General features: G+C 43.6%; 1 long non-coding RNA gene across 1 annotated transcript; it reads left to right on the top strand.

Moving 5' to 3' along the window:
* The first annotated feature begins 67,840 nt into the window (after window positions 1-67,840).
* LOC115096458 lies at window positions 67,841-115,850 on the top strand. The gene is made up of 3 exons (XR_003858079.1): window positions 67,841-68,084; window positions 69,265-69,360; window positions 115,609-115,850. It is a non-coding gene; the product is annotated as an uncharacterized LOC115096458 (long non-coding RNA).
* Window positions 115,851-144,179: the final 28,329 nt, after the last annotated feature.

Raw genomic sequence — 144,179 nt, 5'->3', positions numbered from 1 at the left:
AATGTCCTGAGCATGCTCCTCCTCTTTTGCAGTGAAAGTTTGACAATAATGAAGGCACAAAGATGGACACCCATAGCCACAGTGGACTAGTATGATAATGGACTTCCCCTGGTGCAGAATGTATTCGAAACACAGACCATGTTGGGTTGCATTCCCATCAGTCTTCAAGCTAAGCAGATTTTACTTGCGTATAAAATTTTATTTCAAAAGTAAGCTGACTTGAACTGAGTTGTATCTCTGTAGGACTAATGAATATATTCTGAACCACTGGAATGAGAAAGTGGTAGGTTTAATGTATTGCAGCCCTTTTCTCAAAAATTTTTCAAAACATCTTTTTGAAGATTTTGTACTGGTGTCTCTGAGACTTATATGATTAATTCAAGGAAGGATTTCTTTGTTCAATTTGAATTATAGTTGCCCTTCCTTATAAAGGACTTCCATTTGGTTTGCTTTAAGACTACCATTGGCTTATTTCTGGTCTCTGCTAGCTCTTATTATGAAGATTTCAAATACTGTGCGTACTGTCACATGTGGCCCAGGAAATCCTTTCCTTATAGAGTTATTCATGAAATAAAAGTTTTGCTGTGCATTCGCAAAAAAAAAAAAAAAAAAGACATACTTTTACAAGTTTAGTAAATGTACAGTTATTTCAAGTGTGGGGATTTGTTTCTGTTGCCAGTTGGGGTAAGGGGGAGGGAAGGTTTATAATTCTGCAATCAACAATTTTTCATCATCTTTCCTTAATTTCGCAGGTCCTCAGCTTGTGAAAAGCACAGAGTTGCCTTGGTTACACGGAAAGTAATTCTAAATGCAATATATGAGGTAATCAGCCAAAGTGTGACTAAAACTTGATATCCAGGTTAATAACGAAACTCGGTCAGTCCTTAATCCTAATGGATTCTATGTGTAGCCGCTGAGATTGTGATGGCTTCCTTTTCTGATTGCTTCTGTGCTATCAAGCAGCTTCACGGATAAACAAACTGAACAGATAAGGAATTAGCTTGCCGTGTCATCTGGTGAAATGGGCTTTTAGCGTCGATCCAGTTTTCATTATTATTATTTTTTTTTTTTATTATTGCTCAAAAGTAGCAGCGCACCTCCGGCGCACCCTGCTAAAATCAACAGACAGTGCTGTGTAGATGCAATGCCTGAATCCTCCCTTGCACTTTGTCATGAAATCATTTGGCTCGCAAGTTTGAAATTGTTAAAATTATAACCCTCCTGTAGAATGGAGCTTGTGTGCCCTCTGGCTGTTACCTTAAGCTCAAATTGGGAGGGAGCGAGTAATCATTAAGTAGCCCCCGTAGTGGCAAAGCATGCAAGCATTTTTATCATGTAGATTTTATGCCAGCTTTTCCCGAGAGAAACTGCACAGGTAGTTTCTCTTGGAAAATAAACGTGAAGGGGCATGCGCTAAAATGCGCCTGGGTACTTTGTGCCTACTGTTCTGGGTGAAAGGCCAGAGAGAGAGAATAAAATGCCAAGTGCATGCGGTGTTGAACTCCACTCGCCCTCTCCCCTGACCTAAACACACCCATGGGAACCCCTCTACCCCCCCCCCCCCCCTCATGTACTTTCAGCCGGCCAGAGGAGGCCAGTCTTCAGTCACATCATATTACTCAGTTAAATTGCTACTTACCCGGGTAAACGGCTATGAAAAATCCTACAGAATCCTGATAGTTCAATACTGCAAAGTGTTAGATATTCCTACAACTACCAAAAATAATCGTTTGTTTTTTTTACCTTTGTTGTCTTTTTTTTTTTTTCAACATACATTTTAGCAGTCTTTCCTCTTCTTCATCATCTGAATCCTTTTCCATCTTTTCTTTCCATTTTACATTTCCTTATAAATGTGTGCAACCCCAACCCAGGCTCTACAGGACACACACTTAGGGCTGGGCTTAAGTCCTGGACTCACTCTGTCACTCCTGAACTGCAGGTCCTTCACTGGTGGGGGGGAGGGGGATACATCTCCAGGGGCCTGGGCATTAGTTCTATTTCCTTCTTCTGTGTGCCAAGAAACTAGACACTGTGATGGGGTTCCAGCATCGAACTTTACTGAAGAAAATAGCCAAAGCGAATATATGGCACTGGATACAAATCTTTTACAGAATTTCCGTAATTGCAACTTGAAAGCAGTAAATATGCTGGATCTATGGTCCCGTACTCTATCCCTCAGGGTCTCTTCTTTCTTTGGATGGATTTTAAGGCTGCTGCGCCTGGGCAAAATGGAAAGGATTCTCCTATTCACTTAGGAATTTCCCCTGCACTATCTGGGATCCACTGCTTGCCCTTGAACTCTCCGATTTTCTCCTCTCCTTTTCTCGTGTACCGGGTTGTGGACACTTCCATAGCTGTTTGCTGTTAGTGAGCCCCAGAATGACGACACAGGTCCTGCTCTCACCGCCTAGGTATGGTAACAGCTGGATATCCACTCAGTCTTCAACCAATTCTCCGATTGGCAACAGAATCCCTTGGACGTCTAGATGACCTGGAAAAGGCAAATCTTCACTGTTTTCTCCCTCTCAGATAGGAAGGGGGATAAAAACCTCCTCCTGGATCTATGAATAGACAATGAATAGACAACTCCAAAATTACACAATGAATTACACAATGAATAGACAACTCCAAAAAAGATATAAACTGTCAACCACTGAAAGTGAGTTGAAAGAATTCTCTTCACCGACTCTCAGCTTTGGGCCTCTTTCTGTACAAATTTAAGGGAACTAAAAGGATAAAGTTCCTCCTCCCTCAACTCCAAACTTAAAAATCCACACAGACCCCAGACGGTCTCTAGCTATTATGCTACCTCCAACAGGGGTGCTGTAGCAGAGATGGTATATTCCATTATGCTAATCAGTATGACCTAGCTACTAGGCCCTACTCCTTACTGAGGCTACCAGTGAGGTTTATCTTCCTTTTTCCCTCTCTCCCCCTTCCTTTCTACCTCTCATGCTAGCATTCTTTCATCTCACTTCTCATTTTGCTCCTCTTCATCTCTAACTTTCTGATGTTCAGTACTTCTTTACCTCACCTCATCTCACCTATCTTTCATCCTGGTCTCAAACCCCTCCACTTCCCGTTTTCAAGCTCTAATCTCTGTCTCCCTTCTCTTCCCCCATTACTTTCTTTTAACTGGTTAATTGCCTTTCCCAAATCCCACCCCTCTCGAATATTCAATTTCATCTAAGCCCTCTATCTTCTCTCTCCCTCTCATTGACTTCATCTTCCCTTCTAAGTCTCTCTTTTTCATCTCCCTCCCTCAGTGCTCTCCCCCTCACTCACCCATTGTTACCCATTCTCTGGTGTAAGCCCCATTTCTCATGGCACTCCCTGCAGAAGGAGAGGGAACCATCTTCAGATGCTGAGAAGGGAAAACTGGCTGCAACTCCAGAATCTGGAGTCCATGCTGGAGAGCCGCGACACTGCAAGATCCAATAGGATCGATTCAGACAGTCTCTTCATAAACGTCCTCACACTGAAAGCGTTATTCCAAAACCAAACGTTCACTGAAAAAGGGTAGTAAAATTGTGGAAAAACCAATACATCCACGTTCAAAGATAAGGTCTCTCAAAATACATGATCCAGCAAAAATCCATGCAGTCTAGATCCAGCTATCTCTTCTGGCTTCCCTTGCCGCCAAGAATTTCCCACAATCAGTCTGGCTCCTCTGCAGTCAGGACAGATTTTCCTTTGTACACCGCTCTCCTCTCCTTGAAAAGGACACTGGCTCAGATTGCAATCTGACGACGCTGGCAAATGCCAGGACTGGTCCAATTATGGGCTGCATTGGCCTGTGGGAGGGGGAATCAATTACAGTTTCACTCAAAACTCCTTAAGAGTTACAGTCTAAACACAGTTCAGCCATTTCAGATCCAAGCATGAGGTAAATAAATGCAAGCCATGCTCTCCACTTTCAATTAAAAAAAAAAAGTAAGATGGCGGAATTATTAATTTATGTTTATTTATTTATAAGTAGCAAGGGATGAAGTCTTGATGGCTGGTGCTGCTGCTCACAAATTTCAAACTTGTTCTAATTCAGCACCTATTTGTGCCTGTTACCTTGTGCCCAACATATGTGCACGTATTCTTCATTCAAAACACTTAACACTGGGGGGTAGATTTTTAAAAACGGCGTGTTCGCGTACTTTTGTTTGCGCTCCAGGCGCAAACAATAGTACGCTGGAATTTAGTAGATACGCGCGTAGCTGCGCGTATCTGCTAAAATCCAGGATCGGCGAGCGCAAGGCTGCCAATTTTGGGCATCCGGCGCGCGCCGAGCCGTGCATCCTGCCTCCGTTCCCTCCGAGGCCACTCCGAAATCGGAGCGGCCTCGGAGGGAACTCTCTTTCGCCCTCCCCTCACCTTCCCCTCCCTTCCTCTACCTAACCCACCCCCCCCGGCCCTATCTAAACCTCCCCTCTACCTTTGTTCGGGGATTTACGCCTCCTGGAGGGAGAAGTAAATCCCTGCGCGCCAGCGGGCCGCTGGCGCGCCGAGACACAATCCAGGGGCGGTTCTGGAGGGCGCAGCCACGCCCCCGGGCCCGCCCCCGAAACGCTGCGTCCCGCCCCCAAAATGCCGCGTCGATCGGCCACGCCCCCAACACGCCCCCCACAAAAAACCCCGGGACTTACGCGAGTCCCGGGGCTCTGCATGCGCCGGAAGGCCTATGGAAAATAGGCGCGCCGGCGCGCAAGGCCCTGCTCGCGTAAATCCAGGCGGATTTACGCGAGCAGGGCTTTTAAAATCCGCCCCTATTTGTATAAAAATATTTCATCCATGAATTTACACTCATGATTAGTTTATGATCTTAACTGAAATGCCAGGAAGTGCCGGGCAGAGGATAGGAGCTCAACCAGGGTGAGACTGTCCATGCCGGAGAAATAGGGTAGCACCAGAGCAGTAGCTGCTGGCCTGCCAGGCTCCTCCAGGCAGCCGCTGAAGGTCCCCTGTGGCTGATGGTCTCAACAGCCCCTGCTCGGTGCCAGAGTGAAGTTTCCTGAAGATGGGCTGTATCCTGGCTATGATCTGCGGTGCTGACAGAGGAAATGCTGAGCTGCCGCTTCCAGCATAATTGGGAGGAGGGCATTAGGAGAATGGTGGAAGGGAGAGGGACCGTGGATCAATTTTTATTTAATATATAAACTGCCCCGGCTTTTTTTTTTTTTTATTTGTCTTTTTTTTTAAAGAGGACTTCGCCGGTTAGTGCCAGATTTTCAGCACTAACTGCTGGCTAAGTTTGGTCAGGGAATATCAGCGGCACTAAATCTACCTGGTCACATTTTCACCAGCTGATTTAGCTTAATATTCGCCTGAAAACTTCGCCGGTTAAGTTCAGCTGAATATCTGGGTGAAATAACTGGCTATAATTAGCTGATTATCTTACCCACTCAGTGGGTTTTTGAATATCTGCTTCTCAGACACTAATTGACAAGCGTGATCTCATCTGCAGGCGAAAAAACACTTTAGAGGACATTTCTATTGATTGCGGCAACTTTTTTGAATTGGTTCTGCTTCTTAGCAAGTACGACAGTTGTTTACAAGAGCACGTAAAGGAGCGCTTAGGGAGAAGCAAGGCCTTGCATATCTCAGGAGGAATGGACAGAGGATCATTAATAACTTTGCTCTCTAAAACAACAGTTAATTCAATTATAGAATCAATTCAGTAACTAATTCAGAAGAGCGTTGTAAACGAAATAATTGAAGCTGGAATGTTTTCAGCTCAAATCGACGCCACGCAGGATATAACTTCAAAAGACCAGTGCTTCATCGTAGTCCACTACTAAACAGAATTCAACCATAAGAAGCTACCTGTGATTATAGACTGCGAGTGGTCAGCTGGAGAATACTTTCTTAAGCTGTTCATGCAAACTCTAGTATCATGCAAAATCAATGTAAGAAAACGGCAGGGCAGCTAACAGATAATATAGTGGGCTTCCTGCATGACTTTGAAAAGAATTACCTAAAGCATGTTTATGTTTGGTGCTGTGCCCATGTACTCAGTTTAGCAATCCACATCACTATTTGGCCCTAATGAACGTGTGGGAAAGTGTTACTCAGGAAATGCACTGCTGAAGGCTCTCAGTGATTGGCGACCCATAATTGTGGTTGAAAGACACTGCACTGAGGAAGGTTTTGGGGTCAATTTCTAATCTGGCTCATGCTATGTACATTGACCTTGTGGTAACTTTCTCCAAGATTCAAGATGATTTGAGGTCTAAACCCTCAGTGTGCATCTGAGTTAAACCAGCATGGAGTCATTTCTGAAGTTCAATTCTTAAAGCCCTTGTCTGTTTGCATATATTTGAGCTAATATCATCGTTATCAAAGTACCTACAATCCAGCAGACACACGAGGAGCTTAAAAAGTGTGTCAGAGACTTTGATGCAGTGGAGAAAGCAACTAATAACTTTGTGGAGTGGGCAAATGTCGGGATCCAAAGCGATGAAGACTAAGCACTGCAGGTCACAGTGCCAGCAAAATGGATCAGGGAGAGAAAAAGCATGCCAAGTGAGTCCGCTGGAGATGAGACAGCTACAGATGCAATCTCATCCTACAGGACTGCTGTCCCCAATGTCATTTTTGACCCTAACTCTGACAGCACACATCATCATGATTTTTTAAACATGAAATACTTTATACCGACCTTGCAAGTCTGGATCCTAAGAACCTCCGAGACATAATGGACTCCAGCTACAACACTTGAAGAAGTAAGCAAACACTTGCTCACTTTTGATGGATGTGCATCTGTTGAAAATTAGCAATTGAAATTATTGTCTTGCCACATAGTGAGTCAAGTTGAAAATGTTAGCATTGGATGAATACACAGTCAGGGTGTCAAGCAAAAAACTCGTGACCATGGAAGAAAGGCATGGAAATGGAGCTGCTAAATAAAAGCTGCTCAACATGCAAAAGCTATAATATGTTGCTACCAAATTATACAATGAGGCCAATCTTTTTAAAAGCCTCAAATAGAAAACTTATCTGGCTGATGTTATCCAGATAAGTTATCCCAGATATTCAGCAGGATAAATGTCCCACTGAATATTCCCAAATATAGGTATCCATATCCAACTAACTTGAGCTGGATAACTTTAAACCTAACCAGCCATCTATTAAATACACTAAAATTCACACAAAAAAATGTTTTAACCTGCACCATAAAGGTCAGACTGGTGGGGGGAAATTTCTCTTCCCCTTTCCCCTCATTCGGATTAGGATGGATTCGCTGGATTCGCAGGGATGGCACACGTTCTCTCCTACCACCACTAACCCACTCACACATGCATCTTACAATCTATGTCTCCTCCCTCCACAGGCCTGACCCCAGCACTCTCCTTGATCCAGTGCTATCTCTCTCCCACACTAAACTTAGTGCTCCTCCTCTCCCCCTCCACCTCAGTGTTCTCCCATTTCCTTTCTCCTCCCTTCTTCTAGGCCAGATTCTACCAGCCTATTACCCTCCCACCTGGTTGTTGTGAGGCTAACGCAGCATCTTCCTCCTTACAGCCCACACAAGCCAATACTAGTTCCTCCTTATTCTGGACCATGTGTTCATCTTCTGGCCAGGGCAAGCACAGTCTTCTTCTCCTTCCAGCCTGTGCAGGCCAAAGCCAACTCCTCCTGCTTCCAGCCCACAGGTTGACAAAAGTGTGGCCTCCTCTTTAACTTTTGAGCAAAGTAGGCCAGCACAAATGTGGCCTCATGGTAGGGGGGGGAGGGCACTGCCTCCTCTACACCCTCCAGAACTCCACCCTGGCCTACTCTGATTACATATTGTAATGTGCAAGATTTATTGGCGTTATGGAGGATCGTCATCTTCACCAGACACGATGCATGGTGAAGCACCAATAGATATCATCCTTGAATGGAATATCGCAGTATCAACAGTAAGGTTTTTGTGTCCCACCTGCCAGTGAAGACGAGTACCCACCAGAATGGCAAGAATGCATTCCAGAGAGACGAGGAGGAGAGGGTGAGGTCGGGGGGGGGGGACACCTGATAACAGTTTGAGTACGATTTGCTGAATCCCACATGCCCAGATTGGATGAGGCTCAGATTTAATGGGAATTGGTTTGTCCATATCCCTGGTTATAACATCCTTCTTGCTTGGTTTGATCAAGTTCATTTCAGCAGGCTTCTCTCTGCTTCTCAAGGTTCTGCTTCAAAATCAATGCACACTTTACGCCACATGAGCTACCACAGGTCAGGTTTCCTAGGACGTACAGATCTGTCTGTAGACAAGCTGTTAAATGCCCAGCACTGAAAAACAGGAAGAGACTAGTCAGTTTCTATTTGGCCCACTGAATGATGGTATTCATCATGTTGTGCTGCATTTTTTTCTTTCTAATTGACAAATCCATTAATGGATATATATTTTTTTTTCCTTTTTTTAATGTTTGATATATTTTAGTTCTCTAGTACAGCTCATCTTGTTCCGTTCCATCATAATATCAGTAGTTTGTTACATCTTCTTTTATGGAATTATGTATGTTTTTATTGTATCCCGCAGTGAACTTGTGGAGCGTGGAAGACATAAATCTTTTTTATATAAATATATATATTATTTTTTTCTACTGCTGATTTAATTTTCTTGGCATCTTGGTGTTAAGACCAAGGGCTGCTTCAACTGATCAAACAGAGCATCTGTCAGGGAAACGGCACATATTAAGTACACTTTGAGCAGAGTTTTCATTTGCCAAACAGTGAGAGTTCTTTATTAACAGCTGTAATTAGAAGGACTGAAGTTCCTGGTGAAAGCAGAAAATTCCACTGCTTAAATATTCATTGGTATTGACACCCCTCCCTATCAAGCAGGGGATTTCTATTAACCTCTTCTGAACTGCTACTTTCACTAAACTCCTCCAGGTATATGGAAAGGAAGGGGGGAATCACAGATCCTTAGTAATCTCTCTTGTCTGTGACTCTAAGGTTGATAAATAATGCCTCTACCTCCCTTACCCTAGAAATTATGGTGAGGATCTCTGAAGCACAGAGATGAAAAACTTTAAATTTTTTTCCTTCTATACTCATACTTTTAGCTAAGTAACAGGCCGATACAGTACAGTGCACTCCGGTGGAGCGCACTGTTAACCCACGATTGGACGCGCGTTTTCGGCGCGCTAGCGTTACCCCTTAATCAGTAAGGGATTGAAAATGTGCGTCCAAACCCCCTGAACCTAATAGCGCCCACAACATGCAAATGCATGTTGATGGCCCTATTAGTTATTCCCACGTGATTCAAAAAGGAAAATGTGCAGCCAAGCCACACATTTTACTTTCAGAAATTAGCGCCTACCCAAGGTAGGCGCTAATTTCTCCGGGCACCGGGAAAGTGCACAGAAACTGCTTTTCTGTGCACCCTCTGACTTAATATCATGGCGATATTAAGTTGGAGGTCCTGAAAGTTACAAAAAGTTTAAAAAAAAAAATTTGAAGTTGGCCCGCGGCTCTTGGGTTGAAAACCGGACGCTCAATTTTGCCGGTGTCTGGTTTCCGAATCCGTGGCTGTCAGCGGGTTTGAGAACCGACGCCGGCAAAATTGAGCGTCGGCTGTCAAACCCGCTGACAGCCGCCGCTCCTGTCCAAAAAGAGGCACTAGGGACGCGCTAGTGCCCCTAGCGCCTCTTTTTACCTCTTTTTACCACCGGGCCTAATTTGAATACTGAATCGCACACACAGGAGAGTGGCCTGTCCGCTCTCCCGCGGACTTTACTGTATCGGCCCGTAAGTGCAGCTAATGATAACCAGGTAAATTTATCGTTATCTTTAGCTGTGCTACCATGGCTAAAATTAAATCCCAAGCGGAAAAAAAAATATCTCCTTCATTATAGTGATAAACAGTATGAGGTCCTTATTCAGAAGTATTCAAACATAGAAACATTTAGCTGGATAGCTCACAACTTATCCAGCTAAATGCCAACTTTGAATATTTTGGGCACTTATCCAATTACAATTTAGCCAATTATCCCCTAATCCACCAACAGTTAGCCAGATATCTCATTATTTGACTACAATTTAGCTGGATACCATAGAAGAGCTCTCGGGGGGGGCATTTCTGGGAGGAATTAGTTTAGCCAGATAAGTTTTCCAGCTAACTCTGATATTCAGACTTAGCCAGATAACATATCACGCTAACTCTGGTTGTGCCAAAGGGCTGTCCTAGAGTTAGTTGAATAAACGTATCTGACTATCTTTAAGATAGCCGTCTATATTTAATAGTGCAGCTGCATCACTTTGCAATTCAGCCAGTGAATGAATAAGCCTGTTCACCTTCAGTTGCTTTCTGGAGAAATCTGACACTGTCTGTTCAACTCAAACCAAGCTGAAAACTTCCTGTTTCAAGTTTAGTTTTGAATTGTTTGCAAATGCTATTTCTCTTTGTCTTTGTTTAGGTTATCTTGTTTCAATAAAGATTATAAAAGAAAAATAAAAAGAAAGAGGAGAAATAATCCACCCTGGTTATAGTCCTACAGTCAGATCCTGGACCCCTTCTGCCTGAACTATCCTTCTCAGCCCTGTCTAGTAATGACAAGGTCACCCGAATATAACCAATAACATAGTGGTTTGAGAACAGATCTATAAACCTGTAGACCCCAGTTTACTTCACATATCAACTGCTCACTGGGAGTCACTGAGTACGTTTCATAATTTATCTATGGAAGAATGTTGACATTGGAATTTAGTAGAGATGTGCTTCGGATAAAAATTTTGTGTCGGGCTTCATTTTGGGGGCACCCTGTGTGAATTTCGTTTTTCCCATGGTTCGGGGCTTTTTTTTTTCGGGAGCCTCGATTTTCGGGTTAGTGCACACTATCAGGAGTTAGTGCATGCTAACTCCCATTAGCGCGCACTAACTCAAAAATGAATTTTTCTGAAATTTCGGAAAAAATTAAATCGTTTTTCGGTTCTCCCGAACCATTCCAAATTAGGCAATTTCGTTGACATTGCCTAATTCGGGAAAAATGATTGCACATCCCTAGAATTTAGTATAAAATTCAGGGAAGTTCCTGCTTAAACTTTGATTCCTTGAGACATTCAAAGGAAGCAACAGACATTTACTGCAAATCACAAACTGGGCACGAAAATGGAGCAGAATTTTATGGATTTTGTGCAAGAAAAGTTCAAGAATGTGCAGTCCTCTCCATGGAACTCCATGGATCTCAGCGGGGGATGCCTAGTATGCTGAGATGCAGCTTTTAACTCCATGTCCATGTTACTATTGTACATAAGTTATAATTAATATTTATGTTTTTTACCTCGAATTTACTTGTACAGCATATCCTTGGTCTCCCTTATCCCTCTACCCCTCCTTCCCAGCTCTCCTAATATATTCCTTTTACACCCCTTACCCCCTCCCCCTCTCCCCCCCCCCCCCTCTCTAGTTACTTTACTCAGTTTCTTTGTAAAGCCCTGTTGGCTATTTTTGTTCTATGGAAACCGATGTGATGTCTTCCAAACGAATGTCGGTATATAAAAATTGTTAAATAAATAAAATAAAATAAAATGTCATTTCCAATGATTAAAATGGACAGAAAAATGGTCTTAAATGAAACAAAATCAGTCTCCTTAAAGAAGGTTAAAAAAGTTGGAATTCTTCCTTTTCAGTAATTGTTTTTAATCTTTTTAGAATGAAAAGCTTCAAAGCTAGCGTTTGGGTGGTGGCTAAAAACGTGGTTGTTACTTTCTTGGGAGGGAGGAGGCAGGCGTGCCAAATATGAACAAGGTTATGAAGGAAAAGTTGGATGGCATTGATTCATGGAGAGAAATGGCTCGGCTCCCTTCTCATGGTTAATTAAAGAGATCAAGATAACAAGTGCCTGGTTATTGATCGCCCCCATTTGGGACCTCTCTGTCCTTTCTGCTTGTCGATGGAGCCCTGTTGTAATTATTTCTTTTTCTATTATTCTTTAGCCTTTTATAAACATCTCTCTCGGGCCAGGATAATTAAGTGAAGGCAGAAAGCGTCACTCACAGCTGTTGGGCCAACTGATTAAAAGGGGGGGGGGGGGGGGCAGGGGGGGAAGAAAAAAGGGAAATATTTCAATGGTGTAAAAACTGCCAGCACATTCTCTTTTAAAATCATTGCATGCGAACACCTCTCAGATTTCTACTAATCTGCCGGTTCCTGCACACATGTGCATTATCAGATAGACATCTTTATTTGATGAATGCATGTGTCAGTCGCCCTCTGGGACTTAAAATTCTTTCCTCTGATCTTTTAGTCTCATTTGCTACAACATGAGGTGCTGTTCGAATCTAGTTCGTGCTTGGAAACAAAATGCATTCCCCTAGAGAAAGCATGTGAAAGCAAACTAGAAAAAAACACACAATAAGCATTATTGCCTGTGAAACTCATACAAGCATAGTTTAGCACAAAAAAAAAAAAAATAGGGGCTAATTTTCAATAGCCTGTGTTTTTGCAAGGTATGTATGCACTTTAATGCGTGCACCTCTTGCAACCAAGTTTTAAAAGAAATCTACCCAGGTCGTTTCTCTTTCAACACTGCCCACAAGGTACGTGTCTACAAGGTGCCCATATTCTTTGCAGCTCCTATTTCTGCGAGTGGCCGAAAAGGGCTAAAAGAGCAGCCATACATTTAAAAATGAAATGTGCTTTTTCTAAGATTGCTAGATTAGCTCATATTTACAGTTCAACCATTGTTGATATCATAAATAATATAGCGCAAGAACTCTTAACCTTTCTTCCACTATATTATAATCCTCACATTACTCTTTTAAAATCAAACTCATTGTCAAGTACACATTGACACAGAGCTAGCTGAAGGTACATATCCGGTAATCTTTCCTGCCCTGACCTAAACACAGCCCCCAAGAGCATCTCTTTTTAACCCAGCTGAAAGTTCTAATTTTTGAAAGTCCGCACATCGTTGTAGCCATTGTGTCAGGACAATATTCAACCAGTGCAATCTACTGGGGTAGATGCTTTTGAAAATTGTCTTCACAAAGCAGAAAATAACACGCAGGCCGATACAGAATGGTGGGTATGGCTGAGGGCACCGTTTAGCCCCCGTTTGGCAGCACGTTTTTGACACGCTATCATAGTGATATTAAGTCGGAGGCCCCAAAAATTAAAAAAAAACCCCAAACTTCTTTAAAACGGATGCTCAATTTTACTGGCGTCCGTTTTCCAAACCCGTGGCTGTCAGCGGGTTCAACAACCGACGCCGGTAAAATTAAGCTTCGGTTGTCAAACCCTCTGACAGCTGCCACTTCCGCCAATAAGGAGACACTAGGGATGCACTAGTGTCCCTAGCGCCTCCTTATTAGCGCCAGCACTAATTTAAATATTGAATTGTGTGCCCAGGAGAGGTGCCAGGGCGCGCATCAGGAGAGCCGGCGCATCAGGAGAGCCGGCGCCTGCCTTGGAGCGCCAGCTCTCCCGCAGATTTTTTTGAATCAGCCTGATTGTTGCTACCTGAATTCAGAAGGTGGCATGATTTACTCTTTATTAGGGATGTACAGGGGAATTTTTTTTTTTTTTCATTGGGGGGATTGCTTACCAGGATTCGGTTTATTTAATGCTTATTTTGGTTCAGTTAGTTTGCCTAACTGAAATAAACAGTAAATAAAAAAAATTAATTGCTCCCCTCCCCCACTCCCCTGAAGCCTCTCTTTAACCCATTTTCCCCCTTACCCCATCCATGACTCTCCAAAGGTGAAAGGGGAAGGAGCAATCTCCAATCACTCCTATCTCACTGGCTCCAGTTAAAAAATGAGATTGGTGCCAGGGCCACCGGGCTTCAAGTTGTTTTACAACCGTAAAGGAATAAGGACATAGAGCAATATAGACATGAAACAGCTTCATGGCCGTATTACTTTTCAGCCATAAAACAACTCGGCATTTGCTGGCCCTGCAATTGGCACCACTTTTAAAGAAAAGCTGGCAGGGCAGAAGCAGTTAGGGATCACTCCTGCCCCTTTCATGTTTGGAGAGTCCTGGAAGGGGGCTATGGGGATGGGGCACATTTTATTTATTTTTTTTTTGGGGGGGAGACATTTTTTTGGCAAATAGTGTGCATTATTTGCTAATAGTATGCACTATTTACCAAATCAAAAAACCTCAAAATCTGGGAGTTTTCCAGAGGCACTAAGGATTCATTTCATTTGAAACTAATCAAACCAAAAATGGACTTTTTCATTTTGGATTGCACATTTTTTTCAAATGAATGCACATCCTTACTCATTAGGGCAGAGACCTGAGTCATGGAGACACCCTGGTCATGTTTGAATCTTCCCCTTGGCCTCTCTGTGTGATCTTTAATATGTCAGTTTGACTCAGATATACCAAAATGTTTTGCATTAACACAAAATGGGTACAAACCCTTTAGTACATCTAGTCCTATATGATCCTGTATGTCAGTTTGCCCAAGTGTAAAAGAAAAAACACAATGTGGGTCATATTCAGAAAGGCAGGGTGTGGACACGTTATCTGGCTAAAGTTAGCCAGATGATAACTTGTCCCAGATATTCAGCGCGATAAACGTCCCGCTGAATATATTTGACTAAAGTTATCTGGCTACATCATAGCCGGATAACTAAGAAACCTAATCAGCTATGTCTGAATATAGCTGTTTAGGTTTTTTAGTTACCTGGCCTTACGTGGCCAGTTAACTAACTATTTACCTGGATATCTTCAAAAGATATCTGGATAAGTAGCGCTGTCAAGAAAGAAGAAAAAAGAAAGAGCCTACAGCCCGATTTACACCTTGCCCCAAAGTTAAAGATAAGGTGCACAGCCTGACAAGGCCTAACCACAATCCCCTTGTAAGCTTCTAAAAATGTGCCAGGGTCCACTGCCCCACTACCCAAACCCTTGAAATTTGGCTAAGTGAGCCAGATAAGTAACCCTCACCCCAGATCTCCTCTTTTTTTTTTTTATCTGGCTAAATTATGTATTTATTTATTTATTTATTTATTTGGCCATTTTATATACCGCCATTCCAAGTGAAGATCACAACAGTTTACATCATGACATAAATATTATAGGAACCAATTACATTCACTTGATGTGTTCATATTTTATACAATTTAGGGATGAGACAATTTAGGAGAAAGAAACATACATTGACTGAAGCGGCCAGGTGAAGGCGAGATATGAAGGGTGGGGGATAGCAGGGGTGAGGGAACAATTATAACAAAAGGTGCTGGAGGGATGTGAAGAAGGGAGTTAAGAGGAGATGTTTCTGATACATTTATTTGGGGTGGGCTGGAAAGAAAGAGGTAATGAGTTCTTTAATTAGGTTCATATTGAGTTTGTCCATGTAGTAGCAAGTAATGATTTCAGAAGGCTAAGCTAGATTATAGGCTTTTTGAAATAACCACACCACTAATCCAGCTATAATTTTGCTGAATGTCTAATTATGCCTAATTTGCCATTTAGACAGATAGCTTTTGAGTTATTTGTCTAAATGTCCTTTGAAAATGGACATCAGTAATATTTGGGGAGGTGGGGGGTTCTCCTCTCCCCTTTGGAAACTGTCATGCAGAGTATGCATCAAGGTTGTAGCCTAGACCTTTCACCCCAATAGTTGACTATAGGCTTCTTTAAACAATGACAAACGTTTGACATTAAAAATGCTATTATAAAATGAAAATTACTTCTTTTATTATTTTGTGTTGAAGCAAACATATTTTGGATTTATATTAAACTGCAACAGACTGCACATTAGAAATGGAATCTGTTAAATGTCTTATTAATGGCAGTGTTTTTCAGTCGTATTATTTCTGGAGGTGATTTTGGAGTTGCAAGGTTTATACAGTAGTAATTTTACTAGAATCTCTTGAATGGAGTTCATAGCCTTCTACTGCTATCCCTTCTGCTGTGAGTGTAGAAATACCCACATGACAGGCACATCCAAGCCCGAAGCACTCAGCTCACAGTGACTTGTTGGACAATGAGGGTCATGACAGCTTCTGAAGAGGTCAGTGCAGTAGATGCTGTGTCAGTGATTGACAAACTACATATGTTGGCAGCATTCACTTTTTTTTGCCAGAAGAAACAAAGCAGTTAGTGATGCCGAAAAGCCCTTCTGTTTCTCATAATGGAGAGGGCTTCCTGACTTCATACAAACGTAGACTAAAGCCTATCTAGTCTGCCCATTTGATCTCCTCTTGCAATATACCATAGACGCCTGATGGATCTTTCCCTACTTCACATGTATGGATCCTCTCTGCTTGTCCCAGGCATCTTTGATATTCTGTTATTGTTTTTGCCTCCACCACCTTCACTGGGGTGAGGGAAGGAGGGGGCTATTCGATGCATTCACTACCTTTTAATGAAGAAGTATTTTCAAATATTAATCTTGAGCCTCCTATTATGAACTTTTGTTCTAGAACTTCTTTTCCATTCAACAAAATGTTTTCTTCTTCTCCATTATCTATACATTCTGTGTTTGAAATATCTGAATGTCTCTATCTTGCTGCCCCCTCCCCCCATCTGTCTTTTTTTTTTATGACAGCGACAAGAGAGAATGGTCTTCTAGATAAAGCAGCTAAGAAGTCTGCTTCCAGTTGAAAATCTATATTATTGCTTCGCAAGGGACTGGGAGTTGCTTTAACCTAGACAACAGGCCAGCGTAAATCTGGGGCCTAGAGTTTATGTTCTAGTAAACTGAATATTCATAGAACACATACATTAAAATGTAATTTTGAAAGGTAAATGTAACATACTATTGCAGCAATTTTTAAAAGCCTATATACTGGCGTTAAGTGCATTTAACATGGGTAAAGCCTATTAACAATTCAGTAGCACAGATTTTAGCAATTATCAGAAGCCTTTGAAAAGGAAGACCTACAGGACCCAGACCTGACTTTTTTTAGTGGTGAGATGGGTTCCACATGCTTGGGAGAGAAGGGAGAAAGGACTCGCCTTCCCGACCTGTCCCACACCGATGCGACTAAGTGTAGGTTTGAGTGCCCTCCTCTATACCGTGGCGTTTAACTCCTGCCTCTGACTAGAAGTTACATTTCCCACGGTAAAAGTAGATAGGCTAGTGTTATGTTGTGTAAGGTTTGGGTGGACCCTTGGACACTGTGGCAGCTGACCACACCCACAGGGGGGAGTCCCATGAGGGGCCACAGGTCAGGCTCAGCTCTGGACACACAAACACAGATTATATCATTATTTAGACAGTTTGTGAGGCCGCCAGAGGTGGCAGTAGTGAGTAGAAGATGGAGCCCGGCTGGGCTAGTATTCCTCAGGGCACTGGAACAGCGGTCTCTCTGACAGAATGAGTACAATAAGACATTCACAGAGTCCCCAGTATTGTAGCGAATTCTTCCAAGTAGAAGAGGAGATGGACACAGGCAGCGAGTCAGGGAACATAGGCCCTCGAGGAGCGAGTACCGGTTCCTGATAGCGACCTGAAAGAAGCAGAGAGGCCCCCGAGGAGCGGGTACCCCGTTAGCAGAAGAGTCCAATAGCAGTTGGAGGCAGAGTAGCTGGGTACGGAGAGTGAATCCCATCCGTAGGAAATCCCCTTGCTAACTCAACAGCTAGCAAACAAACGTAGGCTTAAAAATCCGGGCAGTGTGACATCATCACAGGGGGACGCCCCTGAGGTTCGCGCCATAGAGGAAATAAGAATGAGGGCTGCGCAGCGCGCACACCCTAAGGTACCAGAGGAGCATGGCGGGATGCAGCATCCAAGCAGGTCCAGGGACGCCAGAGAGGACGGCGGGCAGATGCCGCGGCAGCCAGACATCCACAGGGAGCAGGAGGAGTCGCAGAAAAAGAAAGGTAGGCGGAGTGAAGCTGTCGGGCAGCGACGGTCACAACAGCTAGCTAATAAGGCTTATTACCCTGCCATTGGCATGAGGCATATTAATCTTGCCATGGGTTTTTAATCATTTTAGAGCGTGTTTTACTGGTGCTAAAAACTCTGTTACATATGGGGGTTAGGTTAAAACAGAAACCTGCACTAAAACAGGAATTAAAAGCCAGCGTCATAACGTGCCTATGGCCAATATGGCCACAGCCATAGGCCCCACTACCGAAAGGCGCCATAGTGCCACCATGTGGGGCCTCAGTAAGTGGAAAAGCAGAGCAGCCCAACGGTTACGCTGACGATTCTGGCAAAGCTGCACTGCTTTTCCACTCATAGGCGTCGGAAGGGGAGGGCTGCCACCGCCAACAATGGTAGAAGCCGCATTGATGGCAGCGGGATAGCGTACAATTTCCTTAATGCTGCTCAGCCCCGCGGTGCCCCCATGATCCGCTCATTCACCCTCCCTGCTCATTCAGGCACCAGCAGCCGGGAGGGAGGAAGCACCCCATGCTGCATTCCTTAGGAGCAGGGAGGGGAATGTGAGGGGATCACGAGAGCACCACAGGGGTGAGCAGCATTAAGGCTTGTTCTGTTTTCCTAATAGGGGTGTATTTGTGTTTTAGGCCTGGTGTAATATTTGCAGTGTTAACTTTCATAGGTAGAGTTGTTGCTGTTTGAGTGCTAGCAATTAGTGTTGTTTAGATATAGAAAGTTTATTGCATTGTAATTTGTTTTCTTGTGGGTCTCTGAGGGTCATGCCCATGCCTGAGATGCTTTACAGTAGGCCTAATACCATATGAGTTCCAAGTGTCTCTTGCTTTTTTGCAGGGTTTTCTGGTTGGCACCTCAGCAGTGCATGTAAATATAATATACATATTGTAAGTGATATTTTTACCTTAGAAGACTGTGCTTTAAATGACCTTTTTCATGTAAAATCTGTTATTATAAATGCATAATGTTTTATTGTGTGTGGGGAGGCTGTGATGGGGTGGCTGTAAGGTTTTCTTACACTGACTATGGGCAGTGCTGTACAAACATTTAACAGAGTCTCCCAATTCATGATGTCATGTGTTGTCATGTGTAGTGTAATGGGTGAGGATGCAGTTTGTCATTTGGCCATAGGTGCCACATTGCCTGGCTATGGCTCTGTTAAAACCTGCCATATGGATTATTATATCGGCTTTAAATGCTTTGGATTGGAGGATAAAATGCGAAACCAGGACCAGTCAAAAATATTCCATGAGCATCGCACCAATTGGTTTTCTTATTACTGGGCTATAACTTATTAAGGAAGGACAGAGAGGGCAGAAAAGGGGGAGGAGAAGTTCTTTATGTCAAAAACAATATCCAAGCAACTGAACTGCAAGGAATGTGGGGTAGAGAAGAAGCATTATGGGCCGTCCTAAAAAAAGATGATGGTGCATCCATTTTCATTGGAGTAGTTTGCAGGCCTCCGACTCAAACGTAAGAACTAGACAGAGATCTGGTCGAAGACATCCAAAAGGTGGGAAAGAAGGGAGAAGTGTTGATTGTTGGCAATTTTAATCTGCCGGATGTAGACTGGAGAATCCCTTCTGCGGAATTTAACAGAAGTAGAGAGATAGTGGATGCCCTGCAAGGGGCTCTGTTCAAATAAATGGTAATGGAACGCATGAGATGAAGTGGAGGGGAAAAAAGCCCTCAGGTTGTTGCAGATAAATACAAGTGCACGTATTTTCAAAACTGTATATGCACATACAAGCTGTATATGTTGTACATACATATCTATCTGTGATCTGGCCAGAATAAAAAGGCAGGCTACCTTGCAGGAAGTACAGTCAGTTATAGTTTAGTGGAAATCCACATATTCTCAATTAGATCTTTGCCCTTTTGCTACTGTGAAGAGTTTAAAGGAAATGTTTGTGGATATATAGTTCAAATTGTAAATAAATCATTCACTGACAGCACTGTCATGGAAGAGATGAAAATGGCAATTTATTCAAATTTATCTCTAAAATTATTGTAACAAAATAGTGGCATTTAATTTTTCCTTTCTATTTTTTGTTGCAACAATGTTTTTATAAACAAAAATGTATAAAATTATAAAAAAAAAAAAAAAAGAATGAAAAACCTTTGTGGAAGCAAATATTTGTGAAATACTGAAATCAAGACTGTGGTAAAAGAATACAGAGCTGGAAACTGATTTGAATTCCTCATTGGTATGTCCAATAGTGTGTGCATGTGTGATATATCTGTATGCAATTATATATCTATATCAGGGTTGAAGCCTGTATATAGTTTGTACATGAGGACTTGTCCTACATGGGCTGTTATAAAATTGCCCTCATTCGGCCTTAGGACACCCAAGGAAGATCAAATGCTGGGGGTTGCAGGAGGCAATGGCAAATCTCTGCTGCACCCTGGCAAGAAATATTCACAGGCACCACGCTGAAGGCAATGATTTGCATAACCCTCCAGCCCCAGAAATGGGCAGCACGAGGGCAGGGGAAACAACAATAGCAACGGACCTGTGATCCCACGGCATCCCTGAGCTTGGCTATTACGGAGAGCAGGTATCACTCTTTGTAAAGCAAAGGATTTTTCTCCAGCCAAAACGAGAGGAACATTTAGAACCTCGGGAGCAGAGAATGCGGTCCAATTTAAGCTGTGATTTCTGATGGTGGAGCTACTAGGGACCAATCAGATCCTGTGCATTTCAAATGCTGTTTGGCATTGCTCTGGGATGTCTACTTTCAGGGAGTCTGGGGAAATTACAAGAATTTTAAAAAGTAGAATTTAAAAATATTATCTTTCATTGATATAGCATGCATATTACTACTTGTCATGTGCACTCTAGAAATATTGAATAGCTTAATTTTATAATGTGGAAACCTTTGCCAGAAGACGTAACTATCCAAGTTTGGAGAAGCACTCGGTCTCTAAGCTAAGCTGCCTCCTAGATGGGGAATGGAGAAGAGTACAATATGTAGGAAGACAAATCTTAAGCAAAGATGGCCCAGAGCAAGCTCATGGAGAGTTTGGACTACAAATCAGCTAAATGTGAGAAAGAACTCATCCAGATGTGGGCTGTGTAAGTAAATTAGCCCAGAACTGATTTCCTTAGTACCTTACTGTCGGTAGGCAAGCATATAAAGACAGCATGATCCAAAACAAATCTCATTCACTGACTAAAGATTCAGGAAATGGGCCAAGATCTACAACGGTGGTCCCTCATCAAGTCAGAAGCAAGCATAGGTGCTGTCAAATACACAACTGAAAATTCCTAAAATAGCAGCTTAGTCCGTATGGTTACACAGGGTGGCCCATGGAAAAGTAACCCGCCTCCAATACCAGTGCCATGCAGGCAGGCTACATTTCCATGGGCCACCCTGTAGCTTGTAAAGAAGATTGAAGGTCACCACTTTGGCAAAATCTTTCTAAATTGCACGAGTGTAACTGTCTCCACAAAAACGTTGTGGCTCACTATAACTTAACTCTTCCTGCATGCTTTAGAGGCAGATGGGAAATGCAGCTGGATTTTTTAGTTTTTTTACCCATGCAGTCCATAGCAAATGAAGAGTTATGAGCTATATCTGCACTAAAAGTTTATAGAAATGTATTATTGTAAAGGGGGGTTTTGGGGGTTTGTTTGTTTTTTTTAATCTGTGAAAGACAACACTTGAAAAGCAATCAATAAGAGCTTTCACACAGAATGTTGCTGCATTTTAAGATTTTAACCAGAAAAATGCACAAAGATATGACAGTGTTTCAGAATTTAAATATCCACCCTCTCTCCCTCTTCCCGCCCCAGCCAGAGTCCACACATCCTCTCTCCCCTCTTCCCTCAAAGATTAGTACCCAGCATACCCTCCCTCTCCCCAAAAGACCCCATCACATCCTCTCACTCCACCACAGCCTGTCTCCCTCCCCTTTCTTCCCTAAGCAGGATCCCACCACTTTCTCTCTCTCCTCAAGCTCGATCCCACCCAAACCCTCTCTCCCTTCTCCCTTAAACTGAACCTCACCATGTACTCTCTCCCCTCAAGGTTGACTCCACCATGCCCTCTTTCTCTCTCCCAAGCCAGACTTCCCCACATCCTCTCTCTCCACACAAGCAGGACCCTGCCACACCCTCTCTCTCCCAAATGCACGACTACGCTGGACCCTCAATCACATTCTCTCCCCTCCTCTCAAGCTGGACCCCACCACTTTCTCTTTCTCCCATCTCCCCAAGCTGAAACACCACTTCTTTCTGTCACATTATGGATCGTTATTTGTTGGTTATTTAGAAATAACTAGGCCGCATTACAGAGAGACTTGACTGCACAATCTGAACAGGAACAAGGAACTTCTTTATTTCCCAGGGTGCCCTCTAATGCTCCATGACCTTTGCTAATAACTTTATTAACATAGCCTCTAACTGAACATTACAATCCACATCACACTTTCTGTCTCTGTATCCCACCTCTAAATAGGACCCCACCACACTCTCTTTCTCTCTCTCTCAAGCCATAGCCCATCACGCACACCCCACCCCATTTCAAGATGGAACTCACCACACCTCTCTCTCCTCCCAAGCTCAACATATCCACACCCTCTCTGTCCCACCTCCCCAGACCAGACCAAATCATGTTGTCTCCTGACAAGCCAGAACCTGCCACATGCCAGACCCCACCACATACTCTCTCTCGTAACTTCTCCCCCTCATGTCAGTCCTCCCCACAGTTATCTCCTCCCTCCCCTTCAAGCTGGACCTCACCATTTTCCTTCTTTCCCCTCTCCTCCCCAAGCTGGATCCACACAAATTTCTCTCTCTGACCCCATTCTCCCAACTAATGTTACCATACTCTCTCTCTATTTCCTGTGAAGCTAGACCCCACAATACCCCCTCTTTCACTGCCAAGACAGATCCCACCATTCTCTTTCTCTTTTCCTTATCCCTCCCAAATCAAGCCCCATCACATCCGCTCTTTCTCTCCCAACATGACAGTTGAGTGATGGGGTGCTGATTCTTTAAGATCCAGCCCCTGAAGGCTGGCAGAATGCAGGGCATGGTATCTATTCTGTTTGGTACCTAATAAACTAACAGCCAAAGGAAATACTGGAACAGGAACCACATTAAACCACAGAGACAATTGCTTTATTGCAGGAGCTAAACAGAACTACAACTGAACTTGCAGGGCTAACAATGACCCAGGCTGCTTTGCAATGAGACAGGAAAGATTCTCAGCAGCATGCTTCTTAAAGTTGCAGTAGTAGCATGCATCACAACATCAGGCTGAGAAGCTGACTGTCGGCAAGGCCCCGGGAGCAGCAGCAGCAGCAGCAAATTGGGCTGACACAGGTAGTAGTGCGGGGCCCCAGGTCCCTGTGGGAGGCACATCAGCAGAAGAAGGACAGTGCGGCACCTTCTTCTGCATCAACTATGCCAGCTCTGATTTGATGAGTGCAGACAAGGGTAGGCCACTGGCTTCCATGCAGACATTGGGCAGCAGCAGCAGCAGCAGTCTTAAGCACTAGGCAGTAGGAGCTATAATAGCAATGGGGCACCAGCCACCAAAAGTGTTGTCCACAGGGAGAGCAGCAGCGGAGGAAGTCGTTCCATTTCAGCCTCACAGAATGGCAGTAACAGGAGGATAGCAAGTTCCAGTAATGTGTTATGAAGGTGTACCGGGCTGAAAGGCTCCTCTGACAGTGAGCTTCATCCTGCCCTGACGGAGTCAGTGGCAAGAATGGGAGAAACCAGCAAAGCAATCAGAAATGTGGGGGCATCTTCGATCGGGGGGGGGGGGGGGTGTCACGATCCTTCTTTCCTGGAAGTGTGGCAGATGCAGGGGGTCCTGAACATCCGTTCGCATTACTGACCCGCTACTGCCATTCGCGCACTTTGAGATCTCGTCGGCAAGCATGACTTGCTACCCCTGCCGTTGAAGCGAGAGCAAGCCGACGGAGATGAGGAGGAAGAAAGCGTTTCATTTGTGTGCACCACTCTTTGGAATAAAAGTCAATTAGAAGTGAGATTAATCTGTTTGTTAATATTTTGAGAAAAGAAATAAAAACTTGTGTCTTCTTGCAAATACCATAATTAATTAGGGCTTGTGAGAAGTAGTTACTTATCAATTATTCAATGAGTCAAAGGTTTTTAATGGTGCTTTATACCTGTTATGAATATCATTTCTGTGGTGTTTTGACAGGGTGATATTACAGAGTTTTTTTAGCTTTAAATATTTTTACTGTTTCTTTCAGGATTTTAACTTATCTACTTGGATGTATTTTTACTTTTCTCTCGGAAGATGGAACTGTTTACGGCATTTTTTGATATGTAATTTGCTGCAATGTATATGTTTTAAGTGCATTTTGCTTTTTAGTAATCCACTTAAAGCAATTCTGTATTGAAATAAGTGCAATAATAAAATAAAATAAATAGATACATAGGATGGTATAGGGTGTCCCTTTAAAGTTTTCATTTACAAAATACGATTGCGGTAATGTATTTATTTATTTAGACATTTTAGATACCGTCGTTCCATATAAAGATCACAACGGTTTACAAACATAACATTCATACTATAATCAACAATTAATGACAGTTTATGGATGAATATATGCTATTTGCAGACAGCTCACGTTTCTGAGATCTCTGGAGAGGTTCCCATGTTAGCACTACAATCACGGGCCCTAAACCTGGCTACTACGTGTCACCATTGCATGATGGCTAAGTCTCCTTCTCCCCTCCCCCTTCCCCCGGGGCTGTGAGCACAGCATCTCCGCCCTTTGCCTACCCAGAGACTGGAAGACCTGAGCTAGAAAAAAAAAACAAAATTCTAATAAATGGAATGTGGAAAGAAAATGCAAGAACAGAACTTCTAATCCTTTTGTTTTCAGCAAATCATTCTGCCATGACCAAAGGCCGGCAAACCATTCAATCAGAGCCAGTGGCAAACAAACAGTGGAGTTAGGTTCAGTGGGGTGCCGACAGTCTGGCCAGAACCTACCATTCAGGAAAGAGTGGCTACTAGCAAATCATTTAGCTCTAATTGGCGGTTAGCAAACCTTTCACCCAGGATTAGTAGTTAACAAATTGCTCACCCAGGACAATGGCCAGAAAATTGCTCAGTCATAACCAGAGACTACCAAACCATTTGGCTTCAGTGAGCGGGAATAGGCTTCCCTGGCTTACTTTACAAGTTAGCAAAAGATATTAATCAGGTTTGATAAATCAAAGATTGACTATATGTAAATGAGTTCATGCTGAGCTGCAGTAATGTTCTTGGGGAAAATGTAATTAAATTAGGTTTGTGCACTCTAATGAGTTCCCATTATACCCTGCTGGTAGTAGCAGCAACATCTTTAAATTTGTTTTTCTACTATATCTCTACAAACATTGCCTGCTTTATTATGAAAAGTAAACATAATTAATAACCTAGTGGACCGCTGAAATAAAAAAAAAGTCTGCAGTGGAACTGGGATAATCCAGAACCTATGTACTAGAGGTAGCCATTCATTAACAGGTGAATTTTCAAAGGAGTTATGCATGTAAATGTAATATACTATTGTAGGAGTTTAAAATAGCCATTTACACGTGTAAAGTGCACTTATGCAGGTAAATCCTATGGACAATTCAATGGTGCATATTGTAGCAATTTTCAAAAGCCCATTACACAGGTAAAATGCACTTACACATGTAAAACCCAGTTTTACACGTGTAAATGCTTTTGAAAATCAGGCTCTAAGGACATAATTACAGGTCCCAATAGCATTATTTGCCCCATTCTTATTCATATATTGAGGGGGTACTTTTATATTAAGCATGAGATTCCCTATTAGGCTCCCAGTTTAGGAACCTAAATCTAGGCAAATTAATAGTAGGCTTAAATATATGTGAATTAAGTTCAGCTGAAAATGTGCTCCTAATTTAGAACCTAATTTAAGCCTGGATTCATCATTCATCGCTGAATGATGAATCCAGCGAAAACGAGGGGCAGGGGGGTGAAGGGGGAGCAGGCCTGCGAAAGCCCACAGCATTTGTACGACCACGGTGTCTTCACTGCCGGCTTTTGCACCGAATAGTGCCACCGTGAAAGGTGGTGCTATTCGGCACGCTACTGTCGACAATAAAGTTGGTAACTTTATCACCGACAGCGAAGACACCGCCGTCTCCTCCCTCCCCCTGCCCGACCCCTCCCCTCCCCCTAATTAGCATTATATTGCATGCAAAAAGTTCCTTTACGCATGTGATATGGCCTTATCGCATGCATTAGGGCCCTAACGCACGCGATAAAGCTTTAGCGAATGACCCTATCAGATATCTAAATTTAGGAGCTCAGCTTTTTTTGAATTCATCTAAATTTAGTCACCTAAAACTCGGGAACTTAAATTTAGATTGCTATTCATTTTCCTATATTTAAGCTCTTCGGTTATATCTTGTTGTTGAAAATCAGTGCGAAATACCTATTTTTCTCTACCTTAACTCTTCCCCAAAGTCACTCACTTTTTAGGGTCCTAAATTTCAGAGCCTAGTGAAACTAGGAACCTAAATTTAGGGATTCAGCACTGATCAATTTTCAAAAAAGTGTCAGTTTAGAAGCTTAACTCCCAAACAGGCCACTGCAATAAGGTGCGTTCAGTCGAACTTGAATGCACATTTTGTCCACGTAAACTTTACTGCCACAGGAAGGAGTTTTATGCTCACAAAATGTGCATTCAAAAAATGTGCGGTCAGCTTAGCTCCCTCGCATGGTCATTCCGTGCTAATGAGGGCATCAACTCTTTCCTCCCAGTGCAGATAGGTGCGCCGGCTTAACTCGCGTTTTCTTAAGGCTGGAAACTTTGCTCTTGGTCAGAGGTAAAGTGCCCAGTATTAGTGGCAGGAATTCTCCCTGTATGGATGCATTTTTTACAGGTGACAAGAGAAATCACATCACATCCTCTTTTAAATGTTTCTGCCTCCCTCCCCCTCCCCCGCCCTGATGTATCTGCTGTTGGCATTTTCCGCAGAAGCAACTTCCTGCTGCCCCTTGGCCCTCTGCTCAGCCCTTTTAGCGGCTCCATTGTTTCCATAGCATTAATGTGCTGGACGCCCAAGGACAAAGCCAAGCAGAAACAAAAAGGCAGGAACTCACAGGAAGACGGAGTGCATTGTCCTTAAATCGCCTTCAAAAGGCAAGTTAGAGTGTTCTCAAACCCTCCGAGAAACTGAGGTGATGATAAGCGAACCAGGCAGACCAATGCCTTATGCCAGGAGGGGGCCAGCTGAAAACGTCATGAGGATTTGCAGGCCCTTCCTAGAGATCTGAAAGTCCAAATTCTTTCTCCTTCAGCCAAGGCCCTCATACTAATGCCATCGCCTCCCGCGCCTCCCCCTCCCAAGTAAAAATGTGTGTTTGGCCTGTGCTGAATGGACATTTTAATTCAGTCTACGCACTTTATAACTCCAGGTACATCAGCACATTAGGTTACTGCATTGGGAATTCGAAAACTAAAGGAGTTTCTACATTAGAGAATGGTGCACTGGGATTTGGCACACAGCTTGAAAGCATGGCTGTGTGCATCAGCTTGAAAGTTAGGCACCTTAACACTTTGAAACTTTACTTCTGTTAGTAAGCTAAAATCAAATACATTGGTGATTAGCTTTCATCAAGAGATGAGATTAGCTCTGTCAAATTGGTCACAAATGTATCTCCTTTATATTGAACACAATCTCTGACACAGCGGGAAATGGGCGTTGTGTCAGGAGCTGCTGACCCTGACCCTGCCCCAGACTGCTCATGCCCCGCCCCTTTTCTCAAGCCCCAGGACTTACATGCATCCAGGGGCTTTATGTCCGCCGCCGGGCCTTTTGAAAATAGGCCCGGCACACGCATGTAGGGGGGTTACATGTGCCGGGCCGGGCTGGTGCCTCATGCTCCCTCTCTTGCCATGTTTAAATCCCATCTAAAGACCCACTTTTTTTAAATCACTTGCAAATCTTATGCCTGATTGTCTGCTTTTAGTCTTGTTAACTAACTTTCTTTTCTTTTTAAACATTGTCTTGCTTTATACCCCAAGTCTCTTGTCCTGTATGTTCGTCTTATTTGATTGTTAGCTCTATTGAGCAGGGACTGTCTTTTTGTATATTTGTACAGCACTGTGTATGTCATGTAGCACTATAGAAATGTCAAGTAGTAGTAGTAGCATTAGTACTGTTCTGTGTATATAATGCCATGTCGCCTCCTTTCCATCCTACTCAGTCCTTCCTGAATAGATTGTAGTCTGGTATAACTATATCCCAGTCATAGTATTCTATGTACCAGGTCTCCGTGACAAGTACTATTTATTTATTTATTTATTTATTTCAGATTTTTATATACCGGCATTCGAGACAGCAGTCACATCGTGCTGGTTCACATAAAACAGGGGTGCATAGTAAACATAACTATAACAATGGTGTTGAAAAGGCAGTTACATATAACAGGGTGATAAGAACTTGGCTGAGAAGGAAGAGAAAGGAAAGGTTATTAAAATTCACACAGGTAAACGATAGAAGATAAGGATGACCATGGTGTATTTGGAGATTAGTTAACCGAGTTGGAGAATAGTTAACCATGTTGGAGATTAGTTAACCATGGTATAGTTGGAGATTAGGGGTGGCTTGGTGGTGTTCTATCAATTGGCGTCCGGGAAAGCTTGTGTGAATATCCAGGTCTTTAGTCTTTTTTTGAAAGTTGAGATGCATGGTTCTGTTCTTAGATTTGACGGGATGGAGTTCCATAACGGTGGAATGGCTGTAGAGAAAGCCCGGTCTCTTAGTGTGCAGTGTCTGGTGGATTTGGACGGTGGTACCTGTAGCGATCCCCTGTATGCATCTCTTATCTAAATCAGTTTCTTCCATGATTTCCTGTAGGTCTGGGACTTTATTCCCCATTCTATGAGGATGCATAGCTTTCTAAATATTGCCATTTTCATGTATTTCCCATTTCTATATGAGTATTTAATGTTTTACTTACCTTAGGATTTTGTTCACCCATCCCTGATGAATTTAGTTTAAAGCTCTCCTCAGTAGGTTTGCCATTCTGTTTTGAAAAATGCTGTACCCCTTCTTCAACAAGTGGATCCCATCGCTGCTCAGCATGACTTAAAATATCATCCCATGATCCAGGAAGCCAAAGAGCTCACATCGACACCATCTACACAGCCATTCATTTATCTCCAGAATGTGACCTTCCCTGCCTGGGCCTTTATCCTTATTTGGGAGGACTTGAGGACAATACCACCAGTGCACCTATTTGCTTTACCTTCTCTCCCAGAACCATGAAGTTACTTGTGATATGATCAGAGTAGTATCTCACAGTATCATTCGTGCCAACATGGATGAGCAACATTGGATAATGATCAGTAGTGTTGCGCTGGAGGTGGACCCTTGGGCTGAGGTGGGGTTGACGCAACCTGTAGGAGGGATCCTATAGGTCCCCACCATCGGCAGGCGGAGTGGGCTGATGGATGGAGGCCGGCTGGCACTTCACAAATACCAGCCCTCGTTCCCTGCGGGTTGAGCCATTGGGTACCGGGGCCGGCTGGACTTAGGTGGGCCTCCGTATGACGTCGTCGATGGAAGGATCAAGATCAGCCCAGAGGCAGCAACAGAAGAGAGAAGTCTGTACTGGATGAGGCGGTGTCCTGGAGACCTGGGCGCCAATAGAACCAAAGTCAGACAGGGGGCGCCCGAGCAAGAACAGGCCGAAACCTAAATAGGCCAAGTACAAGAAGTAGATTGAAGAGGCATCATAGGGCAAGCTGGAGTCAGGGCCAGCGGCAAACTGGAAGCAGTGGCAAGTAAGGCTGAGGTCTGGATGAGGAGAGAGTCAAGAAGTCAAGCAATGCAGAGGTCCGGGCTTGGAGAGAGTCAACGGCGTGGTCAGGCAAAGCAGAAGTCAAAGTCCGAGGAAGCAATCCAAGGATAGGTTGAGGATCAGGAACACAGGAATGAGGAAACCAGGAACAGGAGTCAGCGAGGATCAGGAACCAGGAACAAGGAGAATCTCTAGGAGGCAACAAGTACTCGACCAGCGAGGAGACCTGTTGCATAGGCAATCCTTGGGAGTGGAGCCCGGGCTTAAATACCAGAGCTCCACTGACGTCATCATCCGGGGCCGCGGCTAGGTTCCCACCGCGGGCCCTACTTAAGACACAGTGATGTGGGCGCAGCACTGAGTAGCAGCGTCTCTCTGCGGGCCATGCAGAGAGTCTCGACGCGAAACACCAGGATCTGTAGCTGAACCGGAGGCACCAGGATATGTTGCTGAGCGGGAGGCACCAGGGGTGGCCCGAGGATGGAGCCGGCAGCCTACCACCGCTAGGGATGAGGGACCAGGCACTGGATTCACTTGAGAAAGGTGAGGGGGCTGAGCCGCGGGTCTGCCGCGGCCGGCACGCGTAACAAATAGATTTGAGGATTCTCAGCAATCTCTCCATAATGTCTTGGATTTTGGCACCCCGCAGATAGCACATTTCCTAATACAACATATCTGGTCAGTAGATGGATGCCTCCTTGCCCCTCAGAAGTAAGTCACCAACAACCACTACTCTCAACCTCCTAGGCGCAACATTGTTATACAGGTAAATATGGTACTTACATACTTTATTACCAAATATGCAAAGAGGTATTTTATTTTGCACCCAAGGAGTATCCACTATCAACAATCCCCTTAACAAAGGTACACTAATTTTATTATACACTATTGACTTAAAACTTTCAACTGAAGGAAATTTGTACTTATCTCAAAATTAGAAACAATCACAAGGTCCCGCTATCTTTGAATTCTCTACAATCGGATCACCAAACACGAGCTCATGTTTCTGCGGGCATAGCCACCTGCATCAGGGGTTACCATTCTTATTTAACTTTGTAAAACCTCTCAAAAATGGCAAAAAGCTTGATTCATTAAGGGGCAGATTTTTAAAAAGTACGCGAGTGCGTACTTTTGTTCGCACACCCGGCGCAAACAAGAGTATGTCAGATTTTAATAGATTCGCGCATAGCCGGGCATCTCTTTTAAAATCCAGGGTCAGCGCCCGCAAGACTGTGCAAAATCGGCAGCCTGCGCGCGCCAAGCCGCGCAGCCTGCGTTCCCTCCGAGGCCGCTCTGAAATCGGAGCGGCCTCAGAGGGAACTTTCCTTCCGCCTCCCCCCACCTTCCCCTCCCTTCCCCTACCTAACCCACCCCCCAGCCCTAACTAATTCCCCCCCTACCTTTATTTCAAAAGTTATCAGGCGTAACTTGCGCACACCGGGCCGGCTGCTAGCGCTTCATGTTCCGGTCCGTGGGCTGGTCCGGAGGCCGCGGCCACGCCCCCGGGCTGGAACCACACCGCGGCCCCGCCCCAGAATGCCCCAATGATGTGCCGGCCCCGACACGCCCCCCGACACGCCCCCGACATGCCTCCCCAGGAAAGCCCCGGGATTTACGCGCATCCCGGGGCTTTGTGCGCGCCGGCAGCCTATGCAACATAGCCTCGGCGTGCGCAGGGGGAGCTTGGGGCAGGTTTTTGGGGGTACGCGTGTATCTTATGTGCGTACCCCTTTGAAAATCTGCCCCTAATACTTTTCTTCCATTCTGTCTCTATGGGGAAAATAAGATTAGTAAATCAGGCTCCAAATCATTGAAAATTCACCCCAACATTTACAGAGTTTGCCAATAAACCGATCTTGAATCTTAAAGGTCCTGCTGACATGTTGACATTTGCATCCCCTTTCCCTCACTCCCTGCATCCCGCACACACACACACACAAAACAAACAATCCACAGCAAATGAATTAGCACGAGAAACACCACTGAGGAAGTCACAATTTAAGGATTTTCTACTTCCTAGACACAAGCAGTGCCATATGGGACTGAAATGGCCGTATGTCAGCTATATGCGCACCTCAAAGTCTTGGAAGATGCCCGACTTTACGACACTTTATAAATGTGGAAATAAATAAATGCATAGATAAATAGAATAATAAATAAATAAAATAAATTAGCAACAATTTTTCAAATGATTTTACCCAGGTAAAAATCAGAGGCTAAAGATTGTCCTGTCTTTCTCTCTCTCTTTCTCTGGATAAATGCAACCACAACGGACAACATATAGGGACTTTGCATCTGCAGTTTAGCATGCCCAAAAAATTAGTGCACCATGCACTAAGGCCCTAGTATACATGTTAAACCATTCTCATATGACCTCAGCATGTATGCAATAAAATCAGTAAGTGCACACATTTAGCTGAAGGAAAGTCAAATGTAAAATAGACTTTAGCGGGCACATGGGAAATAGCATGGTATATTTAGCTCTATGTGCTACTTACTGTGGGTCCTTTAAAGCTTAAAATATAATACCCATCTCAGAGTAGGTGTTAAATATTAGCGTGCCAGTCCTGCACGCTATCATGTCATGTGTTCAGGACCTCCCTCTAACACACAGGTCCACCCAGTCTCCCGATCACATGTGGTGGTCTCCTCACCCTTCCATCCAAAGATAAAGTGATCCTAAGCACCCCTTCCACTCTCCCCCCAGATACAACATTAAGGGTTTGGCAGACTGATGTAACCCCTCCTCAGCCAGCACCAGTTTGAATGTGGCAGCAGTGGGATGAGAGGGAGCCATGTGCTTTTCTTCCTTGGTCTTTTACTGGTTCTCCCCAGAACGGGTAGGAAAGGGGGAGAGCATATCTGGGTTAAGGAGTGGGCTGGGAAGAGTCAGTTAGGATAAAATGAGACTTTGATTTGTAGTTAAGAGAGCAAGTGGAAGGAGGATTGGGGGGAGACAGTCAGGCTGCTGCACCCCCTTTTTATTGTTGTCTGGAAAGAGGGATGTCAAGTCAGCAAGGCCCTTTATTACTTGTGTGGCAGGAGACAAGTTTTGGGGTGTCTTGTTAGTTGTCTCATGGCTGGGGAAGAGGACAAATCCTCCATTACATGGCATTTTAGCATTCAAGTTTTCGTGCATAGGCCCCTTATTCTTCCTTTTTTTTTTTTACCTGATAGCTATCAGCTACATAACTACAGTTAAGGTAAAGTACGCTGAGCAAGAATGAAAAGTAAATTACTGCTGTACATACAGAATGATTAGAATATTCAGAGAACCTGAGAAACCAATCTGAATGTAGGAGTCAAAAAAGGTTTTTTTGTCCAATGAATTTTGCAGTTACAAGTATTGAGATGTCACTCTTGTATTTATTTTTCTTGGCTCAATCATTTCCTTTCGCTCCTTTTTGAGCTTCTAGCCCTACTGTGGCTATGGCGCCATGAGCTTTCATTTGCAACCATGAGGGGCTTCCTCCTCGTTTTTAACCCAGTTGTTGCAGTGACATCCCTCGGCCAGCAGGGACGTTTTAAAATGACAAAAATAGCAACATTTGTTGTTTCATTTTGCATTTCTCATTCCCTATCCGAAGCAACACAAAAAAAATAACCCTCCCTCTCTCTTGCTAAAGCAAAAGAAACAAAATGAAAACAAATTGAAAAAAAAAAAAAAAGCATAATAAACAGAAAAGAAAATTAAACAAACTTTTTTCCATGCACACGCTAATCGGCCAGGGCTCACGGACCGCATCTCCGTCTCGAGCCCCTTATACGTGCACCCTAAGCATGGTTAAGCCCAAGCTGGGTCCAAGAATCATAGCCATGTTTCCTGCAAGGCAGCAAGCAGCACTGCCGCTGAAACAGCGGGCCAGCCTGAGATGTCATTCTTTATGTGTTGCATTATGTTTCATTTCAACGTGGTTAAGCTTTAATTAACTCCAATCAGAGCGCCTTTTTGTTTTCATTTCTCAAAAATAAAGTCAGTCTTATCTTTCTTTGGAATGAAATGTTGCAAAGCAGCTTTGCCACAATCAGCTTCTCTCTGGATACTGACGCACTGGGACAGACAATAACTTTAATCAGGCAGGTTAATTGTCTCGTTAGAATGTATTATGCATCCTGGAGTAAAAAAAAAACATTTATGCTTTCCTAAAAAATCAGGGGTGCATGATATTTAATCTGTATAAATCATTTGATGTGCATAGCCTAATTTTATTTACATTATTAAATGAGATCAGTTTAAGCAGGAAAAATGTGACTAATCAAAACTTTTTGCCAGGGTGCAGACACTGAGTACAGTACATTATTGCCAGGCATGTCTTAAAGTGGCATTCTGTCCTAGCTGATGGAGGGGCCTATGAATTAAAGGGCTTTAATGTTAACACTCACATTTAATGCATATTAATGCAAGTTACTCGGGGCCAGATTTACCTCTTAGTGCCCCCTGGCACAGAAGCAGGGGATGGGGGAGGGGGGGAGGAATCCCTTTCCAAGGATGCAGGAGCCAGGAGGATTGCCTTTCTGAAGATGTGTCATGATAAAAAAGAGTGCCTCTGCCGATGTTTGGGTGGACCTGAATGTTATGCCTGTGTGGAAGCATCCCGTCTCACTTGCCCCCTTGAAGGGCGTCAGGGGGGGGCCAGCAACAAATGTATTTTGCAGTGCTTCAAATGCCACCAGCCCACAAGCCCCAAATCCCTTAAGGGTCGGTTCCAATAGGGTGCAGACACTCAGGTTAACAGATGCTTGGGTGAAAGTGCCACGAAAGAGAAGGCGATGTCTCTTTCACTGTGATGCCTCTAGGCAGCTGTCTATTTAATGCAGATGTTATTTAACACCCACATGCAACATACATTATTTGCATGCACGTTAACATTATAATACATGCATGCAAATGACCCCCTGAAATTACAAATGTGTGCTAATAGCCTTGTAGTGCATCCAGAGTTAAAACTTGGCGGATTAACACGGTCCACTTAGCACAAGTTTTAACTTTCACGCTGAAATTGTGGGGTTTCTTCTAGCTATAATAATATGCCATCAGAGATGGTATTAACCAAAGCAGTGACAGCATTCTGTCTTTGGGGGAGATGCAAAAGAAAGTGGTGAGGACAAGGGAGGTAGGATTCCAGGCATCGAGCAGGGTTTATGGTGACAAAGTAGACAGGGGCAACTGGGCAAGCTGGGTGAGCAAAGTAGTTTTTATCTATTGTTACCTGATTCTGTAGCAGATGGACTGTGAAAATTCTTGATTTGTTCTGGAGGGAACGCTAGCACCACCAACAGGAAAGTGTTTGCTTGAGCACTATTGTTTTGTTTTTTTTAAGATATCAGTTTTATTGTATAAGATTTGTATTGCCTTTTAATGAAAATAAACCTTTGTACAATAAACATGAAAATATATCATACACAAATGATGCTTAAACAGACAATGTTTTCACCTAGTAATGTATGAAGCACAAATGATCACTAACAAATCTCTAGGAGTAAGTTCATTGAAAAATCCCTCCCCCATTCTCCCTACATTACTACCTATCACTGTACAAGTTATGACATAAATAACTAGGGCTTTTGATTTTAGGTTTTAACTGATAAACACTGATATAACACCCCAATACAAAACAAACTCGGGAGAAATACCACTTCTCCCAGTACTCTCTCACTTCTCCACTTGCCTGCCTTCTATCCTCCACTTTGGATTTTGTCCCTTCTCTACAATAACTTTTCAGCCGCACAAAAGTATATACTGAATTCAGCCAGGAAAGCTACCCAGCAATAAACACTGCATAAACACTGACTTTTTTTTTGTACTCTTAAAGAACCCCTAATTTGCTGAAAAATAAACACCTACATTTACAATTTATAAACACCTAAGAACACAAGCCCTAGTTACAGTATACATTCTCAATAGGAAAACATTTACACGGATTTCCTGGGTATAACTGCTCGGAGTTATTTTGATGACGTCTCAGTAAACGTGGAAACAAATCCTCAAAAATGAGGATGTCCTCAGTTCAAGCCCCTCTGAGCACTATATTTTAATGCTCAATGGGGTCAATCTAGCCTTTTAACTTCAAGCGTAGGAGCCTGAAAAAGTTATCCTGCAGAGCGACTAATAAATAGAGCCACTTATTTTCTCTCGGAGTTCAATTTTTCAAAGGGTCTAGCCTATAGATTAAAATTATCCTAAAGATAGCCAGCTACAAAAAACCGGGTATCTTAGCATTCAGTGGCTCTTTCACAATTTACATATAGGTGGCCATATTTAGCTGCTTGTAAAGTAGAGATGCTCCTGGGGGTGCGAAGGGGTTGGAGAAGAAACATAGCTGGCTATGATGAATTTTTAGTGCTAGCCAGCTGTTTAGCCATCTATGTCTGTATACAACAAGAACAGGACTAATAATAGCTGGATAACTTAAGAAGCTGACTATAGATAGGAGACTAACTAATGATAGCTAGCTAACTATAGAGAGCCAGCTACTTATAGCCAGCTAACTTTAGGGGGCTAACTAGAAATGGAAGGCAAATTTAGAAAGCTGAAGGCGAATTATAGATAGAAGACTAACTGATAAGTATAGATAATTGGGTATGTGGCTTACTGAAAATCTATCCCTTTAAAAACTGCTGACATTTCAACTAAATCAAAGGTTAAAATTACTCTAAAAACTTACTTCTGCCAACCTAAGGCCTTATGTGTTAAAGGGTTTCCCCCATTTTCTGTCTCTGGGAAAAATGCTTTGTAGAGCGAGCCCTCAGTGTCTTATATTAATTGAAAATGATGTTTTAAAGACCATCCCACTGGTTTGGTGGCAGTGCTGTGCACTGCAATGTGAAAGGTCCTCAAGACGGCTAGGACTGGGGATGCAGCAGATGGAGTCATGGTCATTTCTTAAGGGTGACCCCTAGTGCCCAGCTTCAGGATCCATGATTTCAGGGTTGTGGAAGGAGCCTTGTTGCATGGCCCCTGACCCCAGGGCTGGTGCTTCCATTAGACAAACCAGGCGGTTGCCTATAGCACAAAAATTTTGGGAGCGGCAAAATTCTACCATCACGATGCCCAGAGAGGGAGAGCCAATGTTAGAAAATGACATGATTCTCGCCTGTCTTCTGCGTTCCCCTTGGTGCAACGATCACTGCCATCAACAATCTCAGCAGTTCCCTCCGAGAAGAGCGCGACGTGAGATGCACTCCATTTCGGCGCCTCCTTCCTGCCATGTTGAACACCCCCACCGGAAGTCCCTGCGGAAGTTGTCAGAAGCAGCCAGTATTTAAGCAGCAGTCTCCCTGCAGCCCTTCGCCTCTGCAACAGGCCTGATGAGTTGGTCTTTTCTGTTGCTCATTCTGGATTGAGCTGCTCTCCCTGTCCCTTGTGTTCTCCTTGCTCCCTGGTCCTGCCTTGTGAGTTCTTGTTGGTGTGTGAGTTCTGTTTTTAGTCTTCTCTCCACTGCCCTGACCTTCTGCCTGATTCTGGACTTGGACTGCTCGCTGTCTGCCCCGACCTTCTGCTTGATTCTGGACTTGGATTGCTCGCTGCTTGCCCCGACCTTCTTCCTGATTCTGCACTTGGACTATTCGCCACCTGCCCTTGCTTCAATTTCCATTCGAGGTAAGACTGTTGGTCTCTTCCGTTGGATCCACAAAACTTCGTAACAGTTTGCCAAGGCCATGGTTTCAGTAGATCTAACAGCCTTACAAGCCATTCCTGGCCTGGCGACCTGAGTCCAGCAACAGAAAGGGGTTCTGGATCAAGTAACGGGGGTCCTTGAAAGACTTGTGGCATGAATGGATGCTCTTGCCATATCAGCGCCAACACAGGGTCCTCCCAGTCCATACCTCCTCCATGCTTCAGTGGTGATCCTCGACCATGCAGAGGTTTCATTAAGCAGTGCAAAATGCACTTCTCATTTCAGGCACCACTATTTCCTACTGACAAAACAAAGGTCACTTTCATTCTTTCCCTGTTAGAAGGTTCAGCACTGGCTTGGGCACCTTCACTTTGAGAACAAGATAACCCCTTATTGGACAACCTGGACCATTTTCTTCAGGTTTTTCGTTTGATTTTTGATGAACCGGGATGCTTGGCCTCTGCAGCTTCTAACTGTTACAAATTTGTCAGGGCTCTCGCTCCATTGGAGAATATGCAGTTCAATTTCAAACCTTGGCCACCAAACTGCAGTGGGGAGATGTTAGTCTTATAGCCATCTTCATCAAGGACTATAAGAACCCATAAAGGATGAATTGGCTGGATGAGAACCGCCAGATTCATTAGAAGAACTGATTTGGCTGGTGATACATCTGGATCTTCGTTTCAGGAAAGATCTTGGGATAGAGCCTCCCTTCATCAGCTTTGGTGACTAGTGCCAACTTTTCAACGTCCAGTCCTTCCCACCAAACCTCAGGAACCTCAATCCACCTCTGAGGAACCCATGCAAGTAGACTGAGTCAGTATTTTGTCTGAAGAACGGCAGCGAAGCCAGAAACATAATCTCTGTCTGTATTGTGCTGGGGTCGGTCATTATACGGCTTCTTGCCGCTTGAAATTGGGAAACTCTCAGGCCTAGGGTTGGTAGGAGAGGCCACCCTGAGTCATTCGGCTTCCTCTCTGCAGATATTGATTCCTGTGAGTCTTTCCTCGAATAAGAACCTGACACACCTTCAAGCCTTCTTAGATATGGGGGTGGCCGGGTATTTCATTGAAGAAAGTGTAGTGCAGCAGTACCAAATTCCCACTGAACCTTTGAGAGTGGCTCTTACGGTATCTTCTGTCTCAGGGGATCCCCTGGCGGAGAGGATTTCCCAAATCACAATACCCCTGATTATGAATACCGGCCTTTTACATCAAAAAATGATTTGTTTATATGTGCTACCTTCTGCTGTCAATTGGATAATATTGGGATTACCGTGGTCACTGTTATACCAACCTCACATTGATTAGAATTCCTTGCAATTGGCTAAATGGAGTTCTAAATGCCATGAGAATTGTTTGAACCAAGTAAGGGCACTAGCACTTAAAATTCAGCATTCAATTCCAGCTCTTTCTTGGTTATCTGCTCCTTATGCAGAATTTGCTGATGTCTTTAGTAAACAACGAGCCAAGACCTTACCCCTGTATCGATACTATGATTGTTCCATCGAATTACTTCCATGGAAAATGACCCCTCAAGGAAGGGTATATTCACCATCAGTTCCAGAAACAAAGGCTATGTACCAATATATTCAGGATAACTTGACCAGAGGTTTCATCAGACCTTCTTCATCTCCGGCAGGAGCTGGGTTCTTTTTTGTTGGGAAAAAAGATGGGTCTCTATGGCCTTGTATTGACTATTGAGGGCTGAATGCCATTACCAAGAAAAATCAGTATCTCCTGCCACTCATCTCGGAGCTTTTTGATTGACTCAGAGGATTACAGATATTTACTAAATTAGACTAACAGGGAGCTTATAATTTGATTCGTATTCAAGAAGAGGACAAATGGGAAACTGCTTTCAACACATGCGATGGCCACTATGAATATTTAGTCATGCCATTCGGACTATGCAACGCCCCAGCAGTGTTCCAAGCAATGGTATATGACATATTTTGAGACCTTTTATATTCACATGTTATCGTATATTTGGATGATATTCTTATTCTTTCCAAGACATTGAATCAACATCAAGACCATGTACAATAAGTTCTACAATGTTTGCATGAACATAAGCTATACGCCAAGTTAAAAAAATGTGTCTTTCATCAAGAAGAATTATCTTTTTTAGGATATATAATTTCTCAAACTGGTTTACGGATGAATCCAGAAAAACTCAAGTCAATCCTAAACTGGCCTCAATCAGTGGGCCTCAAGGCGTTGCACCATTTTCTGGGATTTTCTAATTATTACCTTCCGTTCATTCATGGATACTCCTCACTGGCAGCTTAATTCATGGTTTTAACCCGAAAAGGGGCAGATTTACACAATTGGACCCCAGAGGTAGCCCAAGCCTTTCAACAATTAAAGAGAGAATTTATCAAGGATCCCTGCCTGCAACATCCGGATCCCACCAGACTGTTCACATCCAGTATTTAAGCAGCAGTCTCCCTGCAGCCCTTCGCCTTGCCAACAGGCCTGGTTAATTGGTCTTTTCTTCTGCTTATTCTGGATTGTGCTGCTTTCCCTGTCTCTCACATTCTCCTTGCTCCCTGGTCCTGCCTTGTCAGTTCTTGTTGGTGTGTGAGTTCTGTTTTTGGTCTCCTCTCCGCTGCCCTGACCTTCTGCTTGATTCTTGACTTGGATTGCTCGCTGCCTGCCCAGGCCTTCTGCCTGATTCTGGACTTGGACTATTCGCCACCTGCCCTCGCTTCAATCTCCATTCCAAGGGAACACTGTTGGTCTCTTCCGTTGGATCCACAAAAATTCGTAACAACCAATACTGCCAAAGAAGGGAGCGCTGTGCTGGAGCTGCCACCAATAGGTAAACTAGGGGCACCAAATACCCTTGCACCAACCCTGCCTGGCCCTGGACCCATTCCTACAATGACTAGGCACATTGGAGAGAATATAAAATAGAAGAAAAGAAATCCATGGGTAATTACAAATGAAGGCTTATGGCACCAGATCCTATCCCTAGCTCCCACTGAGATAGAAGTACAAAGGAACAAGCAGACACTGCCAAATGAAAAAAAATGATGTTTTAATCTGTAACATTACATCCAGATTTCCAAAAAAGGAATGAAAGTGCTAGCATATCTAACAATTATTATTTTTGTATTTGTTTAGTGCTTTTAGTCAGAGCCTTTGGGATGAAAATAACCTATTATGTCCCAGTGCCTTATTTGGAACAAAACCTCTTAAAAGATTTGGGACATAATGGGTTAATCATAATTCAAAAAGTGAAAGTATTCATAGCTAGAATAGTCAATGCATGATGGAGCCGTAATCTTGGGGTATCGTGGAGTGCTTTTGGTTATCAGTCCTTGCTGAAATGCAGTATTTTCTTTTCACATTTCTCTTCTCCGTCATATTATGTGGTTTTCCGAGGTCAGAATGAGTCTGAACCACATCCAGGAAATGTGAACCAACATTTATTATCTTCAAGCCCAGTACTGCGCATCCCATAATCACACACTGCTCAAGAGTGGAACTATCAAACTGGCAGAGTCAATGCTACACAGCAATTTGAGCATACAAGAAAAAAAGCCTTACAGAAAGACACAATTAAAATAAGCGCAGTAGTTTCAATTAACTCTCCTAGCCAGCAGCTTAGGCCAGGAAAATGCTCTTAATGGATTCTCTTCCACAGCTCTGCACAAACTCTATTGCAAATGCTTCACCAATTATTGAAAGTTAGCAGAGGGAGTCAGCTCTCTCGCACAACACTTTCAGTTGTGATTTGTGTTTCTGTCTGTTTATTACAGGAAGGATTCGTGCACCGAGTGCTCAAGCAGAGGGACACACTAGCCTCTTACAGAACTCCTTTCTTCAGGCATCAAGTTAAAATGTTCATCGATGGGGGGGGGTATTTTCAATTAGCCCATGTGGTTGCAAACTACGCACACGGCATCGATGGACACGCTTTAACGCGGATATTTGAAAGGGAAATGGCCCGCTCTGAAGATCAGCAACTGCAAAGTGCGCTTGCAGAAAGAATTTGCATGCTCTGCATGTGCTCTTTGCATAGTGGGAGCTAAATAGTGCCTAGATCAGGGGTGGGCAGTTCCGGTCCTCGAGGGCCACAAACCGGTCTGGTTTTCAGGATATCCCTAATGAATATGCATGAGAGAGATTTGCATGCACTCTGCCTCAGTTGTATGCAAATCTATGTCATGCATATTCATTAGGATATCCTAAAACCTCGACAGGTTTGTGGCCCTCGAGGACTGGAATTGCTCACCCCTGGCCTAGATGGTTGGAAATCACTTGTGCACACTATTTTCCTCCCATGGACAATGCACGGGCCTGTGGGAAGGCCACTTTTTATTTTGATTTGGCAGAAAGAACTTGCATTACGGAAAACGCATGTATTTCTGGCCACATTGGAGGAGGTCGGTTTTCACTCAGCTCATCTAACCCGGGTAAATGGCTTTCAAAATAGCCCTTAATGACAGGCGTTGCATTAGGCTCTCAGAATCTGGGGTTTCTTTATACTGTGGAAGAGCTGTACTGTCGATGTCAAGAGGGGTTATTATGCAGAGGGAGAGGAAGATGGGCTTCATTTGGGGATGCCTATGTTTTTACTGTTAACTGTTTTAAAATGTGTCGTAAATCGCCATGAGTCGTCTAACAAGCTACAGCCCCACATCAAACAGGAGAGCACTTAAAATGATGAGCCCATGTGGCTCATCATTTTATGTAAATGTAAACCGATGTGATATGTAAAATCAAACACTGGTATAGAAAAATAAATAAATAAATGAGGGCCAGACTCAAATGTATTTAGTGGGTTCAGAATTTGGATCCTGCAAATGGTGAAGTGGATCCTGTTAGAAACAGCGGAGTAGCTCACTTTCCCTTGACTAGTCAGGGAGTGCATGGGCCTCCATGAATCTGATCCCCATATTTCTCTATTAGTGTTGGCATACATAAGGTCTCACATAACAGTTACACCACCCCAAGGTATAAGCAAACTTTTAATTTTATTTCAGGTTGGTACAGCCAGCCACTCTGTACATTTTAATATAGAGCTCTTTGGATACACAAAGTAAAACAAATCCACTACTACGGCCTATCTGGTACCCCAAAATTTAGCATATCCTCCTCTCCATCCATACTTGAACAGAATTTAGATCCATTACTCACAAAACCCCTTTTTCCTCTTCTAAGTTGCTATCTGTCTTTGGAAAACATGGAGTTTATATTCCCAACTACACTACAGTCAATCATACTGTTCACAAGAGCTTCTCACAACCTCATGACCTTAGGAACCTCTCTTTCTTTGTCTTGGGCCTTTCTATCGGCAATGTGCAGGTTCCCCTGATGTCTTCCTGACTCCATTTCTCCTTGGGGTTTCCCTCGTCTCAGAACACCTCTTCATCTCCTCCTCCTAGCCATTTTTTCCCAGGGGGCAGAATCACACCGGTTCTTCAGGGGAAGGAAAACCCCTACAGGGCCCATTCTGTACTGGAGGGAGCCCTGGGCCACACCAGCTCAGAGGCTGGCTACTCCAGGATACTACTACATCCTGGAGGACCCTCTTTTCCCAAGCGCCATCTTACAAAGGGCAACTCCTGCCAATTTGACCTAGATTTATATCTTCCAGGATACTTATCAACCAATCAAAGCCTCCCATACACTTAAGGGGATACCACATCACCCAAAACACTAAAACTCAGATACATTTACATATTTACACATCCCACTAACCACTACCCAGTATCCAATATCACACACCAAGTGCCATCCAGTGGTTACTCAGTAGTGTAAGTTCAACATTTGAAATTTTCCATAACACTTCAAACAATGACAAGTTCTTGGGTTTCTGCCACCCAAAATATCTTGTACTACTAAACCAGAATGGGATACACATTCATGGTTTTGGTTCTCCAAACCACTCTGTTCAGTGGCACTTACAGCGACCTAGCACATAACCAATTTGGCATACACATTTTCATCTACACATCCCCCATAGTTATAGATCAATTATAACCGAGAGTTTCCATCCACATTTGTTGAGTCAAGATTTTTCCAGATACATTTTCCATCCGCTCTTCAAGTGCAGCTCCACATTTCTTCTTCCCTACTTATTACTCATCACCTGACATCACAATCACATTCATGAAACTCCAGGCCGGGAGGAGGGGCTAAATATGCCACAGTACAAGCACTGTAGCTGGATGGTTACCTGCCCTCCTTTGACACCCAACTTGCAAAGTAGGAAGGGACAGAAGCAATACACAGCTTTGGAAAATCAACTAAAAACCCCTGAAGAGCGGCCAAAAATGTAAAATTAATCCTCCTGGGTCTTCCCCATAAGCCCTCACACCTTTAAAGATACCTTACCCCTTGCTGGCATCTGCCAGTTCACCAAGTTGAAAGGGGCAGGAGAGATCCCCAGTCGAGTCACTCCTACCCTATCAGGTCCTGACTTGGAAATGAAGCCATCACTTTTTTTTGTTGCATGGCTATACAAATATATGGTCATACATTTTCCAACCATGACCTGGTGGGGCAGGAATGACTAGGGATTGCTCCTGCCCTTTTATATTTGGAAAATTGCCAGACCCCAGCAAGGGGTAAGGTGCCTGTGGGAGAGTGGGGTCTTATGGGCAAGACCCAGGGAAAAGGGAAGTTAATTTTAATTTTTTGGTGTTTCTGATTTTCAAAAACAGAAGTCAATGAAAAAAAATAAATTTTGGGGCTAATCTTACTCCGCCCAGGAACACCCCCAGAATGCCCCTATATTATTTGGCTAAATTTTAACTGGATAATAAAATATCCGGCTAAATTTTACCTGGATAAATGCCCAAAATATTCAAAAGTTGGCTAAATATGTCTATACTGAGACACTATCATCAATACACATTCTACCGATGCTGGATTACAGAATCTGCCAGGCTCGCTCCATGCTGAACCATAGTGCCAATAGTTCATTACTAGCTTAAAGGAACAGTGATCCAACATTAGATATCCCTACATCTTAACATATTCGATGCAGGCCAAAAGAGGAGAGACAGAGCAGCAGGGATTGGCTCACTGCAGATTGAATATCAGTCTCTGCATCTCATAGCTCCTTCATATTCCATTTATATTACTTTCAGAATAAGAGGCACTAAGTAGTAGCATTTTGTAAAACTATTGGGGGATGGATTTTCCTTTCTGGCCTGTGCATTTGCAAAATACATGGGCACTTTTAATGCACATGCTTTCTAATTTTCAAAGAGAAATGAAGATTGGCAAGAGTAGAATACAAGTCTGCAAAGGGAGTTCTTACTTTGCACCTGGTATTTGTGCGAGTGGCCAATCAGGGGTACAATAATGGACCAACTTAAACATTACACACATACACACCCCTGGAATGCTTTCTTTTTTCTTTTCAGCTTTACTTGTTTTTTTCTATTTTAAGACAGCTCATAGCACCTGAAGAAAACACTCGTATTTCTTACATTCTTCCAATACAAAAACTCAACAATAAAAGATTTTAAGCACTAGAAAACCAAAAATCTCCAAAAGCAGAAATAAAACTCTTTATATTACTAATTCATTTTTCCAACTATTTTAGAAAAGAAATGTGCTTCATTTAAAAACAGATTCTTATAAAGCGGCATCAATGAATATGACAAGGGTAATTTTCAATAGTCTACATAACTCAGCACATACACAAATAAGTGTGGGGCAAATAATTTTTCTGGTTAAGGAATGGTTGTTACCACCCAGAAAAGAGATCTAGGTATCATAGTGGATAATACTTTAAAATCGTCAGCTCAGTGTGCTACAGCAGTCAAAAAAGCAAACAGAATGTTAGGAATTATAAGGAAAAGAATGATGAATAAAACGGAAAATGTCATAATGCCTCTGTATCGCCCCATGGTGAGACCACACCTTGAATACTGTGTACAATTCTGGTCACTGCATCTCAAAAAAGATATAGTTGCGATGGAGAAGGTACAGAGAAGGGTGACCAAAATGATAACAGGGATGGAACAGCTCCCCTATGAGGAAAGACTAAAGAGGTTAGGACTGTTCAGATTGGAAAAGAGATGGCTGAGGGGGGATATGATAAAGGTCTTTAAAATCATAAGAGGTCTAGAACGGGTAATTGTGAATCAGTTATTTACTCTTTCGGATAATAAAAGGACTAGGGGGACACTCCATGAAGTTAGCATGTAGCACATTTAAAACTAATCGGAGAAAATTATTTTTCACTCAACACACAATTAAACTCTAGAATTTGTTGCCAAGGGATGTGGTTAGTGCAGGTAGTGTAGCTGGGTTTAAAAAAGGTTTGGAGAAGTGGTTAGTGCAGGTAGTGGTTAGTGCAGGTAGTGTAGCTGGGTTTAAAAAAGGTTTGGAGAAGTTCTTGGAGAAGTCCATTACCTGCTATTAATCAAGTTGACTTAGAAAATAGCCACTGCTATTACTAGCATCAGTAGCATGGGATATACTTAGTTTTTGGGTACTTGCCAGGTATTTGTAGCCTGGATTGGCCACTGTTGGAAACAGGACGCTGGGCTTGATGGACCCTTGGTCTGACCCAGTATGGCTATTTCTTATGTTCTTAAATAATAAATCTCCTTGAATGTTTTGCCTCCTTGTCGCTTTGCAGCCTATTTATTTTAACTGGCATTAAATACCATCTCAGCATTAATGTGTCCACATTTTCAAGCAGTAATATGAATTAGGATGTCCGCTTGAGAACACCCAATTTAATCCAGCTGAAAGTACTGCATTTAAAACAAAGCAATCTTCAATAGGAAAGTTTAGAAGGGTATACAGGAAACCGGAAGAGCATAATTGTCATAACTTATATAATATTAGTCCTGTCCTGGTTTCATTCACGACTGCTTTGTTATTCAAATCATACCTGTTTCATTTCACATCTTTCACATTTTGCAGCATCTCAGTGGGATAAGGTAAAGTATTACAATGATCGGCCCTGTCAGCGGTAGCAGCAGACAGGAAATTAGCTGTTAGAATAGATGCTGTTTATATTAAAGTTTAGACTTGTGGCACTAAACATGGACTGACATAAGCATGCTTTGTATACTAAGTCAGTCACATTTCATGCTGCTTTGTTGTGCAAGCCTTCAGTTCTGGGTTTTGCCTTGAGATGTTAATGTACACATATTCTAAGGGGCTGCTCCCATTGTCTCTCTCTCTAGAGGGAAGGGTGAAGCCTGAATTTGTCACAATTACACAGCACTTATTTAATATAGTAGACCAAAGACAGCTGCTGTAGGTTGAATAGTTCAGTCACATGTGTCTTGATAGTTTACCCTTGGAAGGACAAAAATAAATTATTGCCTTCTAATTGTCTCTCTAGAATGCTTCTACCTTCTTTGTTGAAACATAGAATTTGATCACAGATAAATAGGGACCTTTGTTTTCTATTTTTATTTTAATATCCCCTGGAATTTCTCAGTGGTTTTATTTGTTTATTGATTATCTAAGATTATATTACTATTGTGTTTTATTGTAATTCATTATTGATGATTTTAATTGCATATCGCCTTGATTTCATGTATTTATTTATTTATTTTTAGAAAGAATGGCATTTGATCAAATAAATTAAACTATAATGAAGAAAAATGGGAGAAAAATCAGTGGAAAAAATGACTCATTTTTTTTACTGAAATTCTTTTGTTTTTGTTCATTATAATAAACAATGATAAATTCCTGCAGGAAAATAACATCAAAACTAAAAATGAAGGTCCCTACAGATAAGGGCCCATCTAGTCTGCCCAAATTCATTCTTGATGTAATACCATAGACCCTTCACATCTTTGCAACTCTGGATCCTCGATACTTATCCCATGCTTTCTTGAATTCTCTGTTTTTGCCTAATCCACCATAGTTCTCTCATGGGCTCATGCAGGGAGCTCCAGGCACTACTTTTTGATAAGATATTGCAAAGAACAGAGGTCAATCAGAAAAGAGGAAAACATAACTCTTATACAAATAATTGTAAAGGAACTGAATTATATCTTAAATAGCCATTTTTTACCTTTAAATAGCTATGTTTATCTTTTGGTATGTATATGGTTCTATACTGCCATCTCACATAAATATCTGGGGGTATGCTTATCTCTCTTTATGTAGAGATAGATACATATATATGCATATAGATATAGCTATATAGAATATCTATGTATAGATAGATAACATATTCCTCCTCTTAAGCACCTCTCAAATTTGTCAGAAAACACTGGTGATTTAAAGAAGTCCTTCCATGATGTCCTTGCTGGTATTAAACCACTCTGAAGTGCTTTCCATACTTGGTGGTGTGTGGTAAATACTTTTTAAATTTTACCACCACTGGTCACTTAAATCAGATCGCCTAGAGGGTTCTCATCAAAGCCATATGTACAGCTAAATAGACAAATTGTACTCTTCCCATTTGGCTTCCATAGGGCATATACTTTTATCTATCTGGACTGTGAGGAAGGGTTTGCAGAGGAATGTGTCTGGCAGGAATGCACGGCTGTTTGAAAACGGCAGGCTTCACCAGTGAAACGTCCTGTTTCATTTTGCGTAATTTCCTATCAGGAACAACACAAAATGAAATGAGGTTTTGCCTCATTCTATCATTTTAGTGAGCGCTATGCTTTACAACTTGGCAAACAGCACACACTAAGGCATTTTAGTGCACGATGTGCAAAAGTCACATGTGCTGAAATTAAACTAGCGGAATACATGACACAAAGAAAACAAATGACAAGATAAACTAAATGAAATGTTTTCCCTAGTGTTGAAGTTGGGGAAGGACTCTAACATGCACAGATTGAATATTCAAATCTGCTCACTTTAATTTTCATTGAAATTTTACCCCCACAAAAAAAGCAGGTTCAAGTCCTCATTTAGTTTGTGCCCAGGGACAATGTCAAAGGGAAACCTTGTATGCACTTTCCCCTTCGAAAATCTAGTACAAGCTCCGTGAGATGAAAGTATCCATGGACTTTGCATCTAGCGGGGAGTTTAAAAATCGCACTCCTTAATGATTTATCTGCCTTGTTGTTGCGATCTCCACCGCTTCCCCCCTATCCGCTCTGCACTGCGCTTACCTGCAGTGGTGGAAACGCCACTCCCGCGGCTCTGCCGGCCTCCTAGGGCGTCCGTCATTACCGGCCCATCTTCCTGCCACCACGCGCACTATGGACGCACAGCCGCCGGAAGTCTGGCCCCGCCCGGGCTAACGACGCCACGCCCCAAGCCTGATTTAACCGGCGTTCGGTTACTGTCTCATTGCCTTGCAACGAGGTTCGCTACTGGTTAGTAGTTCTGAGTTGCGCTTCGTTTGTTCCACGTTCCTGACTTGACTTCAGCCTGTTCCTGACTTCGCTCCTGCCTGCTGCCTGCCTTTGACTTCAGCCTGTACCTGACTTCGCTCCTGCCTGCCGCCTGCCTTTGACTTCAGCCTGTTCCTGACTTCGTTTCTGCTCGCCGCCAGCCACCGACTACAGCCCGTGCCTGATCCCGCTCCTGTCTGCTGCCAGCCTTTGACCTGGGTTCGTCTTCGTTCCTGCTCACAGCTTGCTTCAGCCCACAGCACGCTACAGACTCCGTTCCTGCTCACAGTCTGTTCCAGTTCTCAGCACGCCTCAGACTCTGTTCCTGCTCGCAGTCTGTTCCAGTTCTGAGCACATTACAGACTCCGTTCCTGCTCACCGCTTGCCTCAGCTCACAGCACGCCTCAGACTCCGTTCCTGCTCACAGACTGTTCCAGTTCTCAGCTCACTACAGACTCCGTTCCTGCTCACAGCTTGCTTCAACTCACAGCACGCTACAGACTCCGTTCCTGCTCACCGCTTGCTTCAGCTCACAGCACGCCTCAGACTCCGTTCCTGCTCACAGTCTGTTCCAGTTCTGAGCACGTTACAGACTCCGTTCCTGCTCACCGCTTGCCTCAGCTCACAGCACGCCTCAGACTCCGTTCCTGCTCACAGCTTGCTTCAACTCACAGCACGCTACAGACTTCGTTCCTGCTCATAGCTTGCTCCAGTCCTCAGCACGCTACAGCCTCTGGTTCTGCTCACGGTCTGCTCCAGTACACGTCCGACCCAACTAGCCCGCAGACTACCACATTCCTATTGGACTACCTTATCATATTCTCTGCCCAGGCCTTCTTCTACTATAGAGACTCAGACTGTTCTCCTAAGTCCCAAGGTTCCAGGACCCTACGGGCTCCTCCTGGGGGGTTCCTGGTTCCCGGGTGAATACCTCGGCCTGTGGCTCCGCCTCCCGACCTGCCCTACCATTGGGGTAGTTCGGCCCAAGGGTTCACTCCCGGTCTGCAGCTTCCCAAACTGCAACACTTGTACTACTGTTTGCGGATGATCTGAAATTCCTTTTTTGTTCAAAATGCATTTGCTTTTTTTTTTCTGGTACCACCCGCCCACACCTCCCCTTTATTTCTTTTTTCCCCCTCTGTCTTTTAATGTTTGTCTTGTGCCCTCTTTTTTCACCCTTTCTCTTTTTTCTCTCACCTTCTTTTGATTTCTGCTTTTCTCTTTCTCCTTCTTCTTTTCTCCGGTCAGCATACAATTAAACGTTCAAAAGTAAACATAAAAACATATTCCACGTGCCACACTGTACACATATTCTCATCAAAACAAAAAAAAAATGCAATTATTAAAAGGGAGAGAATAACTTGAATTTGGACATAAACGCATATTTACCCAGCTTCTTATGATTTCCCCACTCTCCTTTTCATGTGTCTTTTCTCTGTCTTTTTAATCATACTCAGCAGTCAGTGCTCTCTACCTCTCAAGCTTGCCTTGGGTGTCATTCTTTTCTCCAGGAATTCTGAATTAGTGGACAATTAAAGACCGAAGTCTTTTTTTTTTTTTTTTTCTTGTTTTCAATAAAATGATTTTCAGAGGTGTTTGCTCTATGCTGCAGTCAAAAGCAAAGAGCCTTTTTCTTGGAGGGAACAAAATTGCTTGGACTCGAGACTAGGGAATGATGCTGCTCCATCATGTGAGATATAATTTCATTAGGAACTGGGTAGAGGGGATGGAGGGCAAAAGTAATTTTAGAAAAATGATGTTTGTTATTGGATCCTATGCTGTTGTATTTGGTTGTAGGCTGGTTAGCTGAATGAATGAAAGAGAAAGATTAAATTGCTACTCTGCCTATCTCTAAGTATAGGCATATCGTTCTACCCCGATTGTTCCCCCATCAACCAAGGTCTCTCTCCTCCAAGATCCATACTTTGGGTCTTTTTCTCTCCTTATCCTTCCATATGCCAGTCCTGAGGGAGTGCAGTTAGCAGAAGCTATGTTTGCTGATGGGTAAGCAGGACTTGAATATTTTGCTAGGAAACTATGCTTAAATCTTGCAAAGGAATTTCTTTGCGGTTGAGCTATTACTATGCTTGTATATCTATGTGCTGGGAACATACTCCTGGAGGAATTCTGCACAAACAAATTTTAAATCTGCACACAAAAATCTAAAATTCTGCGCACAAAAACTTAAAATTCTGCAAAATTCTGCATACTTTATATTGGTCCAAATAACACAATATACTTGACTAAGTAATATACTTGACTAAGTAATGGTCTAACCTCCCAGACCAGGGCAACCTTCTCGTTACATGTAAACCGGATTGATTTGTATTGCATACAGGAATTCCGGTATATAAAAATTAAAAATAAATAAATAAATAATTAATTAATTTAAAATACTGAAATGGGGGATTCAGGATGGGCTCTGCTCGAGCTACTCCGGGGCCTGCACAATCTTCACCGCAAGCAGGATGGCCTCTGCTCACAGCACGCAGGGGCCTGCTCCAAATTCTGCACAGAAAATGGATTTTCCGTGCAGCAAATGGATATTCTGCACAGGAGGGGGATTCTGCACGCCATATTTAATGCAGAATTCCCCCAGGAGTAAGTTTTTGAGTCTGAATTAATCCTGTGCAAAGTTTCAGTTTTAAATTTCAGCCCAGCAGCAAAATGAGGCCTAGCCAGTCTTTGGCACTGAGTGCCACCAAAAGCGATTATCTACCTTGTGATGAAAGATTGCACGTGTGCAATGGTCCACAGTGCAAAGAGTGCCTGGGTCTCAGAGAACGAGTCCGATCTCTGGAGACAGGAGTGGCAGACCTGGAGGAAACTTTCTGGTAGAGTGGTCCCAACTCAAGACCGGCAGCCCCTCTGCTGTGATGGAGAAGCAAGGTTACCTGACAGGAAACCATCACGCAATGATGACAGACAATCTACGCATGTCATCTTCCTCCCCCAACTTAAACACACCCCTTTTAGCCGGGTCAGGGGTGAGCAATTATCATACAGCCCTTTTACCTGGGTAAAGCAGTAAATGGCTTTTGAAAATTGCCTCCTATGTTACAGAATAGCTGAACGCAAGTATTAAGAAAGCTGGGGCTTCCAAGATGACAAGCTAATATGGGATAATAAATTGCCATGATATTCAAATGATTTTTTTAGCTCTGTTTTTTTCCCCTTTGTTTTACCGTTCCTTGTTTACAGTTCTAGGAAAATGTCAGTAACAAAATATTAAAGTAGCATTTTTTTAAATTATTAAGAAAAAAAAGAAATGTGCCTTGCTGAAAATATCAATAAAACATTGATTTTTACATTAACAAAGATAGGAAGGGCTCATGAAATCGTAACAGGTCCTCTCTGAAGATAGCATGGAGTAATTTCATATAGGGAATGTACTGGCTCAGGGACTGGAACCGGTTTATAGACTTATCCTTCTCTTCAAAGCTTTCCAACTGTTATCGTCTCTAAAACTGCCAATTTGAAATTAGCTCAATGGCAAATAGGCCCCCTGGGAGGAGAATGTGAAAAGAAATATTTTTACCCGTTCTCTGCTGGCTATAATCAATATGAGTTATAGTGAGGCAGGGAGAGACATGAGTAGGAGGCGAACAGAAGAAAGACCAGAGGATAGGGGGAAGAGAAAATGTAGGGAGGGGGCTAGAGGATCATAGGGAAAGAAAGAAATAGCGAATAAGGAATGATTATTAGCCAAATAAAGGGGTAAAGACAGATAAGAGGTAGCTGAAAAGAGTGGAAGAGAAAGAGAATAGAGATAGAAGAAAAAGTAATAAAGAAAAGAAAGCAGAGAGGTAACAGGGACAGAGAGAGAGAGAGACAAGGTTACAAGATGGAGAAAGGGCAAGAGATCGAAAGAGATGATGCTGATCAGCCAGAGAATGACAAAGCCATTGAGAGAGAGAGAGAGAGAGAGAGGGCCAGAGACAGTAGAAATGTAAGCAAAGGAGCAGAAAGACTTCAACTTCAAGAAAGATAAAGGCAAGCAGTCAGAAAGGGGAGAAATAGAGGGAAAGCCAGGAGAATTGTAAAAGGACAAAGCAAAGAAAGAAGATGAGATGGTTGCAGAGAGGTTGCAGGGATGAACATCCATTTGAAATAAAGTGGGAAAAGTTTAAGGAAACCATTTCTGGTCCCCTCCCCCTCAGATCCTCTTACCTTGTAGTTGAAAATGTCTTCATGGGGCAGAAATGGGAATTTCACGGTCACTTTGACATTCAATGTGAGACGTACGAACAGAACAGTGGTATGGACTCTCTATCTGGGTAACCTCAAGCTAGGTGGAAAGAACATTGCCCATATCTCATCTTGGAGTGAGTTTCCTCTATCCGCAGGTCATCAAATCTTCACAAAAGACCACTGTTCTGTTCGTACGTCTCACATTGAATGTCAAAGTGGCCCCTAACCCCCTACACTAATACCTAAACCTCACCTCGAGTTACTAGGTGGGTCTACAAATACCTATCTAGGGAACAGACATCATGGCTAGTCTCTCTCTCTTTCTCTCTCTCTCTCTCTCCCTCCCTCTCTCTCTCTCCTTCCTCAAACAGGCCTTTCTGGAGACATCGCAAACTGGGATAAAACCTTACCGCCCGGTAACGCAGGCTATCGCACGGCCTAACGCTATTCAAAAAGGTGTAGTTAAAATTGCGTTAAGTCTGTGTGATAGCATTTCACACACTGGCATACCCAGCCCACTCCCCGCCCCTAACTCCTCCTCTTTTTCAAATTTGCATCGCACCATATGATATGGTGCTATCCATGCGTTAAAGACGTTTTCGCATGCGGTAAGGGCCTATCGCATGTGTTAATGGGGCTTTTCGCATGCGATAAGCCCTTAATGCATGCGAAAACGCCTTAGTGCATTTTGATAATTGACCCCCTCTGTCCCTTGACAAAGGGGCTGCTCAGATTTAGGGTCGGGTCCAGAGCAAAATTAAAATGTTTAGGTCTTTCAAGTCTCCCAGCAATAGATATGAGTCCTTCAATGTTTATTTCAATTACTTCTGAGTCTATTCTTTTCGCTTTGATTCATCTCGCCTCAGCTTTTCCAGAATCCAGAATCTACTATCGGGCCGATTCTGTAAAGTGCACTTGGTCGTGCACACTGTTTAACAAGTGGATGGCCACATGTTTTCGACTCGCTTCTATTACCCCTTATACTGTAAGGGGTTTAGCGTGCCAAACCCCCTGGAAACTAATAGCGCTCATCACATGCAAATGCATATTGATGAGGCTATTAGTTAGTCACTCAGAATACCAAAAGTAAAATGTGTTGCCAATCTGCACATTTTGGGGCGGATTTTCAGAGCCCTGCTCGCGTAAATCCGCCCAAAACCGGGCGGATTTACGCGAGCAGGGCCCTGCGCGCCGGGAAGCCTATTTTACATAGGCCTCCTGGCGCGCGCAGAGCCCCGGGACTCGCGTAAGTCCCGGGGTTCTCCGAGGGGGGCGTGTCGGGGGCGGGCCCGGTCGTCGCGACGTTTCGGGGGCGTGTCGGCAGCGTTTTGGGGGCGGGTATGGGGCGTGGCTACGGCCCGGGGTGGTCCGGGGGCGTGGCCGCGCCCTCCGTACCCACCCCCAGGTCGCGGCCCGGCGCGCAGGAGGCCCGCTGGCGTGCGGGGATTTACGCCTCCCGGAGGGAGGCGTAAATCCCCCGACAAAGGTAAGGGGGGGGTTTAGACAGGGCCGGGCGGGTGGGTTAGGTAGGGGAAGGGAGGGGAAGGGAGGGGAAGGTGAGGGGAGGGCAAAGGAAAGTTCCCTCCGAGGCCGCTCCGATTTCGGAGCGGCCTCGGAGGGAACGGGGGTAGGCTGCGCGGCTCGGCGCGCGCCGGCTATACAAAATCCATAGCCTTGCGCGCGCCGTTCCAGGTTTTTAGCAGATACGCGCGGCTCCGCGCGTATCTACTAAAATCCAGCGTACTTTTGTTTGCGCCTGGAGCGCAAACAAAAGTAGGCTATTCGCGCGCCTTTTAAAATCCGCCCCTTTATGCATATTTTGAGCAGCTCGAAAATATGTACAGAAAAGCAGAAAATAGAATACTGCTTTTCTGTACACATTCTGACTTAATATCCTAGCGATATTAAGTCAGAGGAACCAAAAATGTTAAAAAAAAAAAAAAAAAATTTCTTTTAAAGTGCCAGCCAGTCTGGTTATGTGAACTGTCGCTCAATTTTAATGGCTGTCAGCAGATGCTCATAAAATTGAGCGTTGGTTTCTTGAACCTGCTGACAGAGCCACCTCTCCTGGCCAAGGAGGCGCTAGGGGCACATAATTGTCCCTAGCGCTTCCATTTAGTGCGACCCCCTCATTTAAATACGGGGTCACGCGCCCAGGAGAGATGGGAGAGTGAGCGCTCAACACAGGGCACCCATTCTCCCGTGCTTCTGACAGAATTGGCCTGTATGACTGCTAGTATTGCTATGGAGGTAGAATGGAGCAATGAGTCGTGTTCTAGGTGGTAAAGCAGATTGTGTGCATCTCGTTCTAGATCTAATGCTTTCATTTCATTTGCCTGATTTTCCCTAAGTTCGGCTCAAGCTTTTTCCCTTCTTCCATGCCTTCCTTTGCAGCGTTCCTTTAAGGGCCTGTGAGCATCTGAGGACAATTTGTCAGTGACAAATGATCTGAGCAGATTGAGAGAGTCTCCCGGGTTATAACAGTTTTTAATATGTGCAGCTCGGTTGCTGGCAGGTGTCGTTTTCGGCACATTTGAGAAAGAGAGAAGCAAAATGAGTCCAAGGAAGAAAATCAGGCAGATACGTACTGGGTTGCCAAATGGTTTGTGGATATATAACAATAATATGGATAAAGTAAGGCAATCAAATCTATTCTGCTGCAGATTAAAATAATCTTGTTTTAAATTAAAGAATTAGCTCTGAGAAATATGCAGGGCTGGCTCTCTTGTAGTGTGATTCAGGCCTCTCCTGAAGGCACACCTAACCAGCCGGGTTTTCAGGATATCCATAATGAAAGTGTCAGAGAGAGATTTACAGACACGGGATATGCAAATTTATCTCATGCATATTCATTGTGGCAAGCCTGAAAACCCAACTGTAGAGGTCTGCCTCCAGGACAGGGATGGAAAACGTTGGTTAAGGCACAGCCTTTTGGTAACTGTTGTAATGTCTGTTATAATTTCATACTTCCTCCGTTTTAACTGTAACAACAAATTATAGTTCTGGTATTGTACCCAGCACTGTATTTGATAAACTGCAGGGTTGCAGTGTTCCTGTATTTAGAATGCACAGTGACCCGCCCAAAGTCACATAGTGAGTGGTGGCAATGGGATTTAAACCTCACATCTCCATATTTACAGCTCATTTAGTTTTCTAATAATTCTGCTCTTGAAAAGTACTGCATTGTCAGTAGTAAAAACTGACTAAAAACATTGCAGATTTCGCAGCAGTGTCTCATCACAGCGCATACATCCTAATCCTCCTCTACATGTGGTCACCTCTGCAGATGACAGAGTAGTTTAATTTTCATTCAGTTTTGATCATTAGCCTAGCATTACTCTAGGATGTCAGCTATGATGGTGCTTTTAACAATGTGCATTCCTCTCCACAAGGAATAAAAAAAAACAAGAGCCACCAGTTCCATTCTACACAGCCTCCTGAATAGCTTTCAGTTAATAATAACTAAGAGCAATGGCCAAGAAAATGCAGTCTGTGGAATATGACCGCAGCAACCGCGAGGTCTGCCCATCGACGCGTGCCCCCCCCCCCCTCCCGGCCTATCAGAAGCCCTGCACCTTGACTGACCTCATCGCTGCGACTCCGAGGGCTTTTAAAGCCAGGCCCTGCATGGAAGGAAGCCCTTTTCTCCGGAGTGGGACCCAGCAGGCTTGCGCTACCGGCGCCACCCATCAGGGTAAAAGCCGTCCTACTCCAGATGCCGATCAACCAAAGCCCGCCGCCAACCAACCTGCGCCGAGGCCTACAGCCGCCTGACCGACCCGCGCTGATGCCTACCGCCGTCCGGCACCACCCGACCGCAGCAACCGCGAGGCCCGCCCATCGATGCGCCCCCCCCCCCCACCCCCCGGCCTATCAGAAGCCCAGTGCCTTGACTGACCTCATCGCTGCGATTCAGGGAGCCTTTAAAGCCAGGTCCTGCTCCTAGGCGCCATGCGCCGGGTGTCGCGCCGAAGGAGTGCGACAAAAGGGGTCTGCCCCTTGGTGCGCCTCTTTGTGTGACCCTTACACATCCCCCCGCCTCTTATCTAACTCAACCCAACTATCTAAATCTCTCCTTATTCTAAGACACTTTATCTCCAATCTCACATCATTTGCTGCCACACCAATCAATCATGCTGACCTTCCCTATTCCTATGATCAAGCACTCCTCACAGTTCCTCAAAAATCCCATAACAACCATTCCTCCCTCCCGATCTCTAATACCTATCATGATATCCCCTCTCACCAAATTTCTTGGCCTTACCACCCTTTCGCTCTTACTCATCAACTCCCAATCCCTTACAAAAAAGACCCCTATCCTCAACGACCTCCTAATCGATACCCAACCTGATATTTGTGCCAAAACAGAAACAAGGCTCAAACCCACTGACATTGTCCTCCTGAACCAACTTCCCACTCAAACCTATGACATTGTCTCACTACCCAGACACAAAAAAAGAGGCGGTGGACTACTCCTAGCCTCCAAAAAGGAACTTGGACTAATCTCTCAGTCCGTAAACACACCCCCTAAATTCGAGATCGGACTCTTTAAATCACCCTCATTGCAAGTTTAAGAACATAAGAACATGTCATACTGGGTCAGACCAAGGGTCCATCAAGCCCAGCATCCTGTTTTCAACAGTGGCCAATCCAGGCCATAAGAACCTGGCAAGTACCCAAAAACTAAGTCTATTCCATGTTACCGTTGCTAGTAATAGCGGTGGTTATTATCTAAGTCAACTTAATTAATAGCAGGTAATGGACTTCTCGACCAAGATCTTATCTAATACTTTTTTAAACCCAGCTATACTAACTGCATTAACCACATCCTCTGGCAACAAATTCCAGAGTTTAATTGTGCGTTGAGTGAAAAAGAACTTTCTCCGATTAGTTTTAAATGTGCCACATGCTAACTTCATGGAGTGCCCCCTAGTCTTTCTATTATCCGAAAGAGTAAAAAAACGATTCACATCTACCCGTTCTAGACCTCTCATTATTTTAAACACCTCTATCATATCCCCCCTCAGCCGTCTCTTCTCCAAGATGAAAAGTCCTAACCTCTTTAGTCTTTCCTCATAGGGGAGCTGTTCCATTCCCTTTATCATTTTGGTAGCCCTTCTCTGTACCTTCTCCATCGCAATTATATCTTTTTTGAGATGTGGCGATCAGAATTGTACACAATATTCAAGGTGCGGTCTCACCATGGAGCAATACAGAGGCATTATGACATTTTCCGTTTTATTCACCTTTCCCTTTCTAATAATTCCCAACATTCTGTTTGCTTTTTTGACTGCCGCAGCACACTGAACCGATGATTTCAATGCGTTATCCACTATCATGCCTAGATCTCTTTCTTGGGTAGTAGCACCTAATATGGAACCTAACATTGTGTAACTATAGCATGGGTTATTTTTCCCTTTATGCATCACCTTGCACTTGTCCACATTAAATTTCATCTGCCATTTAGATGCCCAATTTTCCAGCCTCACAAGGTCTTCCTGCAATTTATCACAATCTGCTTGTGATTTAACTACTCTGAACAATTTTGTATCATCTGTAAATTTGATTACCTCACTCGTTGTATTTCTTTCCATGTCATTTATAAATATATTGAAAAGTAAGGGTCCCAGTACAGATCCCTGAGGCACTCCACTGCCCACTCCCTTCCACCGAGAAAATTGTCCATTTAATCCTACTCTCTGTTTCCTGTCTTTTAGCCAGTTAGTAATCCACGAAAGGATATCGCCACCTATCCCATGACTTTTTACTTTTCCTAGAAGCCTCGCATGAGGAACTTTGACAAATGCCTTCTGAAAATCCAAGTATACTATATCTACCGGTTCACCTTTATCCACATGTTTAGTTTGCCTAATCTATTCCCCTCCTGGCCTCCTGGAAAATAATCCCTCTCCCCTCATCGAATTCTTAGCTGAGAATTTAGACTTAGACTTCCCTACCATCATCCTAGGAGATTTCAACCTCACGCCGATGCCTCCCCCTTATCTCCAAATTGTGACGCCTTTCTCTCGTCCTTCAATGCCCGTGCTTCCCGGCACGCACACATGTCGCGCCAATTTTATAACATGTGCGAGCCAAGGTGTGCATGTTCTAAAATCGTTGGGCCGCATGCACATGGGCGCCAGATTTTGTAATTTGCGCGCACAAGGGGGGGATAGATTTCTGAAACTTTTGCGCGGCGACACATCGCAGCCTTCCCCAGTTCCTACCCCTACCTTAACATCCCTTCCCCTTTCCTCCCCAATCCCTAATTCCTACCTTTTGTCAATTTTTGGGTTTTTTTTCACAACTTACTTCAGGACCTGACCTGAAGTAAATTGTGTGCACCAGCAGCCGGCCGGCATGTGAAGTTCCAGGGCAGCGATCAATGCCGCTGTCCTGCCCGTTCCCCCACCCCGCCCCGAACACGCCATAGGCCCACCCCTTGGAGGAGCCCTGGCTCTTGCGCGTGTAACGGGAGTTATGTGCGTGGCCGGACCCCTTCTAAAATGTGCGCACAAGGCCAGGCTGCGCGTGTAACCCCCGTTTTCCCCATGCACAATTTTTTTAAAATTGACCCAAAAACTATTTGCCCAATGCAGTAGCAGACTGCGCCCATATGAAGACTGAACAACCACAGATTACATATTTGCTGCAGTACAACAGCTTAAGGTCTGCCACCCTTGAAGGACTCGGGAGGCGTGTGACTATGGGAGAAATTCCCATAACCACCTCTCCACTCTCTAGCCCTAGAATTGCTGGTCAGGCTTCTGCAAGCAGCAGCAGAAGCTCTCATCCTTCTAGCATTGAGAAGGGGGAGGGGGGTGAGCTTTCCCGCTGCTGCTCCGGTCCAGGATTATTGGGTCAGTCTGGGGATGTATCAGAAAACGGAAAAACAGTAGGAGCCATTTCAAACAAAAATTGGCTTCCTATTTTACCTATTTCTATAAACTATAGCCAGGACTTTCAATCACTGCTAAAATATGTGGAATCTAGTTTAGGGAAATCAGGAGCTAGTCCTTATTTTGATTCCTGGTCTATTAAAGTTGCCTGTATTTGTGTTCTTATGTTCTTATGTTCTCTGTAGATATGGACACATTTTCCTTGTTAAAGCCCTGTAGCAGCCTGGGCCTTTTCTCCAGCAGTATTTTCCCATGACAACCCTGAATATAATTTGATATTTCTAATCCCGGCTATCCACTTTTCACAGTTCACTAATGTATTGCCTCTATTGCCAGGTGTCATAGAAGGGAACTGATGTCATGTGGAGCCTTCTGTGGCAGAGGTAGATATTCATAAGTAACAGAAAAATTCCAAGATCTACAAGGAAATAATTCTTATTTTTAGCTGTTCTAAACTGAAACAAAATACTCTCCTCTTTCCAAGACCAATGGTTATTATTATTCTTGTTATTTATCGGTAAGTTGGTTTCTATAATGTAGTGAAATTTAAAATTAGAAAAAAAAAACCCCTGCAAAATCTTTCTCTATATCAGAAGATAATCCGCTGGCTACAAGTAATTGAAAATAGTGGAGTTGGGTTATCTCAGACATTAGTGTCAGAGAACGTCAGGAATGTGCATTCATTTGAAATAAATGCAAAAAAATGCAAGAAAAATTAGGTTATTTTGGGTTCAATCCAAATGAAATGAGCCAAAAATGTCATCCTACAAAAATACCAGAAAAGTTTGGGGTTTTTGTGACAACTTCCCGCCTAATAAAACATAAACCTGTAGCACAGGCCCGCCCAACTGGACCTCCCCAGACCCCTCCAACCCTCATTCTGGATCCAAAAAACTAATCTGGCCTGACCATGGCCTGCCTGGGTCTGGCTCAGGGGCTTCCCCCCTGTTTAAATGGTTGGCTCCAGGCAGGAGCCCTGGGCAGACCCCAGCTGGGTTGGATTCATTTTCTGGACCAGAAATAGGGTTTGGATGGTGGCGTTTCTTGCCTTGGCACCACCCTGTGCAAACGCACTTACTATATACCCATAACAATGCCAGCCCCAGCTGTCAGTCTGCATGAGAAGTGTGGCTGCAGCAGGTCTTCAGATCCAGCGAGCTCGTTCCAGTGCCAAGCCCTGTAAATTTTACTGCCGGACTCATTGGATGTGGAGGCCTCTCCTCCTTGGAGAATGCTATGCTGAAGGCCATAGACCCGCCTGTCGGACCAGAAATCTTTCAGCAGTCAGAACCTAGGGCTGTGGGTGCACAGCCCTAAGAAAGTGGATTTTCTACCTCCAGAGTTTCTGCATATCTCTGAAATGCCTGAGAAAGTCATCTTGGAAATTCTATGGAGCTCAATTATGGATATTAAAAAATGTATTCTATTGATTTAATAACTAATAAAAAGTCAGCCACAGATATGAAGGATAAAATTAATTCTCAAGCTTTTTTCATTAAACCTTTGGTGAATTCAACACTATTTAAGGACAGTGTGCCTTTAAGAAGAAAATATGAAGTTATTGAGAATTCTCTCAGGTACAAAAACTTGAGAGAGGTGAATTTTACAAAGATTCCATTAATGTCTGGGAGTAAGTTGTTTTAAGACAAGGATTCTCAACCCAGTGCTCAGGATACACCGAGCCAGTCAGGTTTCAGGATATCCACAATGAATATGCATGGGATGGATTTGCATGCAATGGAGGTAATGCACGCAAATCTATCTCATGCATATTCATTGTGGATATCCTGAAAACCTGACTGGCTAACAGGTCGATACTGTAAGACCGCGGGAGAGCGGACGAACGCCCGCTCTCCCGGCGCGCGCACTGGCCCCTCGCCGGTGCGGGCGATTCAGTATTTAAATGAGGTGATGCGGGAAAAACGGGGAAAAGGAGGCGCTAGGGACACTAGCGCGTCCCTAGCGCCTCCTTTTTGTCAGGAGCGGCGGCTGTCAGCGGGTTTGACAGCCGACGCTCAATTTTGCCGGCGTCGGTTCTCGAGCCCGCTGACAGCCACGGGCTCGGAAACCGGACGCTGGCAAAATTGAGCGTCCGGTTTTCGGCCCGACAGCCGCGGGCCGACTTCAAATTTTTTTTATTTTTTTTTACTTTTTTTTACTTTTGGGGACCTCCGACTTAATATCGCTATGATATTAAGTCGGAGGGTGCACAGAAAAGCAGTTTTTACTGCTTTTCTGTGCACTTTCCTGGCGCCGGAAGAAATTAGCGCCGACCTGTGGGTCGGCGCTAATTTCTTAGAGTAAAATGTGCGGCTTGGCTGCACATTTTACTTACTGGATCCCGCGCGCATACCTAATAGGGCCCTCAACATGCATTTGCATGTTGAGGGCGCTATTAGGTGCCGCGGGTGGGCCGCGTGTTTTCCTCCCCTTACTGAATAAGGGGTAAGGGAAAACACGCGTCCAGAGCAGGCTGACAGTGCGCTCCGACGGAGCACACTTTACTGTATCGACCTGTAAGTGAGTTCTGAGCACTGGGTTGAAAACCACTGTTTAAGGGATATATATTGCATATGTTGGGAGGGGTAATATTCAAACTGTCCACTTTGCTGCAAAGTTCACATGGGCGTTTTATATCTGTGGACTTTGCATTTGTAATTAATTAATTGATTGATTAATTTGCATGCATTTTTAACCTGACTGTGCTTACAATGGCTTTTGAAAATTCTGTGTATTTACTGGATTGTTCTAGGGGCAGGTGCGTTGGTGGGAATCATTGTGATGGGTGAATTTAATTATCACCACATCAAGTCCCCAAGGGGATCAAACACAATAAACAATCAAAATATTCACACTGGTAAACAACTTTTTCTTTTTTTTTCTCTCTTCTTCTTAAGAATTAAAAAAGAAAAAAAAGTAAAAATCGTTTACCAGTGTGAATATTTTGTTTATTAGGAATTGAATTATCAAAATCTCAGTGGAGGGGGTGGAGGTTGGCCTATGGACATGAAAGTGAATGCGGGGGGGAGGGGAAGGTGCGCAAGCCTGAAGGTTCACAGAGCGAGCCTAACAACCTTGCACTGGCTCTGGTGCACAGCAGCAATGTGTGAAAGTTCGCACAGCTTGGGAAATGAATTCCTTGTCCGCTTGTAAAAGGTGAAGTCCTGAGTAGATCACAGGCAATAATGAACAGAAGGAGCAGGCGAGGTTAGTCAGTCTGATGAATGCATTATTACTTTCTTTCAATTTTCAGCATATGGTACCTGTCTGATTCAGAGCAGGGGTGGCCAGTTCCTGCCTCCGTTGCATGCTAATCCATCTCATGCATATTCGTTGTGGATATCCTGAAAACCAGGCTTGTTTGTGGCTCTTGAGGACCAGAGTTGGCCGCCCCTGGTTTAGAGCTTTCATCACCTTGGCGGGGTTTAAAGGTCTGTAATAGGCAACAGAGAAAGGACCTGGGTTCAGCCCCTGATGCAACTGACGTGACAGAGACCATACTCTTGGGGGTCAAGCTGAAGGCTCTGCAGGGTTTGACCCATTATTTCAGAAGAGAGCACTTAAGGGGTCAACATCGAAGACTTCCTTTCCAGCCCCGAGTTAACAAGGGATTTTTGCTTAGACAGCATGACCATTAAGGGACCTGGAGAGGGAAGATAAGGGAAGGATAAAACAAAATCCAGTAGAAGCCTCAGGCAGTAAGGTTTGTTATTGTTCATCCCCTGAAACAGCAAGTATTTCTCCAGATTCTGATTCTTTTTCAATGTATTTCAATGAGAAAAAAAAAAAAAAAAAAGCTTGGTTATTCTGAACAAATATGTTATCAGAACCACCACTGGGAGAAAAGGGCTATTTTAATAACTGCAACGTTCCCTCCTATGTATTCTAACATCTTTTAGGAATTCACAAAAGGCACCATTCAAAATATCACTGAACAAAAATTAGACAAGAAGTGATCAGTGCAGGCCCAGATTTCCACACAGGCAGTGGAGGCAACTGCCCACGGTGACGGCACCACATTTTAAAAGACACCATCCGGTCTCGCCACTGGTGGCCACCCAGAACTCCGAAGAAAGCCGGCTGGGATCTTCAGGCAGCACGATGCCTGCAGCAGCAAGAAAAAAAAAATCTGCGTGGGGCTTCTGAGCAACACAGGCTAACGGGCCTTCAAATGGGTTTCCTTAGTATCAGAGCGCCTGTGAAGGAGACGTGAGTGGGAGCACTGCAGGGCTTTTGAGCCCCGTTCTGGCTTTTCTTCCACGACACTCTCTGAAGATCTCTCTGACTTGAACCATCATCAGTCAAAGGGGAAGGGGGGTGGGGGGGGGGGAGGAGGATCTGGGCTGGGACACCCCAAAAGGGACACTCCCTCATCTTTGGGACAATTCACCCCAGGAGGGGCAACAAATCCGCCCCGGGATCAGAGCATGGATGCATGCTTTATTCACAGTATTTTATAAGTAATGTACTTCTTTCATGTTTCATACAAACTCCAGAGCTAGAAATAATACACTGGGGGATACATTTTCCAAAGCGTGGTTGGGGATCTATCTACATGTGTAGAACAAGCAGAAATGTGGGTAGTTTTGCTGAATCGGTGTTAGTAGATTTTCAGTCGCCTGAATGTACCCGCAAACTTTCACAACTCATCTGCTTTTAGCTGCAATAGAAGAGCAGATTCCAGGGGGGGTGCTGTGGGGGCAGGGTTGGAAACCACCTGCGTGCATTTCTTTCAAACACACGTGCGTTACGTGGGTTACGGCTGGGTTTGTGTGGGCTGAAAGTTAATGCCAAGGCGTTTGCATTTCGTTACCTCGTTGAAAATTTACCGCTTGTATGTTTTCTCTTCAAGAGAATCGGCACAATTAATCTAAATAGTCTTCGGCATGTTAGCCTTCACCGCTGTTAAGGAAACAGCCAGTGGCACCTTTGTAACTCTGTGACAAGCACAAGACTGGCTGTGGACTACTGCTTAATGAACCTCGGCAATGCACAGGGGAGTTTCAGAACAGAGTAACAGCATTAAGGGAGTCACTGTGCTTGTCTAGAACAGGGTTTTAGAAAAGCATTTTTTTTCTTGCTAATACTGTAATCAGAACTTTTACATTTTGTTTAAGTCCCTTTTCCAGGACCTATGGCAAAAATCAATTTTAAAAGAATTGGCAGGCCTATGCACTGGCAACCAGATAATCCATTATTCCTTACAACTGTGGGTTGTTTTTTTTTTTGTTTGTTTGTTTTCGTTCAATGGACAGTCAAAGCATTTGGAACATTTATTTATTTGATTTACCATTCGCCTTTCAGACACGTCACAGCAGATTACTCATGTATGGGGGGAAAAAAATCCTTGTTCTCTTGTTTACCTTCTTCCTTTCACAGCCCTCAATAGGCCACCTCAGGCACAGTTTCAACAGTCAAGATAAAGGGGCAAAGGTGCTCTGACAGGCCTTGAACTAGGTGTATGCCAGGAGGGGGGGGGGGGCTGTTGCATTGCCTTTGAGCCACTGGTGGCTTTCCTAGATCTAGGGTCCCCACTGGGATCCCCACAAAGGTATGACCTTGTAGAAAGGCTATGGGCAGGGGCGGACTGCAGGAAAATATCGGCCCAGGAGATTTTTTTCAAAACCAGCCCATGGGGTATCTGATGCCCTGATGCACTTTCCTTGCAGCACATGTGTCAACAGCTCCCAAAAGGGCACCAAGTCAACCATGTAACCCAGCAGAATTGAGCTAAAATATCTCCAAAATAAACTTAATCTTTCCTAAAAAAAAAAAACTCAGAAGTTGAGCACATTCTAGAACACGGATGAGCAGAGCTGCAGCCCCCGTTCCATCCATGCAAATTGGACGGACCCCTACTTATATCCCTTATAGAGATATATACTGGCTCTTGAACCAGTTGCAAACAAGTGTCTCACACACACACACACACACACACACGCTCAGTCACAAACAGATTTTAGATTGAAGGAACTTTGTTGGCACATACACAAGTACCTGAGATCCTGCCACGTACTTGTGACCTGGACTGGCCACTGTTGGAAACAGGATGCTGTGCTTGATGGACCTTTAGTCTGACCCAGTAAGGCAAGTCTTAAGTTCTTATGTTAAGATACATTCTCTTTCTCAGACACAAAGACACACCCACACACTAAGGGCCGGATTTTACTACCTACGCGCGGGCGTAGATTTGTGCGTGCAACCCGCAGAAATCCTGATTTTCTCATTGCATTTTTGCGTGTAAAATATACACATGTATATTTTAAAATAGGTAGGGAAAAGTATGCTCCTTCAATGCACATTGCATGCATTTGCGCACAAGCACACATAAGCGTATATGTTGCGGGGTAAAGTTAACGCATATTTTATAACACGCGCATATGTGATATGCATAGGTCATAAAATACTATTGTGAAACGGTACGCTCGGCCACGTATGCGTATATATGCCACCGCGCGCAGTTTGAAAGTTAGCCTCCCTGCATTTAGAGGAGAGAGGACTATGTCATCTCTGCCACCGTACCTCCATTCTGAGGCTGCTGCGAAGGTTTCTTTCCTGGGTCTATATAAGCCAGAGACTCCTAGGTGTTGTGGATTTTTTAATTCAAAAGTCCAAGGAAGAAGAGTTTGGGGGGGGTTTTTCCCACCCTTCCTTTCACCTTTTTGTTTGGGAACCTGCTTATTTCTCATCTGATTCACTCAGCTCAGCAGAGACAGGGCCCACATGGCAGAAATCTTGGAAAAGGTGGGGGATCTTCACCCAGAATTCAGAGGAGAGAAGAGAAGAAGCAGGGTGCTTACTCTCAGCAGATACCCATCTTCTGTACAGGACTGGTATAGAAGAGAAAAGTACGCAGGAGTGGAAATAAAGAAAAAGATCCAACCAAAGATTCAGGTACCATTTACAAGGAACTCTAAAATGGAGACGGGATCTGTTGTACGGTGTCCCGAGAGTCCCTGAATTCCACTTGGTGGAGGCCCTAAATTTCATAAAGGAATAAGGGGATCCCGGTTACAGAAAGGAGGGGACTACACCATGCATATGCATGAGGTAGATTTTCATGCCCCGCCTCCACTGCGTGCACATGCACATTTCTATTCATTGCAGATATCCTGAAAACCCAACCGGCTGCAGTCCCCCAGGGCAGGTTTGGCAACCACTGGGCTACGCAGTTGCTGATTCAAGTATTTATTTATTTCAAATATTTCTATCCCACTTTATCTATAATCCTGGGCAGGTTGCAGTCAAAACATACATAAGCTACATTAAAAAGAATAAATAAATAAGAAAATAGAAACAAATTAAAACTAAATTACTTGCCAGCGCATTCTGTGTCAGATTCCTGTTATATCACAAGAGCTTTGGTAAATACTTTCTGCTGGAACACCAGTCAAGTGTCCCTCTGGTTCTTTTAAAAGCACTTGGTGATTGACATACTTCATGCTTGGGCTCAGGAGGATATTAATTTAGTTTAATTAATTTGATATACCTTTCTTCAACATCAGTCAAAGCAGTTAGCCTTCCTTCCCTCCCTCCACCTCCCCCAACGAAGAATCCATTAAACAGGGGTGTGGCACAGAAATGAGCGATCAAGTTTTTTTTTTCTTTTCTATGCTTTTATTTACAGTGCAAAACATCAGCATTTCACATTACGTAAATCCCAACCCCTGGAGTTCCTGGGGCCTCTCTTCCTCCTCCTGGGCCTGCACTCTTATTCCCTGGTATGGGATCCTCCCTGGGACCATAATTCCTTGTGGCCTCATGCCTTAAGGTGGACCTGGCCAGATAACTGGAGCCAGTCCTTAAGGTGTTCTGAGGCTCCTGCTCTGTCGCACTCAGCTTGAAGAGACTGGATCAGGGGCTTCGGACATGCCCCGGTGGGCCGGTCCAGTGAATCACGTGGTAAGTGTTGGTCGCAGCAGCCCCCATGCCTGCAAGGCTGCTGTGACTAACACTGGGTCCTCAGTCGCATTTCTTTTACAAGAGTTTCCCTCAGGGGCATTCTTAGCCCCATCGGTGCCCCGAGTCTCAGCATTCGCTCTCGCTAAGAAGGCGGCGCAATGCTGCTGTGTCTGCGCGGGGGGGGGCTTTCACGGCACAAGGAGAAGAGGCCGTAGCTGCGTCGGCGGGGTTGTGCAGCCCAAGGTCGAGGAGGCAGGGCTGCAGCTGTGTCGGCTAGGCCCGCCCCCCACCTTCACCATGGAGGCCTGAAACTATGTAGGCACCCCCCTCGTCGGCTCGGGTTGTCTCTCTCCCTTCGGGAGGCGGGCAGTAGGCCTCCCATTGCTGGCTTACAGCTGGCTCCATGCTGCAAGAACTTCTGATCCTCTGCTGCAGGTCCCCCTACTCCTTGGGCCACGACAATAAAAAACAAACCAAAAAACAGTATGGAGGCTTACAGCCTACCTCCTCCCGCAGCAACAGGCAGTCAGCTCACCAGGAACCTGTTAATCCAGGGCTTTGTTTGTATCCCCCTAACCACCAATGTGAGTAAAAAAAAAAAAACCCCCAGTTTTTAAAGTTAATAGGCTGCTGCTATTGCTTCTGCATTTTTTGGGGGATGGAGGAGAGACAGTATGTGAGTGTATGTGACGGTGTGAGTAAGCATGTGTGACACTGAGAAAATGTGTGTGAGACTGAATATTTGTGTGTTAGCATGTGAGAAAGTGTGTGTGAGCAGGGCATTTGTGTCGGTGAGCATCTGACAAAATGTATGAGATGAGCATTTGTATCAGTGAGTATCTGAGAAAGTGTGTGTGTGAGACTGAGCGTTTTTATGTCTGAAAAAGTGTGTGAGCTGAGGATTTGTGTGTCAGCATGTGAGAAAGTGTCAGTCAGTGAGCGTATGTGACTGCCTGTGCGTATGAGTCAATGAGTGTGTGTGACTGTGGGCCGGATTTTAAAAGGGTTTTACGCATAAGGTACACGCGTAACCCTTCTAAAACGGGCCTGCGCGCATCGGCCCCGGGACGTGCGTAAGTCCCGGGGCTTGCAAAAAGGTGCAGTCGGGGGCGTGACCAGGGGGTGTGGTGTCTGTTCAGGGGCATGTTCGGGGCGTGTGGGCGGTTCGGGGGCGTGGCCGAGTGCCCCGACACAGCGGCCTGTGTTGAGGCCTGCCACGCCAGCGCGCGTAAGTTACTACTGCCCGGAGGCAGTAGTAACTTTTCCAATAAAGGTAGGGGGGGTCTAGATAGGGCCGGGGGGGGGGGGTGGCTTAGGTAGGGGAAGGGAGTGGAAGGTGCTGGGGGGGGGGGATGGAAGGAAACTTCCCTCCGAGGCCGCTCCGATTTCATAGCCGCGTATATCTTATAAAATCCAGCGTACTTTTTTAAAATGTACCCATGTGTGTGTGTCTAACGTGTGTGTCAGTGAGTTCCAGAAAGAGTGTGGATGTGTTAAATGTGTGTATATGAGAGCAGGAGGAGAAAGTCTGTGCACATCGCTCACTCCTGACCATCTCTGAGCTTTTGGAATCAAAAGAAAATGTTCTAAAACATGTCATTTATTTAAGAATAGGGGATTTTTAAATCTTTATTGGTTTTAATTGTTGGGTATTGTCTGCTGTTTTGAAATATTTTATTGGTGTTTGGGAAATTTTTTATACATTTTATATGAAATATTAATTATCTGATAATCTATTTTTTAACTGTTTGAAATGTGTCGTAGGTCCCCCATTCTCTGTGCGTCAGCCTTAACTAGGAGTGCTAGAGGTCCGGGTGGAGTCCAGATGGGGAGGAAGAATAATCAATAGCTCTTAGATGCGTAAGTGCACTGAAAGTGCATAAATGAACTTTTGAAAATTGCTAAATTAGTATGTTACATATACACATATAACTCCTTTGAAAATTACCTCCTAAGTGAGCACATGAGCAGCAGCACAACAGGTTTCTTGTTGAACATAAGAACATAAGAACCAGGCCACAAGAACCTGTTGAATGAAAGTACTTACTGAAATATTTTATAAATTATATATGTGGGCGTGGCCCATGGATTTTATAACATGTGCTTGCCGGGTAGCTTTTTTTATGTTTTAAGGGGTGTGTGCATATATATATATATATATGTAAATTATATATGTAAATTATCTTATATGTGTAATTGGGTACTCATGGGCCAGTATGGAGAAAAATCCCCCAGGCCACTATTTCCCCACAATCCGCCCCTGGATTGAATTGTGACTGTGTATTTGATTATGCCCTGATATCTCTTGTGATTGACCTTGTGGATCTTAAAGTATTCCCCAAGTTCAGGGTTACATAGGCTTAAGGTTGAGTAAGACAGAAGGGGTTACATAGAGTCTAAGGCTAAGAACTGCAACTCCCACCACTGAGGAACCAGATTGGTCCTCTGCTAAATTTAGTTGCTTTACTAATTGGTTTGATTGTTTTCTAAAATTATGCTCGACTCCATTTCAGGTTAGGCTGCCAGTCCACTATGCCCACAGGCATTGATGGTTAAATTCATTCCTTTCCTGATAAAACAGAGCTAGACGGGTCATGCTTCATGGCATTCACCCCTTTGACTGACAAATCACTTGATAGCTAAGAAAGGGACCTCCTAGATAGCCTTCACAGCTCATGTGCACCTCTATCTTTGGATTATTCCTATGCTGGTCCAATAGAGTTATCACAACCCACAAAGAATCGGGATCAATACTGCTGCTAGACAAAAGAACAGAGCGGGTTCTTCTCTCACAGGGGCACGTGCTCATTTCTTGGCCTTTTTGGCTAGGACTATACATCTGAGTCATGAGCTAAGGGTGATGTCTTTTGGGTCTTTGCCCAAGACCGATTCCTGTTACATGGACAGTTAATGCCCTACCACATATCCCCACTGAGGATGTGAAATTGACTGGATCCTGACTAAATTGGTAAGATTGACCTCTTGTAGCAAAAATTAAAGAAGTGGGGAAAAAAAGAAAGAAAATAAAGTTTTAAGAATCCAGAATTTCTTTTTGATAAGTCCTTTTCTTTAAATCTGCCCAGTGGATTTATTATGATGTTTTCTATTCCAGACAACTGAGTCACCTTGCTAGACCAAAGCCTTTCTTTATTTGATAGTACACTGCAATGTTAGCAAGAGTTATCTCAATAATGACTAAACCTGGTTTCCAATGCCCCATGAAAACCTTATGAAATACAAAGCTGATTATTATTAACACAGAGAGAACAGAGGGTGATCTTGACAATGCATCATAATGTTATTTTCTAAATAGAAAACAAACATTGATATCGGTGCAAAAGAAAAACTGGAGCAATAATTAATATTTTCAAGGTATTATGTGGCACTCAAAATAATTGGATCCATATTACACCAGTGCCTTAATAAGAAAACCACCTTATGTAGGTTTGCTACCTCATGCAGGTCAACTTAAAATGTCTAATGCAGTCTTAAGAACATAAGAAATTGCCATGCTGGGTCAGACCAAGGATCCATCAAGCCCAGCATCCTGTTTCCAACAGAGGCCAAACCAGGCCACAAGAACCTGGCAATTACCAAAACACTAAGAATATCCCATGCTACTGATGCAATTAATAGCAGTGGCTATTCCCTAAGTAAACGATTAATAGCAGTTAATGGACTTCAAGAACTTATCCAAACCTTTTTTGAACCCATTTACACTAACTGCACTAACCACATCCTCTGGCAACAAATTCCAGTGCTTTATTGTGCATTGAGTGAAAAAGAATTTTCTCCGATTAGTCTTAAATGTGCTATTTGCTAACTTCATGGAATGCCCTCTAGTCCTTCTATTATTCAAAAGAGACAGTAATCGTCTTGCCTTCCTTCCACTTTCTTAATGTGTGGAATACATATGGACTGCGCCTCTAGGATTGTATTTTTAAACAATCTCCATGCCTGTTGAACACTTTTAACCTTTGCAGCTACACCTTTCAATTTCTTTCTATTTTCCTCATTTTATCAAAGTTTCCCTTTTGAAAATTTAGTGTTAGAGCTGCAGATTTACTTGTTGTCCCCCTTCCAGTTATTAGTTTAAATTTGATCATGTTATGATCACTGTTGCCAAGTGGCCCCACCACCGTTACCTTTCTCACCAAATCCTGCATTCCACTAAGAATTAAATCTAAAATAGCTCCCTCTCTTGTTGGTTCCTAAACCAATTGCTCCATGAAGCAGTCATTTATTACATCCAGGAACTTTATGTCTCTAGCAAGTCCTGATGTTACATTTACCCAGTCAATATTGGGGTAATTGAAATCTCCCATTATTACTGCACTGCCAAATTGGTTAGCTTCCATGATTTCTCTTAGCATTTCATCATCTGTCTGACCATTTTGTCCAGGTGGATGGTAGTATACTCCTATCACTATACTCTTATCCAACACACATGGGATTTCTACCCATATAGATAGATTCTACTGAGCATTTAGTCTCTTGTATGATCTTTATCCTGTTGGACTCTATACCCTCCTAGACATAAAGTGCCACACCCGCACCAAGTTGTTCCTCCCTATCATTGCGATATAATTTGTTCCCTGATATAGCACTGTCCCATTGGTTATCCTCTTTCCACCAAGTCTCTGTAATGCCAATTATGTCAATCTCATCATTTACTGCTATACACTCTAACTCTCCCATCTTACTTCTTAGACTTCTGGCATTGGCATGCAGATATTTCAAAGTGTGTTTCGTCTTTGTATTAACAACCAGCTTTTCAGTTGTTAGGCATAATTCGGAAATCATTAGTCTTGGCTTTGTCCTGCTGCAGCTTAATTTGAAATTCTGAGTTCCCTAAGGAAAGCAGGACTACATTTTCAAGCATGCAGTGGAGCAAAACCAGGACTGGATTAGTCTCTCTGGATGATATATTAATATCAATATCTATTAATACGGCATGTCCTTTATCATTAGAGATTGACTTTTCATATGGAACATGAGTTTTGTCTTCATTTCATTTATTAAAACTTAATATCCCGCTTGATAAATGTCATTTGCCTTTGGCAATGAGCCTATCAAGCAAAATACTAAGATCCACAGTCAAAGGTGAATAGAGGGGTGTTTAGCCAGAGCTGGGCTAGGAAGGAACTTGAAGCAAGCCTATTATATGCAAATGATTGAATATGCTCCAGGGAGAAATTAGGTCAAATTTAAGGTTTAGAGGGAAAAAAGCCCTATGCAAAATAACTGTAGGTCAGGTTGCCTATATGATTTTGCAATAATGCAATTTTTATTCCTAAGCACATAATTTCCTGCGGCTTCAGAAGAGGAAGAGAAGGGAAGGGAGGAATCCACAGAAAACAATTGTCAGGGCCAATGCAAGGGTATTTGGCACCTTAGGCAAACTTTACAGCCTTATGCCCCCACCATCAATGGTCACACCCTCCCCACATACAATTAAACATTTTTCATTTATATTCAAGGTACAGTCTTCTGAGGTAAAAATATCACTTACAACATGTATATTATATCTATATGCACTGATGTGGTGCCAACCAGAAAATCCTGCAAAAGAAACATTCGGAACCCATATGGAATAGGCTTAATGTAACACAATAGGCCCTCAGAAAGTTATGAGCTTAACAAAATTACAAATTACAATATAATAAACTGTAAGCAAATTGGACTCTTATGCTGTGGCGTGATTGGCACAGCCTAACATGCAAACCAGCTAGGCCTATGCCGACAGCTGGCAGATATGCCCTGGGCTGGGACAGAGCTGAGGCTTCATCTGTACTGGCCCAGTTCCCTGCAGGTTGAGCCCTTGGGTTCTAGGAGCCGGCAGGTCTTAAGTGATGGTCCCTTAGGGCAAGGATGAAAACAGAATCCAGGGCCAGGACGAGGTCAGGGAAGGTGGCTAGCAGAGAATCACTGAGTCCAGGCCAAGGGTTTGGGCAAGCAGTGAGAATAGTATAGTCCAAGTTCAGAGCAAGGGTCAGAGGCAGGTGGTAAGCAACAGAGTGGTCAGGGTCCACGGCAATGGTCCAAGACAGGTGGCAGGAAGAGAATGCTCAGTGTCCAAAGCAATGATCAATGACAGGAATTAAGCCAAGACAGACAAGGCGAGGGAAGAGGCAAGACACTGAGGACCAAGAAGAGGCAGGACCACAAGGAAAGACAATGGGCAAGGAGACAAGGTAGAGCAAGGAGCAAGGCAACAAGGAACAAGGAACAGGAAGCAACATGAACTATTAGGCAGGGGGCATCTGTTGCTAAGGCAGGGATCCAGAGGGCTGGTGGCTTAAGTAAGTAGGAGGACCTGATGTCATCAGGCTGCGCCAAGGGCCATTTCCCACTGTGGGGCCCTTAACAGTGATGCAGGTGCAAGCACGTGCTCCCTAGGAGGCGGCATGGCTTAGAGACCGGGGTGATTGTAGCTTGCCTGATGCTGCATTTCCAGATGGCCTTGGGGCTGGTCTGCAGTGTGCAGCCATGAAGAAGGGCCTTCCTATGTCGGCAGCTGACGGGGGTGAGTGTATCCGGTCGCAAAGTCCTCCTGCGGCTGGCCAAAAGTTACATAAACCTCCCATGCCAAAACAGAGCACCAATACATCTGGCTAAGCTGCTAAAGATCTCTACATAGAAACTACACGTTAGAATATCTCACCTCAGTCACACATAGATACCACAGACAGATCTTCACCAAGTACAAATTGGCGACCCCAACAATCCAGGCTCTGTATGCAGTGCAACAGTGGAAAAACAGAAACATTACCATTCTTCATAAAATATCAAGCAATAAAAGCATGAAATATAAAACATCAATAGTAGCAAAACCATAAGAATAAAAAGAATATATCAAAATTGATGAATAGAATAATATCCAGTAATTAAAAACTCATTGTTCTGCCTCCACAGTGTATGTATATATATATTTATTATGCTGCCACCCTGTGTTATCTTATGATAATTGCTTAGCTTAAAGTTTCTGCAGGATGTGGAGCTCTCTTTTTTCTTATTGGATATTATTTGAATGTTGCTGAACTTTTATTGCACATTTTCTTATTTGCTCTCTGTCTGTATTCTTTCTCTTCTTCCTATTGGTCTCTTGACTCAGAGCTATCTGGGACTGTCTTACATCCTACTGAGGTTTTAGTTGGGAAGCAGGCTATTGCAAGCTAACAGCTATCCTACATTCTCTTCAACTCCTAGAAAGCCATCATCCTTTCACCTCTCTACATCTATTTCCCATTCTCTGCAAGTCTACCCTATTTACTAGTAGCCCCAAAAACAGATGCAGTTGTCTTCATTGGATTGCTGAGTTTCACAGACTCATAACCGCTGAATCAGGCTGCTGTCTATTCAGTTATTTTTCTCACCTTGCAAGTCACTGTGAGTGTTGTACTGTTTTCTTCATTCTAATAAACATTGTTTGGCATTTAAGAATTGAGTTCTCTAATGTTTGAAACTGGGAAAGATAAGGTTTAGCTGACTGTATAGGAATTCAAACTAGAGAGCAAACTCCAAGAGCAGGACACCTGTATTTATTTGTCAAGCTTACCTGCGCTCTCTCGTGCACTGTCCAGGGCCTCTTCCATGCTCTCAAAGATATCAGGTCCAAGTTATTCAGTCAGCCGCTGTTTCATTGCTGCCAGTACAATGGGGCACTCTGCTCCTTCTCCTGTCTTTGATATGTCCTCCTGCCTGTCACCTTTCACCGGACTTGTAAGTCTCAGAAGTGATGGGACACCTGTTCACTGGTCCTCCTGATGCCACTGCATTTGTAGATTGTAACCGCAGTCTTTTCTCCATCTGATGCCTTTTGCTGCCTATGATGTTTTGGCTGCCTGGTTTCCAACAACATGGAGTAATTGGTGAGATTGTTCTCACTTCGGGGCTTGAAGACAGTGCCTGCTCTCTCCTTTGGCTGCTCGATGGTTGGGTTGCTACTTCTGGGGAGGGTAATGTCACACTCTCCCTCTCTCTCTCACTCTCACTCCCAGCTCCCAGTCCTTCCTCTCCTTCCCTCCCCCACCTGCTCTGGTTGCTACCCCACCCACTGGGTACTCTCTCAGAGCCTAGCCTGTCTTGGTCCTTCCTCCAGACTCTCCTGTCTGCTACTCTCCGCCTCTTCCACCTCCCATCCTTCCTGTCTCTACTTCTCTGTCTCACCTCTCTCCCACCACTGTTCCCTCTACTACTCCTACCGTCTTCCTCCCTCTCCCGCTCCCGGCCCTCCCTCCTCTTCTGATCCGCCGGTCTCTTCTCATCCTTACCAGCACTTGCCCCTTGCATACGCCTGTCATGTCCATGCCCACTTCTATCAGGCTCCATCCTCACCCCTCTCATGCATACACACTCCTCTCTTCTACCCTCTAAAAACAAAATGACAGTCAAACAAGACGAACAAAACAAAACTCTCACACTTCTCCAGATACATCCTCAAAGGAGCAGGTGAAGGAAACTGCCTGATATAAACAAAAATATAATGCGTGATGTGATAAAATAATGCAAGAAGCTGAAAAATTGCATGCAACATGATAAATTCTTATACTATTTGGGAAATTTTTCTAAACATACCCAATTTTTTTATTATGCAAGCATTAACTTCCATAACACTTCTTATTTTTCACACAGCTAAGTAAATATGCATCTAAGGGGCCGCTGACTGTTCAGCACCCGCTTTTCTGTGCATATTTATTGCATCAGGCCCTAAGTTTGTACCTGAGGCAATGGAGGGTAAAGTGACTTGCCATAGGTCAAAAGGAGAAGCAGTGGGAGAAGCAGAATCTGAACCCTGGCCTTCCCTGATTCTCGTTCCTTGGAGCTAATAATTAAGCTTTTTTCTCCATTTTCCTGTGGAGGGGCAGATAAACTTTAGGGCCCTATTAGTATGTACCCAGAAAATCATTTTAGTCAGTCCAGTCACCGCACTCCACAAAAAGCTGATGTTCCAATCAAGTCTTTACTCAAAATAAACTTCCTCAATTGAAATAATTTCACTGATGGCACATTTAACTCTAGTGGCATCCAGATACTCCAGATGCCAAAAATAGCTCAATCCTTTTCTTGGACAACTCCGCCCGCCATCCAAGGAGAATCCTGGCAGCTTGCAAAATGGCTGACAGCCTAGTACTACTGCTGACCAGAAACATACACTAAATATGTGCCTCCAGCTGTCCTTAGCTAATTCTTCAGCTGACAGCTCCCTCGAGTATTTCCTTTGTCACCGCTCCTTTCAAAAGACCCCAGTATCTGGAGATCCTTGCTCTGAATTCCTCTGAAACTGCTAGATATAGATAAGACTCCTCTCTATTTCCCTACTGAATATGACTTGATATTAAGTCAAATCCCAGCTTCACCACTTAGATTTATAGTAGACTGTTGTTTCTGTCTTCCAGAACACTCTGGAGTCCTGCTGGAGAAGATTTTCTCCACAACAGTGGATTTTCTACTCTTACTATTCTGTGGAACAAAGTATTCTCCACTTCTGAGCGGACGAAATCCTGGCCCATCCTTCTCTCAAAAAAAGACTCTAACCAATTCCCACTGTCTTCTCTAGGGGGTTTCTGTTCCCCTTCTCAGAGCACTCGAGTCCCTGCACACTCACTGATAGGCATGGAGGGAGCAATTATGAAGCACCACATAGTGCTTGTGGGTAACTCCAGTCAATTACATAGCCGAAGGTCTCCCCACCTTATTTGGGCAAGGCAGGGGAGGAAAGGGCAATACCCAGCCAAAACGCTCCCCTTTTATACTGCCCGCTTTTCTTTCAGCAGCCAATCAGAGAAACCCAAACCTTTAAGGAAGCAGACACATATTTTCCCGGATCACATTATTAACTGCCTTAGAGTGCTCACACATCCAATATGCCATCCTTTTAGTGGTATTGCAGCAAATTAAACTTTTAACTTTTTTTTCCCAAACTTGACAACCATGATAATGTTCTTGAATCTCCCCCCGTGAGAGTCTCTTGTACTCCATAAATCCAAAAAATGTAGAGACACCCCCCCCCCCCCTCCAATTAAGGGGGTCTCTACGCTTACAATATCACCTCTGGCCTTCCTCCTTTTCCCTGATATTTATTTATTTATTTAGGACTTTTTTATACCGACATTAGTATACAACATCATACCGGTTTACATTGTAACTTAAAAGTAGGAAATACAAATAACAAGTGGGGGGAGGGGGAAAACGGGGGGATCAGAACAGGCCAGAAGAAAAGTGGAACAACCAACGTAGAAACAGGTGAAGGCAAATAACTTGGGTAAAGAATAGGGGGGATAGGTTAAATACAAAAGGATATATATAGGAAAAGGAAATATATGCTTCTCCAAAGAGGTGGCTGAAAAAAATAAATGCAAAAAGATCAGCATATATTTGATATATCTGAAAAATGTTGCCTCGCTTGATCTCTTTGGTGCTCTTTTCTTCTGCTCAGGATTTTTCTATCCTGATTTCTTTCCTCATCCCTTTCGGTTTCACCAAAAATTCTTCCCTGTCTTCCTCTGAGTTCCTTTGTACTTTTTGAATGCTGATCTTTTTGCATTTATTTTTTTCAGCCACCTCTTTGGAGAAGCATATATTTCCTTTTCCTCTTACTTTTGTTTACGTTTCATAATGATTTATTACCTTAATAGTAGCTCCCATTAATTTGGCCCACATCACTCAGTTTTACCCAGTCTTCTAGCTCCTCCTCAAGGTACCTTCCCATTTTAACAGTGGTATTTTTGAAATCCAGGACTTCGATCTTCCTGTGACTTCTCTCCGACTTGAGCGCCACATCAAACTTTGATGGTAACTGGTGCTCAAAAGGGTACCTACCCAGACATTAGAGATATTTCCATTTTGTGAGCACCAAGTCCAGTATCACGCCTCCCCTTATGGGTTCCATTACTATTTTTCTAAGCAGAACATCTTGAAGGGCGCGACCACAATCTCTCCACTTCATATATATTCTGCAGCAATCCACATCCAGAAGATTAAAATCTCCAGTGAGCAACACTTCCCACCTTTTGAATGGCTGGCCAAATCCCTGTCCAGTTGTTGTCCTATTCAGAGGCCTACAGAGCAGTGCCATCATTTTTTAACACAGCGCTTCTTCCTTTCCCATACCCCTTGCATTTCAGTTACTAGGGTTATTGCTTTTGACAGCTACTCCTCCCCCTTTTTCAGTCCACCCTATGCTTCCTCAACAGGTTATAGCCTGGTATTGCCGCATCCCATTCATGAGTCTCACTGAACCACATCTCTGTAAAAGCAACAATATCCAAGTCTGCCTCCACCATCAGGACCTACAGATCTGGAACTTTGTAGCTGAGACTACGAGCATTCGTGCACATCACTTTCCAATTTTTTTCTCCCTCAATTTGCTGCTGTTCCTAGACACCTTTTTTTCTATTATGTTTAAGAGTGGACCAATGTTGTCCTCTCCTCCACACCCTTTCTGTATTTGGAGGCGACAATCCGATTCCATTGGCCTCCTTCTGCCGCCCTCCTCCTCTAGTTTAAATGCCTGATGGCATACGGTATGTTCTGAGTTTCTCATTTAGGATCCTTTTTTCCTGCCAGAGACAGATGTGGGAGCAAAGATAACATCTGAAGTGACAAATGACATTAAACACACAGAGGTAGGGCTACTCAAATTCTCCATGTGCTTACTCAGAACATCTGGATAGATATATTTTAATTGAGCACCCTGTTGGGTTTTGCTACTTACCAAATTAACTGGCACTACAAGAACAGAATATGAAGTGGGCACTCTGGAACACAGTCAACAAAATCCAGCATTTCTAAGCTTTTTTGCAATTTTTGGAGTTTTTTTTGCAATCTATTTTTCTGTTAAACTTTATTTTGTTTAGCAAATTTATTTACGCAAGTTCTATGCTGTCTTCTTTAATGTAAAGTATCAGCTGGGGATATTTCAACTATCAGCGGCTATAAGCAGGTAGAGATTAGAAAGGAAGAATAATAGGAGAGGAGTCATCAAATGTATCAGGCAGAAAGACAAAGACAAAAATTTAAAGGTGAGCAAAGGGGATAAAATATGGCTGTCAAAACACCAACACTTCATCTAAAGACCTTCTGCTAACATGCTATTTATTCGGTTATTTTAAATATGTGTTGGGTTTTTTAAAATGGACATCTTAAAGCAGAATTCTCAGAATTTGATCGATGTTCATCTGTTTGGATGTGTACTGTCACCGCATGTGCACAAGCATTTTACATGTTTTCGTTCCTCTTTTGGGGTAATGCATGTAACATTTCTGGGGGCTCTGGACAGTGTATGATGTCACTGATGACTTGGAATTCCTGAAGAACTCTTATCCCTTAGAGGACCAGAACATTTCATGACTGAGGAAAGACATTTCATTTCATTTTTTACACTTATAACCTGCTCTTTCTTCCCAAAGAACCCGAAGCCATTCATAACAATATATAAAAGTGCAGACAATAAATACAATAAAAATGCATGCTTTTTCTTACAGCTTTTAGAAAAGATTGCTACGTATTTAATAAACTCCCATGAGATAAAGCACAGATTTGTATGGTAGGGCAGCTGAAGCTGAAAAACAATTGTCATTGCTAGTTTCTCTGTTTCACAAATAACTTCATGAAATTTAAAGAAAATTCTCTGCAAATTTCCAGTGTACTTGGCTATGGAATGTCCCATCATTACTATCATACCCCTAGATTCATCAAAATGTGATAAGTATCACATGGATAATGCCTGTGATAAGGAAAAGGGCTGTAGCTATGATAATTTTAGAATTACTGCACTGGTGCTATCTTAGCACTTTACATAGGTAATTTATTGTGATGTATGTTAAAGTTTTCACACCCTGTAATACAGAGAGAGAGAGACTCTTTATATCACTATAGGAGGGCCAACTAGTAACTCGAAGTGAGGTTTTGGTGGTGGTCTAGGGTTTTGGGGCCAGTTTTACATGCAGAGTGAGATGTACGAACAGCACAGTAGACCTCGGTGAAGATTTGATGTGATTTGGAGTGAGGAAAGTCAGACCAAGATGAGATTACTTCAATGTTCTCTCGCCCTAGCTTGATAGTACCCTGGTAGAGAGTCCATTGTTCATACGTGTCACTCTGCATGTAAAACTGGCCCCAAAACCCTAGACCTCCACCAAAACCTCACCTCGAGTTTCTAGCTGGCCCTTCTATGGTGGTATAAAGACTTGACTACTATGTATGCCACTCCAAAGAGTCTCTCTCTCTCGCTTTCTCTCTTCTCAAAACAGAACTTCCAATATTTGTTACAAATTGCATTTTCATTAATCCCACACCTTTGAATAAATTTGCCAAATTTACATTTGTGCTGTGATAACTATGGCATTAACACATAACACATTTTGATGAATGACCCTGATAGTGACTATAGGCAAGTAGTATTCAGATTATTATTTTATAATTACAAAGCACCTATTTGATGTGGTCATTTTAACTCTTTGGGTCATGTTTGGAATGGCTTAGGCTTATTCATTGATCCAGTGTGTATGTTTTGTTTTGGGCACATTCTGTCTCTCCAGGATTACATCTCTGGTTACTACCCTCAAACCCATTAACAAGTTACAGAGCCCATCAACCCTCTTGAAGACTTCTGCTTTTCCATTTCGCTTGCATTCCAGCTTCAGAAATGCATGTTTTAGAGCCTCAAGTGCCACTTGTCAATTTCTTTAACCTTTAGGAAAGGGAATTATTAATGCTCTATTCCTTCTAAATAAATAACGCATTGAGTTATGAAAAGATAGGTTGGAAAGCTAATAGAATGAAACTTTAATGTGCTCCCAATAAACACCACTTAGTACAAACAAATGCTCAGAAATAAAGGTTAACAAATGGACTAACACGTCAGCCAAACTACATAGTACAAACAAGGCAGTCAAAACTATGCATATTTATGGATTTTGTAATATCTTTCAACTTTTCATTATTGATCGGATTCTGGTTACAATAACACAGAATCCAAGAGGGTGCATGAAAAGTGCAGGGGATTCGTAGTTACAAAAAAGTAGAGAGGTAGTGGAAGCATGACTTAGGGAAACTCTAAGCCATGTGGGTAGCTGGGTTGGAACCAACAGACTACAAGTCCCCAAAAATCAACTGCTCGGTGCAGAAACTTGGCAATGGTAAGGATCTATCCAGAAAGGTCCTAGGAACCAGATGTTCATTTAACATCCATGCTAATATTGGAAGCTATTTAGAGAATTACAGGCTTTGGGGATTTCTGGATGTGAATGAAATAGGGGATCTTGTTTGCTCTTCTACCCAAGATGATACGAGTACAAAGGAGGAATACAGCAAAAACTGTCTTGGATAAGAAGGGATATCTTGCAAGCAAAAATGCTATATGACTGACAGCTGGGATATATCTTTGGAGCTGTGGACAGGAATAAGTAGGCAGACTTGACAGGCCAATTGGTATTTCCATCATCTACTATGTAACTGTAGTGAATTTCCTGGTCTTTGCATGAAATTTGAACCTCATTGGTCCACTTTAATGAAAATTATTGTGCCTCAGGATAGTTGGATTGAGCCACCAGAGAAGAACTTTCCAGACATGTTCATAAGTGCTAAAAGCAATTCCGAGCAGACACTGCCCCTGGGCAATGCTAGTGCCATGTCACACCACCCTTACTCCTGGCAAACATCCAAGCCCAGCACTGCCGCCCCGCCTTCCCACTCCCCTCCCCACACCTTGGCCCTCCATTCCAACAGTGTGATTCCCACAGTACAGTGAGTGCAGGGACTAAGCCCATGCTCAGAGGCTTCACTACCTCTGGGCTTCCATGTAGGGGTGGGACATGTGAGTGCACATTTAGTCCCCACGCTCTCTGCACTGTGAGGCTTACATCACTGGATCAGAGGAGGTCTGGGGAAAGGGACAGTCGCAGAGGTAGTTGGAGGGGCACTTTCACAGATCTATATCAGGATCTGCTGGTCTGCAAGGCAGTAGGGGAAGCATGAAATTTACCACCTCTCTTCCCTTTCCCACAAATGTTGCCATCCTAGGCACAGAGCTGCATCTCGTGTACTTTTTGTCCTGACAGACAAACTAATAAACCCAGATAAATATCTGCTTACTAGGGTAAATAACTTTGAAAATTGCCCTCAACATCTGGAGAAATTTGATTTGTGGCATCTTTGTTCATGCTACAAGAACAAATATATGTGCAGGCTCAGGGGACTGTTCGACTCCATCCCAGCAAGATTTATTCCTGCACATCATTTGATTACACCTCTGAATTTCATGGAATAAAGACCTGAAATATCAGACCTACTTATCTCTAAGTGCAACTGGCTGGTAGTTACTGTATGGATCACCTGTCTCTCATAGCCCGTGGCAAAACTTTTATTATTTGATTAATCAAGGAACTAACAACCCTCTGGAATGCACTGACTGATCCAACAATACTTCTGAAATTGCTTTATCTAGCAGGGACTTAAATGAGCAGGTTGCAATATCAGTAAAGAGTCTCATCTCAACAGGAGTCATAGCGTTGCTTTGAGAGAAGACATGTATTGGCATGCTAGGGGAGCAAGCACAGCATTTTGCCTATGCGCATTATTCTTTTGTAACAGTGGCACCAGCTTTTCTCTATTTGGGAAACACTACAAAGCCCTGACAGAATCAGAGGGCCCATCACAAAATCAATTCACAGTACACAAAAACTGTAACATTTTTTCTACTGTTTTAGTAATATTACTATAGTGAAATTCAACCTCATAGAATTTTAGGTGATAGACCAATTAAAGATGAAAGGTTACAGCACTGTGTGCATCTGGTAGTGCTATAGAAATGATAAGTGGTAGTACTGTGTCTCACAAATGACTTTAAATGCAGTCTCGCAAGACTGGGAGACTTGGCATCCAAATGGCAGATGACATTTAATGTGGACAAGTGTAAAGTAATGCACATAGGGAAGAGCAACCGAAATTATAGCTACACAATGCAACGTTCCATATTGGGAGTCACCATCCAGGAAAAAGCTTTAGGCATAATGGATAATATATTATTGAAATCCTCTTCTTAGCGTTCAGCGGTAGCCAGGAAAGCAAACAGAATGCTAGGAATTATTAGGAAAGGAATGGAGAATAAAACAGAGAATATCTTAATGCTTCTGAATCACTCTATGGTGAGTACTGTGTGCAATTCTGGTCTCTGCATCTCATATAGCGGAATTAGAAAAGGTGCAGAGAAGGGTGACCAAAATGATAAAGGAAATGGACCAATTCCTCTATGAGGAAAGGCTAAAAAGATTAGGGCTCTTCAGCTTGAAGAAGAGATGGCTGAGGGGAGATATGATAGAAGTCTATAAAATAATGAGTGGAATGGACCGAATAAATGCAAATCGGTTGTGGTACTTTTCCAAACTGTACAAAAACTAGAGGACATTAATCTTAATACATTTAAGATAAATAGAAGAAATAGTTTTTTACTCAACACATAATTAAACTCTGGAATTCATTGCCAGAGGATGTGGTAAAAGCTGTTAAAAAAAAGTTTGGACAAGTTCCTGGAAGTAAAGTTCATAAACCATTATGGACTTGCAATATGATTTCAAAAAAATGCCTCAAACTGTCTCATGGAAGAACATTAGTTTGAGGCATTTTTTTGAAATCATATTGCAAGTTTTTTATGCACTTGACACGTTCAAAAATATAAAAAAAATATATGGTTGGAGGTGGATAGTTGATGATTAAAAAAGCTTAAGCATCTTACCTATTGGTGGTGGCTACAGAAGTGTATATGAAACTTTCCACTCCTTCCTAAATAATTTTTTTTAAAAAGTTTTGGTTTATTATTCATGGGGTAATGATTGAAAAGCACTTAGAATCATAAGGATGATCGTTATACTGTATTCAATTGGTATAAATTTAAACAGAAATCAGTGGCATTCAAATAACTCCACAGGCTTCCACAGCAAGAACTAAAAGAGCCAGTGGCAACATAAAAAACATAACAAACTCCTCAGCACAGGGAACTAATTCCTGGAAGAAACAACACAGATCATGAGTAAGAAATACATCACTTACTTCCAATCAGACGTTACACATTAACGTGGTAATGACAGCAGAAAAAGACCAAATGGTCCATGCAGTCTGCCCACCATGTTTCTTATGGTAGTAACTGACACTCCATGCTGGCTACCCCATGTTTCTGTAGCTGCAGCTCCATGCTGGTAACCCCCAAGACTTATGATAAGGGTAGTAATATTTACAATCAAAACCAAGCAACTGTTAAACCCATAACAAAATTACTACTAGCAAAATTTTTACAAGGTGAGCAGCCTATCTGATAATTCATACAATGCTGCTGCTTGAATGTGCTTCGCTTTTGGACTTTGCCATGGAAGCAGTCCTGTGCTTTTTCCTCAATGTCTGCAAATCAGTATCCCGGACCATAAAAGTTGGGGGCCAGCATTGGCTTTCGTCGGAATCCAATTCCACAAGCTAGGCAGTTCTCTATGGTGGTGAAACCATGATTCCTTCTAGGGGCTCTTCCTAAAAAATGCTAGGCCTTAAGCCTAGGAGCAAAATATCAGATTTACACTCTTCATCGAATAAAAGTGCCTCCCTGGGTTTCTGTATGAGGGAGCTCAAAACACAGCACACAAACTGAAAATCAAGCAAATGTTTTGGACAAAAAAATGGAAACACATACCTACTGCAAGTCTTATCTTTTATACCACTAAATGTCTCCCTATAATATCACCCAGGCTTAAAGATACAACTACCATATTACACTATCTACTGCTGAAACCAATACAGCCCATTATTTTATTATTAGGGATGGAAATATTTGTGGCAAAAGGACCAGAATTGGGACACAGGCACAATAGCATTATTCGGGGAGGAAGTGATAGCGACAGTGAACAATGTGAGAGTGCCACCATCCATCTTGTACAATGTATTCAAATGGAATCATATGGAAGGGACCTTTTAATATCTGTTGTTGATTGCACCCACTCCGTCCCTCCACTACCCCCACAAGCACAATTCATCAGGCTATGCCCCATTTCGGGAACTCAGCATCCATCTCAACAGAGACTGTACGATGAAGGGTGTTTAATATTCTCGTAAGCTCACAAAATAATAATATTGTCAATGCAATAAAAGGCTGGCATTCATTTGTATGTAAAGCAGTCATGGCTATCAGGCCTGTTTATTTATTTATTTATTTTGCCTTGCCTTGCAGCTACAAAGATCTCTGACTCAACACCCAAGGGACCTGTCTACATCTCTCCAAAACTCATGCACTTTTTCCATTAACCTGTGTACCTCTGCTTTACAAAATACAGTCTGAAACTGTGATAGATACTTTTATTGTTGTTGTTAATGTTCGAGCATCAAAGAGGGAAAAAAAAAAACATTTGATTACAAAAAATCCTGTAGAAATAGATCCAAGTTTGTTTGTTGGGATGCATTTTTTAAGTGCAAATCTCTTTCCTTTCTGCTTCTTTCTGTCTATCTCCTGTTTCTTCTTCCATGTCACCATCTCTTCTGGTTACTTTTTTTGTTTCTCTCTCTCTCTTTTTTCTAATTTGATTTTCTCATGTTTCAGAGGACAGCTGTCAAAGGGACCTAGCTAGGAAACTATGGAATAACAAATACTTTTGTTTATTATTCACTGGAGAACGGATTGGAGAAGAACCTCCAATTTAATGGTAAGGGTGCCTTGTGTTAGTGGGGTAGATGCCGTACTATTACAGAAGAAAGAATTTATGCAGAGCTAGCAAACCTGCAAATAGACAAAGCCTTTGGGGCCAAATGGGATACATCCTAAGGTATGAGCTCCTGCTTAGAAGAAACAGGTAAAAAGCCTCAGGGTCTTTCTTAATGGAGTCAGAATTCACCATGCTGCCACAAATCCAGGCAATAGTAAAGAGCTGCCACTTTTTATTACATAACTTACAAAGACTGCACCCACTCATCGAGAATTCAAACCTACCCACAGTAGTTCATGCCATAGTAACCATGAGACCGGACCTACTGCAATGTATTGTACAAGGGCGTAAAAGATGAGGCCTCCACAAACTTCAGATAATACAAAACTCTACTGCACAACTGATAGAAGGGTGCAAACCACATGACCACATTACACCTGTGCTACACAAACTACACTGCTGCCAATATCATACACATTACACAATGACATTCAAAAATCTGACATACAAGGCTCTATGAGGAAATGGACATATCTACCTGAGTGAAAGGCTCTCCTCATACATGCCTTCCAAATCAGTAAGATCCTCACACAGAGCCTCCATAATAACTCCATTAACAAAAAAAATCAGATACACGCAATAGATCCTTCACAGGAGTAGCATCGGGCCTATAGAGCTCCCTACAAAAACAGCTCTGACAAGTACAGGACTGCTTTCACCTCAGGAAGTAAATCAAAACCTGGCTTTTCTATCAAGACTTTAATACTAAAGCCAGAACCCTAAGCTGCTAAACTATTGGAAATTGTCTGACATTTGCCTTGAATTGCCTTAACCACGCTGCTATAATCCAGAGTTTTGTTATGGAACTATTTATTCTTAGACTTAGCCCAATTAGAACTTAGTAAGAATTGTAGATCTATTTAGAGGAAGGCCTTGAGGCGCACCTTATTTTGTCAAACTGCATTGCGATATTGCTGCTATTTAAAAGTGTTTACACATTTGTAATGTGAAATTACAAATGACCTGCTTGTAAGTTAATATTCTAATATGTTGTAACCCATTTTGAGTGTATTCCGTATTTAAAAAGGCTGGTAAAAAAAATCTAAGTAATAAATAAATAAATAAAATTAAGGGAGAGGCATGTGCAAAGGCAAAACATTTGTTTTTGTTTATTTGTTTCATAGCTCACAGTCATTCATTTGGTTTATTTAAAAAGATTTTTGAGGTCCAATTTTAGCTGCTGTGTGGCTCAGCTTGTTAGTTAGATAAATATATCCAGCTAACTAGCAGATTGTATTCAGCGGCACAATTGCATTGCTGAATATACCTGGCTATTTTAAAGTTAGCCAGTTATGTCTAAACAGCTAACTTTAGGTCAGCCTTCAGCCCAACCAGAATTAGCTGCATAGGTTAAGCGGCTAACTCTGAATATTGGAGATAGCCACATAACTTATGTGGTTGACTTTGCTCTGCCTGGAAACACCTCCCGCCCGCCCCTGGAATGCTCCCAATTTACGTGGATAAATTCTGACTGCATACAGCTCTCAATATAGGCAGGTAGCCATTTAGATGGATAACTTTTCAGTTATCCATCGGCTTTTGAATATCGACTTCTTAATTTATTCATTTTATTCATTCATCCATTTCCCATTAAAATTAATGGGAGAAGCAAGGCAGCCTATTTTGGGCTCCCAAATTGTGGTTTTCTAATCATTTATAATTAATATGGTAGGTAGACATCATCAGAAGGGTGAAGGTACAACAATGCTTCAAGACTATGTGAACATGACACTAAAATTAGCATGAAGAACCCAAGGACCCAGAATGGGGCGAAATGGTACCAGCAGTGGCAAGAATTCTCCAAGGCACTATTAGAGAAGCAAAGAAGCAGCAAGAGTGACCAGAACATCCCAAGCCTCCCAAATTGGAGCAAAGAGCACCAGCAATAGTGGCATGAACTCCCCTTAGACTGCATAAGGGGGCAAAGTTGCACCATGTAACATGAAGAGCTCAACTTATGACAAAGGGGGAACAAAGCACCAAAAGAGGCAGGAAAACTCAGAGGCAGTGGTAGAGGGTCAAAGCAATATAAAGAGTGGCATGAAGACCCCAAAGCAACCACCCAGAGTGACAAGAACAATCCAAAGCTTCAAATGAAGGGCAATGGGCACCAAGCAAATTGGTACAAAGCCATAGACAGTCTATAAAAATAAATAAATAATAATCTCAAGGCGTAGAGTGTGCAGAATCGCAAACAGCACAAAGGCATCAAAACCCCCAAGGAATCATTAGAGGGGCAAAGGAAACTAACAGTAATTGTATAAATAGGCCAAGGCAGTAAAGGCAGCATCAACAATGGCATCAATATCCCCAAAGGAACTGCACAGCAGCAAAATGGTATTCAAAATGGCAAGTTTTCTCCAAGGCACCAATGAGAGAGCTAGGAGCAGGTAGGATAGTAATAGTGGCAGGCTTATACAGAAAGACATAAAACCAGGTGGGATGGGCAAAGAAACTTGTATTTTATTTTATTTTTTCACATTTCTATTTTGTATTCCAAAAGTAGTACGTCTGTGGCATAGCAGCTAGGCATAGTGTCAGAAAAACCTCCAAGGTGGTACATCTGGGGCAAGACAGAGTGGTAGCAAATCCCCCAAGGTGGAATATCTGGAGCATATTAATTAGAGTGCATCAAGACCCCCAAGATGATTCATCTGGGGTATGGCAGCTAGGTATAGTATTAGCAAGACCCAAAGGTGGTATATCAGGGGCATAGTAGTTAAACAAAGTGGCAGCAAATCCCCAAGGTGGTATATCTGGGGCATAGCAATTAGAGTGGCAGCAAGACCCCAGAGATGGTACATCTGGTGCATGGCAGCTAGGTAGAGTGTCAGCAGGACCCCAAGGTGATACATGAGGGGCATGGATTCTAGCCAGAGCAGCAGCAAGACCCCCTATAGAATGTTCTAGTTGAAAATGACTCTAGCAGCTTAACAGCAGCTAGCAAAGGGCCCTATTTTTTTATTTCCACAGAGCAACAGTTATAATTAATAATGTGGCAATAAAAGAAATTCAAATAGGAAACCAACACTTCCTCTATTGTGGTTGCTCTTTACAATCACAGTCAGGCCTGTTATGGGTTTGAGGTGTTTGAGTGGATTCTTGGGTACTGTGGTGATCACCACGCCCACAGGGAGGAGCCCTGTGAGGAGCCACAGTACTAGGCTAGACTTGAGACACGCAAACACAGAGATTTGTCTTTTATTATACAGCTGAGATATACCACCAGAGGTGGCAGAAGTGAGGTGATCCAGAGGTAGCAGTCCAGGGGCAGAGGAGACCTGTCTCACAGAGATAGTATAGGGAGATCTGGATGCAGGTTCCCAGTGCAGCAGAGCTGTAGATGAGACAGACAGACAATGTTAGATTACTCACTAAGTTGGTAGCTGTATAGGTGGAGATCCCAGCAGGCAGAAGTAGTTGTATACAGGCACCGAGCCAGGGAGAGCAGGCCCTCGAGGAACGAGTACCTGATCCCTGATAGGTACCTGAAAGAAAGCAAAGGGCCCCCGAGGAGCGGGTACCCAAGTTAGAGAAATACCCCGAAGGGCAGAGAGAGCTTCCAGCAGCAGCAAGGAAGCGGCAGAGTAGCTCAAACCGGAGGCTTTCCATCCATTCACGATCCTTGCTAACTCGATTAGCTAGCAAATGAAAGGCAGGCTAAATACCTGGATGGCGTGACGTCACTCGAGGGGGACGCCCCCGAGGTTCCCGCCATGACGTGGATAAAGACGTGGGTGGCGTGCGCGTGCGCACCCTAGGAGGCCCTCAGGAGAAACATGGCGTGAGGCTTTGCCATTGCTGTTCCAGGGATGCCGGAGAGAGCGGCATGAAGACGCGGCGGTAGCCATCTTCCCGAGGCTAGCGGGGAGAGCAGAGAGAAAGATAAGGCACAAAGGTCAAAGCCGTCTGAGACTGACGGACGCAACAAGGCCCTAATATATTTTTCATTTATCATTAAATGATTACATGACCAATCATTGCTTTATTCTTTGATTACCAGTTTCCTTTCATCACATCCTTAAATTTGATACCACAGTTGGTCCAATCACGGATCTAATCTAAATCTGCATGTTGCCACATATTACCCCGTCTACCTATGCCCTAATGCTAAAGTAATATCCCTTTATCCTCCATCTTAAGCCATGGCTGCCATTTCATGCTTGTTTTGAGAGCCACCTCATACTGGGGGTCTGAAGAAATACAAATGAAATACCTCATGATGTTTTTTATTATAGCAAACAGTATGCACTGTAATTTTCACTGTGACTAAGGGTCCAGATGGCGATCTAAAATAACCTTATTCTTTGATTTCAACACATTTCATCATCAGATCATAAGACTTTAGCTATATATAATAAACAACTAACTGGCTGAGCTAAGCCATAATATATATATATATATTCCATAGTATCCCTCTCTGCATCGCTGGCCTAAAAATAGAGACCCTAAGCCCCAAAACAAGAATCATTTCTATTCAAATTCCACATCCCAAGGCTATACATCTGGAGCATAGCAACTAGGCACAGTTTCAACAAGACCACCAAGGTGGTACATCAGGGGCATGGCAGCTAGGCACAGTGTCAACAAGACTCCCAAGGTGATACATCAGGAGCATGGCAGCCAGGCAGAGTGGCAGCAAAACATCATGGTAGCACATCTGAGGCATGGCAGCTAGGTAAAGTGTAAGAACCCCATGGCAGCACATCTGGGGCATGGCAGCTAGGTAAAGTGTAAGAATCCCATGGTAGCACATCTGCGGCATGGCAGCTAGGTAAAGTGTAAGAACCCCTTGATAGCACATCTGGGGCATGGCAGCTAGGTAAAGTGTAAGAACCCCATGGTAGCACATCTGGGGCATGGCAGCTAGGTAAAGTGTAAGAACCCCATGGTAGCACATCTGGGGCATGGCAGCTAGATTAATTGTAAGAACCCCATGGTAGCACATCTGGGGCATGGCAGCTAGGTTAATTGTAAGAACCCCATGGTAGCACATCTGGGGCATGGCAGCTAGGTAAAGTGTAAGAACCCCATGGTAGCACATCTGGGGCATGGCAGCTAGGTTAATTGTAAGAACCCCATGGTAGCACATCTGGGGCATGGCAGCTAGGTAAAGTGTAAGAACCCAATGGTAGCACATCTGGAGCATGGCAGCTAGACAGAGTGGAGTAAGTTCTCTATTGCCAACTCCTTTAGTTATGGCCTGTGTCAGGAGAGATGGCTCTATGGGGGGCAACATGGCTTTGACATATTGAGGTGGAGGAGGAAGTAGAAACTGACAGGGACTACTCCTGCTTGCACTACTCTTTGGGATGGCCACTCTTTCCTGTACCACATCCCCACTATGCTGCTGCCTCTGGTGCTCCTGTTCACTCACCCTAACTGCCAGTAATCTCCTTCATTATAGGAGACATTGGAACTGAAGGGTGAGATTATCTTTTACCCATAGATCACAAATTGTGGCAAGCATTTAAGTACTGTTTTCTGTCAGAAGCTTCATTCTCACTTGCACCTGATCCTGCAAGGAGTCCACAAAATGAAACCCCTATGCTTCCATTCCCTCTTGCTCATGGAGACTCTCTAACTTTTTCTCCAGAATATTTACTGTGTGGATGGCCCCGCCCAGGTTGATGCTTCTGAAACATACATCCTCCATGTCATCCTTGAAAGGTTTCAGGATTTCTACCAGCTGCCTCATCAATACCCAATTATGACCCAGGGGGCGATCCACAACTATGTCTATTTCCAGAGATAGATCATGAAGGGGTGTCTGCTGCTCCACTAACCTCTGCAGCATCAGATAGGTGGAATTCCAGCAGGTGCCAGCATCTTGAATCATACACTTATGAGTAATCCTGAATTCTTCCTGCTTCTCACAGAGAAGCTTCCACGCTTCATGCTTCAATGAAAATTCCTTGATATTTTCCTGCTCTTCTCTATTAGGTCCTTCAGAACTGGAATCCCATGGTCCTCCTTGGATCCCAGCCCCAGAGCATCCCTTACTGCGAGATGCAACAAATGTGCAAAGCAACAGATTGCCTGAAAGCCTCCATCTTCCACTGCCCTTATTATAGTTTCACCACTGACTATAATAAAAATAACCTACCTGAAGACTCCTGACTCTCCGGTCTAGTTGCCAACTCTCCAGCATCTTTCTTATGGCTGATAATATATTGCAAGAGGTATGAGGGCTATATGTCACCTCGGTATGCAGCACAACCCACCTGCAGTTTAATGCATAGTCCCCGCTAGAATTGCTACCTACCCCTGCTTCAGCCAGCTTCCACCAGTGTGTTGTCAGAGAGAGGTAAGCGTGTGTAGCATTTGCACTGGTCCAGATGTCATTGGTGAAATGCATGCTACTCCCCTCTGCCTTAGCCAGCTGCATCTGCATGTACAGGGTGCGATAACCTGTCTACTAAATATAGTCCTGGACAGTACTTGTAATTGGGGGATAACAGGTGCAGCAGATGCTTAAAGGTTAGGTTTTCCACTATCTGCAAGGGCTGGTCATCCAGGGCAATCATTTTCCCAATGCATCTCATTACTACGTTCAATGTTGTCTGCCTCTCGACCCAGGACAGTGATACAGAACACCACCTCATTTACTCTATGGTGGATTGCCGCTGCAGACACATGGCAGGGAGTTGCTGGCCTGCCACCTGATGGGTGGAAGGGGCCTTGTTTTCAGTTTGGAGAAATTCTTCCTCTTTTTAACCCCTTTCCTCTAGCTTTTGCTTTGAGTGGCAGAGAGTGTCCCCAGGCTAGTTCTGTTGACATCCCCTGAAGGTTCTCCTTCTGCAGATGATGCTGCATACCAGCATTTGTCAGATGCCCCAGTACCTTCCCTTGACTCATTTCCTTACTGCAGTGAATACACGGAGCAAACTGCAGGTTCTCCCTCTCATTAAAGTGAATCCAGATCAGGGATGTCTTGTGCAACTTTTTTGCATTCTTGAGGGTTGATGCTAGCACTGCAGTTGAGGCTGAGGATGGACCATGAGGAAAAATGCTAGGGGCATTGCTTATGCTCTCTACCTGCACTGCCTGCTCTTCCTAGGGGTTGCTCTCAAAACCATCCTCTCTCTCCCACCTCACTGGAAGCTAAGACACATCTGACTAGACCTCTCAAATGTTCTTTATGTTACTAGTTCTTCAATAGCTTCTCATTCAGGGAATCCCAGATAAGATTCTTCTTCAGAATCAGTTGAGGAAAATACTGCCTCAATTACTACTGAAATAGTAATCATAAACAAGTGCTCTGCTAGCTTTGGGTATTGAACGTCTGCTGCACTTGCCCTTGACCCTTTCCTGCTAACCCCAGCTTCCCTTGGTTCTTGCACCTTTTACCCCTGCTTCAAAACTAGAGGGGGAGCAACAGGCAGTGGTGGCACATTATGTCCCTTTTTCAATTTCTTCTGGCTTGAGTTATTGTTTTGTAGCTAAAAAGGACTCTTAAGTTTAGGGGCAGGACTGCCTTTCTTTCTCACTGCTACTACTAGTACTGTTTGTAGTTCTCACAGGCTGGACTGCCTCTGTCCTTTCCTTGCAGAGGCATGATGGAATTTGAAGTAACTACTGGGGGGTTTGATACGAGAATATAATTTATTGACTCTGCAACAGCTCTCACATTACCACTCTAGTACTTAATGAGTGTGTCTATCACATACACTCAAGCTAGTCATAGACTGAGTTCACATCAGTGCTTAGCAAACACACAGCCAATTTTCCAAGCAGACAGGGAGATGCATCAAGCTGCAGTAGGGCTCCTTATTTATTAATTGCTAACTGTTTTGTTAAGGTTCAATGTACACCATATATTTGGTAATTCTAATTCTGGTTATATGTAAACCGAAGCGATATGTACTAGTACATGATCTCCGGTATATAAAAAGTCTTAAATAAATAAATAAATAAAGAACATTTTATCATGTGATATCACCATGATAGTGAACTATTGCAGCAATATCACGAAATATACACAATATTTTGCATCTCCTCACCCAAGTACCCTCCCCTATTACACTTACCTTCTTTGAATATGATTTGCATGTATGAATAATGCAAATAAGAACATAAGAACATAAGAAAATGCCATACTGGGTCAGACCAAGGGTCCATCAAGCCCAGCATCCTGTTTCCAACAGTGGCCAATCCAGGCCACAAGAACCTGGCAAGTACCCAAAAACTAAGTCTATTCCATGTAACCATTGCTAAAGGCAGTGGCTATTCTCTAAGTGAACTTAATAGCAGGTAATGGACTTCTCCTCCAAGAACTTATCCAATCCTTTTTTAAACACAGCTATACTAACTGCACGAACCACATTCTCTGGCAACAAATTCCAGAGTTTAATTGTGCGTTGAGTAAAAAAGAACTTTCTCCGATTAGTTTTAAATGTGCCCCATGCTAACTTCATGGAGTGCCCCCTAGTCTTTCTACTATCCGAAAGAGTAAATAACCAATTCACATCTACCCGTTCTAGACCTCTCATGATTTTAAACACCTCTATCATATCCCCCCTCAGTCGTCTCTTCTCCAAGCTGAAAAGTCCTAACCTCTTTAGTCTTTCCTCATAGGGGAACTGTTCCATTCCCCTTATCATTTTGGTAGCCCTTCTCTGTACCTTCTCCATCGCAATTATATCTTTTTTGAGATGCGGCGACCTGAATTGTACACAGTATTCAAGGTGCGGTCTCACCATGGAGCGATACAGAGGCATTATGACATTTTCCGTTTTATTCATCATTCCTTTTCTAATAATTCCCAACATTCTGTTTGCTTTTTTGACTGCCGCAGCACACTGCACCGACGATTTCAATGTGTTATCCACTATGACACCTAGATCTCTTTCTTGGGTTGTAGCACCTAATATGGAACCCAACATTGTGTAATTATAGCATGGGTTATTTTTCCCTATATGCATCACCTTGCACTTATCCACATTAAATTTCATCTGCCATTTGGATGCCCAATTTTCCAGTCTCACAAGGTCTTCCTGCAATTTATCACAATCTGCTTGTGATTTAACTACTCTGAACAATTTTGTGTCATCCCCAAATTTGATTATCTCAGTCGTCGAATTTCTTTCCAGATCATTTATAAATATATTGAACAGTAAGGGTCCCAATACAGATCCCTGAGGCACTCCACTGTCCACTCCCTTCCACTGAGAAAATTGCCCATTTAATCCTACTCTCTGTTTCCTGTCTTTTAGCCAGTTTGCAATCCACGAAAGGACATCGCCACCTATCCCATGACTTTTTACTTTTCCTAGAAGCCTCTCATGAGGAACTTTGTCAAACGCCTTCTGAAAATCCAAGTATACTATATCTACCGGTTCACCTTTATCCACATGTTTATTAACTCCTTCAAAAAAGTGGAGCAGATTTGTGAGGCAAGACTTGCCCTGGGTAAAGCCATGCTGACTTTGTTCCATTAAATCATGTCTTTCTATATGTTCTGTGATTTTGATGTTTAGAACACTTTCCACTATTTTTCCTGGCACTGAAGTCAGGCTAACCGGTCTGTAGTTTCCCAGATCGCCCCTGGAGCCCTTTTTAAATATTGGGGTTACATTTGCTATCCTCCAGTCTTCAGGTACAATGGATGATTTTAATGATAAGTTACAAATTTTTACTAATAGGTCTGAAATTTCATTTTTTAGTTCCTTCAGAACTCTGGGGTGTATACCATCCGGTCCAGGTGATTTACTACTCTTCAGTTTGTCAATCAGGCCTACCACATCTTCTAGGTTCACCGTGATTTGATTCAGTCCATCTGAATCATTACCCATGAAAACCTTCTCCATTACGGGTACCTTCCCAACATCCTCTTCAGTAAACACCGAAGCAAAGAAATCATTTAATCTTTCCGCGATGGCCTTATCTTCTCTAAGTGCCCCTTTAACCCCTCGATCATCTAACGGTCCAACTGACTCCCTCACAGGCTTTCTGTAGAGTATGGAGGCATAGAACACACTTGAGGCAGCTTTCATCGCAGGCAGGAAGAGAAGGGGTGAGCCCTCACGAGGCTCTTCCTTTTATTGTACATTCATACAAAGGCAGATGATGTGTCATTACATGATTGGCTACTTTCCCATAGCAACAGACGAGTCCCTACACTATTGGCTTTGGCTCAGGGGGTGTGCACGGATCATCTCATTGGCTGCTGAAATCTATACCTCCTGACTTTGTCCTGCCTCTGACTAGGGAACACCCAGCCCCTCCCCCAGGAATTCAGGGCTAAGCACAAGCCAGAGAAATACATGATAGTCAGGTATCCTTTCCTAGGCAGAGACTTAAGCACAAGTGATGCTTTTATTCAGGCAAAGTTCAGGGAGAAGGGAAGTTAATGTTTAAACCCTGATGAAATGGCTTGCTGGCAAAGCTTATATTTCCCACACTTTCTGCTTCGGATATATTTAAAAAAGTTTTTACTGTGAGTTTTTGCCTCTACAGCCAACTTCTTTTCAAATTCTCTCTTAGCCTGTCTTATCAATGTCTTACATTTAACTTGCCAATGTTTATGCTTTATCCTATTTTCTTCTGTTGGATCCTTCTTCCAATTTTTGAATGAAGATCTTTTGGCTAAAATAGATTCTTTCACCTCCCCTTTTAACCATGCCGGTAATCGTTTTGCCTTCTTTCCACCTTTTTTAATGTGTGGAATACATCTGGACTGTGCTTCTAGAATGGTATTTTTTAACAATGACCACGCCTCTTGGACATTTTTTACTTTTGTAGCTGCTCCTTTCAGTTTTTTTTCTAACAATTTTTCTCATTTTATCAAAGTTTCCCTTTTGAAAGTTTAGCACGAGAGCCTTGGATTTGCACACTGTTCCTTTTCCAGTCATTAAATCAAATTTGATCATATTATGATCACTATTGCCAAGCGGCCCCACCACCGTTACCTCTCTCACCAAGTCCTGTGCTCCACTGAGAATTAGATCTAAAATTGCTCCCTCTCTCGTCGGTTCCTGAACCAATTGCTCCATAAAGCTATCATTTATTCCATCCAGGAACGTTATCTCTCTAGTGTGACCCGATGATACATTTACCCAGTCTATATTGGGGTAATTGAAGTCTCCCATTATTACTGCACTACCAATTTGGTTAGCTTCCCTAATTTCTCTTAGCATTTCACTGTCCATCTCACCATCTTGACCAGGTGGACGGTAGTATACCCCTATCACTGTAGTCTTCCCTGACACACAAGGGATTTCTACCCATAAAGATTCAATTTTGTATTTAGTCTCATGCAGGATGGTTATCCTGTTGGACTCTATGCCATCCCGGACATAAAGCACCACACCTCCTCCCGACTGCTCCTCTCTGTCATTGCGATATAATTTGTACCCTGGTATAGCACTGTCCCATTGGTTATCCTCTTTCCACCATGTCTCTGAGATGCCAATTAAGTCTATGTCATCATTTACTGCTATACATTCTAATTCTCCCATCTTACTTCTTAGACTTCTGGCATTAGCATACAAACATTTCAAAGTTTGTTTTTTGTTTGTATTTTTATTCTGTTTTTTAATTGATAGGGATAAGTTAGAATTTTTTAGCTCAGGTGAGTTTTTAGTTACAGGCACTTGGACTACTTTTCTAATTATTGGAACCTCACTGTCGGGATGCCCTAATTCTAATGCATCATTAGTATCCTTTAAAGATACCTCTCTCCGAACCATGCACTGCTGAGCGACTGTCGGCTTTCCCCCTTTGTTCTAGTTTAAAAAGCTGCTCTATCTCCTTTTTAAAGGTTAGCGCCAGCAGTCTGGTTCCACCCTGGTTAAGGTGGAGCCCATCCCTTCGGAAGAGACTCCCCCTTCCCCAAAAGGTTCCCCAGTTCCTAACAAAACTGAATCCCTCTTCCTTGCACCATCGTCTCATCCACGCATTGAGACTCTGGAGCTCTGCCTGCCTCTGGTGACCTGCGCGTGGAACAGGGAGCATTTCAGAGAATGCTACCCTGGAGGTTCTGGATTTAATCTTTCTACCTAAGAGCCTAAATTTGGCTTCCAGAACCTCCCTCCCACATTTTCCTATGTCGTTGGTGCCCACGTGTACCACGACAGCCGGCTCCTCCCCAGCACTGTCTAAAATCCTATCTAGGTGACGCATGAGGTCCGCCACCTTCGCACCAGGTAGGCATGTTACCAGGCGATCCTCACACCCACCAGCCACCCAGCTATCTACATTCCTAATAATCGAATCACCAACTATGACGGCCGACCTAACCCTTCCCTCCTGGGCAGTAGGCCTTGGGGAGATATCCTCAGTGCGAAAGGACAATGCATCACCTAGAGAGCAGGTCCTTGCTACAGGATCCTTTCCTGCTACACCTGGTTGGTGCTCTCCCATTATGAGACCTTCTTCCTCCAAGGCAGCACCAGGGCTGCCAGTCTGAAGTTGGGACTTGACTACGTATGTCCCTGAAGGTCTCATCTATATACCTCTCTGTCTGCCTCAGCTCCTCCAGGTCTGCCACTCTAGCCTCCAGAGATCGGACTCGTTCTCTGAGAGCCAGGAGCTCTTTGCATCGCATGCACATGTACAAATTCTCACCGGTGGGTAAAAAATCATACATGTGACACTCGATGCAAAAGACTGGGAAGCCCCCCTCTTGCTGCTGGACTGCTGCCTTCATCTCAATTTTGATCAGTTCCTAGTTAAGGTTTAGTTTGCTATGGGAGTAGGAATGTGTCTAACTTCCTTTAAATGTATTAGTGAATTCACTATGTGTCTGGTAGTGGCCTACCAGGGTCTGATCGAATTATCAATAAAGTTTTTGTTGATGTTTTTTTTTTTTTTTTTTGTGAAAGTGGCACCTGCCTATAAATTAAGGGATGAGCTAGGGGTGGGTGGGTTGAGAAATACAAACAGTCTAACTTCAGTTAGTCAGCCTGAGTGACTCACTGCTCCCTTGATTAACAAATGTTGGTCCCTTTTCAAACCCAATCACACTACCTCAAAACCTTTCCAAGGTGAGTAACTGAGCTGAACTATTCAACTTTTTTTACTTTGGTATATACTGCTCCTAGCTTATTTCTAGCTTCTTGCTACTCTTTTGTGGGTTTTTTTTTGTTTTTTGTGTTTTTGTTTTTTTCAATACAATGTACTCAGTTAGTATTAAAAACAAACAGTCAGCTCTTTAAAAGTCTGGAGAACACTCAGTTCTGCAGACTTTTAAAAATAAACACACTATCTACTGCTACCTTATTGACTGACTAAAAATACAAATAGTCTAACTTGTTTATTTACTGCCTTTCTGACTATTAAAGGCACAAACACACTAAATAATATTCCCAAATAGTTAACTTTGCCCCAATACTTTTGAAAAAGTCAATGTCCCAAGCAAAAACTTACTGATTCCTTTCAGCCACCAGCAAGGTGATCCTCTCTTCTCATGCAACAAAGTTCATGCATAGGCAATCCTAATCAAATATTTTATTGCTGTCAACTGAGAAAGTGGTCAACCACTTGAAAAGAAGTAAATGTGAGGTGGGAGGCCTGGGACCTTAACGCGGATCAAAAGTCAGCTAAATAAAAAGGTCACAGCACATGGGGAGGTAGAGCATGGGTCAGTATTGACCCCTGTCTCAACCCAGGGCCACTAGTTGAGGTGACCCGACCCCCCAAAAACTGAAAAAAATAGATTAAAAAAAGCCCATGTAATAAAAATCTGCTTTGGGTCCCAGCCCCCCACCTCCCCAAGTGTCAAAGATAAGTTCCCTGCCCCCCTGCCCCCCTGCCCCCCTTCCCCCCTTCCCCCTTCCCCCCTCCCATACCCCAAGACAAAGATAGGGTCTCAGCCCCCTTTTTCACTTTCCACCTCCCAAGTCAAAGATAGGGTTCTGACCCCACCTGCCCATACCCACCCACTTCCCTTCCTCAGAAGACAGAAAATTAAAAAATTAGGGTGCAAGACCCCACCCCCACTGCCCAACCTCCTTCTCGTATCCCCCTGAATTGTCAAATGGATCTCACATTGGGGCCAGATGCACCCTTGTACCCAGCACCATTTTCTAAAATGGCACCAACTTCTCCTTGTCCCAGCCATGTGACTGGAATAAGGTCCAGGGACTGGATCTTGACCACATCCCAATTTGAAGGTTTGGAAATTGTGGGAGAGGAGTCGGGGGTGGGGGCCTCTACCATAATTTTTAAATTTTCTGGCTTCTGGGGGGGTGGCACCGAGCCTCACTCTACTATCTGTTTTGCTGCAACTTCTGTTTTTTCGGGCCAGTGGCCCTTTAAAGTGATGGCAGTCCCGTGAGGTTGGTCCGCCATTGCATTAAAGGGCCGCATGCCACGTTCTTTTGTCCCATGATGTTTGCCTGCAAGTATGCACCATACTGCCATGATGCTTTTTTCAGGGGGATGGGCCCCATTATTGCAGCAACATCCCCTATGTTAGTGGGACCCCCTTCTTTGATAAAACATTGTGGCTTAGTGTCTCTAGGCCAGAGCCAGCAGCAGCAGCAGCAGCAGCTTAATAGCGGTGGCACAACCTCAGTCTCTGTCTTTCTAGGGCTACCTTTCACAGTGTGTACAAAAATGTCTTTGTGTCACACACACACACACACACACACACACACACATACTGTGTACGTGTGTGCATTGCTGACTGATTGGAACACTTTAAAAAAGCTGTTAGAAATAGAACAATGAAGGCTAGCAAGACTGTGCTTCTCTTCACTTCAGTCTGTGTGCAGCTAAACAAAAATCAGTCTGCACTGGCACTGCTTTAATCGCCACACCACTCCTACCCTGGCCACAGTGAACATAGAAAGCAATGCCACTGCCTTTCTTTTTCTGTCACAGTGAGTGAGAGATCACTGTAGCAGAGAAGATCAGAAAAAGCTAATGTTAGAGCCTTCCTTTTAAAAGCTTTTATTCTGCTCTAAGAGAGCTTCTGAATGTACAACTCATCTCTGCAAAATGCAAGAGAGCAAATAGAGTTTCTTGCACAAGCTCAGATCTTTCAGTGGGAGGAAGTCAGCATCACTTGATCCATATGGCAGCCACAGGCTAGTTAAAAAGATGCTTCACCATGATTTGTCCTCTGTCTGGTCTCCTTGCAAACTCACCCCACCTCAGCTCCCAGGAGGCTGCTATATCAGACAAGCAAGAGTTGGCTGCTATAGTTAGTCCCTGCCTGCACTATATAAACTTGAATGGAAAACAAATGTATGAGATGAAATTTTTGTTTAAATTTGTGGGCATCGTCCATTCATTTTGGGGGTCCATGAATGAAATGAAAATGGACTCATTCATTCCATTTTACTTATGTATTTCAAACAAATGCACATACTTATTAAGGGATATCTGAGAGGTCCACTGAAGAATCTGATCAATAGATCTTTGAAAACAGGAGTGGTTCCACAGAAATGGAGGAGGACAAGTGCCCCACTTCATAAAAGTGTTAACAGAGAGGAGTTTGAAAACGTCAGCCCTACCCAGGGCCGGTGCAAGGGTACTGGGCACCCTAGGCGACCCTTGCGTTGCTGCCCCCCTGGTCGCACCCCCTCCTTGGCCACACACACCCCCATCTGTTTCAGCGCCGACTGTGTGCTACTCAGGGCGCCGAGCCATAGGGGGCACCGAAGAGCAGCCCCGTGGTGCTGCAAGAGGGGCCTATCCTGCTCGTGGCAAAGAGAAATAGAAACAGTTGGTGCCTAAACAGGTAAGGGGGGGGCGCGACATAGTCTCTATTTCTGTTTACCATGAGCGAGATAGGCCCTGCTTGCAGCACCATGGGGCTGCTCTTCGGCGCCCCCTACGGCTCGGCGCCCTAGGCAACTGCCGAAGTTCGTCTAATGGACGCACCTGGCCTGGCCCTACCTTGATAATGAGAAAATGAATATAGACTCTATTGTAATAAAAAATAATGAAGTATCAAGTCTCCAGTGGATTGCAGAGTTTGAGGCAGCATGATTTACCAGGCAGAGTTTGTACCTAACAAATTTAATCAGTTTCTTTGATTGGGTGACTAGAGAATTAGATCAAGGACATGTGCTAAATATGTTTTATTTGGATTTATGCAAAATCTTTGATACTGTTCCACATAGGAAGCTCATGAATAAAAACAACCTATACCCTAGAGAAGATGAAAGACATAAAATACAACAAAGAGATATTCAGACACCTCAAAAGTATAAATCAGGTGCGCGTAATTAACCTTTTTCATAGGAAAATATGTTCTAGGACAAGGGATTATGTTATGGGGCTCCAGTCAGCAGGGGATGGAATAAACTCAGGAGCAACATCAAAAAATATTTCTTCACAGGAAGGATGATAGATGCATGAAATAGATTTCCATATTTCAGGCTTTGACATCTTCAACTTTTGATACTTACAAAACCATATTTAATCAAACACCGATGCCTCCTTCAATATCTTATTAACACATTTTGTAATAATCCACCAAAACTAGTGAGGCTGTTGTCCAAAAAAAATCCTGCTTCCCCTTGCTCACTGAAGTTTGGAGTTGCAAGTGAGGAGGGACACTGGACTCTCTCAGAGCCTTCATCATGTTTTCATGTCCTGAGCCTTCATTGTGTTCCAAGTCCTGAGCCTCCAGCACATTGTCCACATCTCCAGAGTCATCTTTGAGTCCTCTGCCTCCGTCTGTCCTCACACTCAAACTGCTTCCAAGCGGCAGTCTGAAAGGGCTTTCAAGTGGTTGGAGGGCTATACCAGAGACCAGCATGGGTTGCTGGTTCTCAGCTCCTGGAGTATGTTGGACATCCAAATGTTCCTGTTTCTGAGTCAAGAGTCTTCCTGTTTCCAAGCCAAGAATGTTCCTGTTTCAGCCAGCCCATGCCCGGATGCGTTCGCCCACCAGCAGCATGGACCACGGCCAGCCCCGGGGTTGTACAGGTTGTGTCGCAGCACAGGGGCTCACATTCTCAAGCGTCCTTCTGTATCTGCAACAGTTTATGAAGGCCATGAGCTCAGTGAACATGTCCTCATGACAAGCCTTCCATGTATTGATTCTTCATCTTGTTCCTGAATCAACGGGGTAGATGTTCAAAGCTCTACGCACATAGAGGGGGTTACGCGCGCCAGGCCTATTTTTAAAAGGCCCGGCGAAGCGCGTAAAGCCCCGGGATGCGTGTAAGTCCCGGGGCTTTACAAAAGGGCCAGTCCGGGGGCGGGCCAGTCCGGGGACGGAGCAGGGGCAGGGACAGAGGCCTCCAACTTAGCGGTCATTGCCGCTGTGCCAGAGGATTGTGTGCCGGCACGCACAACTTGCGCCTGCCCAGAGGCAGGCGCAAAAGGCAAGACAAGAGTCAGGGGGTGTGTTAGAGTAGGGCTAGAGGGGGGAAAGGTTATGGGAAGGGGTGGGAAGGTTAGGTTAGGGGGAAGGGAAGCTCCCTTCTAGGCTGCTCTGGGAGGGAACGGAGGAAGGTAGCGCGGCTCAGTGCGCGCAAGGTGCACAATTGTGCACTCCCTTGTGTGCGCTGATCCCGGATTTTATAACATGTGTGCGCCTGCGTGCACATGTTATAAAATCGGGCGTACATGTGTGTGCGCCGGATAGCTTGCGCACATGTACGCCCGCACGCAACTTTTTAAAATCTACCCCATGTCTTCACCTTGTTCCTGAATCCAAGTCCTTGCCTTGTTCCTGGTCCCAAGCCTTCTTCCTGTCTAGAGTCTTCAGAGCCTCCATTGCTGGTTCAAGTCTTTGGAAGTCCTTCCTAGTTCCTGAGTCTGAGTTCCTAGTTCCTAAATCCAAGTCTGAGTCCAAGTTCCTGAGGTTGAGTTCCTAATCAGAGTTCCTGAGTCTGAATCTGAATGAGAGTCCTGTCCCTGGTCTTCGGAGTTCTTGTTCCAGCTTCCACCTCGTTCCAAGTCTGAGTACAGTACCTACGCTGCTATAGGCATGATCCGCAGCCAGCCCCGGGGTTGTGTAAGGTGCACAGTGGCTCCAGACTCTCTCAGAGCCTTCGTCATGTTTCCACGTTCTGAGCCTTCTTCATGTTCCAAGTCCTGAGCCTTCATCGTGTCCAAGTCTACAGCATCTTGTCCACTTCTCGAGTCATCTGCCTCCATCTGTCCTCACAGGCAAACTACTTCCAAGTGGCAGTCTAAAGGGCTTCGAGTGACCAAAGGGTTGCTGGTTCTCAATTCCTGGAGCATGTTGGATGTCCAAATGTTCCTGTTTCTGAGTCAAGAGTCTTTCTGGTTCCAAGTCATGAGTGTTCCTGATTCAGCCAGCCCGTGCCCAGATGCATTTGCCCACCAGCGGCATGGACCATGGCCAGCCCCAGGGTTGTGCAGGTCGCGTCATGGAACAGGGGCTCATGCTCTTGAGCATCCTTCTGCGCTCACAACATTTGGTCTTTAAACATGCAGGTCACCCCAGCCTTTTTGAAAGTCCAATACAGTCATACAGCTGTTGTTTAGGGCTGTAACTACCTGCTCAATAGATGTTACGCGATGTCTTCTTGGAAACTTGATTCAGTCCCACCATTACCATTTAGGATTGTGAAAGTTACCCCAATGACTTCTTGAAACCTAATGCAGACTGCTGTTTTGTGTTCTAACGCCACTTGTGCATATAATTTTGATAGCTGTTTAAATTATTTCTAAACTTGGTGGTAAAATCCCCCAAGTGTCCGCAAAGGACAGTAACTGCTGCTCTATTCAAGTTGCCTCCATGCTTTATGTTTAGATTTATGATCTAAATAGTGTTTTTATAAGTTAAAAATGCTAAGGCCTCTGTGTGCATTCTTACTTTACCTCTGATATGTTCCGGACTGTGCTCCACTCTTTAGTCTTTGGACATATGGATTATTGTGCTACATTATTATTTGGACATATGGACTATTGTGCTTTCCTGCAGGATCTTGCTGCTGCCAGAACTCGCCGCTGCCGCTGCCACCAACCTGAGGATGCAGGACCCTGATTTCCCTACCTAAGGTAGGCCTTCAGACGCGGCCAATTCCTCCCGGACCAGCCGGGATAGCCTGCAAGCGACCCGCCGACCCTGCCCCCAGGCAGCCCCAGTCTTACCTAATCCCTCCCCTCGGAGGGCTTCTGGGACACTGGCCAGACCGTCTCTCTTTCACCCCCACCACTGCCCGGTGGAGTCTGCCTTCCTTCCTGTGCCTCCGGACTCGCCCAAAGCCCAGGAAGTGCAGCCTGCCCGCGTGGCCTAAGACCCCGCCCACCAACACGCTCCAGGCGGTGATGAGGGACCTGACTACTATTTAAAGGCCCGGAGTAAGCCTGAAAGATCCTTTCCTGCAGGATCTCGCCGCCGCCGGAACTCTCCACCGCCAACCCGAGGACACAGGACCCTGATTTCCCTACCTAAGGTAGGCCTTCAGATGCTGCCAATTCCTCCCAGACCCCCCGGGATAGCCTGCAAGCGACCCGCCGACACTGCCCCCAGGTAGCCCCAGTCTTACCTAATCCCTCCCCTTGGAGGGCTTCTGGGACGCCAGCCAGACCGTCTCTCTTCACTTCACCACTGCCCGGTGGAGTCTGCCTTCCTTCCTGCACCTCCGGACTCGCCCAAAGCCCAGGAAGTGCAGCCTGCTCACGTGGCCTAAGACCCCGCCCACCAACGCGCTCCAGGCGGCGACGAGGGACCTGACTACTATTTAAAGGCCCGGAGCACGCCTCTGGCACCGCGCGCCTAAGGAGTGCGACAAAGGGGCAAGCCCCTTTGTGCGCCCCTTCCTGCAGCCCTGAGTGCGACAGCCCTCTCCTCTTCTCTCTTCACCACTCATACAGGGAATCATCTCCTCACCCTCACTGAGTAAGAGCCATCTGCATCTTAACCCTGACAATCTAATAACTAAACCTAATAAGATGCAAACATACCCATACCAATCATTACCCACCTCTACCATAATAGAAGAAAACCAGCAAACCCTACCCCTACTCATCAGCATCTTAAGAGATCACTGATTCCCATCATGACCTCCCCCCTCACTCAGTTCCTTGGTCTCTTTTTAATCATGCTAACGCTACTCAACACACAATCCCTCACCAAGAAAACGCACATCCTTAATGACTACCTTTTGGATTCTCAACCTCATATCTGTGCCTTCACCGAAACTTGGTTGAAAAACACAGACATAGCGCTGACCAACCAACTGCCAATTCAACTCTACGATATATTCTCTATACCCAGGCTTAAAAAAAGAGGGGGTGGTTTGCTATTAGCGGCAAAAAAATAGCTCAGATTAATTCCTCAAACTCTGAAATCGGCCACCAAAATAGAAATCAGCCTGTTCAAATCTAACTATCTTCAAATCTGCCTAATCTACGTTCCCCCCCCGGGGCTCGTAGAAGCTGACCCTTCTCTGGTTAAAATCATAGCAAAACACATCAACTCAGACTCTCCTGCTATTATTCTGGGGGATTTCAACATCCATGCAGAGTCGATCCCACTAACCCCTAACTGCAAAGCCTTTCTTTCCTCCCTCATGGCCATGGGTTTCAAGCAAATCATTAACAAACCCACCCATAAAGTGGGCCACACTTTGGACCTTATCTTCATAAATGAAAACATCTCGCCTACTAACCCTCCCTCTTGTACTCCGATCCCGTGGTCTGACCATTCAATGATCTCCACTGAACTCTCAATAATGAAAACACCGACCCCACCCTTCCCCAAAACGAATATCCACTTCAGAAAAGCCTGCTCTATGGACGACTTCAATTCCCACCTCTCTACAAACCTACAAAACATCGACCTCACCAATGCAGGCTCTGCCATGACCTCTTGGCATAACATCACCAATTCCGTAGCTAATAAAGTATGTCCCTTGTCATCGAAGGAAATTAACCCTGCCCGACAAAACAAAAAACCTTGGTTCTCACTAGAACTAAAAAACCTTAAACAAGAGCTACGCCACAAAGAACAACGATGGTGTAAGGACCCCACCCCTGCTTCACAATCAGCCTACAAAGCCTCCATGAACTACTACAGAAACACCATACTACGCACTAAAAAAGATTTCTACGCCAATAAAATCCACAACTTTCTCTACGACACTAAGGCCTTGTTTTCATATGTCTCAGTACTTACTAAACCCACTCCCCCAACCATCCCTGATGATGAAGCTCAAAATAAATCCATCGAACTAGCAATGTTCTTCAAAAGAAAATCTCGAATTTACTGGCCCCTCTGATCCCCTTGAATAACCAACCCCCGCCCCTTTACAATCCCCCCCCCCCCACTACTCACAATCCCACTTTCGACTCCTTCGAACCCACTTCATCCCTAGAAATCGAATCCATCCTCAAGAACATGAAGCCTTCCCCTCACCCATCCAACTACATACCAACTAAACTCCTACTTACCATCCCCAACACCATCTCCAAACCTCTGGCGGATATAATAAACTGCTCCCTTTCCCAAGGAACTGTCCCCGACCTCCTGAATCTCGCCACGCTCAAACCTCTACTAAAGAAACCCAACTTGGATCCAACTAACCCTGCTAACTTTCGCCCCATTGCCAATCTTCCTTTCATCGCTAAACTAATGGAAAAACTGGTCAACAACCAACTCTCAGAATACCTAGACACTCACAAGATTCTCTACCCTTTCCAGTTCAGATTCCGTAAATTACTAAACACAGAATCCCTTCTGATTTCACTTATAGACAATATCTTAATGGGCCCAGACAAAGGTCAATCCTACCTATTAGCTTTATTCGATATCTCAGCAGCTTTCGACACCGTGAATCATCCCATCCTCATCAACTGACTTGCAGACATCGGCATCTCCAGTACCACCCTCAACTGGTTTAAATCCTTCCTCAGCAACAGAAAATACAAGGTCAGAATAAACAATAAGGAATCACCCCCCATCTGCTCTTCGCATGGAGTACCTCAGGGATCATCCCTCTCACCAATGCTGTTTAACATATATCTGCTACCCCTCTGCCAGCTCCTCTCAAGTCTAAACCTAACACATTTCATTTACGCCGATGACATTCAGATCTTGATCCCCATATCTGATCCCATCTCCAAAACCCTCAATTTCTGGAACAGCTGCCTCCATTCCATCAACCAACTCCTTTCCAGCCTCAACCTAGTCCTTACACTTCCAAAACGGTACTCCTCTTCATCTCCTCCAACGACAGTGACCCCCTCCCCAGCAACCTCAACATTCCATCAGTGTACCAATTGAGAGATCTTGTTGCCATAATAGACACCCGAATGAATTTTAAAAAATTCATAAATAACACCACAAAAGAATGCTTCCATAAGCTACATGTTCTAAAATGGCTCAGACCTCTCCTTCACTTTCACGACTACCTCACAGTTCTCCAAGCTATCCTGTTCTCAAAAATTGACTACTGTAACTCATTACTTCTAGGCCTTCCTGCTTCCACTACTAAACCTTTACAAATGCTCCAGAACGCCGCCGCAAGGATCCTCACCAACGCTAGACGAAGAGACCACATCACTCCCATCCTCAAAAATTTACATTGGCTCCCCATCAACTTCAGAATCTTGTATAAATCTCTGACCATCATACACAAAACCATCTACCATAATTACACACTCCAGCTCAAAATCCTATTAAACCTTCACTCCTCCACGAGATCCCTTCATACACCCCACGCCAAATCCACACTTCACCCCTCCATACGGAAACATGCATTCTCCACAGTCGGACCAGCTCAATGGAATTCATTACCACCAGAGCTTCGCCAGGAACAATGTCAATTCACCTTTAGAAAAAAACTGAAGACTTGGCTATTCGAACAAGCCTACCCATAATCAGCCAAGCCTCAAATAACACCAAGCCACTAATACTGACTCTTAATGCAGTCACCTATTTGATACAGTCATCTACTGAGATCCTCAAGATTTGATTACAATTCCGTATCACATATTCTCGATAAGTTACTTGATGTTAATCATTATTAACGCTAAATTTATTTCAATTTAAGTTATTCTCACTTTCATTCTAGCCCTATGTTAAAATAAGTTTACATTTCCGATTTGTTCCTAGTTCTTCGCCCCTGTTATATGTAACTTTTTCTCCGCATGTTTAGATGGTTTTCCCTTGTTTGATGTAAACCGGTACGATAAGACTTGTCTTGAATATCGGTATAGTAAATTAGTAAATTATTTTTGGTTCTCTCTGATAAAATATTCAAAATTATCCAATTAATTCAGAAAGCTGCAGCTCTTATGCTGTCTAGAACACCTTACTGGGACCACATTAGCCCTGTTTTTCAGCAATTGCATTGATTCCCAATGAAATGGTAGGCAAAATTTAGAATGTTGGTTGTGGTCCATAACCTTTTGTTTGCAGAGGAATTTTGTTCCCTTAGCGCAATGCTTACCTGGGAAGTACTGGATAGATCTTTGCATTCTATGAATGCTAATTTACTTTTATGGTCTGGGGTACTGATACGCTGACACTGGGAATAAAGCTTCTACAGCCAAGTCAAAAAGCAAAGAACGTTCCAGCAGCATTGTCTGAATTATCAGGAAAGCTGCTCACCATGTAAAAATGTTGCAGTTATTTTGTTGTAAGTTTGACAGTTGCTTGTATTACTATCCTTAACATAAAGCATGAAGGCAACTTGCACAGAGCGGCAGTTACTGCCCTTGGTGGACCCTTGGGGGTAACCTGTACAGAGTGGTAGTTACTACCCTTAACAGACACATGGGGTTACCTGCATGAAGTGGCAGTTACTGCCCTTGGCAGATACTTGGGGGTAACCTGCACAGAGCGGCAGTTGCTGCCATGGGAAGTTTGCTAGGCAGACTGGATGGACCATTTGGTCTTTTTCTGCCGACAATACTAGGTTACCATTTACTCAAGTTACCTCCTGCTAGAAACTTCAAGAATGCTGTAACACATCAGAGCTTATTCATGGGCTGTTCCAGTTTTATGGAATTCAACCTCTGAGGAGCTTAGAAGTGAAACCGACATTTGCATGTTCAAAAAGCAGCTAAAAATATTATTCTTTAGAGAGGCTTATGGATGAGCAGTATTTTATTTCAGAATGCTACCATGTGACTTTTTGTTTTAATGTTATTTTATTTTGCATTTTAATGTATTGCTTTAAATATATGCATTTTATGGATGTTTTCATTGCATCCTCATTGGACAAATGTATTTTGGAAAGCGGTAGAATAGAAGATATGTATAAAATAAATAAATAACTAAATCATGGGGGAGGAGTGTTGGGTGCTAGCTGAATTATTGGATCTTTTCTACTCATCTACCCAATAGGGTAGAGAACCAGTAAAGAAGGAAACAAAAATTGACTTGAATAAGAAATGATATCCTACAAGCGGTCAAGCTTCTACACCCGGCCACTGAAATATATCCTTGCAATGTGGACAGGAATAATTAGGCAGACTGGATTTGGTCTTTTTCTGCTGGCATCTGTTAGGTTGTTGCTGTATTACTATGGAGGTACCTGGCTAGATTCCCCACAGTGAACATTGCACTCCAGAGAGCAATTGAATATAGCTGCAAAGTTTCACTAGATGGCTAGATTTAGCCGCAGCTAAAATGGGCTGTTCCGGAGGTAGAGATAGGTTAGAAGAAGTTAAATATGTTGTCGATTTGATTTTCAAATCTATACGCGTATTTTCAAGCACACAGCCAACCTGCAGAAAGAGCGGGTGCAAGGTCCAAGGGTGCTCACATACGGACGAATTTTAAATCGCCCGCGCGCATAAAATACAGGGGTTATGCGTGTGGCCAGGCTTTGTGCGTGCTGCAAGCATTTTAGAAGGGGCCCGGCTGCATGTGTAACCCTCATTACATGCACAAGAGGGAGGCCGAAGAAAAGGAGCGCTCCGGGGTGGGGGGGGGGGGGGGTTTGGGTGGGGAGGGGCTTGTGGCGCTGGTACAGCAGCCATTTGCCACTGTTCAGGAGGATCGCGTGCCGGCAGCCTGCTGGCTGGTGTAAGGTCTGAAACAAAGAAAAAAAAAAAGGTAGGCTGTTTTCAGGGGTTGGGGAGGACAGGGGAAGAGGGAGGGAGTATGGGCAGGGGGGTAGGGAAGTTCCCTCCAAGTCTGTTTCTTAATTGGAGCAGACTGGGAGGGAACTGGGGAAGGCCACTATGCATCGCTGCATGAATTTTGCAGTATTTTTTATGACATGCGCGCGCATGTCATAAAATCGAGCATTTGTTTAAAAATCTACCCCTACGTGTCCTTTGAAGATTAGCTACAAGATACATGGGTAAATAAGTACCCATGGACCTTGCACCCGCACGGCTTACTCAAAATTGGCTCTCCCTCCTCCCCAATATGTATGGTACCTGCATTTTCCTGTGCATTCCTATTCTGTCTTAGATATAATATCCAGCATCTAGTAGCACATGCTGCATTGAGAATGAGACCATTAATATTTAAAAATATCAAACAAAGGCCTATGGGGCAATTTTCAAAAAGCATTCTCTGTGAGTAAATGGATATTTACCTGTGGAGAAGCCCCTTTTGAAAATTGCCTCCAACTACTCCTGCCACTCCACCCCCACCATTGGCAGGGGGGAGGGGGGAATGAAGCAGTGCTAGGGGCAAGGTCGGGGCTGTTCAGCAAGGTACACACAGGGAATGTATTTTTAACTGTCCCAGTAGGGAGTTTGCATCTGCAAACTCTGCAGATACCTATGTGCTTGAGGGTGCTCCCCTCCTCACTGGGTTACTGATTTTCAAAGGGAAACGCCATGGGGGATTTATCTTTGAAAATTGGATAGTACGCTCATAGGCCTGCAAACTTTGTAAGGGAATGTGAAGGGGGGGGGGGGAGGTGCTGAAAATTGGCCTCCTAATACCAGTGGACTGTGATGCAAACCAGAGTTTATATATTCTAAATAGTCAAAGGTCCCAAATGCTACAGTCTAGCAAAGCATCTTGCTCCTTTCCATCAACTCTGAGATGATACTTAATTAAAAAAAAAAAAACGAGTGAAATTTTTAAATATTTGCTTTCCAATTCATAATGATATGCAGGGAGCCATCAGTTATAAATTGCGTAGGCTGTTTTATGAGTTAATACATGCCAATGATGGGATAATATAAATGTAAATGTCACCTTTCATGTGCTCATATCTACTCTATAACCTCAACATTTATCTCTCGAGAAGACTTAAAAGAATTTAAAGGGACAAACGCTCAGATTAGCACAGGATACTCAAGGAGTTCCCCCTTCTCGTCAAATGTATCGCCACCAGAACCCAAGAAGTCACTTTTTTTCAATTACTTTCTTTCAATTTTAAAATTTGTGTATACAGATCCATGTCACTTCCCTTTGTAGCACCTTGTCCTCCACTGCATGCCCAAAACAGTTCCATGTCGCCATGCTTTCCGCTTCAGGGGCGGCAAACCTTCATGCCAAACTGCTCCAAATGATCATCATCTTGGCAGCTGCAGCTTATCTTTCTGCAAACTGAAAAACACATGCCGCAGGTATTTCATGATGTCAAAGACTCCAATCATGTGTCACTACGTCATCAGTTATGTTCCTTCTTGGTTGATGACCTCATCTTTGTTCCCGCTGGTTCACCATTTCATTTACCGCTGCTCATTTCATAGCCCCTTCCTACAGAGCAACAGTCAGAACCTTATTAGTATTTCTCATATGAGGACCATACGATAAGTAAGCTGCAATGAATAAGTCTGGCAAGCCCACGGTAGATGCGGTGGCACTTTTTTTTTTTTTTATAGTGATCTTATTATAAAGCTCCAATAAACATTGCAGTTGCAGGTGCCTTATGATAAGTATTGCTGTTTCCGTATGTCGTTTATGAACAGCTCCTTTTTTTTTTCAGGAGAGATTGATCCAGATCTGGTTTTACCCTCTTTGATGCAGGGACTCGTAGTTCTGATTTCCCTATTGCTTTCCATATGAAAAGCAGGATTACAAATCCATGTACGCATCAGTGCGGTAAAACCAAGTCTGGATCAGCCTGTCCTAAAAAGAAAAAAAAAACAACCCAGAGTCAGTTGGCAACCCTAATCTATAGCAACAGCATGCAGAGATAAGAGGTAGGGAGCATGTCACCCAGTCAAAGAAGTTAACTGTCTGAATGCCCCTGGGAGCTTTATAGTGCTACCCTACTTAATTTCTAATGTGATTTGATGCCGTTTTTTTTTTTTCCAGTTCATGCTTCCAGTACCTGCTTGAAACCTATGATAACCCAGGATACTGGGCTTGATGGACCTTTGGTCGGACCCAATATGTTCTTAAAATTACATGTGTGAAATGCACATGCACAGGCCAAATCAGGAGAGCTGCTTGGTTGATAAAACCTTTAACATTTCCATAGCAGCCTTTCAAAACCATAGCTTAGCATTCCTGAAGAAAGACCACAGAAAAGCCATAACCTATCCCCAGGGTTTATATGCGTGATCCATGGTAATTCCAGATTTCAGGCAAGGCATATGCCCTACAGCCAAATGATACAATTTCTAGACCTAGTAGAGACATCACTCTGGCTGATAGTGAGCATGTGACCAAAGTCATAATTCACAGACACAAAGATCTCTATTCAGGACCAATTTCACTGAGCAGCAAGGCCCTTGTGGCTTTGCATCCATAAGGATTATTGCATGCCTCAGGAGGTTGAAAGCACTCATCCAGTCTCACCTAAGGTGTGCAACAACAACTCAGAAATGCACAGCCAGAGTTACAATACAATTGATTATTTCTTCTAGGTTAATCCTTTTGCATTTCTTAAATTTAACCATACATGCTGAGCACTATTCAGACTTTCTAAGAGAATCTATTTAAGTAGTACAGGTCTCAGCTTTCCATAGTAATTTTCTTCCAATCTTTAAAAAGTTACAGGGATTTTTATTTACTTACTAGTATTAGTAATATGGCAGCATCTGGTGTTGCTTGCATTTTCAAATAATTCAAAAGAGCCAAGCTTCACAAAGTAGTAGCAAAAAACACAGTAATTAATAAATAAAGGCATGTAACCATCAATTTAACCCTCTCCAAAGTGTATGCCACAGCCCTTGGGTCTTTGCATGAATACATTGTTGCTGTTTTATTTAATATGTACTTTATTATAAATGTTGTCAACTTGACTTGGGCAAGGGCATAAAGGAAAGGTGCTTTTAAATAAAAGTTGATGATTGATTGATTTACTTATGGAGACTTTTTAATCAATTTATTTACAGCCAACCCAGGGCAATTTATAGCAGTATAAATAACAAATCATAACTTTCTATTTCTTTAATAAAAATCATAACAACACAAAATATAACAAAAAAAAATCAATAATCAGTCTAACTAAAATATTATAAAATCAATCCTAGCAGCTCACAGTCCCACCTAATTAATAACGATATGCATTGTTAAATCATAAATCTTGAGTACCCTTAGTCCTCTTACTATTCAAATCCTCCCTCACTGTATGCTCCTCCACTCCTGACCACACATCAAAAATCATTCTAATGGCTTGACCCTATCTGTCATTGTAACTGACCATAGAAAGCCTGTTGGAAAAGCCATCCTTTAGTTTGGTTCCTAAAGCTAAGACAGCCATTTTGCAGCCTCAAAGCATCTGGCAGGCTATTCCACAACTGGGGGGCAATAACTGAGAATGCTCTTCTCTAGTCTTAGCGCAGTTCTCCCTGGAACTACTAAAAATTCCTTCCCTGCTAATCATAGCTGGCATTTTGGCAAATAATGAGACAATTTCTCTGCTAAATACGGATGCCCTTGATCATTCTGGGCTTTATACACTAATATAATCACTTTAAATTTTCAAGGTCCTCTCTAGGCAGCCAGTGTAGTGATTTCAAGACAGGAAAGACATGAGGAGGAGGAGGAGGAATATGATATATGAATTCTGCTGTCTATATAACCCCCTTATTCACTGATGTTTTATGGAGAGTTGAGTGAAGCTCCTCTAACCCAGCTAAACAGGCCTCACAAATCTACAGCGGTCTGTTTTTCACACATTGTACAGCAAACAACGCTCCTTACTGAATTAGTTCAACCTTTTTAACTCTAGGCAACCTTCAGGACACATTGCCATGAAACACTCAATCCCCCAAATAAATGCCTTTTTTGTTACCGAATACTAATGGCACCACCTATGTAATGTACGACCCATATTTTTTGATAAAGGTGCCCTATTGTAAACCGTTATGATGGTGAATAACTTAATGACGGTATATAAAAACTCTTAAATAAATAAAATAAATTAAATAAACAATACTGTTTTTGCCCAACCGCTTTGGGTTAAGTTTCCCCTTCAGATTGTATCCTTTGGTTTGGTTTATGAAATCCATCTTCAATAATACAGAGCAATATTCTGTTTCCTCAAATACTTGTATATTATTCACATGCCTTCCCAACCCACACACACCTCTTAATTCTTTAACTTTTGTTACTTTACAGATAAATTATACTTAATGTGATGAAAAAATATCACAAGTCGGCAAGCGTTTCCTGACTCCTAAGTTCCAAGAGTGCCAAGGATTTTATCCAGATTTGGCAAGATTTCAGTTTTTAGAGCTCTGCAGATGACACAGCACTGTTTATATGTGATTTTAAAAGCGATGTTTGTTTTATGATATTTGTAAAGTTTTGTGATTTTATGTAATTTTATGAGTGTTTTATTGTGAGCCCCCTAGAGCTCTGTATAGAAGGCATGTAAATTGGAATGAATAAATAAATCAATAAATCATCGGAGTCTTTTCTTATTCAAGGTGGCAACTAGAATTCCATTCTCTGATCAGTCAGCTAATCAGACGTGGGGGTCCAGGCGTTGTTATCTCAGATACCATTTTACGAATGTCTGACATCTCACAAGAGAACATAAGAAAAATTAGGAAGGAGGAAAAACTGGGATTAGGAATCATCCTTAGTGAGTAATGGAAATAAAATACTGAAAACCCTCAAATTATACTATGGTGAACTTTCCAGAGTAGACCATTGCATCTTAGTGAGAGTAAATTAGCAGCATACCAGGTGTTAAGTGATTGTAGCACGCAAACTTTATTTTTTCTGCAACTGTTATCTGTAAGAATCTATCTTGCACATAAATGGAACCCAGAATTCATGAATATAATATAACAATATCAAAAATGAAATCTCTTAATTAGAAAGGAATTGCATACTATAGTCTAGGTATATAGTAATTAGGGTGCTGCCTCAGCTCTCCATGACAATGGAGTGCCAATGAATGTTTCCTCTACCAATTTCAGGAAATAATCAAACAGTCGCAGACTAATTCAGTTTAGCTGAAGGCTTTGGAACACATTTAGTAAAGAAAATTGAGTATTAGATCTTCACATGATATACTATCTAGCACAGCAGCCCTCCATAATTCTTTATGAGAGTTTTTTCATGATAGAATATGATGTCTTGTACATTTTAACACTTAGAAACTAAATTAGGCCTCCCGGGAACACTTTATTCTTAAATTTAATTTAAATATTCATTAGATGGCACAGTTCCACTATACCCATGCCTCTCAGTGGGATGTTGGACAGACTGATAAAATGGTAGTCATACATAAGCTATTAATGCCTTGCTGTTGGGGCCCTGAGCAGTATGTGGTCTAAATTTCTTGTCGTTCAGTGCTTATATTCTACATTTGCTAAAACATCAGAAGAGGGAGAAAGAACAGGAAACTGAGCAAGAAAAGAAACAAACTTTCTAGATAACTATTCAAATGCAATTATTTCCAATGCTATATATATTCTTTCTGTGGCCTCTATGCTAGAGGCCTTTTGGGTGAACGGTATCCATGGAAACTGAGGCATTAGGCCCAGATGTTATTAACTCCATCGTTCAGCCTGAATTTTAGATTTTCTTTGCAAGAAAATGGATTTTAAACTGAAGCTTGCTACTTTAACCTGTTATGGTAGTCGACAAATTGCTAAGCTCCATAAGCAAAAATAAAGTGGGTTTCCAAACTTCATACTATAATTATATTAATGTGGAGTATCTAGGTATCAAAGGGCCTGTCTTAAGCCATGGGCACCTACAAATCTGAGAACATTTAGTAAGTCTTCCTCATGTGTTGGACACAATCGGTTCCCACATTGAGACTCCACTAGGGCAACAAACTCTGTACTATATTTACTGGAATGCAAATACAAAAAAGAAATATATAAGATTGCCACTCATGATCTATTGATCAAGCCTATGCCTAGCTCTATGAACAGCAACAAACATTTTCTCTCTAAAGTTGTCTCCTTGTCCTGAGGATTAAGATTTCCTGTTCTACTACTTATAATGGTTGCATGAGTGCTAGTTAGTCAATGGATTGCTTCTTCCAAATGTAGCTGGTGCTCTTTTTTTTTGTATTAAGCACAGGCACAGTATCCTTTTCACAGCAGGTCATGGAGATGTTGACTTGCATCTTCTCCAAATGGGGTAAATTATTACTGACACTTCCCCCAGTAAACAAATGGTACTCCACATCAGAGGAGCAGTCAGAAATGAATTGTTGGGGGGATCCAAGGTTAACACTGGTGGGCCCTGTTTCCAGCCCCAATCCCACCCCCATCTCTTACCTTATCTTATATGGGTCTTCAAGGCAGTGTTTACAAAATCCATGTAATTTCTGGTAATACTATGTATCACCTTCTCCTTGCCTTGTCTCTCCTGTTTCTCAGTTTCCCTCTGGAGTTAATGCAGCTACTTTTTCCATTGGAAACAATTTAGTAGAACTAGGGGTCACAATTTGAAACTCCAGGGAGGAAGACTTAGAACCAATGTCAGAAAATATTTCTTCACGGAGAGGGTGGTGGATGCCTGGAATGACCTTCTGGAGGAAGTGGTAAAGACTAAAACCGTGAAGGATTTCAAAGGGGCATGTGATAAACACTGTGGACTACTAAAGGCTAGAGGATAGGAATGAATGAAAAAAAGCATGGGGGTAGTGGGCCTGGAGTGGCACTTGCTACCCTTAACAGAATCATGGGGTGACCTGCACGGAGCAACACTTACTACCTTTAACAGAAACATGGAGTAACCTGCATGGAGCAGCATTCACTACCATGGGAAGCTTGCTGGGAAGACTGGATGGACCATTTGGTCTTTTTCTGCCGTCATTACTATGTTACTATGTTACTTTTTACAAGAATTAATCTCGCAGGCTGCTGAAGAGCAATTATGTAAATAGGGTTCAGTTTTCCACCCAGCCCAGGTACTCCTGAACTTTAAAGGGGAGGAGGAGGGGGAATAATTACCTGCCAAAAATAACAGAAAGACTTTGATGGCCTCAAACCTTTACATGTCTAGCCAAAGGGCAGTGGTGTTTCCCTATTCAAGTTATCTCTCTTAAAGGCACAAAGGATCATGGACCGGGAGTGATTACAATGCCTCCAGACCCTCTAACTCCTGCTCACTCCTGCTTTAAGGTGCTGACTCACATGAGACATTACACTGCTGCAGGCGGTTGGGCCTGAGCCAGAAGTGAGAGGGCAGAGGACCCCCTGAGACCTACCCTTGACTACACAGAGAGGGCCGGATTTTAAAAGGGTTACGCGCATAAGGTACGCGCGTAACCCTTCTAAAACGGCCCTGCGCGCGCCGAGCCTATATTGCATAGGCTTCCGGCGCGTGCAAAGCCCCGAGACGCGCGAAAATCCCGGGGCTTTCTTGGGGTGGGCGTGTTGGGGGGCTTGACGCAGTCGGCGCGTCATACGGGGGCGGTGCCACGGGCATGGTTTCGGCCCGGGGGCATTCCGAGGGCGTGGCCGCAGCCTCCAGACCATCCCCCGGACCGGAACATGGCGCGCGGCAGCTGGCCCGGCGCGCGCAAAGTTACGCCTGCTTCGAGCAGGCGTAACTTCTGCGACAAAGGTGGGGGGGTTTTAGATAGGGCCGGGAGGGGGGTGGGTTAGGTAGGGGAAGGGAGGGGGAAGGTGGCGGGAAGGTGGGGGGAGGTGGAAGGAAAGTTCCCTCCGAGGCCGCTCCGATTTCGGAGTGGCCTCGGAGGGAACGGGCAGCGCACGCAGGGCTCGGCGCATGCAAGTTGCACAAATGTGCACCCCCTTGTGCGCGCCGACCCCGGATTTTATAAGATATGCATGGCTACGCGCGTATCTTATAAAATCCGGCGTACTTTTGTTCGCCCTGGTACGCGAACAAAAGTACGCGTGCACGCTCTTTTTTAAAATGTACCTCAGAATTTATTTATATTCTGCTTTTCACACTTTAAAGCAGATTACATTCAGGTTTTGTAGGTAGGATTCCCTATCCTCAGAGGGTTTACAATCTACGCTTGTAGCTGAGGCAATGGAGGTCCCAAGGAACAACAGTGGGGCTTGAACCCTAGTCTCCCTGGTTCATAGCCCGCTGCTCTAACCACTAGGCTACTCCTCCACAATTTATTGTGTCATGTTAGCCCACTTGAATACGTAGAAATACAGTAAGTGTCAACAAACAAGTTGTAGGTGATACTTTTAATTGGACTAACTCAATACATCTGTGCCTAGCTTTCAAAACCTATGCTCCCTTCATGAGGTCAGCAAAGAGATACTATAATTACACTGGTTTAAAAAAAAAAAGTACAGAATTAGCTAGGCAGGAGGTTATCTGTATATGTTAGGAAGTTACTGATTACATTACAATTACAGCTCAGTAAAGCAATGAGATAGGGAGGGGAGCTTGACAGAGGTGACAGAGACAGTAAAACAAATCCATTATCAGATATAGGGCTTCTTGGAACTGTAAAGTTTTTCCATCTCTGCCCTCTCTGTCAAGCTTCTGCTCCTGCCCCATTCCTTTACAGAGCTGTAAATTGTAATGTAACCCACAACTTGTTGTACACAACCTCAAACCTAGCTGATTCTATATTATATTGACCCAGTGGGGTCAATATTCAAAGCTGACAGTCAGGCTGATATAGTACAGTGTGCTCCGACGGAGCACACTGTTAACCTGCCCTAGGACGCGCGTTTTCCCTTACCCCTTATTCAATAAGGGGCGGAAAATGCACGTCCAACCCGCGGGATCTAATAGCGCCCTCAACATGCAAACGCATGTTGATGGCCCTATTAGGTATTCCCGCGCGATACAGTAAGTAAAATGTGCAGCCAAGCCGCACATTTTACTTTAAAAATTAGCGCCTACCTTTGGGTAGGCGCTAGTTTCTGCCGGCACTGGGAAAGTGCACAGAAAAGCAGTAAAAACTGCTTTTCTGTACACCCTCCGGCTTAATATCATGGTGATATTAAGTCGGAGGTCCCGAAGGGTGATATTAAGTCGGAGGTCCCGAAGGGTAAAAAAAGTAAAAGTAAAAAAAATTTTTAAATGGGCCGGCGGCTGTTGGGCCGAAAACCAGACGCTCAATTTTGCCAGCGTCCGGTTTCCGAGCCCGTGGCTGTCAACGGGCTCGAGAACCAACAACGGCAAAATTGAGCGTCGGCTGTCAAACTCGCTGACAGCCGCCGCTCCTGTCAAAAAGGAGGCGCTAGGGACGCGCTAGTGTCCCTAGCGCCTCCTTTTGCCTGTTTCTACCGCACCACCTAATTTAAATACAGAATCGCGCGCACAGGCAAGTGGCCTGTGCGTGCGCCAGGAGAGCAGGCGTTCGTCCGCTCTCCAGCGGACTTTACTGAATCCTCGGCCCGAATGTAAGAAACTTAGCTGGTTAGAGCTCATCTGGCTAAGTTACGATGTATATTCAGTGGCATGGCGAGGTCGCTGAATATATGCGTATATACATGCACTTAGCCAGATAAGTCTACCCGGCTATGTTTAGACCTGCTTTACGGTGCATCTAAAGTTACACGAATATTTAGGCGGCTAACTCCGAATATCGGTAATTAGCCATATAAGTTATACGAATAACTTGCTCCACCCCCAATCCGCCCCATACATGCCTACTTTTTGTGCGTGTAAGGGACTTATGCAGCTAAGAGGTGGCCGTTGAGCGTAGGCGCATATTCGGCAGCCGCTTCTTAGCTGCATAAATCCCGCTTATCCAGCTAAATAGCACTGAACGCACTTTGAATACTGGGCACTGTGTAATTAATTGCGCTATATCCATTCACTGACCTGATGAAGGAAGCCTGGCTCTCATAGACACAGTTGTATTAAGTTAGTTTAATAAAGATATATATCACCTACACTTGCTTGTTGACCGTTGTTTCTACATCTTTGAGCTGGAAGACATGCAGGTCTTTACAGGCACAGCAAGTTAGTGCTGAACAGGCACTCCCTCCTCCCCTCCCCCCTGTGTTAGAGGTACAGCTTTCCCAATGAGTTTAGTTAAAGTTTTGGGCAGCAGGTCCCAGCACACAGTATCCTTACTTTGGTACATCGAATGTTAAAGTCCACTGGCAGGAAAGTTAAGTAGACCTGGTTCTGATTGGGTTCAAAAAAGGAAACGTTTTGGAATCAAGGAACCTTTTGGGTAGTCTGAGCGGCAAAATGACCATTTTACTGACTGGAAATAAGGGTCTTAAATTGTAGTATAAAATCATCAGGGAACTTAAAAGTTACTTGCAAAATTATTAGCAAGGATTGTTATCTACCGCCTAAATTATTACTCAGAAATGTATCCTATCTGTCATAGTTAGCGTACCCATCCAGCCTATGATCACAATGATGCTGCTGCCTGGACTTGTTTGAGCTTATTTCACTTTTAAGGTAATAGATAGGTGCTGCACCCTAACAAATTATTGTAGATGACATTGGAATCCGCATTGAACAACTTCCTTTGGAAATCAGCAGAATATAAGAATGGCTAAATAAATTAATAGACTTTAGCATCAATCTTGGCCATGACTTCCAGGTATTAGGAAAGCAGTGATTTTAATTAGTATTAATAGAAAGGATGTCATGCTTATAGAAGAGGTGATATTAGCTTACTCGCTTCCCTATCTCACAGCAGCACACAAAAGTACCTCCTCCACTGAAATAAAAAAGGATATGCATCAGTTTCAGTCCTTATTCCGATGTTTCAGTGTTGTTTTATTTTATTTTTTCCTGCATGGAACTGAAAGGAGCACACATTGATTCCCCATAAATCTTTGAGCCCTGGAAACCTCTCACAGGGCTTACTTCTGCTTTGCACTGTACGTGGGCGGTGATTAAGAATAGAATCTAATTGCCCTGCTCAATGGACGTGGCGCAGATTTAAAGCCTCTGCTTTCTTACTGAGGTTTGCAGTTGTAATGAAGGCACCTATTCTTCCCTTGCAGGAGTCACTAGGAAACTTCACATGAAACTATTTTCACATTTTAAAGAAATTATAGTCCAAGAGGTTATGATGGAAGGCTCAAAGAAGGTAGACTCAAACGTAACATTAGAAAGTATTTCTTCACAGAGAGGATGGTGGTTACATGGAACATCCTCCCAGTTGAGGCGATGGGATGAAAGAATTCAAGAAAGTCTGGAATAAGCACAGAGGATCTTTCACTGCAAAGAACTGAATAGAAAGTTTGAGTTCCACGGGGATCAATGGCATTGCAATAGTTCAGATGGGCCTTCTTATCCTTATCTGCTATCATCAATATAAGAATCTATGTTTCTAGGTTACAAGCTACAGGAGATGCTATGAAATGAGAATACTGTTATGCTGACAGTTTGTAATTTTTTTAGCACTGCTGCTTGCTTTCTTTTGTTTATGAATACGAGGTAAATTTTTGAACAGCCCGCATAGGAAAGTCAGGAAAAATGCATCTGTGTTATACTAATTTCCAAAGCAGACTTATGCTTATGTCCCACCAAAGCTACTCTGCACAAGTTGCACATCTTACATGGTACAAACATTTATGCCTGAGAACATATGTACATGCTACCAGATTATATAAAGTATACACATAAGTCCAAACCCTTATCAACCTACATCCCCAGGAATACATTTGCTCAGTTTGAGTAAACTTATATGTGAAAGTTTACCTACAAATAAGGCAAGCAATGTAATGAAAGGCTCTTCTGAGTGTTTTATGCAAAGTACTATGTGTTGCATCAGTGGACCCTGGAGCTGAGTGAGGTTGACACTACTTGCAGGAAGGGGCCCTACAGGACCTCACCGTCAGTGGGTGGTGCTTGCTGGTGCAGAGGCTTAACCGGAGCGTCACCAATACCAGACCATGGTCCCTGTAGGTTGAGCCCTTGGGTGCCGGGGCCGACTGGACAGGTGCAGGCCTCTGGATGTCGTGGTGAGGCAGGCGAGAAGAGTGGTCAGTGCAGGCCGAGGTCAGAGCGGCAGCAGGCAGCAGAGATGAAGACAAACCATAGTCGAGGCGGGCAGCAGATCAAGCAAAGTCAAAGGAGGTTTGAAGTCAGCCAGGGGACAGTCCAGGAGGAAGGCGCAGTCGATGAGCAAGCCGGGGTCAAGACAAAAGAGACAATCCAGTAGCAGAGGGCAATGGAGAAGATGGAGTGGGTGTCAGGAACCAGGAACCAGGTGTCAGGGAACAGGAGTCAGGAACCAGGAACCGTGAACACTCACAGGATTCAAGGCTGGCAGCAGGGACATGGAGCAACTAGCCACTCAGAGAGTCGACCTGTTGCTGAGGCTTCGGTGCATGGTCCAGGCTGCCTTTAAATGAAGAGACATGGGTGATGTCATTGGGAGGTGCCACGGTGGATTTTCCACCGTAGGCCCTTTAAATCCTGCGAAACACGCATGTATGCACCTATGAAGAAACCCTCATCAGGGAAGCATCCCTTACGCGGCGCGGCCCGTGTGGCAGCCTGCCATGTCTTTGCTCCCAGGGCCTTCGCAATGTCAGGGAAAGCCTCACCATTATTGACAGGTGGTGAGTGTGGCCAACAGCAGGACAGACCCAAGGCCAGCTGAACACAACAGTACCCCCCCCCCCTCCTCTAAGACCACCCCCAGGAGTCTGAGTTTCCTGGGATGCGAGGGGTGGAATACCTTCATGAGGTTATTGTCCAAGATGTTTGAAGCTGGTTCCCATGTGTTACAGAAGGATTGTAACCTCTCCAGGAGATCAAATATTCCCATTTTTTGTTCCATCGACGTATGTCTAGTATTTCTTTGACATGATAAACAGTAGATAGATCCTGTGGTTCTGGTATTCTCCAGGAGAGCCAAGAAAGAATTAGAGGCTTGAGAAGGGAGACGTGGAACACATTGTGACTCTTCAGTGAAGCAGGTAGCTGCAATTGGTATGTCACAGGTTCGATCTGGCGGGTAATGGCAAAAGGCCCGATGTAACAAGGTGCAAGCCTCATGGAAGGCACCCAGAGTCTAATGTGACGAGTGCTTAGCCACACTTTGTCTCCTGGTTTAAATTGGGGAGCTGGGCACCAGTGACTGTCTGTTGTATTAGCCTTTTTGGCAACTTTCTGCATCATCTCTTCTGTTCGTACCCAGAGATCTTGGAGCTCCTGCACTGTCAACTGAGTGGCTGGAAAGGAAACAGAGAGCAGGACAGGCAGAGGAGAGGCAGGCTGTCTGCTGTATACAATCAGAAATGGAGAACATCCCCTGGCGGCAGTAATATGGGAATTGTGAGAGAATTCCACCCATGGAAGAAGAGAGGCCCAGTTATTTTGATGTTCGTGAATGAATGCTCTCAAAAAGGTCTGTAGAGTGTGGTTAATGTGTTCTGCCTGATCAATCGCTTGCGGATGGTAGGCAGTAGTGTAATCCAATGTAATGTTGTACTTCCGACAGAGGGCTTGCCAATATTTGGCCATGAATTGTACACCTCTATCAGAGATGATATGTTGAGGCAAGCCATGCAGGCGGAAAACACGAGTAGTGAATAACTGCACCAACTCGGGTGCAGAAGGAAAACCTGGGAGAGCAACGAAGTGGACCATCTTGGAGAAACAGTCAATAATGACACAAATAGCACGGCAGCCATTAGAGAAGGGAAGATCCACCACAAAATCGGTGGACAGATGGGTCCAGGGTTGCTTGGGGGCTAGCAATGGCTGTAACAGCCCCCAAGGTCATCCCACCAGTGATTTTTGTTGAATACAGGTGGGACAAGGGTCAATATAGGCCTTAATGTCACTCTGCATCTGGGGCCACCAATAATACTGCTGGACTAGCACGAGCATCCAGGCCCATCCCGGATGTCCATGACATGAAAATCATGGGACCATTCCAAAACTTTCTGATGGAGACAACATGGAACAGCTGTCTTCCTTGGCGCGATGGGCAAGGATGCAGCTAAGAGGATGTAGGCCAGATCAAGGATATGCCCCGGGGAGTCAGGTATATCTCCTGCCTCAAAGGACCGGGAAACAGCGTCTGCTCAGATATTTTTGGCCCGCAGGTTGGTATCTCAGCTCACACTCGAATCGGGTAAAAAACAAGGACCATCAAGCTTGACGAGCATTCAAACTATGGGCCCGATGGAGGTGCTCCAGGTTCTTATGATCAGTGTACATTACAATTCAGTGGTGTGCATCCTCCAGCCACTGTTGCCCCCCATGTCTCCCAAATTTCTCCCTCTCTATCCTGTTCCAGACAATTCCCTGCCCTGTGTGCAGAAACAGGATTCCTGTCTTCTGAAGCAGACCCCCCTCCACCACCAACACCATAGCCACATGCATATTGAAGGAAAAGCAGCTGCAAGATTAAGGAATATGTGTTGACTTGCTCTGTCTTTGTGCTACCATTGACTGCAGGAGGGAAAAGATAACAAGGGGAGGGGAGAGGGAGTTGGCAGGTTCCTCTAAAAAGGACTTAGGTCCCTCTCAGTATCACTAGGCACCAGCAGATCTTCTAATGTTGGTAGACCAGGGCAGATTTATTTATTTATTTAGATTTTTATATTCCACTTTTCGGCACTTCAAAGGGTACATCAAAGCAGCTAAATGCTTTTCAATATGGACTTCAGGATGCTTAAAAATTGACCATTAGAGCAACAATACCTTAGGGGTCTTGATTAGAGTTGGACTTCATGTGAATTTGGGTGGGGAGGTCTGGACTGGGGACTTTGAGGGCTCAATTCTGAAATTTTGCTATGGGGCCCAGGAACGTCTGTGCGTGCCACTGAAGGCAAACTAAGGTACCTTCCTTGGGCAACTCATTCCAAAACGTTTGTTAGTCATAGGAAAAGTATAACATCTACCAAAGTGCTTTGTTGGTTTTCCTTTCACAAATTTTATTGTTAGTGGCCTGCCGTGATTCTTCCTTTCTACCGTCGGCATTCATTGCGTTTCAGTAACTCTGCGCGCCTACAACTGCAGGTGCTGATAATTATTGCACAGGCAAGGAAAAATCCTAGAGCTTCAGCTACAGTTGAAATTGCCCTTTGCATGCAAGGAACAGTAAATAAAACTCAGTAATGGCACAGTTTGATGTTAAATACTGCTTCATGCAGGCTCCCTTATTTCATAAACCCATTACATGACAAACCTTTTTCTTTTCTTTTGTTTATTTTTTCTAAGTGCTAAAAAAAAAATTCAAGAGACCCTCCCCAGGAGTCCCAAGTGCTGAAAAAAAAATTCAAGAGATCCTCCCCAGGAGTCTGGGTTTCCTGGGATGCGAGGGGTGGAATACCTTCATGAGGTTATTGTCCAAGATGTTTGAAGCTGGTTATATTTGCATGCACCGGAGAGATTATTATTAAAAAACAAAAAAAAACAACTAACTACAATATTAGGCTTTAAAACATGCCTTAGAAATTACAGGCTTCAATTCTTGTTGAAATTAGTATAGGACCTTCATAATCCAAAGTTTACAGTATTTCCACTCCATTTATTGAGAGGTCACCAATGGGTTTCTTATGTATGCCCAATTCTAATCATTGATCCTATAATTTTAACTGTTAACATCATTTAAAAGCTAAGTTGTCCCATATTTCTATTCAAAATTTACTGGTTTTAAGTGCAATCTAAAAAAAATTAGGTAGATAAAAATATAGGTCCTAGCATTTAGAAACACCCATTGGTGACCTCTCTATAAATGGAGTAGATATAAGTCCTGAATTATGAAGGCCCTATACTAATTTCAACAACACAGTCTTTGTAGATGGAGGCTAAAAATCAGTTTCATAGAAAGAAGAGCTTGGCTCAAATAGTATATACATTTCAGAATTTCATTCTCTTGATTGGACTATTATACTTAGCATTTAGGCTTCCGTTCTTGCCAGATATCATTTTCATGTCCTTCCTCCCAATGGGAATCTCATTTCTATGCACCATATTAGCCCGATTATAAGACAGCCCTGAATAGAAGGCAATCCCCTTATATTTGGAGTAATACGGTAGAATGGGAGGGAGAAGCCCCTCCTAAGGCCACCACTCGTATTGATGTGTTATTTTTGTACACTGCTGAGAATGGGCTCTGGATTAGCAGGTTATGAATTACTATAAATAAATAACATATATTGGTTGCCTCAGGGAACAGGATCAGGGGAGCATCAGGAGGAGGAGTGGCTTTTGCAGCAGCTGTTGCAGCAGGGAGCCCAGAAGGAGGAGCAGGAACATCTTTTGTAGTGACCCCTGAACAGATTTCAAGCAAGGGTAAGCATTTGGCCATGATTACAAGATAATGTAGGTTGTAAGGTGTACATATTTTCAGTCTTAGAATTTGGCCAATATGGCACACAGGCCCTACACATCAGGTCCCAGCCACTGAAAACTCTTCTTTAAGAAACCCTAAAGAATGTTACTTAAGCTTTTACATATGGGGGAGTATTGGTTATGTGCACTGTTGCAGAGGTTTTTTTAAGGGGATTTGAATATCTCTCTTTAAGGGAATAGCCCTAGGGGGGAGTGTGTCATGGTACAATATAAGGTGGTGCTCAGCGTGAGAGAGGAGACTTCCTTTGATTCAGTCAGGAGTGGGGAGCACTTTAGTGTTTCCCTCCGAGGCAGCTGGTCTACGCAGTCCAGCAAGGTCATGCTACAATGGAAACCAATAAACCATTTCTAGGCTCCTAGATTGTGCTGAGTGGCAGCCTTGGGGAGTTCTGGACCACACTATCCTTGTGGAAATCTCCAAGGAAGAGGGGGTGGGGGCGGGAAAGCCCACATGGGAGGATATTAGTAGTGAATGTCATCCTTTATGAGTACAAAGGCCTATTTTGTTGTCATTATGACAAAAAAGAAGTAATAGGAGAGAAAATGCCATCTAAAGAGGCAAACCATTAGGGGAAGTGCGTGTTGTTGTTGTTGTGATTGTTGTTGCTGCTAACTCACCGCTGTGTGAATCTGTGAGACCATATGTAAGATTTTTTTCTTTGCCTGCTGGAAACCCAGAAGAGAAAATAAAAGTTTAGGGGGGGGGGGGTTATTATTGTTTTGAGTGAGACCCTTTTTGATCCCAAGGTGTGGGCTAATGAGAGGCATAGGATAATCATTAGAGAAAGTATGGGGTGCGGTCAGATGAGTCACAGAGGGGAAAGAAATGTTACTTTGGTTGTGCCTTCTCTGTCCAGCATGAGAAATGCAGCCTTTGCCTCTGGGCCAGGTCCACTACACTATCTGGGCCACAAGGCTGCAACATGTAAATGCACTTTTAATGCACAGAAACGGTAACTTTCATGCGCACACATTCGTCGGCCCGCACCCAGGGACGCCGCTATTTTATAACATGCACACATGTGTGCTCAATTGCCGTGCGCCTGTGAGCGCAAATCTCGCTTCTACCGTGTAAGTGGTGGGATTTTAATAGGGACGCATTCCGATGCCGTTGCCAGTTTTCCCAGTTCACCCAGTAAACCCCCTAGTTTAATAGCCTTCCTTCCCCACTCTTAGCCCTAAGACTTAAAGTCCCACTGATCTGCCTAAATGTTTTTGTTTTGCCACTTACACGTCATCCATAGCAGAAGTAAAGTTACATGGCAGGGGACCCCAGCGCCCGTCGGATTGCGTAAGTGTTTACGTGCAAATTTCTGCGTAAAATACCGCAACACCCATGTCCTGTCCAGACCATTCCCCACCCCTTTTTTGGAAACTTTTCATTTCTGCACGCAGCGGGAGATACGTGCGTATCCGGGTGGCTTTTGAAATGCGCTCGGCGCATGCAAGCCCGACGTGTTCGCGCATCCCACTGATTGATGCGCGTGTCGGGCTTTCAAAATTCACCTTTTACTTTGTAACCGATTTTCAGAAAGAAACTGGATGGTTTCTCTTTGGAAACTGGCTAGTTTACAGTACACACTTAGAAAAGGCTTTGCACTTGCTATTTGGGTGGGCAACCGGAGGTAAAATAGCTCAGGTACATTTACAAATTGAATGTACGCATGCTCTTTTCCTCCCCCTCCCCCTCTCCGGGAATGCCTCGGAAGCCTGAACAGACTTTTAGCCTGGCAGAGGAGGGCAGCGCGCCGCTATGCCAAACTATGAGAACCCTGCCGTGGCGTCTCAAAGGATCAGGGGCAGCAACCCATTCGGAGAGTTATAATAAAGGACCAATGCAAGCAGCACCGTCCCTTGGATGAAGGGGGATGAAGGGGGTGACCACCTTGTGTTGCCATGGTAGCCCCGCCCCACAACAGGGATAAATTCCTGCCAGATCGGGGGCAGAGCCGCGCACATAAACATTTGTAGGAGCCCACTGTGATTGATTTGTTCCATATCTCTCACCCTCTAAGATCAGCCCTGAATGAAAGTTATCAGAGCCTACAAAGAATCCTTTTTTTTTTTCCGAGTTTCAACTTGGCTATTAGAATTCTGCATTCAAAAATTCTAGCATTATAACTACACAGCAATAACAATTATATATCATTTTGCCATAAAAAATAGGCACATGGAGAAATCTGTCAGTTTCCCTAGTTAGGAAGATATCAAATATACTACAGATATAGTAGTTACAGCATGTGGCACCAAAATGTTATAAACAGTGCTTTTTTATCTTGCAGCTCATTATTAATAAATAAATAAATATAAAAAGCTGAGGGGCCATAGCAAATATCTCTTGATTTATTTTACAGCAATCTGTGGAAAGGAGAATCATTTGTTGGGTTTCTATGGTACCTAACTTAACCCCCCCTATATGGGAGTTACACATCAGTCTCCAGAGCCTAAGCTCTTCTTCCTGGGCACAGAATGAGACATTTTTGATGAATTGTGCATTGTGGGAAAATGCACATAGGCTTTGCCATGTCATCTGTCAGCTTTAAGACCAAGCAGCTTCCTTTGTAGCATTATCCAGAACTTCTTTATTGTGTAAAGACAGACACTGCATTTGTTTATTTATTTTTTTATTTAGATTCTGCCTTTCGGCACTTCAGAGCAAACTTCTCTCGGGTACTGTAGGTGTTTCCCTATCCCCAGTCTCATGGGGCAAAATTTGTCCCACTTGGAAAGGAATGGGGTCCATCCTGAGGTACACTTCCTTGAGTTAGTGCTGTCCTCTGTTGGTCATTATAGCAAAAGGAGTGTGTATAGAAATTTAGTTTTGTTTCTCATTTCATTTTTTTGTTTGTTTTTTCTTTTATTTGCTGTTTATTTCATTTTGTTTCATTTATCAGAAACAAAATAAAATATCAAAGTGAAAAGAAGGAAACAAAGCACAAATACAAAAGGAAAGGAAACCTTCCTTCCCCCAATGAAAAAAACATCAGCACCATGGACATTGAAAAATGGAAATGTCCCTCTTCCTCTATGGTCTTCCCCTGTCCCTCCACTCTCCTCAGAGTTCTCCAAATCTAATATGAGGCAGGAGTGATCTCCAGTTGCTCCTGCCATTCTTTAGCCAAAAGGGTGCCAAGCTGGCCCTTTGGCTGGCACTGTTTTTTTTTGCATGACTCAGGGCCAGCTGGCACCATTTTGAAAATGGGACGTGGTAGGGCAGCCTGACAGCATCTGCACTTTGTCAGCATCAGCAGGACAGTAAGTGAAGTCAGTATTTTCCAAGCTTCCTACAGGAGGGATAGGACCTGGGGACATCTTTAAAAAAAAAAACACAACCCTTCCTGTTCTGCACTGACTTATGAACTCACTATCTGTAGATGGAGCTATTCTCCTTAGCTTGTTTAAAACCCTCTCCTGTCTCTAAGGTCCCAGGAAAAAAATGTTTCTTCTTCTGATTGGCGTGGGTTTCTGGCTGTGCAAACTTAGCTCAGAGATCCCTGAACGGACACCATATGTGGCAGCACATACAGTCAGAATGGCCAGAGAATAGATGCAGGCTAGACTCTGGCTAGATATTCATTTATTAATTCATAATAGAAAAACAGCTCTGCATACCTTCACAGCTTATAAGCAAAGAAGCAGTATAAAAAGCAGTAGAGTCTTTCAGTCTGGGCCTCTCCTAAGTTTCCTCCTGGGCCTGGCTAGATATATACCTACCCAGAGGCCTCCTCCCGCACCAGGGTTTCCTATTGTCTGAGACTTGACTTGGACTAGACTAGATCTCTGGATCTGGTCCCTGAAGGAATTCTGGGGTTTTCTTGTGTATGCCCCTTCACAAGGCCAAACGAATCTCTGACAGTGATGGATTGGATAGGGGACCATGCTGGGAAGACCTAAATGATCTTGTGACAGAGGAGTCATTAATTTTGGGCTCATTCCATGAGTCTCTTCCTCGGGGCTTCGAGTCTCAGCTTCTTCAAATGCTGGTGGAGCCCATCCCATCAATGGCTGTTGAAGACGAGAAGAGGCCTGGCAGGGGTATTGACAGAGCCCATGCTACTGATAACCAAAGAAGAAGACTGGCTGGGCTGTTAGTGGATCCTATGCCTCCAGTGGCCAAAGAAGAGACCCAGCTGGGCTGCCAGTAGATTCCATGCTGTCGCCAACCGAAGAAAAGGAGGTGCCCAGAGTGAGAGTGAATCTGTGTGAGTGAAAGCCTGTGTATGTGTTAGTGAGAGAGTGCCTGAAAAAGCCTGTGTGTGTTGGGGGGGGGGGGGGAATAGCCTGTATATGTGAATGAGAGCCTGTTGGTATGTATGAGTGAGAACCTGTATATGTGTGTCAAATCCTTTGTGAATGAGCATGTGTGAATGATTTCCTGTGTGTATGCATCTGTGAAGAGAGAACCTGTTTGTGAGACTACGTGAGTGACAATTGAGAGAAAGCCTGTGTGTGTGAGAAAGAGAGCGCTTGTATTTGCGTTTGTGAATGTGAGCGAGTGAGCATGTGTGTGGGTGTGTGAGAAAATGAGCAAGTGTTTGTGTGAGTGTGTATATATGAGGCAGAAAAGATACGTTTTATGCATTCTCCCCCCCACACTCACGCTTATCCACGAAAATGTCAAGGTGTCTGGCAATCAATTTCCAAGGTATGCAGGGTGTGTGATGTTTTAATCCTTAGTAGTTTTAATTATTGGTTGTTGTTTGATGTATCTGCTGTTTTGAAATATTTTATTGGCATTTGGTAAATCTTTTAAAATGTTTATGAACTTTTAATTATTGGATGTTATTCTATCCAATATCTATTTTGAAATATTTATTCTTTTTATTAGTATGATTGATGTTTTATATTTCTTTATTGTATTGTTTCATGTTTAAGTAAAAATTGTTTTCCATGTTGCACTGCATACAAAATCTGGCTTCTTCCTGTTTCTAATTCAGTTTTGCTCTGCACATTTCTATTTATAATTTATGATCTCTTTATTCTACATTTGGTTAGGGTCTATCCGTGTTCTGCATGTGTGAAATATTCTACTAGCGTGTAGTTTTTGTGTAAGGATATATAGCAGCCTAGCCGATTCTATTTTCCTACTAATAGGTGTATTGGTGTTTTAGAGCCTGGTGTAATATTTGCAGTATTGCCTTTTCACAGGTAGGATTATTACTGTCTGAGTCTGGCAGTTAGTGTGTTATGGTTTGTTAAAGATTCTGAGTACATTTTTGGCAGAGATTTGAATTATTACACAATGTTCCTGGTAGTGGAGGGAGATTGTGTTGCTGTTACCGAGCTAACACCACAATATAAATATTATTTTTCCTTGGTGAATGGTAAGGGGAAGTGTCCTAGTTCTGCTCTGCACCCTTTGTTGGGAGAGTTTCTGTGATTGCAGGGTACTGGAGAACTTGAGGTGCAGAGTTTATATTGGGATTTTGTCCTGTCTTATAGAGACCCCAGACTTTATTCTCATACAGAAGAATTTTATTGAAATGCTATCAAATAATTATAGCAGTAGTTCACCAGCATGTATGCCTAGCACCTTAAGACAATGGTGCAAAATAGCAGTGCCTCCTGCTTTCTAAGAAGAGATGTCCTGTTTCCACATGGACAAATTTGAAAAGAGAGGGGTGACTCCCTGATGATAGCTGCATGAGAACATAGATTATTTAAAACTGAATATTTAAAAGTGTGATGTCCAACTATCAACATTTTCAGAGGAGGGAAAGGGAGGGCTTATGAGCCCTGGCCAGGGATGTTATAGGCACCCAGCAACACCTCTGTCTGGTGGGAATATTATTATGGAAGTGCTCCGACAGATGTTTAGGGAGACCACTATGTAAACATTTAAAAGTCAGGCAGAGGATTTTAAACTTAGATCTTGTTTCAGTGGGAGCCCATGCATTCTGAGCAGAATGGGAGCGATATGGTCAGACCTTTATTTCCCTAAACAGTAGTCTAGCAACACTATTCTGAAGCAGTGTAACCTTTTAATAATTGCAGTAATCCAGTTTGTTAGTCACCACTAAATGAGTGATAGTGGGAAGATCTGCATGTTCTAAGAAAGGCCACAACTGACAAATTAAACACAGAAAACAGAGTGAACTATAGCAGAGACTTGACGGATCATGGAGAGATGGGAATCCAGTTTTACTCCTAGGCTTATTATGCTGGCTTTCAATTCCAAAGTATCTTTGAAAATCTGCAGAAAACTATGATGGCAAGGACTTGTCAGGAACCATAATGCCGAGGAAACTGCTGGGAGAGGGGGCTATGGATGCCAGTTTGTGTGTTCCCCAGACTGGCATTACATTACAGCCAAAGTTTGATCTCTCTTGCTGCCAAAGATTTTTCATGACATAAAGTGGTGCTGTGGCCGGCAGGAGTTGTTAAACTGGAATACTCTATAGTCTCTGGGCCCAGTATTCAAAAGTATCTGACTATAAGTTAGCAGGATATAACTTTATCTAGCTAATTTAGAAGAGATGTTCATTATTCAATGGCACAGCTATGCTGTTGAATATACTCAGATAAGTTCTAGTTAACCGTATAAGTTATATCCAGCTAACTTTAGACCTGCTATTGAGCAGGTCTAACTTATTCGGTTAACTTAACCTGACAAGTCCAAATACCATAACTTATCTGGTTAAGGTAACTGGCCATACCCCGATCCTCTCACTGCCCGCCCCCAAGGTATCCGACTATCTACTTAGCCAGATAAATACTTATCTGGCTAAGAGGCAGCCGCTGAACACAGCTGGATATCCAGTAGCTGCCTCTTAGCCAGAAAAATCTCTATTTATCCAACTAAGTGGCCGATGCAATACAGTGCGCTCAGCTGAGCGCACTGTATAACCGGCAGTTGGACGCGGGCTGTATAGGTACTACCTAATCCTCTTATGCAGAGCAAAACTAATAGCGCTCATCACATGCAGATGCATGTGAATGAGGCTATTAGCTGTTCACTCCGAATGCAAAACATAAAATTGTGCGTCTAAGACGCACATTTTTGCACTCAGAAATGAATGCCTGCCAGGAGCAGGCATTAATTGCTGAGCACTCCCACAAGTTGAACAGAAAAGTTGAAAAAACAGCTTTTCTGTTAATCCTCCTACTTACTATCATTGCAATATTAAGTAGGAGGAATAAATCTTAAAAAAACTTTAAAAAAAAAAAAAAAAGCACCGTTGTCCGGGTTCAGGAAACGGACACTCAGTTAACAAGCGTCCATTTCCTGAACCCCTGGCTGGGCACCGATTAGGGAAACCGACACCGATGAATTCAGTGTCTGATTTCCTAACCGGCGGAAGGCCGACCGCTCGCGGGCTCTCGTTCTCAAGGATGCGCTAGGGCCGTGCAAGCAACCCTAGCGCCTCCTTGATAACGCAACCCCTAATTTAAACATTGCATGGCATCCCCAGGAGGGGTGCCTGGGGGCATGTAAGGAAAGCGGACGCTGAGTGCTCATCGCCCCGCTTTCAGCGCACATACATTGCCTCGGCCCCAGAGATGCTGGGAACTCTCATAGAGACCTGGAGATCAAAACCCAAAGTTGCCAAATATATGCGCATTCCACTTAGTATATAATTAAATATCTAGTCAGGGAAGTACTTCCGCCTAATGGAACATTAGGATCCAGATTTAAGGTTTGAGCAAACATTGTGGGGGCAGGGAGTACTAAATGTTCACAAGTCTGCTAACTTGCACAATTTTGGAACAGTGCAGCTTTTATCTAAGGATTTCATTTTTTGAACTTCTTGAAGGGAAGAAAAAGTTTACAGAGAAAAAAAAATTCATGCAGGAAAATCTCATTTGCAGAGCAGTGTGGCATTGTTTTGAGTGATCCTTCAATTTAACACTTTTCAACAAAAGTCCCATAGAGTAGTTTGCACTATTTTTTCTCTGCACTATTTTTGGATAATATTTTTTTCCCTTCCCGATGTTTCAGGAAATTAAATTGCTGTACGAAAGATGTCGTTTTTCAAGCAATGAAAGCAAATGGACTTACAGGGAGGGGTTTAAGCCCTACTTTTGTCTCAAACTTAAATGTGACCTGGATTTCAAGCCTGAAAATTCTTTTTAAAGCAATATCTGCACGTGGAGAAAGGAGAAGTCTGGACCAACTCTTTTAATTTACCTTTTCTATAAAACATGAAAATCATTCTTAAGTGAATTAAAAAGGTTCTGATTAAATGGCTGCTGGCATCTGTCTCCCATTTCCTCTGCTTCTCTAACTCATCATGCCCTCAGTTACCAATTAGATACTTACTGGTGACCTTTTGTTGCTAGCTGGAGGTAAGATGACAAACTGCAGATAGGTGGGGATTGGGGAGAGAGAGAGAGAGAGAGAGAGAGGCTTTACAAGCAATTTAATCACAGGTTCTCAATTTGCAGATGCTGGACTGTGATTGCCAAGAGACAGAATCAGAAAGCACAGCTTAGTTTGAGAAGAGTGAGCTTCTATATGCACGTAGTCATGCCTCTCTCAGGCTGGATTCGTGGCCTGGCACACTGACAAGTTTGTGCTCTGTATCCAAGGCGAGTGCAAGGGCTTTAGGCACCCTAGGCAAACCTTCTGCTTTGTGCCCGCCTCCCTCCCTCTGCCGCTCGCACCCGCCAAGTCTCTACTCCTCTCGGCTGTGAGTGGGTTGGACTCTGCTCATGGCTCCACATGGCTGCTCTTTGCCACCCCCTAATGGCTGGCGCCCTAAGGAACCACCTAGTTCGCCTATTGGGATGCGCTGGCCCTGACTATATCCCAGAGACTCTAGCAATTAGGACCTCCATTAAAGGAATAAATAGTGCAGCTTCAATTAAGGTAATTTAACTGAATGTCCACATAATGGCTGGTTATTTTCCAGATGCTTGCTTTATTTTGAGGTAGTTCAGGTACAACAGTGGAAGAAGACACTCTGCAGTAAAGGGATTACCATCAAAGCTTGCCAAAGCAGATTCAAAGCAGTAACAACAAAAGTACAAAATAGATGGGTCCAAGTCAATTCGAGTGCAATAAGATGCAACATGCAACACAACTTGCAAAATACAAATCTTCCCTACACATCTACCGTGAGACCATCCTTAAAACTAAGCGAGACTTCTACGCTCAGAGAATCCATAACTTACAATTTAACACCAGAGCCCTATTCGCATACGTCTCAGATCTAACTAAAACTTTCCCCTCACCCATACCTGACGAGGATGCCAAAACAAAATGTGAAGACCTAGCACAATTTTTCCACAACAAAATATCCAAACTCATGACACGTTTTCCAACAGCCCCCTCACCCACCAAAGCCCTTCCAAAAAACCCACATGCCGCCCTAAACTCCTTTGAGACCACTGCCTCCACCGAAATAGAATCACTGTTAAAGAAAATGAAACCCTCATCACACCCATCAGATATGATTCCCTCCAAATCCCTCCTGTCCATCCCTAACATAATATCCCAACTACTAGCCAACATCATCAACCGGTCAATCACCCTTGAAATTGTTCCAACCTCACTAAAACAAGCTATAGTCAAACCTATACTAAAAAAAACAAAGCTTGACCCCGCAGAACTGGCTAACTATAGCCCAGTCTCTAACTTACCCTTTCTAGCAAAAATTCTGGAAAAAGTAGTAAACCTGCAACTAACTGACTATCTATTTATTTTATTTATTTATTTATTGTTTTTGTTATACCGAGTTTCATGATAGGCATCACATCAACCCGGTTATCTAGAAAAACATCATATTCTTTTCCCATCACAATCTGGCTTCCGTAAGTACCTCAGTACGGAAACCCTTCTGATCGCTCTAACAGACTCTCTCCTCAAAGGACTGGACAAAGGCCACTCATACATCCTGGCATTGCTAGATATCTCCTCCGCCTTTGACACCATAAGCCACAACATCCTACTCGACCGGCTCACAGAAATTGGCATTTCAGTAATCCCGTTTCACTGGTTTGAATCCTACCTAAACAACAGACAATACAAAGTTAAAATAAGTAACAGTGAATCCAAAGCAATTGACCTATCACGAGGTGTTCCACACGGCTCTTCCTTATCCTCTACACTTTTCAACATCTACCTACTGCCACTCTGCCACCTCCTCTCTGAGCTTGGTCTTCCGCACTTCATATATGCAGACGACACACAAATCCTCATCCCTATTACCGATTCCTTACCCAAAGCCCTGGGAAACCTCTCTCTTCGCAATCAACAATCTCCTCACTAACCTCAACCTCACATTCAACACATCCAAAACATAAATCATGATCATTTCATCCCAACACAACACCATCACCCTCTCCTATCCTAACACCCTCCCTTCCACAATCTCCTTTTCACAACATGTACGAGACCTAGGCATCACCCTTGACAATCAACTTAATCTAAAAAAATGTATCAACTCCACAATGAAAGAATGCTATTTCAAACTTCACACCCTAAAAAAACTAAGACCCCTTCTACATTTCAATGACTTTCGCATAGTACTCCAGTCCACTGTTTTCTCGAAAATTGACTACTGCAATGCCCTCCTGCTAGGCCTTCCCAAAAATACCATCTCCCCCTCCAAATGCTGCAAAATGCCGCCGCCCGTATTCTCACCAACACTCGCAAAAACGAACATATCACCCCAATTCTCAAACACTGGCTCCCAATCTCATCCCAAATCCACTATAAGACCCTCTCCATCATACACAAAACCTTACACAACCAAAATATGCCCTGGCTTAATGACTCCTTACATTTCCGCTCCCTCAATAGACCCACTAGATCTCAATATTTGGCAACTCTACACACACCCACTCCTAAACTTACACATCATACCACCACGAAAGAACGTGCCTATCCATCACAGGGCCAGCAATCTGGAATACTATGCCCACCGACCTACGCCAAGAGCACTGTTCAAAAAAGTCAAACAAAAACTGAAAACCTGGCTATTCAAACAGGCATTTTCTTGATACACTCTCACTTACATGCCTCCCCCGCAATAATACCCCTCCACGTCTACCTTGCCTCTACTTCTTATCTCCTTCTACTTCTCATCGCCCTGTAAATATGTTATGTTCATATTATATTTTACATTTTATATCTAAACTTATATTCTTGTATTATTTTCATAGTTCAATGCCTGTTATTTAATCAACCCGCCTTATATTACTGGTTTTTTTTTTGTTTGAAATCAGTTCCTTGTAAAGCCTATACGCTGCATTTCGTGTTCCTTGTAAACCGATGTGATGTTCCCAATGAATGTCCGTCTAGAAAAACTTTAAATAAATTAAATAAATAAACATTCTTTTAAGAATGAAAATAGTATTTGTTTCTGCATCACAGGAATATCTGACCTGCTTTCCATTGGAACCTTATCCAATCAGTTAACTCTAGTAACTGATCACAACCTTTCCACTCTCACAGGATTCTAAGATTTTCATTTCCACCCCCAATAAATATAGTTCCAGATAAATATTGTTACACTATAGTCCCATAACTGGATTTAGCTTATTAAGCCCATTGGATGGTTGCTATACAGGCTAGTGCCAAAAGAGGAGCACCAGCTTCACAGGACGATGCAATAAGATGCTTGGTAAAATGGGTGCTCAAATTGAAGGCCCATTTTCTTAACGCAAGCACATCCACCTCTCCTAAGTTGCTGCATTAAAAAGGATGCGCTAGGTAAAAATTGTGCATCCCTAATGCTCAAAGGTATGGGGCACTCAGGAGCCGTGGCTGTGTGTGTGTCTCTCGGAGGTACTATATCTCCTCGCCCTCCATCAACAACCAATTTTAAATGTATTTTAACTTTTGTTTGGTGAATAAAAAGGCATTAGCTATTCATGATTGAATTCTTGATATCAAGCCTTCTTCTATGATGGCTGTAGAAACATGACTCTTTGAAATCAAGGGACTATTTTGGTTGAACTTTGCCCCCTGCCAAGATCCAGGCGGTGAGGAAGGGTTTTAGCAGGCTTTTTTTTTATTATTATTTGTTTTCTTTCAAAAGCAGTATTTTTTGTTTTTTTCATGAGCCCTTGACTTGCACTATGACAATGCCAGCTCCAGGGCTGGTGTTAAATTTGCTGCTTTAGAAAGGATGGGTTGGGTGACCAGTGATTTTCTGCATCGGGGGGGGGGGGGGGGGGGGGAGGTGATAATAGCTAATAGCCTCATCTACACGGAATTTACATGTGATGAGCACTATTGACTGCGCATTTGTTTAGACGCGTTTTGGATGCGCTAATCCCCTTATTACATCGGGTATTATGCTAGCACGTTCAAAACGCACATCCAACCGCATATTATTGCATTGGCCCCTCAGAATTTCTTGGCTTGGCTCTTCCAGCAAGATTGATATAAAGTATTAGCCTTATTAAAACACAAAGATAGCTTCTTTTTCGCCAGCGAGACCTAGTTCCAGTCTGGATCTGCTACAAATTCTGGGTTCAAGCATCTGATCGCCAACAAGAACTGATTGCAGCTGTGACACTTTTAGGAGGATGAGTACAAAAGTATTTGGTGGCCTAGGCAAACCTTTGGTCATTTACCCTCCTCCCCCAACTTACCTAAGTGGAGGTAGCACCAACCTAGCACTCTTCCTACCGGCTCTGGCACAACACCCTTCTGGATCTTGTTCTGGCAGGATTTTAATGCCCCCATAATTATGGCGTATTAGGTGACCACCTAGCTTTTCTAATGGAAGCACTGGCCCTGAGCACAGGACTCACGTAGGGCTTGACTACACCGTCCAAGTAGTGACAGCAACAGAGTGTCAGGGCTTCTCAAACCTGTCCTGAGGACCCCACAGCCAGTCAGGTTTTCAGGATATCCATAATGAATATGTATGAGATACATTTGCAAACCATGGAGGCTCAGTATATGCAAATTTATCTCATGCATATTCATTGCGGATATCCTGAAAACACGACTGGCTGTAGGGTCCCCTGGACAGGTTTGGGAAGCCCTGGAGTAGCTCCTCTTTTGGTCTGACCTCAGCAGTGCTTCTCACAGGAAGTTCCTCCAAAAGTAGGAAGAGCAATCCACTGGCTCTGCTTGACTCCTCCCTTCAGTAGTGTGCATTATCGAATGTGCAGAGTTTTCTAGGTTGGAGTGAGGACGTCCAGGGCCCAGCCTGGCCAAAATTTACTGTGGGGCCAAGAAGGGCTGGTGGAAGCACTAGGCAGACTAGGTAATCACCTAGAGTGTGGCAGGCTCGGGGGCGGCAGCCTACTACTTTTACCAGCCCTGCTCCAATACTACATTTGAATGGCAGCGTAAACTGAGCACTGGCAACTTCGGGCAGGACTTTTGGTAATTGCATCTCCTTCTTCCCACCCCCATGATCAGAAGAGGAAGTGGTGTTGCTTGTTTCCACAGGGACAGGAAGAAGGAAGTCCAATCACAATGGCACAAAGGAGCAGGAAGAGCATTGTTGGCCCCTGCAGACCTGAAGAAAGGCTTCCTGGGGTGGAGCAACATCAGCCAACCTTCACGGCTGAAGAGAATCAGGAGCAACATCGGCAGTCCGGGCAGTCTCAGAGAGGAGCAGCAGAAGGAAGAGAGGAACAGTGAGCAGAAGCAGCCTCAGTTGGGCTTGCACGGCTACAAACAGGAGAGAGAGCGAGTTAGATAGAAGAGGCTGCTTATGTTCCGGGAGGAGGGAGGGAAAGCTTGAGTGTGTGTGTGACACCGTGTGTGTGTGTGTGTGTGTGTGTGTGTGAAATGTTTGGAGATGTCTATATGAGTGTAAGCATGTATGTATGTGAGAGAGAGGAGAAAGTTTGTGCTCTACCCTACCCCTTCCTTCACCAATGAACAATCTCTGGATGATTGAAAATACAGAGAAGTCTCTTTGTAACCAGGGAGGCTAATAGAAAGATTTATCGGAGTATATTATTCCTCTCAATATCTGGACTTGTATTAGACCTATTATAACTTGTGTTGCAAAGAGACTTCTTTGTAACCAGGAAAGTTAATAGAAAGACATAATAGGCCTAAACCATGTGACTTCCACGTGTCTCTTTTCCCTTGGAGTTAGTTGGCACAAAAAATTGGTTCAAACTAAAAATTGGGGCATAAAGACTGTTTTTTAAAACAATTGACCAAAAGCAAAGGCAACAGTCCAGAAGTGCCCTACTTTACCCAGCTTGTCCCAGGCTAAACTGTTTGACTCCCACCCACCCCTGGGGCTTGTTTTCTAATAAAGACTGCCTAACTTCCCATTGGCAGCGAGATAAATTAGTACATTGGTAACAGTCAAGGAAATACAAATCACAAACTACCAAGATGAGGACTATCCAATGTAACTGCTGTAGAGCCTTTATTCTGAGGGAAAGCATCTGGAAACTTAGAGCTTGCCCAATTTGTGCACAACTCTCTTCCTTGAAAATGGAGCTGACTGAGATAAAAGCTCAATTAGCTTCAATTAAAAGTATTACACCCACATTGCATTACACAGATAATAATTCCCCAATATCACGGAAAAACCAGGAGTCAAGAAAAGGAGATCCATTACGCTCAGGTAGGACCCAAAGTCATCCATTCTTGACAGATGAGCAGCCAACAGGTACACCCTCCCACTCAAACAGGTCATTAAGAAATTCTTTACAATCCAGGATTACAGTGGGCTCTGGTAGAATTAGACCTGTGATAAGGAGACACACAATGTACCAAATGCAAAAAGAACAAGCCCTCTCTATATTAAAAACTGAGGAAGTTCTTGAGAAAAACATTGCAGTATTACCAGAAAAGAGAGAAAAAACACAATGCATGCAGTATTTCAAGATCCATAACCAAAAGAAAAAATCTAATTGAGATGGATAACTCTGTCAACAGTGGCACAACTACAAACAGAAAGAGTAAAGTGAATAACAAATCTCAACTAATATCTCATAAGGAGTCCAGGAAAAGCAATAACCTTAAAGAGAGTACCTGGAAGGCTATGACCACAAATGCTCATAGTTTGGGAAATAAAATCCCAGATCTGCAGGCCCTAATGGCTGAGGCAGAATTGGACATTGTTGCTATCACAGAAACATGGTTCACAGAATCTCATGAATGGGATACAACAATACCAGGCTACAACTTGTTAAGGAAGGACAGAGAGGATAGAAAAGGGGGAGGTGTGGCTCTTTATGTCAGAAACAACATCCAAGCATCTGAGCTACAAGGAAGTTGGGGTAAAGAAGAAGCTCTATGGGTCGACCTAAAAAAAGATGACGGAGTGTCCATTTATATTGGAGTGGTTTACAGGCCTCCAAACCAAAAGGAAGAGCTGGACAGAGATCTGATTGAAGACATCCATAAGATAGGTAAGAAGGGAGAAGTGGTGATCGTGGGTGACTTTAATATGCCAGATGTAGACTGGAAAATCCCCTCTGCAGAAACTAAAAATAGTAGAGCAATAATGGATGTCATGCAAGTATCTTTGTTCAAACAAATGGTGTTGGAACCCACGAGAGAAGGTGCTATACTCGACTTATTGCTCAATATGCAGATAATGTCTCAGATGTCCAGGTGGGCGCCCACCTCAGCAGCAGTGATCATCGAACGGTATGGTTTAATATCACTAATAGAATAGGGAAAAGAACCACAAAGACCCGAGTTTTACAGTTCAAAAACACAGACTTTGAGGAAATGGGAAAGTACCTGGAGGAAGAACTTAAAGGATGGGAGAACGAGAGAGATGTGGATCAGCAGTGGACCAATCTAAAAGGAGCAATCACCAAGGCAACTGCTCTATATGTTAGAAACATAAAGAAAAGCAAAAGAAAATTGAAACCTATCTGGTTCTCAAAGGAGGTGGCTGACAAAATTAAAGCTAAAAGAACAGCATTCAAGAAATATAAAGGATCCCAAAGGGAGGAGCACAAAGAAGAATATTTGTATCAACTGAGGGAGACGAAGAAAAACAATCAAGTTGGCAAAAAATCAAGCAGAAGAGAGGATTGCCAAGGAGATAAAAAATGGTGACAAAACATTTTTCAGATACATCAGCGAAAAGAGAAAGGTCCAAAGTGGTATAGTGAAATTGAAAGGTGGTAATGATCAATGTGTGGAGACAGACGAAGAAATGGCAGAAATATTAAACGAATACTTCAGCTCTGTGTTCACTAAAGAAGACCCTGGAGAAGGACCATCTCTACACAACAAGAAACTGGAGGGAAGTGGAATAGATGAAAATCCTTTACAGTAGAAAATGTGTGGGAAGAGCTAAAGAACCTGAAAGTGGACAAAGCCATGGGGCCTGATGGGATTCATCCAAGGATATTGAGGGAGCTCAGAGATGTTCTGGCGGGTCCGCTGTGTGACCTGTTCAATAGATCCCTAGAATTGGGAGTGGTGCCGAGAGACTGGAGAAGAGCGGTGGTGGTCCCGCTTCACAAGAGTGGGAACAGGGAGGAGGCTGGCAACTACAGGCCGGTTAGCCTCACTTCGGTGGTGGGAAAAGTAATGGAGTCTCTGCTGAAAGAGAGAATAGTGAACTATCTACAGTCCGGAGAATTGATGG

Source organism: Rhinatrema bivittatum, chromosome 8 (assembly GCF_901001135.1).
Source record: "Rhinatrema bivittatum chromosome 8, aRhiBiv1.1, whole genome shotgun sequence".
Taxonomy (NCBI): domain Eukaryota; kingdom Metazoa; phylum Chordata; class Amphibia; order Gymnophiona; family Rhinatrematidae; genus Rhinatrema; species Rhinatrema bivittatum.
The sequence above is the reverse complement of the archived record's forward strand: the minus strand, read 5'-3'. Positions and strand labels throughout refer to the sequence as shown.